Source organism: Balaenoptera borealis (genome assembly GCF_965194805.1).
Source record: "Balaenoptera borealis genome assembly, chromosome: 12".
Lineage (NCBI taxonomy): Eukaryota > Metazoa > Chordata > Mammalia > Artiodactyla > Balaenopteridae > Balaenoptera > Balaenoptera borealis.
Genome location: NC_138869.1, coordinates 73,772,735 through 73,912,677, shown reverse-complemented (window position 1 = coordinate 73,912,677; position 139,943 = coordinate 73,772,735). Strand labels below are relative to the sequence as shown.

Below are 139,943 nucleotides of genomic sequence, written 5' to 3'. Positions count from 1 at the left end.
GGCTCTCACCAGAACACAACCATGCTAGCGCCCTGATCTCAGACTTGCAGCCTCCAGAACTGAATTTCCATTGTTTATAAGCCACTCAGCCTACAGTATTTTGTTATAGCAGCCCAAAGAGACTCAGTCAGAAATTAGTACCAGAAGCGGGGTGTTACTATAACAGATACTTAAAAATGTAGAAGCAGTTTTGGAACCAGGTAATGGGTAGAGGCTGTCAGAGTTTTGAAGCACGTGCTAGAAGATGCTGAGGTTGTCATGAATGGACTTTTAAAAGCAGTTCTGGTGAGGGCTCAGAAAGGAAAGAGGAGAGCTGTAGAGAAATCTGCTATCTTCTTAGAGAATACGGAAATAATCACGTAGAGAATGTTGGTAGAAATATAGATGGTAAAGGCCATTCTGGTGAGGTCTCAGACAGAAATGAGGAACATGTTATTGGACAGTGAAGAAAAGGTGATCTTGTTATAAAGTGGCAAAGAACTTGGCTGAATTGTGTTCATGTTCTAGCGTTTTGTGGAAAGAAGAACTTGCAAGAGATAAAATTGGACATTTAGCTGAGGAGATTTCTAAGCAAAGTGTTGAGGGAGAGGCTTGGCTCCTCCTGACTGCTTATAGCAAAATACAAGAAGAGAGGAAAGATTTGAAGATGGAATTATTAAGCAAAAAGGAACTAGAACTTAAAGATTTGGAAAATTGTCAGCCTATCCATACAGCAAAAAATGAGAAAACATCTTCAGAAGAGAACGCTAGGAGATTAGTGTGGGTATGAATCCCAGACTTCATCAGCCTCCCCAGCAGGAAAACTGCCAGACTGAACTGAAGCAGAAGGAGATGGGAGGAAGAAAGGAAGGCTGGTGGACTTCTTGGACCTCACAGGACAGGACCATAGAGCTATTCTGTTGTGAATGGGCACTATCCTTCAAGACAAGGGAAGAATGACCCCAAAGGCAATTCAGAGATCATCACAGCTGCCTCCTCCATTTCAAAAGGGGGGACCATAGCCTTGCTTTCAACAATCCAGACAGCCTCTGCCCAAAGCTGTGGGGGTGGGGCCGATCAGCAGAACTATGAGGGCACGACCCCTGCCCAGCAGAGCCCAGCAGCAACTCCACCCATGGGTCCAGAAGACAGGATCTTCACCCCAGTGGGTCCGGAGGGTAGAGCGTCAAGCCAAAGAGGATTGTTCTCAAGCCCTAGGATCTCATGGAGTTTGCATTGCTAGGTTTTGGACTTGCTTGGGACCTGTCACTCCCTCCTTCTTTCCTGTTTCTCCCTTTTGGAATGGAAATGTCTATCCTATGCTTGTCCCATCATTGCATTTTGGAAGCACATAACTTGTCTGGTTTTACAGGTCCACAGCTGGCAAGGCATTTTTGCCTTAGGATGAAGCATACCTTGAGTGTCACCCATATCTGATTTAGATGATATTTCAATGGATGAGATTTTGGACTTTAGAGTTGATGCTGGCATAAGTCGGGGGCTGGTGGAATGGAATGAATGTATTTTACATGAGAAGGACTTGAATGGGGGGAGGGGCAGGGGCAGAATGTTATAAACTGAATGTGTCCTCCAAAAATTCATATGTTGAAGTCTAACCTCCAAAGTGATAGTCTTTGGAGGTGGGCCTTTAGGTCATGAGGGTGGGGCCCTCATGAATGGGATTAGTGCCCTGATGAGAAGAGGCCAGAGACCTAGCTCACTCTCTTTCTACCATGTGAGAACACAAAGAGAAGTCAGCAGTCTTGACCATGCTGACACCCTGATCTCAGACTTCCAGCCTCCAGAGAGAAATAAATTCCTGTTGTTTAAGCCACCCAGTCTATGGTATTCTGGTATAGCAGCTTGAACTGACTAATCATCATCCACAACAGAGGATTCTTGGCTTCTGCCATAGTCAGCTTGGGCTGCCGTAGCAGAATGCCATAGACTAAGCAGCTTAAACAACAGGGACTTATTTATTTCTCACAGTTCTGGAGACTGGAAAGTCCCAGATCAAGGTCCACAGGATCCGCTTCTGGTAAGAACCCTCTCCCTAGTTTGCAAACAGCTGCCTCCTCTCTGTGCCCTCACCTGGTAGAGAGATGGCTCTGATCTCTCCTCCTCTTCTTATAAGGCCATCGATCCTATAATGGGGGCTCCACCCTCATGACCTCATCCAAACTAATTACCTTCCCAAGGTCCCACCTCCAGATACCATCACACTGGGGATTCGATGTCAACATATGAACTTTGGGGAGACAAACTTTCAGTCCATACAGCTCCTAGATATAAACTCTAAATTTCTCTTCTGTAAACCTCCTCCCATACCTTTTTCTTTCATCGACTTGTCTCTTGCAGTGATGTGTATGCCAGGAAAATCCTGCCCTCACCTGGCCCCCTCCTGCACAGCCAGGAGCAGAGCAGCCCCAGCACCCCACTGGAGGACAGGTCTGTGGTCTTCCCTCTCTGACACCTGTGACAGCTGCTGCCGTGGGTGCAGCAGGCTGAAATCGCCAATCTGCTTCCCTCACAACCCAAGGAGCCCCTTGTGGGGTGGCCTCACAGACAGAGCCCAGGGCAGGCCTCCGCCCTGGTACCCCAGGAATTCCCTGGGATCTCTCACAGATGCCAACTCCCAGAGCCAAGGAATTTTCCCCAGGGTCGCTGGGGCCCCATGCAGGCAGAGCTGCTTCATGTATCCTTGTAAATGATGTACCTGGAGCTATTCAAGGAAAAGGAGCCAGCCCAGGGGCAGTTCCACGTGGCCCACCAGCCCTGTGCAGAGTCCCCAGGCAGGGAAGGGCATGGAGTTGAGAAGCCTGGCCTCAGGCTTGTGAGCCATTCACTCCAGGATGAACAAAGCCGACGAGGCCTCTCCCCAGCACGTGTCTCCATGCCCTCTGACTAGAATACCTGCATGCCCTTCTTCCCGTGGCAGGCAGGCCGTCCAAGGGTGAATTCCACCCACCATCCCTCCCAACCCTGGACAGAACACACAGTTCCAGAGCTGTCCCAGGCTCCCTGCCGCAACTCTGCTTTAGCACTTCTAGCTGACTTGCAGCTGGAACGCCAAAAATTACATGTGATAACGAACAACCCTTTGTTATTTATAATCCTTGCTGCCTTCTAAGAGAGTGGATACTGTCACCTGCTGTGTGGAGTGACAGGTGTGAGGATGGACGCTTGGCAGAGCCAGGAGAGTACCTTGCTTTGAATTTTCTCAAGGGGGATTTTATGTATAGGAGGTGGATGGAAAAAGAGGAGGGAGAAGGTGACATGCATCCCTCCCTTTTTAAGGGGATTTCACTTCTTACAAATCTCATTGGCCAGAACCTGGTCACCTGACCACACATAGCTGCAAAGAAGGCTGGGAAATGCAGTTTTTTAATGTGGCAACTTCCTGGGCTAAATATTATGGTTCTGTTTTTAAGGAGAGAAGGGAGAAGACTTATCTCTGTCTCAGGAGCAACTAGCTAAGCCATGGTAGGGGACGGGGATGCAGTGGGGACACGTCCTAGAGGATACGACATCTAAGTTGGGTGCTGAAGGAATCTGGCCCCGGGTAGAATGGGCTTGGTTTGGGTAAGTTAGGGGTGGGGGGGTGTGGGTGCAGGGAGAGGAAGGTGGGGTGAGGGGATGGAGAAGGTGCTGAGAGAAAGCGTGTGCAGCTGTGTAAGAGTCTGAGGGGAGAGCAGCCCAGAGGAAGAGGAGACAGCAAGGCAAAGGGCCTGAGGCCAGAAGAAACTTGGTGTAACAGAGTAGCAGGATGGCCGGAGCACAGTGAATGGGCCTACATCACACAGAGACGGAGTTTGAATTTCATTCCAAGAGTGATGAGAAGCCACTAAGGGTTTGAGCCAAAGGACTGGGGGACACGTGCCTCGTCTGGGTGCAGAAGGATTGCTGTGGGGGCTGCAGAGAAGGAGGGGGGCGAGGAGGCAGGAGCCCGCAGCCCCTGGGTGAGATCCAGTCAGTGAGCGCGGGCAAGCACTATGGAAAGGTGAGCGCTGGGGCCAAACATAAGGCGTAGTAAAGTGTGACCTGTGCTTGTCCCCAGGATCCCAGAGAGGCCAGTGTCGTCGGTCCCGCTCACGGGGGACAGCCGGACAGACTCCGACATCCTGGCGTTCATCAAGGCCAGACAGAGCATCCTGCAGAGGACAGGTCAGTGCACCTTCCCTGGCGGCTCCTCCAGGGCCATGGTCAAGGGGCGGTGAAGGTGGGGAGGCTAGAGCAACAATGAGCCGAGGAAGCTGGAAGCTTCCCGAATGTTCCCAAAGCCTCGGGCCTGGCCTTGCAGTCACTTCACGTGTGCCTGCCTTGGCCTCCTCCTGGAGAAAGCCCCAGAAGGCAGCATCGGACACACCGAGACAGGCCAAGGGGGTGGCTGGCCCAGGTGCCCCTGCCCTGCTTGGCAAAGCTGCTCTCCCTCCTCCAGATCTTCGGCTCCTCTTGTTGCCTGTCCCCAGAGCCCACTCCCCTCTGCCCAGCCCTCTCCAAACAGGAAGGGCTGAGTGATGGTTTGGTACCTTGTTTAACCCCTGGCTCAAAATTTCACTCTCCATTTGGAGCGTGGTCCTTGCCAGCGAGTTGGAGATGTAAACACCACTTGAAAGCCCAGGCCTGAGGACATGGTAACAGTTACAGAAGAAATATGTGGTGTGTCAGAAACAGGAAGAGAAAGAGAAGGCCCTTCCTGGCCTCCATCACTGACCTCTCCCCTTCGTCTTGGCACCTACCCAGCCACCGTGGACAGGCCTTCTCTTCTCCTTCCTTCTCCCTGGAGACCCACAGGGACTAGACTCCATCCGGGGCCCCCTACCCCAGCCCTGCTTTTAGTCTTAGCCTCAGCCCAGCACTGTAATCCAAAGGCTACTAGTCAGGCTTGGCATTGCTTTCACCTGGCAGCAAGGCACCCTGATGGGTGAGACAGCCGACCTGGACCCTATGATGTCCGACACCTGCCCCGAGAGGCCTACACGCAGCTTCACCGCCAACTCCCTGCAGTTTAGATAGTAGGAGGTTTGCATATGGACAGAGCACCCCAAGGAAAGGGTGGCCTTTGTCATACCGTCCTCCCCCTCGCTGGGATGCCAGCCTGCTGACTGTTCTGTCTTCACCACTAGCATCAGCAGCATCAGCACCATTGTCAAGTCTTTTCTGAGACCTGGGACCCGCCGGCTCTGCCACCAACCTGCCGTGACGCCTTGACCACATACCTTGCCTTCTCTCATCCTCAGGTTCCTTGTCTAAAAAAGAAAATTGAATTCAGATTCAGTGCTCTCCAAGGCTCCATCTCTCCCCCAAATACTCTAATGATGTGTATCAGACACAGAACAATACTGAACAGCCAATCAGTGAATGAACACTGCATTTATTAGGCACCATCTGTATGTCAGGCCCTGTAACAGTGCTGGGGCCATATCAGTGAACAAGACAGACTCAAGCCCTTGACATTCTGGAAGGAAGGAGACAGACAATGACCACATCAACAAAGACATAAGGTCATCCGAGGTGCCAATAAGTGCTTTAAAGTAGCTGAAATATGTAATGTGTAGAGATCCCCGGGGAGACTGGGTTGGGGGAGAACTTGAAACTGATGGCTGAATAGTGAGGATGGCGTAGCCATACGGTTCTGGAAGTGAACCTTCCATTCAGTCTGGGAAGAGCAGAACGTGACCAGCCCTGGAGGGGAAGGAGCTTGGCTTGGTTACAGGCTGGGGGAGCCGAGCCAGGGAGCAAGGCCAGATCACGTGGACCTTGTAGGTGAGGGTAAGGGCCTTGGCTTGCATTCCAGGAGTGGTGGGAGCTCTGTGAAGAATTTAAACCATAGCGTGATGTGATCTGATCAGGGCTTTCGAAAGCTCGCTCTGGCTGCTGTGTGTAGTGTAGGCTGTGGAGGACCAGGAGCCCGCAGTTCTCGGGGAAGTACCTTCCCAGGAAGGTCCAGGGGGAGGGTGGCCTGGACTTACCCGCCGCCTGAACGGGACATGTGAGGGTCATGAAGACTCGTTTATATACTGAAAGGAATGGCCCAGTGCTGGGTGTGGGGGGAAGGGAATTTATGATTTGGGAAAGAGGACCAAAACTGCAGGAGAGAAAGTTCTTTGAGGAATTGGAGGGGATGATGTCCAGGACATAAGTGGAGGGAGTGTTGGCTTTTGGGGTTGGGGGACACACCCCACAGTGAACAGATTCATAAAAATCAACCGTTATTTGTCCCGTCAAGAAGTCTACAAATAAGCAATACTTCAACGTTATGTTTACTTAGCTTTTGTACACGTAATAGAGATGTGATCATCCAACCTTCTCAGAAGAGAAGAGGCAGACACCCAAGGTCTATGTCAGGATGGCGTCTTCCTGCTGACACCAGGCCCAGCGGGTGCAGAAAGCTGGGCCGAAGATTGGGGTGCTTTTATTACGATGCATATGGCAGGTTACCACTTATACGTTTTTTTCGCATATATTATTCCCTCAACACTCCTGTAAGGTACCCAGAGCCAAGAGTGTGATCCCCCCTTTTGACAGGAGAGGAAACTGCTCACAAATGGCAGAGCCAGGAGGACCCTGGCCTCCCGTGCTCTCTCCACTGGACCGTGCTGTCTGGAAAGCCACCCTGCTGGCCGGTGTTTTCTCTTGGCCTCCACCCTCCCTGCAGCTGGGGAGCTTTGTTCTCCAAACAAACAGCAGCCTGGAAGTAATTCATCAAAACAAACAGAAGTTCGAGGGTTCAATTTTTATTCTCAAGGGAAGGAAAAAAATCCCAGGTTCTTAGTGACCATGGGGCCACAGGGAAGCTGAAAACAGGGTGACAAAGGGTCCCTCTCCGGCCAGGTCGGGGCTGAGAAGCAGCAGGTGCAGCCTCTCCCGATGCACAGATGGCCCAGGTCCCACCGCGCAGCGCTTTCTACGCAGCTCACTTATCAGGCCTCCCTGGCAGGCAAACACACAGGCCGGGGCCCAGGCACTTCCCCAGCCAAAGCAAACACTCCCTCTCCCCTGGCCTGGGCCCCTCTGCTCTTAATTTAGCGGCGCTGTCTGCCTGGGCTCCTTCAGAAGTGCTCATTATGGGGAATTTGTGACCGTCAGCCTGGGAGCAGGAGCCCAGAAGGAGTGATTTAACGCAAGCCTCGCCCAGCTTGTCCAGCTCTTAGACTTCACCAAGGGCCAGGATGAATCTACCTGATTTAGGATTCGTGGAAAAGCTGTGGAGCGTTTAAATCCCTGCCCGGGGCGCACGTGGACAGGTGTATCTCCCCCGTAAGGGGCGTTAGTCATCCATGGTGTCAAATCTGCTGTTTCTAACTGCCAAGGATGGCTTTAAGAGATTAACCCCTTTCTAGAGTGCCTTTTATTGTTTTTTTTTAATCTTCCTTAATCCCTGAGTTTGGAAGTATTTCTGTCTGGACGGGAACCTTGGTGTGACCGCCGTGACCACGACGCCCTCTTCTCCAGCTGGTGCCAGGAAGAGGCTCAAAGCCCCCTGAGCTCCCAGCCCCACCACCTCTGTTCTGAAAAGCCCCCGGCTCTCTCCTTCAGTCAGGAGCCCGCCCAGGGAAGTGGAAAGAACACAGATCTGGGAGGGAAGAGACCCAAACACAAGGGCTGTCTCCGCCATGGGAGACCTTGGGCAGGTCACCTCCTCCAGCCTCCCTGTCACATCTGTCAAGTTCAGATTCCACCTTTGCCTGGGTGGTCAGCCTCTCCTGAGACAATGTCCATGAAAGTCCCCTGTAAACTGCTGAGCGCCAGGGAGCCATCATCGGGGAAGTTGGCCTCTGTGGTGAGAACTGGTCCCACACAGACCAGTGATTGTCTGGTAAATGGTGCAGCAGTACCCTCCACTCTGGGAATCTACAGTCACAAAATCCCAATATAGACTGAGAGCTCCATCACTTAAATAAGGTTCATAAAGTAAAGAGTGAACTGGAAATGGCACATCTGTCGTGGGTTGAGGTCCGTCTATGTGAGGAGCTGTGTCTTGGCGTCTTGCGCACTCTGAGCCCAGCCCTGCGCCGTTTCTTCTCGGCCCCAGCCCTACCCCCAGTCATCACCGCAGGCAAGTGTCTGGGGGGCAAGTGACAGCCCTGGGGTGGGAGCTGGCTCAGACTCCTTCCCACTAGTCCTGGCCCTGGCTGCTTGTCAGTGGGGCACAGGAAGCATCAGACCCGTGACTTGCTCAGCAGCCACATTCCTCGTGGTCCCCGGTACCTGCCCTCGCCAGTCCTTGGAATAGAGAGATGAAAGCAATGGGTTTCGGCCTGGCTGTCCCTCAGAATCGCCCGGGCCCACCCCAGAGATTCTGATTTAACCCGTCCTGGGAACGGCCTGGGTAGGAGGATTCCAAAGGGCTCCCCACGGGTTTCCAATCTGTAGCAGAGCTGGGAACCATGGGTCCAGGGTGACTAGAGCACATTACCTTCCCATGCTCTGGTGTGTCTGACATTCTCCCTTCCTGTCCTGAGATTCAATCAGGACAGCTAGGAACGTCTTAAAAATAAGGACCATCTCCATTTAATTAAACAGTGAGGCCTGCCTGGGGTCTTGCACACAGAACTAGGTCTGAAGGACCAAGGGCTCACAGCCTTGAATTGTTTTCAATCTCTTCCTCCCCATTATCTCCCACATTCGATGTGTCGATGTGTCGCAGAGAATTACCGATTCTCCCCCAGCAACAGCAAGCGGACCACGCCCACACTCTCCCACTGCCAGGTCCCCACGACCACACCCAGCTGCCCGTGCTGCCTCACCCCTCAATCTCTCTGCCTGCTGCAATTTTTTTTAAACACTCTGTTCTTTACCTGAGAATCTTGAGAAATTCCCTTTCGCTCTTATTATGATAGCCAAACTTTAAGCAAATTAACTGCACGTCACTCACACTAGCTCTCACACTTTTCTGGTTCGGTGAGTCTGGGTGGGGCCCAAGATTCTGCATTTCTTAACAAGCTCCTGGAGATACCAGTGCTGCTGGTCCGTGGACCACTCTTTGCGAAGCAAGGAGCTGTGCTGGCTACCTTGCTTTTTCCAGGTACCTTGTCTGCTCCAGCGATTTGGAAATGAGGAAGTGAGGCCCAGAGAACAAACACGTTTTGCCCAAAGTCACACCACGGGTTGGGGACCATCCTGGCTAGAACTCAGGGGTCCTGCTTCTTAGTCCAGAGAACCCTTCTCCATATCCAGCTATGGGAGGCTACAGGATGGAGCCACGTGGTCAGGAGGAACCATCATGGAATATAATGAACATCTGGGGCAAAAAGCAAGGAGAGAATCTCTGCGAGAGTTAAGTAGGAGGGTCAGTGAAAATCATGGGATAGGAGAACGAGGGTGGGTCCTGAGTCAGAGAGATGAAACCTTTGCAAAGGGGGGTAAATGCAGCCCCCGGGAAGTTAGGCCCTGAGAGGTGCCTTGCCCGACACCCAGAGTGGTGACCTGCAGCCTCCTCCCCTTGCCCTTCCATCCAGGAGGGGTCCGTGCTCCATGCACAGCCTAACCAAGAACACTTGTCTCCTTTCAGGTTTCCAATAAGCGTCCACCGTGCATTGTGGCAGCAAGAACGGAGTACAGATGAAGGCCCTGTCTTCAGCAGTGATCTGTGGGCTGCTGGGGGCAACTGGTGACTTTGATTCTGGTGGAGGGGCTGCTTCTTTAAGGATGATATCTTGGAGGCTGCCAGTGAGGCTGGGGCCAGGCTTACGGTGCCATCCTTGCTGTGGGTGCCAGAGCTGCTGGCAGCCAGGCAATGCCAGGGTGCTGGGGCGGGATGAGGGCTTTAGCTCACTCTTGTGGTGGTGTTTCATGCAGACGATCAGAAACTTTGAGACTGTGAAATAGTACCATCCTAGTGTAGTGGCAGGGGAAGCTCACACTGGTAGAATGAGGGGGAAATAATAATGGGTTATTTTTAGCTACTTACCCACCCGCTTCCCTGCCCCAGCCCCTGGTTGAGAAGCCCAGGAATGGCTGGGGCAGGCCACACAGCAGGTCAGAGCCAAAGACAAGGCAGTGGAATCCAGGGCATCTTGATGGCCAGTCCTGATCTCCCAGGCCGGACCCTCCGCCATGGCCTGGACGACCCGTAGGCGGTGCCTGAATCAGCTGTATCTCCAAGGAGCCACCCCCGCTGCCCCGCTGCAAGGTCTAAGGACATGGCAGCACCCAGAGAGCAGCGGACGGCTCCGGGAGCTCTGCAGAGAGCTGAGAGGGGCAGTGTGGGTGCCCTGGGCCTCGCCCTCACCCCGCCTCTTAGGGCTCTGCAGGATTTGGGCTGATTCTCCCCGCTCCCACGGGGGGAACGTCTGGGGTCTCGTCTCAGCAGCCCTCTCAGCAGTCCAGACACAGATCCAGCGGCCCGGCGGGTGGGCCGCCCCACGCCCACCCCGGAGCCCCTAGGGGAACTGCCGCCTGCCTCAGGGTCCTGGCAGCAAGGGTCCAAGCCAGCTGCAGCGGGGGAGGGGAGTGGAGGGGGGAGGGGGATGGCACCTGGAGATGAAGCCAACTGAATAAAAGCGCTTGTCCACTGCTCCCATTATCTCTGTCCCCTAAGTGCAGGCCCTCGCCGCCCCGGAGAGAGAACAGAGAGAGAACACCGCATAATCGGCTTCCCCCACCCCTTTTCAGGTCTGGGTAAAAGGATCATGCAGGAGAAGCTAGGTCATGACATTTCAAAGCTAGGCAGGCCCAAAGAGCTCCTCCCGCACCCTCATTTTTATCATTAGAAAACTAAAGCGAACGGGAGGACCAGTTTGTTGATATATAGCCAGTTAGTGGCAAATGTCCTCTCCTCGGGGGGCTTTCCCTGATCACCCCAACTAGAGTGACCATCACTCTGTTATATTTTCATCATCACTACCTGACATCTTTCTTTATTTGCTTTTTTTTTTTTTTCCTTTTGTGGCCGTGCCGCGTGACTTGTGGGATCTTAGTTCCCCGACCAGGGATTGAACCTGGGCCCATGGCAGCAAAAATGAGGAGTCCTAACCACTGGACGGCCAGGGAATTCCCTAGTTGCTTATTTTTTAATGGCCTGCAAACCCCACCACCACCTCCAAGACTAAAAGCTCCATGACAACAAGGACCTGTCTGTCCTGCTCATCACTGTGTCCCCTGCACGAGCTGGTACTCAGTTCATGAGTGTCAGAGTCAGAACCAGCTCTCCTGCTTCTCAGGCCCCCACGGCCTCCCTCGGGCTCTGTGACTGAGGCCCACTGGGCACTGTGGCCCTCGCAGTTCTATGGCACGTGGTAAGTCCTCAGGAAAGTCCATAGAACCGGGGGAGGCCAAACAGCCCTTACAGCCTGATTCTAAAAACCTCCCCAGGAGTCCACAGGGCACACACATAAATACGCGCACACTCTCTGTCTCTCGAGAGCCCTGAGGATGGCGTGGAGTGGGCCAGAGTCCGTCAGAAACAGCCTCAGTGTACCTGGCACACCTTAGTGCCCCGGCCCTCTGGAGCTACTTATAGTGTGTAGACTGTAGCTCCCCTGCCAAGAAGTTATCTCCTGGATCCAAAGGCCTTATTGACAGGGACATGTGGTGTGGCCCCATGCAGGGTGCAGATCCACCTCCCAGAACAATCACTAAGGCAGGAGAGGAAATGAAGAAGAGAGGAACACAGCTCCCAAAGTCCCTCCCAAGGGAAGCTGGCCTCTGACGTGGACACCTGCTCCACCACGGGGCATCTTCCCCAAAGCTCTTTGGCCCCTGCAAATGGGAGAAATGGATGAAATGTTCTGAAAAGACTCTCCAGCAATGCACCCAGGCTCAGTGGAGCCATGAAGAGGTCCAGAGTATCTGAGTTCACTCCAGGCCGAAATGTGGAGCTTTCCAAAATGTCTTCCAGAAAGCGGCCTGGCCAGTGACCCAGCCCAGTTCCTACTAGAACTGAACTGGCTCCGCCAGTCCCTTGGCAGGAAGCGTTAGGAAGAGGGAGGTGTGGAATGTGACTTTCTCGGATCTTGAAAAGGGGGAGTTTTAGAAAGCAGATAGAGAAACTGTGGTAGATTGAATAACTAGCCTTAATTCTTCACCCCCTGTAATAGAATTGTACATCCAAAGCTTTGCCGTGGCCTCATGGGAGCAGAGTACACTTCCCTACCTACCCCTTAAATTTGGGCTTGGCCCTGTGACTTGCTTTGGTCAGTGGGATATTGGCAGATATGATACAAGCAGAGGCGTGAAACGTGCTTGCATGGTTGGGCCTGTCTCTTGCACGCCAGTGATCTGCTTGGGAAGATCATACCCTGGGCAGGTGCTGCCTCCTGAGCCTACATCCCAGAACATGCAGTGAGCAAACCTGACCCCGGCCTGCAGCCTGGAGCCAAGCCCTGCAGCGCCGGAGCCTGGAGCAGAGTTTCCCCGTCAAGCCCAGCCCAGGTCAGCTGCGCCCTGGCTGACCCAAAGACTCATCCTCCTGAAAATAAATGGCTGGTTGTCATTAGCCACTGAGACTTGGGGTGGTTAGTTATGAAGCATTAATTGTAGCAACAGCTACAGAAATTGAAACCCAGAGACAGTCCCTGACTAGACCCGGAATTTCTCAGAGTTCATTCCGTCCCTCCGTGCTGCCTATCGAAAGGCACTTGAGAGCACGCTGTACGTGAAAAAGTGGGACTGCCACTTATGGCCATGATAGAGCAACAGGGACCTGAGTTAGCCTCCTTCTTTAAGCAACTGAAGACTAGACAAAACTGTAAAACAACGGTTTTCAGACATGGGAGCAAAGGCAGTACAGGACATTGATCCCCAAGAGAAGAGAAACAGGTGAGGTGAGCCTTCTGACGGCCTGTGTGCGGGGCAAGCCGGCAGTGCAGGAGGTAACCTGCCCTGGAGCAATCCTCAGCTGACAGGGACAGGAGCTGGTGGGTAAACACCCCAGCCTCCTTCCGCCCTGGGGACAACTCTCAAGTGAGCCCTGCACGGTGTCCCCGAGAGCCCAGCAAGGTGGAGCCCCCGGTGCCCACAGGAGTCACCTGCTCCGTCACACACACTGTGTTGGCCGCCTTCCTCCCTGTCTCTCTTGCCCTCTTTCTTGCGATCATTTCCTGGGATCACTTCCCAGATGAACTAGTCACACCCACATTCGGCCTCAGAGTCTGCTCCGAGGACAGTCCAGCTTAGGCAAGGACATCTATTTCAGAATCACGGGTGGGGGGCTCTTGCATCCAGCTCTCTGGGCTGGTGACAATGGGAGCCGCCCCCAACTTCAGCCAGAGCCCCGCTCTCCACTGCGCTACACATTGGGGCTCAGGGAAAGATTTCTCGTGAGAAAGGAATCCTGCTACTCCAATAAACAATGGAAATTTCTGAACAAGACCAATAACTGGTATGTTTGTTTGATTGTTTGTTTGTCTTGAGCCTTTCCCTCGAATCTCCCCTCCGCTTTCCCCTCCCTCTGTTGGTCACCCCGTCGGGCTGGACCTCCCCTGACATCTTACTCTCTGCCCAGGAGGGCCGACAAAGCCCCACACACATCTGCACCCCCTGCCTCCACACAGGAGGCTCTCCCACACCCTTCACTGCGGGGACACCGCCAGGAGCCCAGACAACCACACACAGAGCTTGTCACTCTGGCCCCACGTGCCACGAGCAGGGTCTGAAACCAGAGCTCCTTGTCTCCGCCTGCCCTTTCCCCCGCAGGGGACGTCCCTGGGCCGGGTGGGCCTTAGCCCCTCCCCTTAGTTCCGGTCCAGAACGTGCCTTTTTCACTTGTGCGGATACGTGCCTATTAAGTGGCTCCTCGAGAGAATACCGATGTTGGACGGCGGGTGGGCGGGCCGGCCTGCCCCTCATCTCCAGGCTCGTTCAGATGGAAAGAGGCCCGCGTCCAGCTGCTCTGTTTGCTCTGCGTCCTCTGCCCACTGTACGTGAAATTGATCTTGGTGGGGGGGTGTTTTTCCTCTTTTTCCTCCAATCTCCCTTATCACTGCCGGATGTCAGGCCACACTCTGCCATCAGGCCTGGCCATGTTAGACTCTCCATTAATTGATTTTGCCCTCCCCGCTTGGGAAGCACAAATTGGCTCAGCCCATTAGCAGCAATAATTCCCTGAAAGGGATTATAAATCATGCCCTGCGGCCGTCCATTGCTCACGGACGGAGTGGTGCCCACGTGGGGAGGTGTCAATGTCTGACGGGCAGCAGAGGTCCCTGCAGGCCTGCGGGTTCCCTCCTAAACCTGCCCAAGCCAGGCCACAGCCAGGCAGGGGAGTAGCCAAAGCAGGTGCCAGCACACAGAGGGCAGCGACTAGCGTGTACTGAACGAGTGAAGGGAGGGAGGGGCGGGGGCTCCCTCTGGGGCGCGGAGGGCTCTGAGGACCTCTCGAGCTGACCTCCCACCAAGTCCACCGTTACGGCTCCGTTCTTTAGCTCTGTGGCCCACTTATGCCAGAAGAGCTCCTGGGAAAGACTGTCTTAAACTCCAGTCAGGTAATGTCCTGCCGGCAGGGAAGCGGCAGCAGCAGGGGACAGGTGGGAGGACGCCCTCGACAGGGGGTCCACAAAGGAGTGGAGGGCTTGGCCCACAGTGACCCTGGCACCCCTTCCTGCCCAGGCCCTGAGGGAGGGAGGGCTCCAGGCCGGCTGTGCCAGCCCCCCTCCCCTACCTGTCGCAGACGGCCCTCCCCCGCTGCGCTCGCCCCTCTCTCCCTTCCTTTCCTTCCACCTGAGAACAGCCACCACTACCTGCAGACCATGTCCAGACCCAGCGAGGATACTCGGGCTAAAGAGGTTGCTAAGACGTAGAGAATAGACGTGAGGACACGGGGAGGGGGAAGGGTAAGCTGGGATGAAGTGAGAGAGTGGCATGGACATACATACACTACCAAATGTAAAATAGATAGCTAGTGGGAAGCAGCCGCATAGCACAAGGAGATCAGCTCGGTGCTTTGTGACCACCTAGAGGGGTGGGATAGGGAGGGTGGGAGGGAGACGCAAGAGGGAGGGGATATGGGGATATATATGTATACGTATAGCCAATTCACTTTGTTATACAGCAGAAACTAACACAACATTGTAAAGCAATTATACTCCAATAAAGATGTTTAAAAATAAACAAATAATAAATAAATAAATAAAGAGGTTGCTAAGACCTGCCCAAGTCCCCCAGACAGCAGCCGCTAGCTTTCCAAATGGTAAAGAGAGAGCTCTTCACATGTGGAGCTTCTCCAGGGCAATAAAATGGGACCTGATTGTCACACGGCCTGGCAGGTGTAAGTACAACCCTAGCTTAGAGCCAGGACGTAGCGAGTCTGCAGTGACAAGATGACGGCCAGCGCTCTCTCCCAGTCTCTCCAAAACACGAGGAGGAAACAGCCAAGGGGGAGATTTGTGACTCCAGACGCTTTCTTCTGCCCCAAGACAAGCCCGCTTCCCAGTGTGGTGCTGTCTGGGAAAGCTCTGGGTGCAACGAGGGCCTTCCAGAAGATGGTTCTAGACCCCCTAGGTGGCCTCAGGGACCCAGAACCAGCAGAACTGCAGAGAAGGTGCCCGCAACCCCCAGACAGGGCCCCACCTAAACCGCAGGAGGATGAGGTGCTGCAGGGACACCTGGGCCTGCCTTCCACACACTTACGGCGTCGGGATGTTCCTAACATGCAGCCTCCACGTCGCCGCTTGCCCCTCCACCCACTGTGTGTGTGTTGTGCTTTGGCCTTAGAGCAGATGAGGACCCCTGTGTCCTCACTACCATTCCCTTGATCATTCATACACTTGAAAATAGTAACATCCTCCCGCTTGCTTTCGTTTCCTATGAGACTTCTCTCCCTCCCCGCCCGCCCCCCGTCTCTCATTACACAAACCATGGTTGCTCGCCCTGGACGTAACGCCCGTGTTGTCTGCCTCTGCACCGTCCCTTCCAAGTGACACCTGTACGTGTGATGCTGCCACCCCTGGCTGGGGCCCATCAGCTGAGGGTCGTGCATGACCCAAGGACGGCCAGACAGCTGTGAAGTGGCTCACATGAAAAGGTGCTCTTGGACCCCCAGCCTTTGAGAGGATTTGAGCCAAGCAATACCAAAAGAAAGAAGCAGGGGGCAACGGGAGCTGGTGCTGACCGGATGCTGGGGTCAGCCTGGAGCGGAACTCAGCAGAGGGAGGGAGTCACCGCTGGGACAGGATGAGGGGAGGGGGCACCCCGAGGGGGTGGGCAGCGCACGTTAATGGGGGAGAGTTAGGAGTGAGGTCATGGCCCGGTTCTTCCAGAACCCTGGCTGCTCCCGGCTTCCTACCACGAATTATTTCTATTACTTGAGATAACCAGAGTGTGTTCCTATTCCTTCCTACTCAAATAAGCCTTGAACAATTAAAAGGAAAGAAAACTTATGTAACCATTGGGAAGTAACACTGGCTTAAACAAATAGGACTTATATGTCAAACTTTCTTAAATCTCAAGGGACTTCCCTGGTTGTGCAGTGGTTAAGACTCTGCACTCCCAACGCAGGGGGGCCTGGGTTTGATCCCTGGTCAGGACGCTAGAACCCACACACTGCAACTAAGAGTTTGTATGCCGCAACTAAGGAGCCCGCCTGCCACAACTAAGATCCAGCACAAATAAGTAAATAAAACATTTTTTTTTTTTAATTTTATTTATTTATTTATTTATTTATGGCTGTGTTGGGTCTTCGTTTCTGTGCGAGGACTTTCTCTAGTTGTGGCAAGCGGGGACCACTCTTTATCGCGGTGCGCGGGCCTCTCACTATCACGGCCTCTCTTGTTGCGGAGCACAGGCTCCAGACGCGCAGGCTCAGTAGTTGTGGCTCACGGGCTTAGTCGCTCCGCGGCATGTGGGATCCTCCCAGACCAGGGCTCGAACACATGTCCCCTGCATCGGCAGGCAGATTCTCAACCACTGCACCACCAGGGAAGCCCTAAAACATTTTTTTTAAAAAAATACTTTTTTACATCTTGAGGTAGGCGTGTGCAGGAAATCAGCTGAGCGTCTTTGCGATGCTCTTGACCTTCCCTCAAGGACACGAGGTGGCTGAGCAGGTGCCGTCATCTGTGCATTCAGGGCAGATGGGCGGAAGGTGGGGCCGGCTGCAGCCAAACCCTTGGTCTGGATGGAACACCTTTGCCCCGCACCTCCGCAGCTGCCTCTGCCCACATCTAATTGGCCAGAACTGGGTCACAGGTGGCCCCAGCTGCAAGGGAGCTTGGAAAGTGGCTGCGAGGGGCGGTCAATCCCCTGGCCCCCTCCCCATTTCTGGGCCCCTCTCCTCTGCTTTAACGTGAGTTTGCTTCCAATGGCCTGGCAGCACCTGGGGCTCCTCAGTGGACGATCCACCGGCTCCTGGAGCTGTTTTGCCTGTAGGTGCAGAGCCAGGGACGCCTGAATGACTGCCTGGGCCGGGAATATGAAAGCGCAGCCTTCCTGCCTCCAGGGAACCAACTGGGTGTGCTTCACCAGCCAGGGCTCCCCAGGAACCAGGAGGAGGCCAGGACTATGGTGCCTTGTTTGGCTTCACTCGCCCCACACCCCTATGCATCTTCACTTACTCCACTACCCGTACACAAAGCCCCCTCTCAGGGCTGTTCCTGAGACAGCGAGGAGTAGAATTATCATGATGGGTGACATCAGTCATGCTCCATTGCCTGGGGCTGACATGTACAAACGTGGGATTCTATTAGCCGGGAAGGAGGGAAAGGCTATCAGGCTGGCAACTCACGGTGTCTGCTGGCGCAGCTCATTACAGGAAACACCGGAAAACACAAGCAGAGAATTGACAACCCTCACACGCTGCTGGTGGGGATATAAAATGGTATAGCCAGTTTGGAAAACAGTCTGGTGGTTCCTCAAAAAGTTAAACGTAGAGTGACCACGGCACCCAGCAATTCCACTCCTAAATACATACAGGGGAAAAATGAAAACATACAGCCCCACAAAAAAAAAAAAAAGAAAAAAAAAAAACTTGTACACGAACATTCATAGCAGTATTATTCATAGGAGCCAAATATCTATCAACTTATAAGTGGATATGTGAAATGTTGGTACATCCGTGCAATGAAATATTATTCAGCCATAAAGAATGAAGTACTGACACTTGCTACACTATGGATGAACTCTAAAAACATTATGCTAACTGAAGAAGCCAGACACAAAAGGCCACGTATTGTATGATTGAATTTATATGAAATGTCCGGACTAGGGAAATCCAGAGACAGCAAGTTAAAGGTTGCCAGAGGTCAAGGGGGCAGGATGGGCAAATAGAGGTGACAGGTAAAGGGTACAAGGTTTCTCTTTGAGGTGATAAAAATGTTCCAAAATTGATTGTGGAGATGGTTGCAGGACTCTGAATATACCTGAACAGAAAAACTATTCAATTGTATACTTTATCTGTGTGAATTGTAGTATGTGAATTACATCTCAGAAAAGCTGTTGCAAATACACACACACAAGCGAAGAACAGAAAGAGGAAAACACCCTCGATTCCACCCCCCAGAACGAACCACCATTAACACCCCAGGGCCAGGAGGTACTTTTAGCTTCTTTTTATTCCCATGTATATCTCACCAACATAGCCTCCCAAGCTAACCTGCTGAAGATTTCAAGCAAGGAAAATTTTCAGCAAAAGCTCTAAAGCAAGTGCCTCCAATTGATCAGGAGCATCAACCCTCAGACAGTTCCTGATCCAGACCATCACTTGTATGTTTGCTTTGCCCCAATTTGTTACCCAGGTCCCTCATCCCCAGGTTCCCCCAGTAGGCGGGTCCATCCTTCTAGCTCCATTTCGTAGCCAAGGCAACTGAGTACAAGGTTTATTCACACTCATTCTGATTTCTTCCCAGCACCTAAGCTTGGGGGCTTGAAGCTATCATGGGTAAGAAGCCGGGGGCTGCCAAGGGGCCCTGGGCAGAGTGAAGGGGAGCATCTGATTTGGCCCCAAAATGCCCATCCAACTTGGAGGCAGAAGGTGAGACACGATGGCCTCAGGAGGACCATTAGGTCTCTGAGGGGGTCCCTGCCCCTGACTTGCTGCTCTCCATGGGAAAAAAAAAAAAAAGGCTGGGCGGGGGGTGGCAGGACTGTTTGCACTCCCGGTACTTAGTGCAGCCAAGCTGAGCTGCACTGTTCAAACAGACTCCCCAGCCTCTGGACACCTGTGCCGAGGAGGGCGAGGCAGGCAGGAGGCTGGGCACAGGTCCCTGGGCGCATCCCTCCTCTGAACCCACAGCCAGTCCCACGGTCCTGGCAGCGTCCTGGGCACGCCATGCCCCGCACCAGGCTCTGCAGCTGCTGGGGCGGCCAGGTGCTGCCCCTGCTGCTGGCCTATGTCTGCTACCTGCTGCTCGGCGCCACCATCTTCCAGCTGCTGGAGAAACAGGCGGAGGCTCAGTCCAGGGACCAGTTTCAGTTTGAGAAGCTGCGCTTCTTGGAGAACTACACCTGCCTGGACCAGCAGGCCGTGGAGCAGTTTGTGCAGGTGAAGGGAAGATGCTGGTGTGGGCCGGTGGGCAGAAGAGGGGTCTCGTTGCAGGTCCAGAGCCATCACTTATGGCTGAGGCCCTGTTTGGAAGCAGGGTGTGGTGGGAGCAGAGAGCCAGATGAGACCTAGTGCCGGATTCTGGCCCTAGGTCTACAACCGGATTGCTGTGTGACATTGGGCAAGTCACTTAACCTCTCTGGTCCTCTTCTAGGAGAGAAGAATAACCTTATATGCTGCAGACATTTGACAGCTGATTAAAAGCGCTTTCTAAGCTGCCACTTGCTGCATAAATGTGAACTGTGTGTCAGTGCCATCAGCGCTGCACACATTTCTGCCCCGCACACTCCTACAGCTTCCCCTTCCCTGACTCCGGGGCTGCTGCACCCTCTGCCCTCTCCCCAGCTCACACCCCTGTGCTGACCACACTTGAGTTGGAGACACAGATAAAGGTCAGGAGCAGCCGCCACGCCTGCCGTGGAGCCGGGCTTGATGAGCAGCAACTGGGGTGACTGAGCTACGGTGCCCCCCGGGCCTCTCTCTGGTGGCAGAGCGGGTCACCCCTGCTCGGGCCCCTCTGTACAAACTCTGGGGCCCCAGCACCCTCTCTCCCAGAAACCAGGCAAAACCAGGGTGTTGTGAGGGGAAGGTGAATGCACTGGAGACCAGGGGGTTGACTGCTCCCACCCACCGCAAAGGAACTAGCCAGCTTCGGAATCATCACAATAGCTGGCATTTATTGAGTATTTACGACGTGCCCAAAACAGCAGGGAGCAGGGCCATCACGATGGGATCAGACGAGTCCTGATCCATCGCCTGGGGCCCAGTGTTTTACGTGTGTTTCCTCATAATTATAGTACCTATCTCTACCACTGTCTCCAGTTTGTAGGTGGGAACTGGGGCACAGAGAGGTCGAGTACGTTGGCCAAAGCTACATAGTTAGTGGTAGAGGCAGAATTCGCCCCCAAGCTTGGCTGCTCTTCAACACAAAAATTAGCATAAGTGCAGGGGGCAGGATACCGCCTAGAGCAGCAGTTCTCAAAGTGTGGCCCCCGGACCAGCAGCATCGGGACCACCTGGGAACTGGTTACAAATGCCACCGATCACTCCCCACCGCAGACCTACTGAATCAGGAACTAGGGGGCGGGGGCAACAGGCTGTGTGTTAACAAGCCCTTCCGGCCACACTGATGCCCCCTCAAGATGGAGAACAGCTGGCCTAGGAGACGAGAGGTGGGCTGGCCTAGGAGATGAGAGAACGCTCCAGAGCTGTGAGAGGCCTGTCCAGGCCCTGTTCTCCCAGGAAATGAGGCTTCCGGCCTCTGGCTTCACTTCCTTGCTCCTCAGCAGCAGAGGGCTGGGACCACAGCACCCCTATCGGGCCTGGGAAGGATTCAGGAGCCTCCCAAGACCCAGCGGGTAAGGCAGAGGCCCTGGAGGCCCTGGAACCACCTCCACACTCAGCCCCAGGTTAGAGGCGAAACCCAGGAGCCAGAGAGCGGGGGAAGGATTCATAGCTGGGGCCTAATTAGAGACACAGGCTGGACCGCAGCCCCGAGGGAGGTGCCACTGATTAACAAGCCCCAGGTCTCCCCAGAGGTCCTCAGCCCCCTTGGGAGAGACCCTCACTTGCCAGGGTATGTCTAGCTGAGAGGCAGAAGAATGCTAGGATAAGATTCCCAGAGGGGAATTCTCTGTCGGCCCAGTGGTTAGGACATGCACTTCCACTTCAGGGAGCGTGGGTTCCATCCTGGACCAGGGAACTGGGGAACTAAGATCTCGCGAGCCGCACGGCATGGCCAAAAATAAGGAAAAAAAAAAAAGATTCCCAAAGAACACAGATTACAGTTGCCCCTCGGTTTCTGCGCGGGATTGCTTCCTGGAGCCCCGTGGACGCTCAAGTACCCGACAGCCAGCCCGCTGTATCCGCGGATGTGAACCTCACAGGTGTGGACCCCATGGATATGGAGGGCCAGCTGTACTGTTCAGATGTGAAGAAGGAAGAAAGCTATAAACAGTAGTAAAAACAGTATTGAAGACCGACACCATGAGGAAACAAGGCCTTGCCCAAGGTCCGGGGACTCGCATCTGCCTTTCTCACCACGTGCGGATTCTTAGAGAAGAATGGACGGTCCGCATTGGGCGCCCCACGCCCAGTGCCCTCGCCGACATCGCAGCCCCTCCTGGGCAGAATGGAGACCCTCAGGCTGGAGTACGGGACAGCTGGGTCCAGGGCAAGTGCTGCTCCCACGTGTGAGGGTCTCTGGGGAGCGGGTGTGTTCTGGAATGTTCAGTCCTGGCCTCTCTGGGTGTATGGGAAAGAGAGGGAGGCCAAAGTTCACATGGGAAGAGGCCAGTTCTGCCAAAGTGAAGAGAAGCAGACAGCCTGTGTCAGGACACCCAGACTGGCCTGGCCCTCAGGGGTCATCCCACCCCGGCAGAGCTCACTCACCCAGCCAGTGGGGAAACGGTTCCCACAGGAACTGGAGGCTGGAGCTTGCCCTCCCCCACTGCCTCCTTCCTGCCTTTAGGGCTCTACCAGGTGGCGAGGCTGCACTGCTGCCCTGGGACAATTCACAGGGGAGGGGGAGGCGGAGCAGATGGGCGAGGGAGTCCTGCCCACCTCCAAGAGGGCTGGGCCTGGGGACAGAGGGGCTTAGGCTTGAGCCTGTGGGGTTCTGGTTCTGTAAACAGCAGCATGCACACACGTGCAACATACAGCACTCATGCACACGCCACATGTATACAACACACCATACATATACACCACCAACACACACACACACACACACACACACACACACACCCAGAGGACCTTTGCCCTGGCCTCTGATGGAATTTCTCTGGCAGGCCTGGGTTGGGACTCACTAGGGGGCAGCAAAGAGCAAGGCTGCCAGCTCACCTGGAAGCTCAGAGAGCGCCGGGTTCTCTGTCCGGAATCATCAGCCCCATGGGAGGGCAGCCCCATGGCTTTCCCGTGGTCCTGAACCTCAAGTTCCCAAGTAAGCCGTTCCAGGAACATCCAACCTGACATTTTCCCATTGTTCTGACCACCCATGGGGTCTCACCCTCTTGGCTGTAGGTGGCATCTCCCACCTGCACCCCACTCCGTAAGCACCCTGTGCCTCCTTGGGCCTTTTCCCCTCCACCAGCCACACTGACAGCCCATCTCACTCAGCCCTGGCTAGTGGGGCAGGCAGTGAATTAGGACTTCAATGACCTTGGGCAAGTCAGCCACTCTGAGCCTTAGTTTCCTCTTCCATGAAATGGGAATGTGACTAAGAACATCACCAGGTGAGACAACACAGGAGCACTCTGCAGAGAGCTTGGCCACCAGCCGGTGCCGTCAGCTCCCCTCATCCTCCCACCCCATGCCACCCCCCCAACAGGTCATCATGGAAGCCTGGGTGAAGGGCGTGAACCCCAAAGGCAACTCCACCAACCCCAGCAACTGGGACTTCGGCAGCAGTTTCTTCTTTGCAGGCACGGTCGTCACCACCATAGGTAAAGGGTCAGGGTGGGGAAGGGCACCCCCAATGCCCTTGCTGAAGTTTGGGTTCCCCAAAAGCAGGTGCTGAGACTAGGATGTGGTTTATCTAGGAGACAATTCCGGGAAGCAGGACAAGTGGGAAAGTGAGACAGGAAAAGGCAACGAAGTTTGCAATAATGAGCCGGGGACTGGTTAGGGCGACTGGGTTCACCAGTGCTGGAGACCCTCTGAGAAGCTAAGGAGAGCCCTGCCAGGGGTGAGGAAGCAGGCGTATTTATCTACCAACTCCTGCCCCTGCTGGTTGAGGGCTGAACCCGGATGTATTAATTTTCCCGTATTTTGGACCTGCCCAAAGGTCTCTCAGGTAGAGAGAAGCAGGGACTTGGGGTAGGGAGTCCTCTGCGTGTACAGCAGCTTTCCACCCAGCTGCAGGTGCTATCCCAGTGTCCCAAGGGGACAGGGCATGGTCAAGCAACTGCTTTACCCCCTCAGCCAGAAAACCCACACCACCTCCCACAAGGAAACCCCAGACCCCACTAACCCCGGTCTCCATATCCATTCAATTAAGTCCAGTTCCACACACCTTCCTTGAACTCAGGTGACATTCAAAGCAGATAGAGTGGAGGTAGGAGAGTATGAACTTGGATCAGACCCAAGCTTGGCTCTCAAGGAGCTTCTGATCCAATAAAGAAGGATAAGATAAGCACACCAAAATCAAGAGCACAGGGCAAAGTAGAATATTAGATAGGAATGACACAAAGCACTGTGGGAGATCACACCTAGTAGGGAGAAAGAGAGTGGCAGTCAGGAGGGCTTCCTAGAGGCAGTGTTTTTGGAGATGGGCCTTCAAAGACAAGCAGGATTCTTACAAATAGAGATCATTCTAGAAGAGGTTGAGAAGGGTGTTCACAGGAACAGAGGGGTTTCCCCTCACCACGCCCCGACCCCCAGTGGTGATGGGAAACCAATCTCTGCCAGAGTCTGTCAGGGAGGCAGTTCTGAACTCTTCCTTCCCCATATTTGCACACCCTCCTTCCCCTGCAGGATACGGGAACCTGGCGCCCAGCACGGAGGCAGGCCAGGTCTTCTGTGTCTTCTATGCTCTGGTGGGCATCCCACTTAACGTGGTCTTCCTCAACCACCTGGGCACAGGGCTGCATGCCCACCTGACCACACTGGAGAGGTGGGAGGACCAGCCCAGGCGCTCCCAGGTAGGGCCCCTCCCTCCCCACAGCCCCGCTGGGATAGTCTGTTGCAGGTGGAGTCCTCCAGAAGCTGACACTGAGACAAGAGTTTGGCTAGTATGGTATTAGGGGTCAACACCTATGGAAGAAAAGGACTGGGCAGAAGGAGAAGTTAAATTGTGTTGCAGGCTGGACAAAGCCTTGGTCCACCCCTCGAGGAGCTCGGCATGTGCCGGCCGCCCCAGCTGTCCCGCAGTGGGCGCTGACATGGCCAGGACTCTGCCCTGGCCTCAGTCAGGCACTGGGAAAGTGTGCCCTTGGGCCAGGCTGAAATACACCCTGAGGGAGCTGCCGGCTGGAGGCCACCTGCCAGTGGCTTGGCAAGGTCTTCTTTGAAGGGGGATCTAACTGGGTGGCACAGAACTCCAAAAGCAAACTCCACGCCACCCTGAGCACCACCAGTGCCCACCTGACATCTGGCCCCTTGCAAAGCTAGGCACGCTAAGAAAGCAGGGGTGCAGAGGAATCTGGGACAGTTCAATGACCGTCCTCCGTCCCAGATCTGAGTTCCCTGGGGGCCTGTACATGTGGACCCCGCACCTGAAGGAGTCTCCAACTTGACCCACCAACACAATCCCTCTGACCGAATCTTTCCCTGGCCTGGGCAAGATAACACACACAGAGATACAACCCCCATCCCAGAGGTCTGCAGGGCAGGACAGGGCAGGGAGCTGGCTATGGCCCAGCCCACTTCCTGATTTGCCCCAGAACCCCGCCCCCCCCACTTTACAATCCTGGGCCTTCCAAGTGGACTCAGAGACAGACTCCTGCCCTTCCAGCTACTGCAGACCCTGGGCCTGGCCTTGTTCCTGGCCCTGGGGACGCTGCTCGTTCTCATCTTCCCGCCCATGGTCTTCAGCCACGTGGAGGGCTGGAGCTTCTGCGAGGGCTTCTACTTCGCCTTCATCACCCTCAGCACCATCGGCTTCGGGGACTATGTCGTCGGTGAGAAAGAGGCAGTCACAGATCTCAGGGTGGGGGCCACTGGGATTCGGGGGATGGGGAGATGTCCGCAGTGGGTAACTACTGAGGACCAGAGAGCCCCTGGTTATTCAGGGGAGACAAATACTTTGTGAGGTTGCTGTGAATTCTCACAACATCCTCAGAAATCGCTGGTCTAGGACCCAGCACCCTTTCCCCCAGGGACCTCCACTGTTGATCCTTGTTATGGGGAGGCTGGTGGGAGCCCCTATGGAACGTGGCGGGTGGCTGTGCCCTCAGACCTCTGGCATTTATCATGTCCCCCTTCCCTGCCAGGCACGGACCCCAGCAAGCATTACATCTCTGTGTACCGGAGCCTGGCAGCCATCTGGATCCTCCTGGGCCTGGCATGGCTGGCACTGGTCCTTCCACTGGGCCCCCTGCTTCTGCACAGGTGCTCCCAGCTCTGGCTGCTCAGCAGAGGCCTCAAGGAAAGGGGAGCCCCCGAGACTAATGGGCTCCCTAGGCCTCAGAAGATTCCCATCTCTGCATGAGGCCCCCCCAGTGGCCACAGAAGCCCCTCCCAGCATCCCGAGTCACCCCATATGCCCCCTGGATTTCCTGCCACACCTCCTCCTCTGCCAGCCCACTCACTTCCCAGCCAGAGCTGGTCTCGGGGGCTCTCCGGACAGAGAAAGGAGACAGGAGCATCCAAGAAAGTAACAGAAAGGAGAGGTAGAGACAGGATGGGAGACGGACGTGTGTGGTGCAAGATGTGCGCAGCTGTCCCAGAGCCCCTCCCTCAAAAGTGACCCGAAACAGTTGAACCTAGACGTGGATCACCGTGGCCAGATCTCCACTGCCCTCCCTGCATCCTCCTCCCAGGAGACCTCATTCACAACCGCAAACACAGGGCGACTTCATCTGTGCCTCATTTGATACGTGCACAGTGTGCTGTCAGGCCCCCGCTGTGTGTCAGGCACTGGGCCAGGCTCTGGGGCAACAACAGTGAATGTTCCTGCCCTCCAAACGGAAGGACTAGACAAGCAGAGAGGCAGCCCTGACCCAGTGGCCAAGACCCCATGACGAGGGACAGACCTGGGTATGACGAGTGCCCATGGGACCAGCTGGCAGGGAGGGTCGAGGATGGGAGAGGGCCAGGCAGGGACTTTGGAGCCACCTTCATGCAAATAGGACGTCTGCCCTCAGGAAGCTGCCAGCCGGAGGGGTAGGCAAGCTGCTCTAAGCCTGCCAGTTCCCCTTGCCTACAGGTCTAGAGTTGTCCGTGAACAAGGCCTGGGCACGCTTGGGTGTCCCGCCCACTTTCCTGGGCATGGCCTCCCTTGAACCCCTCAGGGCACCCTTTGACCTCATCACCCCTTCTGGGCTCTTAAGGGCCTTTCCAAACACTCCCTGGGAAAACACCAGCCAGCTGATCCCAGGAGATTTCCAGGAAATGACCTGCGTGGGGGCCCAGCATCCCCTGGGAATACCCTGTGCATCCTGGCCTCTCTCCTGCCAGATTGTGACATCTCTGGCCAGAAGGAAAGGAGAGATTTACACCAGTCCATCTCAAGGCCCAACTTCACCAAGGACTGCAAACCTCTCTCAGCAGGACAGGCCCATAAGTGGCTGGGGACCTCTGGACAGGACTGAGACAAGGCTGTGAAGCAGAGGAGGCTCCGGTGGGACACCCAGGGAAGGATCTACAGCAGCAAGAGACCCAGGTTACACCCAGGACTTCCTAAGACAGAGGAGAGGACTGAGAAACTGAGGACCAGGACTCTTTACCTACCCTGGACCCTTCCTCCATCCTGGGTGGAGGAGGGAGCGAGGGGGCCTCTTCAGAAGCAGGGAATGGACCAGCCCACTGGTCAAGGCCCCTCTTGCCTCCCAAGTTCATGGGCAAGTGGTGATCGGCTGGAGCCCCTCATCTTCGGGTACATAAAGGAAAGGATGGTGATGGGAGAGACCCAGAGAGGACCTGACAGGCAGCAAGTCCGTGGCAATAGTCCCAGGGCCCCAGGACAATAAACTTCGCTTCCACTTTCTCTTCACCCTGTGTGCGGTCTGCAGGAGTCCCTCCCACTGTTTGCTACAGGACGCTGGGAGGCTCTGGGCCCCTTCTCTCCCAGCGCCTGCGGTCACCCAGCAGCCCTCCCCTTCTCCCTGAGCTAGGCCTGCCTGGGGGTGGGCACTCTACACACATTCGAGGCGGGGCCAGATGCCCACAGCTGGGCCTCTTTTTGTCCCTGGGATTGGATCCCGGTGGGGGTGGGGCAGGGCTGTCCCATTCCCCAGCACGCCTCCTCTGCTGAGAAAACTGGGCACAGGCAAGGCGCTGGCTAAAGAAGGGACCAGCCCAGCTCCTTCCTAGCCCTTCCTTTCCGCCTCAGTCCTGGTCCATGGCTCCCGGCTTCGCCCTCCCTGCCTCTCTCGCTGAGTGCAGGCGGAGAGCCAGGGAGGCGCCCGAGGGCAGGGTCTGGGGCTGCGCGATGCCGGGCACATTGCTCCTGCTGCTTGCCTACCTGACTTACCTGGTACTGGGCGCCGGCGTGTTCTGGCTGCTGGAGAGCCCCGCGGCGCACGATTCCAGCGAGAGATTCCAGCACGACAAGTGGGCGCTGCTGCGGAACTTCACCTGTCTGGATGGCCCGGCGCTGGACTCGCTGATCCGGGTCAGGGGCGAGCGGGGCGGCCCGGGCGCGCGGTGGGGCGTAGGGGGGTGGCTGGCGCAGCGGAGCGCGGGGTGCACAGGCATGCGGCGAGAGGGCACGCACCGGCTCCGGTCAGGGCAAAGCCGGGAGCACTTCTCCAAAAGAAAGTGGAGGGCACAGACGCGGGGACGACCGGAGGCACGCGTTGCCGAGTAGGGACCCCAGAACTGGGCTGGACCCCGATGGAAAGAGCCCAGCTCCGGCGAGAGCAATGCGCAGCGCGGCGCCGTGAGTCCCCGGTTCGGGGCGAGAGGGCGTGACCCTCCCTGTGCAGAGAGTTGCGTGGCGCACACACCCGAATCTGGGGACGAGGACGACAAGGGGCGCACTAACGGGGTCCAGAGCTGGCGGGGCCGACCGGGTATGGGCGGCGTAGGGTCAGAGCGCGGACCGCGCGGCGCTGTGTCGAGGTCGGACCGCGGGCGAAGGGCGAAAGGGCACCCTTGGCCCCTTCCACTGGAGACCCAGGTGCAAATTTGAGAATTGGGGGCGAGGACGGCAGAGAGCGCTGGGCGTTGTCTAAGGATGAGCAAGCCCGACAGCACCACGGTTGGAGTCTGGGAGGAAAGGGGTGCAGGGCACCCTTCTTTCCCCCCCCGCACCGTGGCTAAGTGGAATGGGGCCAAGGTGCACGTGCCAGCGTCCGGGGACTCGAAATGCGCAGACCCGGGTCCGAGAGAAAGAGCGCAGCAGACACAGGGGCGTTCCGCGGCTGAACCCGGTTTTCTCCGAGCCTTAGGCCTGGGGGGTGGGGGGCGGTGGACGCGCCGCCCCAACCGCGGAGGCCCGGAGGGGCTGAAGGGGGCGGCGGGTGGGAGGATGCAGAGGTCACGGAGGACAGAGACTGCTGAGGGGGTGGGGGAGACCCAGCGGGGCCTGGGTAGGAGGACGGGCAGGCGAGGGTTCTTCCGGGCAGGGCCTCACAGATGGACGGAGGTCTCCTTCAACTCTGGGCAGGCGACGAGGGACGGGGCGCTGCTCGGATTTGGCGGAAGCATCAACGTCCCGTACCGTGGCTTGGTCAGCGGGTGTAGACAGCTGCGCCCCGAGCCCGACATCCCCACCCTGCAGTCCCGGTGCCTCCTCTGGCGAGGAGGGCAAGGCCTGTGTTCCAGAGTCGCCAGCCCAAAGCTAGTCCCCAGAAGGTAGCAGGGAAGTGTGTCGGGTGGGAAGGGACGAGGGCACTGGATAAGAGGTAGAGTCCTGAGCCCTGGGACTGGGCCGCTGTGGCCGGGCCTGGAGCTGGACAGGGAAAGGACTATCTCTGTTAAGAATCTGATGTGACACCTCCACCTCCTACATCTCAACTTCTACAAATACAGCCCGACTGCCTAGTCCTGGGGGCTGCATGACACGCCCCTTGAATAGGTGGTGAACTTCAATTACCACCAGCCTGGGCCCAAGGAACATGACAATGATGGCAACGGGAATGATAGTAAATGCTTCTGTGTGGCACTTACTGTGTGTCAGGCACTGTTCCTACTGTATTAACTCGGTTCATCCCCACCTACCTCACAGGTAGGTGCCATTATTATCATCCCCATTTTAGAGATGGAGAAACTGAGGCTCAGAGAGGTTAAACACAAATGCACAGGTTCATAGCCAGGGCACTGGGGCTGTCAACCATGAGTACTGCCTCAGTGCAGATCTGTGTATGTGGGTGTTTCCCAAGGATCCCTGGGGGGCTCTCATCTCTTCCTCTCCACGCCCTCCTGCTCCAGCCCCACTTCACGTCCTTCCTCAACCCCCTGTGGATTCAACTATCCCCAGGAGTAGGGATGTGGTGTCTCCAACCCAGATCTACCCCCTGAGTGCAGACATGTGCGTGCAACTTCCTAGCGGCCCTCAAATTCCCGCAGGGAAAAGAGCAAGCAGTTCTCCTCCTCCCAGCCCTGTTCCTCCACCTGTTCTAAATCTCTGTCCTTGGCCTCACCTCCACACACCTTCACAGAGTTCTTAGATGCTTCTCTCACTACCCACACCAAATAAGGCCAGAGCCCTGAGCTTCTGAATATCTTCTCTCTGTGCCTTCTGGACCACTCTGTGCCAGGATGCAGCCCAGGCCCTCTCCATCACTCACCCCTGCAGGACGCTCTCCCCTTCCCAGCTGCCAGCATCTTCTATGCTGCCAGTTGCCACAGAGCACACATACCTGAGCTTGCCTCCCCTTTGCTCAGTGACCTTGGGGGAGGCCTGCCACTCCATCCCTGGCATGGCAGAGCCAAGCATGGCCTGGCTGCCAACTACCTTTCAGTCTCCCTATTCTACATCCCAGACCCAGTCCTCCCCCCCCAGCCTTTGCTCCTGCGGCCCCATTTACCTAAACGTCCTTCCACCAGGAACAGTCCTATCCGACCCTCAAGGAAGGCCCAACTAAAGCATCACCCCCTCCATGAAGCCTTCTGCCCCTACCGCCATCAGAATGCACACTTTCCCTATCTGTATTGCAACAGCATTATATTTGTGGTAATGATGATAGCAACTGCTAACCTTTTCCATGTTCCATGTTCCAGACTGTTCTAAGTCTTTACACCTAATACCTCATTTAACCCTCAACGACTCGATGAAGTGGGTGCGATTAGTACTCCCATTTTACAGAGAAGGGGACTGAGGAACAGAGAAGTTGGATATCTTACCCAGGATCATGCAGCTGCACTGCCTGTGTGCCTAAAGCTGCGTGGACGGCACTGTATCAAAGTTAGTTAAGTTTTTGGCTCTGTCCTGCTGAAGACTGAGGTCATGTCTCCTTTATCTTCAGGTCCCCTAATACACCACATGCTGGGACCGACCAGGGCTTGTTGCAAGAACAGGAGTGAGCAGGGGAGAGAACAAATGGGGTTCTTCCGGCCAGTGAGATATCCTGGGCTGACCTGGGTTCTGGGGTGAAGAGAGGGGAAGGAGCTGTCCCCATGGTCCCTGCCCCTGGGGAGCCCCTGGTTGGAGGGAAAGAGGCTCCTAGCCCCGGACAGGCTGGGATCATTGTCATGAGTGTGTGTGTGTGTGTGTGTGTGTGTGTGTGTGTGTGTGTTTGGGTGCAGGGGCCCCATCGCCCCACAGAGCCTGGTGGTCACTACAGCCTCTCCCCCAGGGCATCATCCAAGCCTACCAAAATGGGGACATCGTCCTCGACAACACCACCAGCATGGGGCGCTGGGAGTTTGTGGGCTCCTTCTTTTTCTCCGTGTCCACCATCACCACCATCGGTAAGAGCAGGATGGGGCCGGGGGTGGGGGGGGGGGCTGGGGAGGGTGGCCTCCCCTGAGGGACAGGGCACCAGTTACTTTCGGAGGGGTTACTAGGGCCTCCGGACTCTGAGCGTAAACAGACGCAGCAGCGTGGGCACCGCCTGGGAGCAGAACCCTGGGCTCACTGAAGATGTGCTGAATCGGCTTCTGCATTGCACCCAGGTCCCCAGGAGGTTTGTGAAATGCTGCTCTGGGGACTTCTGCCTCACACAGCCTTTCAGGCAGCTGAGGGGCCCCCGTGTAGCAGTAAAGACGCTGCTGGGCACTGTAAGTGTCCTGGTCTGCTCAGCCAAGCCCACCCAGCACTCAGCCAAGCCCACCCAGCACTCAGCCTGGGATAGGGAGTGGTGAAGGCAGAGGGGAGGTAAGGGAAAGTTGGGGAGGAAGAAGGGGCAGAAATCCAAAAAGAGCCTTTTGACCCCCTGTTCGCAGCCTTGGGGAAGGTGGCCCTTCCCACCTCTCCACAGCTCACTAAGGCACCCCCTCACCCCCATCACCATCCTCTCCAACGCCTTTCCTCCCTCACACACCTGGACCCCTGGGCTAGATCTCCCTCCCCCATCTCTAGGCCTGTCCTCAGGAGAGCAGAGGTGGAACTTGTCCTGGGTGGGTGCCTGGGGGCTGTTGTTTGGGGAAGAAGAGTGGCCTAGATCCCTCCGGCTCTGACACCCAGGAAATAACTCCAGAGGGGCTGCCCCATCACCCCACCTGGGCGCCCGGCCCGAGCGCTTGCATGACACCAGACTCACCACCAGGTGGCGGGCGGACACCACTGGTGGCTACCACCTCCGGCCAGCATCCACGCCCCAGGAAACTCCCAGTCGCTTCCTCCCCAGAGTAGAGCCAGGCAGATGCACCCAGAGGACTCTCCCTGTGGCTTTAAATCATACTTCTTGGAAGCAGATCTCAGGCTGCCGGGGGCTTGGGCAGTCCTCCACCTTGAAGCAAGCATGCTTGGGAGGCCCCTCGACTCCATGGGCCCTGTGCCCCGGAAGGTTGGGGCAGGATGGTGTTTATTCACCCTTACACCCCCGGGTCTAGTAAAAGGCCCGGCATATAGTGGGTGCTCAACAAATGCTGACATAACGAATTCCAAAAATACCCATTCTACCACCATTCATTGAGCTCCAGAGCAGGAGGGGATGTTGATGCACAGTCACTGTGGGCCATGTCTCCCAGATGTGCGGGGGTCTCTCATCTCTGAACCCCACACCCCCTACACCCTCTGCCCTGGGCCCGTGACTTCGGCCCACCTAATTCCGAGTTTCGCAGCCTCTCTCTTCCCACCTCTACCATTCCTAATGTGGACTTTGTCCCTGTCTCTTCTCTCCACTCAGTGCTGCCCTAAAGCTGTCTGGGCCGGCTCTGAGGGGGAGGAGGGCTGGGGAAGGGGTCTCCACCCTACCCCACACGCCTGGTCTACGTACCAGGCACCGTAAGGAGCACTTTTATATTTGAGATCTCATTTTGTCCATATGGTCCAACCTCCAAGGATAAGGCTTCTTCTTCTCACGGATGAGGAAGCTGAGACAAAGAAGTCGCACAACTTCCTCAGGATCATGTAGCTAGTAAGCCACAGGGTTGGAGTTCAAAACCCAGCTGGGGGCCATCCTTGCCCTTTCCAACAGCACCTACCCTTAGGGTGGGAATTCTAAATGGCAGGAGAAAAGAGACAGCCATTCAGAGATGGACAATAAGGAAGTTCATGATTCTGATTCCGACCACACACACACTCACACGGACACACACACACACACACATGGAGAAAATGCAGACAAAGGAGGGGGAGAGGGGAGATGGGAGACCGGGTACGTGTGGGACAGTCCACGAGGGAAGGAAGGGGTCCTGAGAGGCACAGCAGCGGGCTGCCTCCTTGGCACCCCTGTTACCCTAGGACCAGCACCCTGGGAGGGCTGTACTTTCCAAGCCCTAGAATGAAACAGGGTCTGACAGGCACACAGATACTTCTGGGCCAGCAGGATGGGCCTGAGCCCTGAAATCATTTATCATCTATAAAACCCATCACCAACTTGCTCATTTATTCACTCAGCTACCCATCCATTCATTCAACAAAAAGACTGAGTCCCTAGTATGGTCCAGATAGTTCTAGGTGCTGGAGATACAGTGATGAGCAAAGCCGGCAAGTCCCTGCTGCCCATGGGGGGCTGATATCCCATTGTGAAGGAACGCATGAGAAACTAACAGATCTATCCTGAAGGAAGTGGCTGGAGGCTCTGCAGGCTCCCGCACCCCTCTCCCGCATCCCTCTGCCCACCCAGGGAGGGAGGAAAGGAAGCGAGGGCAGACGGGATTCTCACACTTCGTGGTGTGAGCTCATGCACACGGCCCCTCCTAGAGCTTCGGTTTTCCAGTCTGTCAATCTGGGCATAGTCTGCATTGGGAAGGGTGGCTGAGGCTGGACTGAGGGAAGGAGCAAGTATAGCGCCCTGCGTGGGAAGGGAAGGCCATGATACATACCAGCTGCCATGTCCGTAGCGGGTTAGGAACGGGGGCCCCTGAAGGTGGAAAGGCCCCCTGAAGTGTCCCCCTCTGGCCTCAGGCTATGGCAACCTGAGCCCCCGCACGATGGGCTCCCGCCTCTTCTGCATCCTCTTTGCTCTCGTGGGGATCCCGCTCAACCTCGTGGTGCTCAACCGACTGGGGCATCTCATGCAGCAGGGGGTGCACAGCTGCGCCCGCGTGCTGGGGGGCACCTGGAAGGTGAGGGGGCTGCGGGAACAGGGGCGAAGGATGGGTCACTTCTAGAATGGGGGGCTGTGGAGGGAATCGGGGCCATGGATGGCCAGGTTGTCACTACCCGGAGGGAGAGTCTCTGGTAGAAAATGATGGCCGTGGTGGATAAAAGGGTTCATTGGTGGGAGCAAGGGGTCCTGGGAATCGGGGTTGCTGGTGGGAGTGTGGTGGGGTTGGGGTCACTGCCCAGAACGGGGGTCTTCAGTAATAAAGGAGCATCAGTGGGGAGACACAGTGGGACCTGGAGCTAGCCAAGGCCTTGTCCAGGAGCCTGGAGAACTCACACCAGGTGGAGAGGCCCCAAAGGCAGCCCCCCTTCTTACGAGGGTGGCGCCCACCCTGCCGTCGGCTCGGTACCCCCCAGGCTGTCTGCCCCCGGCCCCATGCACTGAGCAGAGGCCTCATGGGGGCTGGGCGCTGCGTGCACCCTCAGGACCCGACCAAGGCCCGGTGGCTGGTGGGCTCCAGCGCTCTCCTGTCCGGCCTCCTGCTTTTCCTGCTGCTGCCCCCGCTGCTCTTCTCCCACGTGGAGGGCTGGAGCTACGTGGAGGGCTTCTACTTCTCCTTCATCACCCTCAGCACCGTGGGCTTCGGCGACTACGTGATTGGTGAGAACCCCCAGCGGGAGGCGGGAGGGGCACCCTCCACCCATCTGCCCGTAGTCCGTGTCCCTGGGCACCTGCTGCGTGCCAGGCCCTGTAAGGGTTTAGAGGCCCAAAGTCCAGAGGACACAGGCTTTGGCAGGTTCAACTTGCCTTTGTGGTGTGATAGGGCTAAGGTCACCCAGCTAAAAGTGGAGTTTGAACCCTGTGCCTCAGGCTGTAAGCCCCACTTCTGGCCGTCCTGAAAAGCCTGAGGATTCCACAGGCGCACCTATTATTCTTAAAGCTCATCAGATAAAGGGGGGCCCTGAGTTCTCTCCCCCGCCCATCGTTGTCCCAGGGTCTCTCTTCCCCACTTCACCCCACCCCACGAAATGCCTCTGGGTTCAGGGCCACGAAGCCCACATCACAGCCCAGGGGGTCTGGCAGAAGAGTCTGGGAGAATCAGAAAATCCCAGCCTCCCCTAACCCCCAAACAATTGGCCTCCAAACTCTGTCAGTAAGAGAGGGCTGTGTGGTCCAGAGGGTCCAATGTGGGGTTTAATCAGTGGTCATCACCCATCGTGGGCAAGTCAAGGGCCCCCGGAAGCGACTGTCCTTGCATAAAAAAGCTGTGGCAGTTGCCCAGCAGGTGGCAGCAGAGGGACATTCTGCAGGGCGCAGGGGTGGCTGGACCCCCAGCTCAGCCCCATCCCCCTTCACTCCCCGCCCCTAAAAGGGTCACCAAATGAGCAGTGGCCACTGGCACCACCACACTGGCCTCAAGGGGCTCTGTGCCCTCCTTCAGATCTCTGGCTCTAAAGTGAGGAGGAGGCCCTGCCCTTCTGCTCTCCTTCAGAAACAATCAGAACCCAGCCTGGAATATTGAAATGAGGTCCTACCAAAGTAACAAACAGCTAGCCCATTAAGCAACCGAGAGTGATGATTGTTACCACATTTTACTGAGGAGGAAGATGAAGCTCAGAGAGGCCAAGACGTTTGCCTGAGATTGCACAGCTAGTAGGATATGACTTCTGATCTGACTCCAGAACTCTTAACTCTTTCCAGATAGCCTCACATATCCCCTCTCTGGGCCTCAGTGTTCCTGTCTATAAAATGAGGGGCTGGGCTAGGTGATGGCTAAGACTCCTCAGTGTTTTCTGGCCTGTGTGCAAAGTCCCCTTCCCTAAACCTCTCCTTCCCCAGGAGGCAAGGTCCGGTGTCAGGGGCATCATGCTGCCCCTTCCTGATATCCTCTGTCTTGGAAGGGAGGCTGTTGCTCTGGAAGAGAATCTTTGAGACAGTTTCCTCCAAGTGGGTCAAGTGGGTCATGCTATCACTCCTACTCTCAGAGAGGAGAGATGTATCTGAGGAGAGCTGAGCCCACCGTCCCCAAGGGCCGCATCTGCCCCCCTCAGAGCTCAGAGAATGAGTTTTGGATATGTCCTCTTCTCTCTGTTCCCACTGCCATTTCCCTAGTCTAAGCAGGGCTGTTGCATATGGCTGGTTGTGCAGGTTGGGCACTGCACAACCCTAACGGGTTGCTATTCACACAGAGCACGATGAGGATGGCACCCATGGACTGGTACAGCCTCTGTCCTTGTCCTCCCTTGGCTCTTATGACCTTTAAAAATGACAAGTGCTATCATGTCACCTGCCCAGATCCTCTGAAAACCTTCAGTGCTTTCCTGCAACAGCTGCCCCCCTCCACTGACTACCCTCCACCTTACCCCAGGGCTCAAAGGATGAAACTCAGGATGTGCCCCCAGTGATAGTCCTAAACCCACAAGTCCTTGTTCTCTGCGGGTGCCCAGTGCAAGGAGGGGGGGGGGAGAAGAGGGAATGGGACCCCCAACTGCAGTCTCTTTGTGGCCACAGATCACTAGGGCTCCCAAAGTTTGGTCCTAGATGGGAATAGCTGACAGCAGGCTCCCCTAGAAGCTTGCCCGGAGGAACCTTTATGGGGTTACTGAGGACACTCTGTGAGGATGTCCAGAGGCCCCACAGCCCCCTGAGGGAAGGCGGGGCAGGGGGAGGAGGGGGCAGGCCTCTCTAGACATGGGCAACCTGGAAATGTGAGGCAAGGCCTCTGCCACCACCGGGGGGGCGGGGGGCGGGGGGCGGGGGCGGCAGAGACATCCACACAGCTGCAGGAGTGAGGAGGGCTGATCAGGGTCCCTGCTACCCCGTGAGCCACGCTGTGGGGATTGGCAGGGCAGGGAGGCTGGTGTATGAGGCGCAGGGCCCCCAGAGTCCCCTTCCACCAAAACTCTGACTGAGGAGGCCTGGTATGAACCCACGAGGGCCCTTTAAGTCCAGAGGGACAGCCGGGCAGGCCACTCCCACCGAGTGGCAACAGGCAGAACTGTCCGCTTCACCACATCTCCGGAGATGTGCTACTCACACTTTTCCCTCTGCAGCCGTCTCAGTGTCTCGTGACAAGTGACCACACGTACCCTCACTTGCCCTCTGTAGATCACACAGCCCCGGGTTGAGGCTGTTATGGCTGGGCTGGTCGGAAGAGTATTTCATGGTCGCCCATGTCCAGCGTAGACGGGGAGAGCTCAGGGTGGAGAGGGAGGCAGGGCCCGGTCACATAGAGGGCCTCACAGGCCGAGTCACGGATTTTGGACTCTGTCCTAAGACTAAAGGAAAGCACTTATGGTTTTCAGAGGAGCTGGGCAGGTGACATGATAATACTTGTCATTTTTAAAGGTCATAAGAGTCAAGGGGGGACAAGGACAGAGGCTGCAACAGTCCATGGGTGCCATCCTCATCATGCTCTGTGTGAATGGCAACCATTTAGGGTTGTGCAGTGCCCAACCTGTACAACCAGCCCCCGACTGCCTCATCTACAGACCCAGAGAGGGGAAAGAAGTTGATTAAGGTCATAGAGCAGGCAAGCCAAGGACAGATCTAGGATAGACTCCCAAGCCAGGGATCCTCATACACATATGTTCTAGAATCTTCCATAGCTCAGAGGGGACAACCCACCCTCACATCTTCCCCATGTCTCTCAGCCTTCCTTGTCCTCCAGGGATAGGGCGAAACCCCTTTCTTGGATGGGAATGCTGAGGTCCACCACCTGGACTCTGGGCGTCCACTGTCCTGTGTCAGCAGCCACAGGGCGTGTTGTCTTCACAGTCGCTCCTCTTGGCTCCAACGCCGTGGCCAGGACAGCCCCCAGGTCCCAGCCGCATGCTCTTCCCTTGCCTCACAGCCTCCACTTCCCCCAATTGCATTTGCAATTCCGTTGAGCGCCTTGCCAGCTGCCAAGTCTCCTGCCACTTATGATTTCGGCTAAAAAAAATGAAATAAGAGGGGAGAAGAACACCTCCTCCCCTCCGTTGCCAGGAGCAAGTCGAGCTGACGGGCAGCCGGGGCAGAGAGCTGGCTCACGGCTGATCTCATTTGGGACCGCCAGCGGAATGGTGGCCGTGTAACCCAATCAGCCTAATCCAATCCCAGCTCCTGCCAGGCGGTGATGTCGGGCCCAGGGCTGTGGGCTCATCCCCGAGCTGGGGGGCCCAGGAGAGGGGCTCGGGCTGGGGAAGACAGGGAAAAGAGGTTGTGTTGGGGCCAGCAGGGCAGGATAGGGGGTGGACAGAGGGGTGGGTGGTACAGGGAGTTGAGACAGATGACGATGTCAAGGAAATAAGAGGCCAGATCTCTGCCCTTTGAACAATCCTGACCTGATAAGATAGACCCTCCAGCAGAGGGAAGAACTAAGTGATGGAGTAAGCTCTTGACACAGCTTCTCTAAGCCTCCATCCGTCCCCTCCCTCACTCTTTCCTTATCCAGTCCTGACTGTGTTGGGGCACAGTGTGGGGATCCAAAGGCGAGGAAAGCAATCACCTGACTATAGGTCTTACATGCCAGGCACCATCCTGAGCACTTTATGATATGAACCCATATGATAGTTGCAACAGTCCTAGAAGGTGGACACTCTTATTGTCTCCATTTTATAGATGAGGAAGCTGAGGCCCAGAGAGGGTAAGTAACATACAGACTGTGGGAGACAGGGGCCCAGTCTAGTCTCTGGGGAGTAAAGTCTGAGCTGAGATCCGAAGGGTGAGGAAATGAAGAGCGTTCTGAGCTGAGAGGACAGCAAGTACAAAGGCCCAGGGGCAGGAAAGATGATAGATGGAGAAATGGGGGAAAGACCAGGGTGACTAGAGCACAGCACTCAAGGGGGAGAGGCATGCAAAGCGAGGCCGGAGAAGCAGATGGAGGGCATTGGGATGAGAATGTAGGATGAGAATCTTCTTCCTAAAGCTCCTGGAAAGCTCCCTTCCTTCAGACGTGAGAAAACCAAACACAAAAACAGGCCAACCACAGAGCAGGCATTAGAATCTCTTGGAGGGTTTGTCAAAACACAGATTGCTGGGCCCACCCCCAGAGTTTCTGATTCCATAGGTCTGGAGTGGAATCCAGTCATTCACATTTTTCACAAACTCTCAGGGGATGCTAATGCTGCTGGACCCCACTTTGAGGACCACTGGGATAGAGCACAGAGTCCTTCAGAAAGACAAAGAAGAATTTTAGCTTCTAAACCCTAGGAGTTAATCCAGGGAGGCTTCCTAGAATCCAAGGGAGATGACCACAAGACCAGCAATCTCAACCCGGTCTGGACTTCCCACATTCTGCTCAGACACATCAAGCCACGTATGTCTGTTTCTGTTTTGGGAACATGGCCCTGACTTTCCCAGGTCTCTGTCCTCTGACCTTGCTTCTCCCCCAGGGATGAACCCCTCCCGGAATTACCCTCTGTGGTACAAGAACACAGTGTCTCTGTGGATCCTCTTTGGGATGGCATGGCTGGCCTTGATCATCAAACTGATCCTCTCCCTGCTGGAGGCTCCACGAGGATTGTATCCCTGCTACTGCCACAGCTCTAAGGGGAAATTCAAGCCCCGAAGCTGGAGGCAGGGCCTGGATGGGGAGGCAGATCCCCACTCCCCACAGCCAGGCTGCTATCTGGAGGGACCTGTAATCATGAATTGCCCAGAACCCTCTGTTCAAGTCTCATGCTCTGGAAAGGACAGCTAGCTATATTCTATTTGTTCCACCTTCTTCTTCAGCAGCAAGATCCCTGATTTTAAGCTTGGCATAAGACCGCCCAGACTAAAGTCTACATTTTTTGGTCTTCCTTTAAAGCTAGGTGCAGCTATATGATTAAATTTTGCCCAACAGGATACACAGAGAAGTATTCTGTGTGACTTATTACGGATGTGACTTTCAGTGTGTGTCGGATGCTCCTCTTTACCACGGCCTTCTTCTAGCTGGCTGCAATGCTGATATGGTGGCTGGCGCTCTGGCAGCCATGTTGCACCATGAGGTAGAGGCCATGTTTGAGATTGGTGACACAACAAGATAGAAAGAGCCTGGATTCCTGATGTTTGCAGAGCCACCATAACAAACCTGGACTGAATACCACCAGACTTCATTTATGTAAGAGAGAAATAAATGTCGATCTTATTTAAAACACTATTAATTGGGTTTTTCTGTCACTCATAACCAAATCTAATTCCAATTCCGGATGACACACACACCAGAGACAAAGGCAGCTTCTGAGACTGGAGTATACATAAAGAGAAATCACTCCCTCCCCAGGTGAGTTTGCCCAGGACTGGTGGAGGGAGCGGACTGAGGGTCGCACTGCAGGCCCCCACAACCCCAGAGACCTTCCAGGTAAACTCACTAAAGATTTGCTAATAACTCTCAAGGCTGATACAGCCAGCAGGCAGCTGGTCCCAGTTCGGCTGCTAAATTCTTGCTCTATAACTCACTCACTCACACCACGGAAAAGCCCAGGACAGGCCAGTGGGCTCCACCTGCCTCAACATGCTCCACTGCATTTGAAGGCTCCAACCACAGTTTGCAAAGCCAGGTAGGGTTTGCAGGGGTCACTTCTGTTTGCAGAGCATCTCACCCTAAGCATTTCTGTCTTTCACTCAGGGTTGCCACTAAAGCAGCACATAGCTGTGTGGTCCCCACCTCACCCAGGAACCCAAGCCCAGCCAGGATCCCCTGGCAGTACGAGCCAGCACCTACAGATCACCTGGGGCAGCTGGGTGCTTGGCCTCAGTGGGCATCTGCAACTCTGCTCCCCTCTGCCATCCTATAGGTAGCATCACAGGGACCTGGGCGGGGGGCCTCCATGTGGCCCCTCCCTGTGACGAACCCCTCAGCCTCAGGGCCCTCCTGGAACTGCGTCTGGGGCAGCCTCTTGGCCAGGGAAGAAGGAAGGGCTGTTACACCACCCAGCTTGTGCCAACTGGCCTGGGCCAAAGTGGACCAAGGCCAGACCCAGGAGCAAACACCAGCGAGTAGACAGCAGGGTCCATGCCCACTTCTTAAGGCCCACAGTCTGGGCAGAGGAAAGTGGAGGTGAGGAAGAGATTGCTGGAGGTCTGGAAGTGGCATCCCTTGTATTGATACTTAGCACACTCCAGAAGGAGGACCTAGCAATTCAAAACTGGGAGAGAGGGAAAGACTGGAGTGCTGGGTTGGCCTCTGTGGTCCCAACTCTGTCTTGCCTTGAACCCCTTTCTCCTCATGCCTAGCCTCTCTAGACAGAGTCCCTCTCTCCCCACCAAGCCCTTCACCCGTGCACACTCCTGCCCCTGCTCGCAATGCCTGCCCCAGAGGGAACTTACAACCTGTGGTGCTGGGGGCGGAGCAGAAGAAGGCTTCTTGATTGGCCAGTTCCTTACAGACGTCTGCTCCACAGCCAATGAGAAGTGTCGCTGGAACTCTAAGTACAGATCTGGAAGTGGGGAGGGGTAGTGGGGAGGGGACACAGGTGAGCAGTGAGGGGTTGTAGAGCGGGAGAAATAGAGTAACGAAGTCGGGATCTGGGAGAGGCACGAGAACAGAAAAGCCGACCTTAGGACAGAAATCACAGAGCAGGACGGGCAGCGAGGTCTTTCCCACGTGGAGCGATGATGCCACAGTAGGGTCAGCCAGAGAGCTGTGCGCAGTGTGCCGGTAAGGAACCAAGTCATTCATTTCCTCACACAGCCTGGGCCTCCAAGCCCTGGAGGAGGAAGGAAAGGGGCCCCTCAGAGCAGTATACTGTGGTTGTAAAGGGCGCGAGTTTAGAGCCAGCCTGCCTGGCCCCCCCACCAGCCCTGTGATCCTGGACAAACCACTTAAAGTTTCTTTGCATCAGTTTTCTCCTCTGAAAAATGGAGATAAGAGCAGAGGTGATCTCCCGGGATTAAACAAGTGACTGTGCAAAGTACCAGAAGAATGTGCGTCAGCCCGGAGGAAGCATGATGTGCATGTCGGCTGCTGGCGGTCCGTGGCAGGTCCAGTGGCCGGGGCAGGAGGCGGACACTGTGCAGGCCGGCAGCCAGGTGACAGGCAGCGCCTCTGATGACCCCTCTCGGGGCCGGGGGCTGGCCAGGCGGGCTGGGCTGAGCAAGTGGTGACGCAGGATGGAGCCCTGCCCTTGGGGGCTCCCAGGCTGATGCCATGGTGCTGCTGGCCGGGATGAGGGGCCTGGACCCGCATGAGTCACAGGGGAACCTCCTAGCAGAGGCCAGGAAGTGTGTGCTGAGTGTGCAAGTGCAGGGCCAGGGGACCACGATGCGGAGGGGCAGGCAGACCCCTCACACCAGCCAGCTGCTGCCTCTGCCTTCCCTCCTGGATGGGCTACCCAGCTCTGTGGCTCCAGCACAGCCGGGACAAGATCAGACCCAATGTCAAACAGCGGTTCCCTTTAAAACAGTGGCATCTCTTATGATCATTATCATTTCCTAACATTTATTCTGTGCTTAGTAAGCATCAGATGCTATTCTAAGCTCTTGGTCATTTTCTTCTCCCATCAACTCTGTGAGAAAGGAGTTATTTATTTAATGCTGTTTTAAAATGGGGAAAATGAGATTTTCGATGGATGTTAAGACCAGAGGGAGCCATGGGTCCCCGTGCATGGGCAATCTTAACTTTTGCTGCCAGTCTTCTGCGAGGTAATGAGGGCCTGGCCTGGGGGTCATCTGTAGAAGAAGAGGTTGGCTTCAGGGAGTCTGAGCCTTACTACTTCTACACCCTCTGCTTTCATCTGGATTGTTCTAATTAACCACATTTCAGGGAGGGCAGTTCCTCCTGGCCCGACCCATCTCCTGGGGCTGTCTTAAGAGTTTGGATCCAAGAGATCTCTCTCCTCTCTCTCTCTCTCTTTCAGACACACACACACACACACACACACGCACACACACGTTCACCAGGCCCCTGCCCTACCCTCGTGGCCCATCCGATGCTGAAGCCCCGGCTGGGGGAAGGATGTCCATTCATTTTAGGAGCCAGGACAGAGAAGGGCTTGACTCAGTGGGAGCTGGAGGATGCCTCAGTCTGGGCCAAGAGCTATGCTGAGACTCCCTCATTCCCAATTCCCCTCGGACCTTACCACACCAGGTTCCACCCCAGGCTCCAGGCCTGGAGAGCACTGAACTGAAGTCGGCCCCACTGACCGCCCCTCCCACCCACCCCAAAGCCCCCACACTGCTGGCCCCAAGACCTCCCAGCCCACAGATCCACCCACCCACCCACAGGGCTGGTCCTGGGCCTCCCGCCCCAGGCCATCCCACCCGCCATGTACACACGGTGCTGGTCCTTGGGCCTCTGACCTCACCGACCCTCCTTCTCCCTCCCCCCAATACACAGTGCAGGACTCCCTTATCTCCTGTCTCTCCTTTGCCCTTTGCTGGGAGAAACGCATCTCACTTAAAATTGTTGTTTGGAGCGAAGGAGACATCCACCCTTCCCTCCCCCAAGGCCTTCTCAGCTCATCCCTAGGGTCTCTGCCCAAGATTACCGGCCCCGACTTCCACTCCAATCAAAAAATCTCTCCCAAGCCTTCCGGGACCCATTGGAGCTCACAGCCTGCAGGCAGGAACAGCAGCTGGAGCTGGCTGTGGCTCCTGTAGGGCACCAGGGATGCGCCCCTCACCCCGCCCACCCGCCCCCCAGCACATTCTCCAGAACTACGAAAGCAGCACTGCGCAAACTGGCTCCCCTCCAGCCACTGACCCAGCCTCCTGCCCTCTGTCTTGCCCTGCGGGTAGGATCCTGTTCAGCCTTTGCCCACATTCCAACCTTTTCACATATTTTCAGACCAACTTTTATTATACCTCATGTAATCCTTCCCTGGACTTGGGCAGACGTGAGTCTCTACCCTGACTCTATCACTTGCTGTACGATGTTTGAGAAGTCACATAACCTCGAGCCTGAGCCTCAGTCTTCCCATCCTTAAAATGGAAATCCTGATACCAACCTCAGGAATGTTTTGAAGAATGTGAGGAAATGAGTAATGGATAAGAAAGCGCCCATGTTGTATCTAGCACAGTACAGGGCTCAGAAATATTTGTTTCCCCTGCTTTCTCTTCTTCTTGGACTGAAGCCTCTCCCCCTCCACCCTCTTTCATCTGGCAGTTCATGAAGCCCTTCCGCGCCCCTTCTTCCCAGAGGACCTCCTGGACCTGCCTGCCCTTTGGCCCCTCCAGTGGACTTGGGAGGGGCAGGAAATAAGGAGGGGATGGAGGGAATAAATTTGCCAAAGTTCTGGGAAGCAAGGAGACAGATTGTAAAATGAAAGTGTTAGTGTGAGTCTTGGAGGGGCAACTCCCCGATCCGCCCACCAGCCAGGGCCTCTTGGGTTGGGTAACTGCCCCAGGGGTGAGGTGGGGTGGGGGGGTGGGGGGCGGGCAGTGGAGAGGGGTGGGCGGGAGCCGCCAGCAGCACTCTTGCTGTTAATCTCTCTGGGCTTCTCTTCCCATCTACCCTCTGACTGTCTCTGAGCCCCTGAACCTTCCAGGGTGCAGGACAGGGGCTGACCCCCAAGGACTGTGTCACCCAGGCCCATTTGATCTTTGGCTTCAGACTTGATTAAGCCTGAGAAGGAAAGTGATGGGGGGAGGTGGCGGGGAAAAGTCAGGGTATTTGCTCCCCTCTCCCTCTGGGTCCTGGGTTCGGCAGTGGCTGTGTTCCTCACCTAAGGGCACAGTGTCCGGTGGCCCCTTTCCCAGCGTAGCAGCGTTGGCTGGGTTCTCGTAAGACCGCCCTTCCTTGCCCCGTCAGGCCTGGGGGGGGGGTAACGACTCCCCCCTATTACTAGTCCCTGGGAGCCGCACCATCCCTTAGACCTGCCCACACTGTACACGCTTCCTTCGTGACATTCTTTGCCATGAACTCTTGGAAAGTGCCGTCTGCTCCCTGCAAGGGCTGGATTGATCCGAGCACCCATTTCATCAATTTCTCACCTTCTCCTTGAGCCAAACTGGAGCCAGGTGGTGGGGACAGAGGCTCAAAGCACTGAATTAATCCTCGGAGGAATCAGTCCAGCTGCCCTGGTCCAGGATCCAGCTCATGCTCTGGGTAGTGAGAGTGGAGGCCCAGACTGGGTGCCAGGCCAACCCCATCACACTTGCCTGCCTCAGCCCGGCTGGGGACAGCAGCACGAGGGAAGGGGAAAAAGCCTCCCGGAAACCCTGTTCTGGGCCCAGCAGGGAAGTCAGGGAGGAAGGGACAGACCCTGCCCCCAACAGGAAACCCCTTCATCAGACTGGGGGCTCCATGACGTGAGAAACCAGGTCTCCCCTATCTGACTAGATGCTCCCTTAGTGCAGGGGCTGCATCTCACTCATTTGTTTTTGTTTTTGTTTTTAAATTATCTCCAACATCTAGCTCAATCACCAACAAACATCTCCTCGGTGCGAAGCTTAGAGACAGAAATGTACAAAACGCGACCCCACCATCTTGCGGGGAAGCAGGCCCGTCTAAAAGGCAGTGCAGCTCGTGCTGTGTGGGAGGTCCAGAGCGAGACCCAATCCCATCTTCCCACTCACTCTTGTGTGACCTTGGGCAAGTGACTTCACCTTGGAGTGACCAACTAGTCCCGATTTTCCTGAGACTGTCCTGGGATAGTCGCACATCTAAGGACACCCCTTAGTCCCCAGAAAAGTGGGACCGTCTCCACTCTACTCTCCCTCCCTGGGCCTCAGTGTCCTCATATGTGAAATGGAAATGATAATAGCAAGATCCGCCTCACGAGGAAGGCTGTTGTATAGATGAAGTGAGTTCATGCGAATCCAGCACTTAGAAAATTTCTTATGATTTGAACAGAGTAAGTTCTATATGATTTGCCTTCTTTGAGTTTCCTAGAAGCAGATCATGGGACAAGATTTGGCTGCAAGCAGTTCATTTGGTAAGTGTCTCCAAGAAGCACCAGTAAGTAAGTAAAGCAAGGGAAGAAAAGGAAAACAAGGCAGAGAGTATTCACGAGCAGGTGACTGCTGTGGGCAGCTGGGGCTCCACCCAAAGCAGAACCCTGGAAGCCTGGGTGGAGCGGGCCTCAGAGTTGCCCCCCTGAGGGGCAAGGAAGCTGGGGTATGTAATCCCCAAATCCCATTCTCACTGCTTGAGGGCTGCTCCCTGAGTCCGGAGGTGCTAGCTCCCCAGCACACGTGGTGCGGAAGCCTGCAGAGAACACAGGGGTATGAGTGCAGGGCGGATAGGGCACTGCCAGCATCTGCCCCGTGTACCTTACCCACACTTATGATGTGCAGGAGAGAGGACCCTGCCCAGCTGTGGGGAAGGGGGTCCAGACAGAGGAGACAATGTCTGGGAGAGCTTTGAAGCGTGAGTAGGAGTTTTCCAGGCAAAGGACGAGGCAGGCTTTGTACATGGTGGGTGCACAATAAATGTTGAAATGATGCCAAATAAGTCAAGAGTGATTCAAATGCTTGAACTCGTAGGGCTGACTAGATGTTGGAGAGCTGTGGGCAGACAGAGGAGGAGGTGATGCAGTCAGGCCTGTGGGCATCAGGAAAGGCTGGATCAAGGCATGAGGCTCTGAGCTAGCCCGTGGTTGACAGGTGAAGAAGAGGGAGAGTAGTCCAGGTAGAAGAACTTTGAGATAGCTAAAGCAGAAAAGCAGGAACGGTCAAGGGTAGAAAAGAGTGTTTTAAAAAGGGAAGGCAGTAGAGAGGAGGGGAGGGAAAGAAAAGAGAAGGGAAGGAGAGGGAAGGCAAGGAAACGAAAATAGCAGAAAGAGAAGGGATGAGTCACACTTGGGAGGGGAGGAAAACAGATGTAGAAAGTCCGAACACAGGAGTAGAGGGAGAACCACAGAGGCTTGCGTCACAGAAGTCAATGGAAGAGAGAGATAACATAGGAGCATCCAGTTCTGAACAGCTGAGTCCAACCCAGAGTGAAGGCATGAGCCATCCCGGAAGACTTCCCGGAGGAGGTGAGTCCTGAACCAGCCAGAAGCTGCTGTCAGCCCAAGAACAGGAGCTTTGTGGAAAGAAAGCTGCAGGGGCCCTGAGAGTGAGAGTGAGCTGAGAGCAAGGCGCTGCCAGCAAGCCAGGAGGGAGGGTGGTTCCAGCAGTTATTACCAGAGCTGCACAAATATTGTTGTTTTGACTGGTAGTGGGGATTGGTTTATTTTTCCCCAGGAACCACAGTGTGATGTGCAGGTTCATTTTAGAACATGACACCATGGGAAGAGCAACAATCTCTGGCCTCGCCTTTCCCACTTTTCCTGGTGAGACACACGCATGCACACACACATACACCCACACACACACAAAGTCTTGAAAAATAACCCAAACCACAAATGTCTAATCCACCAACACCAAGGGTCTGCTGGAAATATCTCACTTGACGCAATGGTAAGAACATCGCACTTTTTAAAATATGTAAATCACTTACAACAGTGCCTGGACTATAAAAAAAATCCATAAATGTCTTTACTATTATTTGGAGGCTGAATAGCTCAGCAGCTAAGAGCATGGGCACTGCAGCCGCATCATCTGTGTTCAGAGGTCAGCTACACTGCTTACTGGCTGTGTGACAGTGGGCAACATGCTTAACCTCTCTGTGCTTCAGTTTCTCCTTCTAACAGAGGTACTAATAATAGTACCTCCCTCACAGGGTTGTGAGGATTAAATGAGTTCATGCATATGAAGAGCTTAGAAAACAGCCTGGCTCAGAGTAAATGCTACAGATGTGATAGTCATCATCAACATCATCATCTCCTGCCCTGCAAGGAACCAGAAATGACCAAATCCCTGAAGCTTGTGCCATAGACTCCCATCCCCCTCCTTCCCACTGAAAACCAAGCATACCTTGGACAATAGTGCCCTGGGACTCTGAGGGAGAAAGAGAGAGAGAGAGAACGTGTGATCTTGTGCATTTCACAGGAGACATCAGATGCCCAGAGGCTTGATTCCAAGATGGGTGTGAACCTCCCCTTTTCACCTCAAAACTACATCCAGAGGCCGAGCCACAGCTACCTCCCTCTCTACCACCCCTTTTAGCAGTCTCCTGAGGAGAAGACAAAGCCATCTCCCCACCCCGAGCTGACTCTGCCTGCACCAATTAAGCCAAGTTCCAGGGCCGGGGCTGGTAGGCGAACTGAAGCTTAGATCTGGTCAGGGTTAAATCTCTCTTAGTGGTTGGGTTTGTCTGGGGAGAGAGGAGGTGAGAGCCCCTGTGCGCCATTTTCAGGTTTGCCTTGGAGCAATCCGAAACCTGACACCTGGAAACCTCTCAATCTTGAGTGTACATCCTTATCCCCTAGAGGGCTGGTTCAAACACAGGTTGTTGTCCCCACCCCCCAAGTGTGTGACCTCTAAGACAATTTGCTTTTCCAACCAGTTCTTATGCTGAGGCTGCTGGTCCAGGAAGCACCCTTTAAAGACCAAGTATAGGTTTAGGAGCTTGAGCCTAGACAGACCTTTGTCTGAATCCCAGTTCCACTCGGAGGAGCTGTGTGACCTTGGCCAGGTCACAACCTCTTGGGCCACAGCCTCCCCACTTCTAAAACCGGGACTCTAACACCTGCTCTCAGGATGGCCCTGAGGGTTCCATGAGGACATGGAGGCAAAGCCACCAGCACAACGTCTGTCTGGCCCCATGAAGTATACCCTGTGCCTATTGTTATTGATATTATTCCCCCAGTGGCTGGGATGGGTGAGTTGCCTCCAGGATCTTCTCTTCCTCAGTGATGCACCCCCAATCATTAGATGGGCACAAGGCTGCCCAGAATAAAGACCACATTTCCCAGGCTCCTCTGAGACAGTGTAGCCTTATGATAAATACTGACTAATGGGTTGTGCATTAAAAGGGATATCGGTTTGCGACTGAAACAAGAGATGCAAAATAGTAGTGACCCAAGTAATGGAGAAATGTATTTATTTCTCATGTAAATGCCTGATAGGTGGTCTATGGCCCTTCTATCTTGTTGCTCTCTCATTCTCAATAGAAGACCTTTATCTCATCATATAGGATGGCTGCTCCAGCTCCTGCCATCACATCCACATCCCAGACAGTGGGAAGGGGAGAAAAGGGAAAGGAAGATCAAACTTCTTCCCTTTAAGGTCACAATTAGTGGCTGTAAGTATCATTTCTACTCACAGTCTATTAGCCAGATGTTAGTCACATGACCACATCTACCTGCATGGGAGGCTGGGAAATGTAGTCTTTAGAGGAGCAGCTACAGGACCAGTCAAACATGCTATTACTATGTAAGAAGGGGAGAATAGCTACAATGCTTTCAACAGGATAGAGTCAGAAGTTGTGTGTACAACCTCTGGGAATTGTCCTTGAAGAAAGGGAGTATTCCCTTTTTCAGCCTTCCTTCTTCCTGGTTTGGAAGGTAAGTGTGATGGTTGAAGCTTAAACAGCCCTCTTGGACTGTGAGATAAAAGCTGTGTTAAGGTAGGAAATCGATTACGTAGGAGGGCCTGTGTCCCCATCAATCGTGGCGCTGCCGTACCAGCCCTGAGCTGCTTCCGCTGGATTTTGTTTACATGAGAGAGAAGTATTTACCTCATTTAGCGCACTGTTACTTGGGATTTTCTGTCAATGGCAGCTAAACCTAATCTGAACCGATAGCCTTCTTCCCAGCTAACTGAATTACTCCTCCCTTGCTCAGAGTCCTCAAATTATCAGTTGTCACATGTTCTGGGAAATGGGAGGGAAGGCGGGAACTCATGGGAAGTTCTAATATTTTACTGAGCTTTTAGCTGTGTACCCCGGCCCTGTGTTGCTTGTTGTGTAGCCTGAAGAAAATAGTCCCAATTCTTCATGCCTCCCTGGATCCCTGCCCTTTGTCATATGACTTTGCAATGACTTCTATGGACCATGAACAACAAAATGGAGTCACTTATGTTACAGGGTCTTTCTTTTTTTTTTTTTTTTGTATTTTCTTTTTCTTTTCTTCTTTTTTTTTGCCACACTGCTCGGCTTACGGGATCTTAGTTCTCCGACCAGGGATTGAACCCAGGGCCACGGCAGTGAAAGCCCCGAGTCCTAACCACTGGACCACCAGGGAATTCCCTCACAGGGTCTAAAATGGAGCTGGGAGGCCATTAAGGAGGTGGACCTTCCACACATCCTTCCACACATGCATATTAATGTGCATTAATAACAATGCACATTATTTTACACTTTGAATGCAAAATAAACTTCTGACCCAGTTACCCTAAGACCACCTGGAACTTGTCTTCTTTACTCCCTAGAGACAGCGGGCTTAGCAATGAATGTGCTGCCCACAGGTGACTGAATGCCTGCGGGCACCACCCATAGTTCTGTAAAGATAACGTCTATAACTTCTCCGGAATGTCTTTGTCTACTGCCTTTATAAACCCCTGTCATTTTCTGTTTCCCTCAGGGCACATTTGAGTTGCTACTTAAATCAATGCCTCCCAAACTGCCATTCTTAAGACCCCAGATCAACTATTTTTCTTATTTGCTGTCTTCAGCATTTCTTGGTCCACACTTGTCACGCTGACTATACAGGCTTGGTCATGTGGCTTGCTTTGGCCGATGGGATGTTAGCAAATGCGATGCCAACCAAGGCTCAAAAGGTGCTTATCAGTCTGCTTGCCTTCTGTTTCTCTACCATAGCCATGGCAACATTTCTGGCCTAACCTGCTGGAGGAAGAGAGGCACACGTGGAGCCACGCATTTCATTTCAGGAACAATAACCAAGGCTCAGAGACCGTGAACTGCCCATGGGCACCCTTAGTAGAAAATGGGAAAAGAAATGAAACTGCAACTTCCTCAACACTTCCTACGTGCCTGACGTATTCATTCGTTTTAATGAGGTGGTAATGCTGGGGCCAGGGTTCAAACCAGCCTCCAGCCTGACTTCAAAGCCCTGGTGTTCACACCACCCCACAGTGCCTCCAAAGACAAACCCTGACCCAGCTTCCTCACCTGGCCACACCCCTCCCCCAACTCCAGGGAGGAATCATACACCAAAGTGTCTCTCTGTGAGGACAGACCTCCATGTTGCTAAGTCCAGGTGTCTTAGCTCTGGCAGCTACAAAAAAAATGCCATAGACTGGGTGACATATAAACAACAGAAATTCATTTCTCACAGTTCTGGAGGCTGGGAAGTCTGAGATCAAGGGGCCTGTGTCTGGTGGGTGCCCACTTCCTGGTTCTTATAGAGCCATCTTCTCACTGTGTCCTCACATGGTGGAAGGGGAGAGGGAGCTTTCCCCTTGATAAGGGCACTAATCCCATTCATGTGGGCTCCATCCTCATGACTAAGTACCTCCCAAAGCCCTCACCACCAAATCCCATCACCTTGGGGGTTAGGATTTCAACAAATGAATTTTGAGGGGACACAGACATTCAGACCACAGCACCAGCTACACTTTCCAGCCTCATCTTACTTGCTCCTCTCAGCGGCTCGGCATCTGTTTGCCTGCACTCTCCTGGATTTCCTCCTGCCCACCTGGCTGCACCTTTCGGGTGTAGCAGGATAGTCTGTATTTTTTTCCTTCTTTTATTCTTTCCTTCCTTCTTTCCTTTCTTCCTTCTTTTCTGAAATGGAGGACAACTGACCTTCTTTGTGAGACAAAGGGTCACTTCTGGAGAACATTTAGTTACTCAAAAGTACGGGCTTCCCTGGGGGTGCAGTGGTTAAGAATCCTCCTGCCAATGCAGGGGACATGGGTTCGAGCCCTGGTCCGTGAAGATCCCACATGCCACGGAGCAACTAAGCCCGTGTGCCGCAAATACTGAGCCTGTGCTCTAGAGCCCACACACCACAACTACTGAGCCTGTGCTCTAGAGCCTGTGAGCCACAACTACTGAGCCCGTGTGCAGCAACTACCATGCACCAAGAGCCCATGCTCCCCAACAAGAGGAGCCACCGCAATGAGAAGTCCATGCACCGCAAAGAAGAGTAGCCTCCGCTTGCCGCAACTAGAGAAAGCCCGCGTGCAGCAGCAAAAGACCCAATGCAGCCAACAATAAATAAATAAATAAATAAAATTTAAGAGAAAAAAAAAGTAGAGCAACTGGGCATCCACTGTGCTGAGTTTAGGAGAGGAGGTGGATAAATTTGTGTAAATTTTTAGAGATATTCAGGGAGAGGAATGTATTGTACCAGTTTACAATAGTGACCTGTGGCCGTGAGATTTGTAGGCAGATTGGACAAAAAGGCTACAGTTCTCTCCCCTGCAATGCTTTAACCTCAGGACTTAGCCCTTTGGGACACCTGAGAGTATTGTCAGCTGTAGATAAGGGTGTTCCAGATGGAGATAATGGAGCTCCTGTAGTAGGGCCAGTGGAGACTGAAGGCTTTAATTGGAGTCTGATCTGCCACCCCACGACTATCTGTAAATGTGAAACTTTATATCCATTAAACAATAACTTCTCCTCCCCCGAAGCCCCTGGAAACCACCATTCTCCTTTTTGTCTCTATGATTTGACTACTCTAACTGCTTCATGTAAGTGGAGTTATACAGTATTTGTCTTTTTCTGACTGGCTTATTTCACTTAGCGTAGTGTCCTCAAGTTCCGCCCATGTTGTAGCATATTGCAGAATTCCCTTCCTTTTGAAAGCTGAATGATATTCCATGGCACGTATATACTACATTTTGCTTATCCATTCATCTGTCAATGGATGCTTGGGTTGCTTCCACATTTTGGATATTGTGAATAATGCTGTTATGAACACGGATGTACACATATATCTTTGAGACCCTGCTTTCAGTTATCTTGGGTATGTATCCAGAATTGGAATTGCTAGATCCCATGGTAATTCGATGTTTAGTTTTTAAAGAGACCATTATACTGTTTTTTTCACAGTGACTATATCATTTTATATTCCCACCAACAGGGCACAAGCGTTCCAATTTCTCCACATCCTCATCAACACGGTTGTTTTCTGGGTTTTCAATAGTAGCCATCCTAATGGGTATGAGGTAGTATCTCACTGTTGTTTTGATTTGCATTTCCCTGATGACTAGTGATGTTGAGCATCTTTCATGTACCTGTCGGCCTACCTGGAAAATTGTCTATTCGGGTCCTTTGCCCATTTTTATTGGGTTATTTGTTTCTTTGTTATTGAGTTGTATGAGTAGATCCTAAGAGTTCTCATCACAAGGAAAAAAAACTCCTTTTCTTTTTTTTTTTTTTGTGGGGGGAGTATCTATATAAGATGCTGGATGTTAACTAAACATATCGTGATAATCATTTCACAGTATACGTAAGTCAAGTCATTATGCTGTAAACCTCAAACTTACCCCATGCTGTATGTCCATTATACCTCAAAACTGGGAAAAAAACAAAGTGAAATGGGTTTTGAGAAGCATCTGGGAGACAGGAATAGTGGGTCCTGGGGCTGGTTGGGCATAGGGGAGCGGGAGGCAGCAGCTCCCTGGATCTCACAGCACCTCCTCCTTGGGGTTTCCCCAGATTCTGGCAGGCAGCCCCCCCCCCCCCCACAGCCTCTGCCAGGAGCTGCCGTGTCCCATGTGCATGCATGTCAAGGGGCCGGGCCCATCGGCAGGAAACGGCCTCCTGGAACCAGATGTGGCAGACACCCCCGATGGACCATGGATGCATCAACGGCCTTAATCCACACGTGCAATCCCTCTTCGGTCTCTCCGGGAGGGAGAACTGCAGTGCCCTGCACCTACAGCGGCAGATCCCCGACCCTTCACCCACCTGCCTGCCCCCTCGGTGGCCGAGAGACCACTGACCTCCAACTGGAACACCTGGGTAAGAGAGGACGGGAGGGACGGAGAGCCTTCTTGCACATTTGCGGCTGGGTGGTGAGTCTGCAGTAGGACTAAGTCTGAGGCCACCTGGGCCCCTGTGCCGCTTGCTCTGGGCTCCCACCGCTGGCACCATTGGGTGCAGGACTGCAAAGCCAAAGGATAAATGTGCCCCATCTTCTTGCAACATCCATTAGACTTCAAAGAATGTGAGGAAGATAAGAACATTATTGTATTAAACACAGATATGATGGAATAGAATGAAACATTTATATGTGGGTTTTAGATAGAAGACTTGAGATCCTACTAGGGCATCGAGTAGGCTATTTTGAGCCAAGGCCCTGGGGGGAAGGTGATCTGGCCCCTTTGGGTGCCATTTTGGTGGGAAATTTTGAGAAAGATCAATGTTATCTAACACCCACGGTCCCGAGGGCAGTCTCCGCCAACAGTAGCTGCCAGGTGTCACCTGGATGAGCCGCCTTCAGGGCCGACAATGTCAGGGACGGTGGAAATGTTGGCTGACGTTCGCCTCCCCAGCGCCAGCCGGTGACCAGCAAACCATCCCCGTTATGTCTCCCTCTGGAGGAAGCGCCAGCCTGTTCTCTCTGGCCCCAGGCTCCCACTGAGGACGGAGCCAGAGGCGCCCGGGGGGGTGGTGCTTCTCTCAGCTGTCAGCATGAGGGGCGGGAGGCAGTCGGCCAGACCTCGCCCCATCGGTTTGGACTCTGGTTTCACCGAGGTGCCCGGTTCTGCCACCTTTGCTCCCTGGTCAATGAGTAGCAGAGTGGCTCTCGGCTGGAACCGGGGACCAAAGGGCAGGGCAGGAATGGAAATGTTGTGGGATGACTGGGGGAGACAGACGAGGAAAGGTTTGCAGGCGTTGGTGGTCTGACTGGGAGAGGGGAAAGGAAAGAGGAAGAAAGAATACAGGAGAGAGATGAGAGACTTCATGTCTGAGCATCCTTCTCTGATGTGAAAGGAACCCCAAGAGGGGACACCAGGCACCTAGTCTGTTCCCGACATTGGGTCCAACTGTACCTCTGAAGAGGCACCCGGTGACCTGCGGCTCCAGAGGACAGAAAATGAGAGCTGGTCACTCCTCCCAGGAGGCCCCTGGTAGGAGGGGGAGACACAGACCTGCCCTCAGAGAGCCCGCAGTCTGAGAGGGGTACCTCATTCGGGCCCTGCAGAGGCCCTTGCCCATCTCACCACAGGTATTTCTGTGGCGTTCCTCTGAACTCCTGTAAACAGAATTGGGAAATCCCAGAAACTGCAACACGTTTAATCACCCTCGTTTACTGCCCTTCCCTGGGTGACTCAGAGGTAGGAAAATCACTGCTGAGTGAACCCGGAATGAAATCCGAAAGGGAGAGTGATGAGAGAGGCTGCTATTGGCACGGCTCCTGCAGCGGCCTGCCGCCTCCATGCCAGGGACCTGCTCTCAGCCCGTCACCGGCAGCCACTGAAGCCGCTAACGGGGCCAACTGGGGGAGGGGCGCAGGAGGACGTCCAGCCCCTGGGGACTAGGGCTAGGCCCCAAATCCAGGCAGGGACCAGTGCACAGCAGGGGAAGTCTGGGGGGTTCTGAGGGGGATCACTCACTGCCTAGGGCTTCTGACTTCTGCCCTTTCAGACAGACACCAAGTCCCCTCAGCTGGAATAGCCTCCCTTTCCCTCCAGGGTGCCACATCCTGCTCTCCTTCAGCCTCATCTGGCCCCTCAGAGCTGCCACCACGCCTTCTGTCTGGGCCCCCTTGCTATCACCTGACTGATTTGGGGTAGGTGGGAGTTTGTGTCTTTTCTTCTTATCTTAGACCCTCAAGCCTCGAGAATAGGTGTTTTAACTGCAGCAGGATGGGCTCAGTCCTTAGGAAAACATGAATGAACGAAGGAATGAATGAATGGATGAATGAACGAATGAAACTAGAACCCAGACTGTTTTCTTGGCAGAAGCAAGAGGTCAGGGAGCGCCCAGCCCCACTGCCTTTCCCTGGGAAGGGAGAAGGAGACCTCCCTGAGCTGAAGGGGCCTTAGAAATTTCCTGAAACTAAGGTCCTGCAAGGGGAAGGGCCCTGCACCAGGGTCCACTGTCTCCGTCCCTCTGCCTGACTCTCCAGCCCTGTCCCTGGACCCTGGGCTCTGGACCAGGCTGACACCCAGAGAGAGACACGCTGTTCTGTTCTCACTCCAGCGGGTAGGGAGGTGTGGTCGCGGCAGTGGCTGACCGGCTCCACCCAGTGTAGGCACATTTCATCACCTAGAAAGCCTGGCCAAAGCTTGCAGCTTCTGAGGCCCAGTGAAAGCTGTGCTTTGCACATAGCAAGCCACCCGGTCCCCATTCCAAATTTTCTGCAAGCCCCCAGGACATTCCAGCCCGAGCCGGCAACGAGGGCAGGGCTGCCTGGGTACACTTCACCTGCCAAGGCAGCTCCTGGAGTCACTCAGCCTGGGGGTTCTGGCAGAGACTGCTCTGGAGGAGTCCTGCCCGGTTTTCTTCTGCCCTCCAATGGTAACAGTGTTGGGAGATGATCATAAAAATTACTGTTCTAATACCGAATCACTATGTTGTGTAACAGGAATTAACATAGTGTTGTAGGTTTGATTACCCTTCAAAAACAAACTCATAGAGGGACTTCCCTGGCGGTCCAGTGGTTAGGACCCTGTGCTTCCACTGCAAGGGGCACAGGTTTTTTTAAAAATAAATTTATTTACTTATTTTTGGCTGCATTGCGTCTTCGTTGCTGCGCGCAGGCTTTTCTCTAGTTGCGTCGAGCGGCGGATGCTCTTCGTTGCTGCACATGGGCTTCTCATTGCAGTGGCTTCTCTTGTTGCGGAGCACGGGCTCTAGACACGCGGGCTTCAGTAGCTGTGGCACGCGGGCTCAGCAGTTGTGGCGCACGGGCTTAGTTGCTCTGCGGCATGCGAGATCTTCCCGGACCAGGGCTCGAACCCGTGTCCCTGGCACTGGCAGGCGGATTCTTAACCACTGCGCCACCAGGGAAGTCCGGGGCCACAGGTTTGATCCCTGGTTGGAGAACGAAGATCCCACAAGCCTCACAGTGTGGCAAAAAAAAAAAAAAAAAAAAAAAAAAAAAAACTCGTAGAAAAAGAGATCAAATTTGTGGTTACCAGAGGTGGGGGGTTGGGGGAGGGGGAATTGGATGAGTCAAAAGGTACAAACTTCCAGTTATAAGATAAATAAGTACTAGGGATGTGACGTACACCATGAGGAGTATAATGAACACTGCTGTCTGTTACATATGGAAGTTAAGAGAGTAAATCCTAAGAGTTCTCATCGCAAGGAAAAATTTTTTTTTTTCTATTTCTTTTATTTTATATCTATGTGACATGATGGATGTTCACTAAACTTCCTGTGATACGTATGTAAGTCAAGTCAGTATGCCGCACACCTTAAACTTACACAACGCTGTATGTCAGTTATAACTCAATAAAACTGGAAGAAGAAAAAAAGAAAACAATTGCTTTTCGAATTTACTCTGCCCGTCACTACACATGTATTTCCTCACCTAAGTCTCTTCACAGTTCAGTGAGGTAGTAGTGTTGCTACGTTATTGCCCCCTTTTACAGGATGAGGACATTGGGGCGCTGAGAGGCACAGTGACTTGTCCAGGTGGCATAGCTGGTAAGTGGTGGAGCTGGGACTGCCCCGCTCCCAATCCTAGCTTTATATCACTGCACTGCCAGTGACCCAGCTTCTGCAGCACCCCTCCCAACCTCTCAAGCTCCTTCCTAGGAGAAGGGCACCCAGAACCCTGAGAGCAGGAAACAGTGGCTGCAGGTGCAGGGGGAGTGGGTGGTGGTGGGGCCCCTCTGCTTCACAGAAGTGTATACTGGAAACCCATTTGGACCGTCCCCTTTGCCCACCTTCACCTTCTGGGAAGGGGAGGGGGCAGGAACTAGCATTTGACATCAGGGAAGCACCTACTGCCAGCTCTGGGTTGGGCACGTGTAAGGTGATATTTGGCCCGGGGCAGGGGAGGTAATTTCAAAGTTCTTTGGTGTTTGAAGTAGCTGTATTTGTAGGACTGGTGCCCTGAGCGTGACAGCCTCTATAGAGGGGGTCCAGGGCTCTGCCCTTAAATCTTTCCTGCTTGGTACTGTCATTAGAGCCCACCCACCGCCCACCTACTGAGTTTCTAGAGAGGATCATGGAGGAGGCGGCTAATGAACACTGTGGAAGATGGAATCCAGAGGGCAGTCTCCCCCGTGAATGATGAGTCAGTGTCATTCAATGTTCCTAGAACAGCCACTGAGACCCTACTGTGTGCCAGGCCCTAGGGAACAAAAGGGACAATGAGGGGTCACTGCCCTTGACGCAGGTGGGGGGTCGAGTGGAGCTGCAGGAACCATTGCCAGATTCAGAAGCTGCCCAGCCCCCAGGATGGAATGATTAGCCTGGGGGTGGGGTTGAGGAAAAGAGTTTCCTGGAGAAAGGCTTACCTGAACTGAGCTTTGAAAGGCAAATCAGAATAATAGGCCTTCCTGCCCAGATAACCACAGGATTAGTGTGAAAATCAAATGAGACAATGGAGAGAGAAAGTATCTTGTGATCTGATTTTTAAAAAGACAAGACAGTTTCAAGGTCCCTGTTATGCTTCCAAAAGTGAGGAAACTGAGGCTTCTGATTCTAGCACTAGGTTTTGGATCCTCTACACTGACTTCTCCAGAGAGTGAATTCCATTGTAAAACTGCTTTTCTCAGTATCCTGTTTTATGAATGGTAATATAGAGTGGGAGTCTTTTATACTATAGTATAAATTAGCGGTCAGCCTGCTTTGCAAAGAGACAGCAAAGAACAGGGCAGTGAGGGAAATGTAAAAGTGGAGAGGGAGGTTGGGTATGAAAAGGGACAATTTGGGAATATGTAAGGCTTGGGTCCAGGAGGGCTATTAAAAAACCCGGATGATGAGGGACAAGAAGTGAAGAGATAGCTCAGGAAAGAGAGTGAGAGTGCCAAACACAAACTTTACCAGATTATCAAAGGGCTCGGTGTCCAGACTCTTCTTCTTCAGGATGAGAAGCTGAGCCTGGTATTAAATTGTATACCCTCTCTGAGCCTCCAACTCATCTGAGCACTGCCCTGGGAGCAAACCGGTCCTCTATCTCCATTTTCCTTCCTTGTGTAGAAGGGAAGAATAAGTGAGAATCTGAGATGATCATTCAGGCTTCCTGGGCCACCCTTACTCCCATCCTGAATGGGGTTTAAAGAGCCTTGCTGGATTTCTTTCACCTGTTGGCTAGAAACGATATGCTCCAGTGGATTCTCATTCATTATGTGAAAATGCTGAGTCTAGAACCTCACCTTCAAGTTAAATGGATAATACATTTTTTTAAATATATGATGACTTCCTTCCCTCCACCCTCCATCCACCTACATCATCAAGCCATGGAGAACAAACTCAGAGAAAACAAAAAAAGTGTAGAGAAGAAAATTAAAATTACCCATTATCCCACTCCCTAAGTGAAAAAAAGCTGGTTAACACTTTGATGTATTTCCTTCCAGTCTTTATTCCATATGTACACGTGTGTATTCCACAGAGCACCAGACCATGTAAAGGCTTTCTTTAAGTGCAACCTCCTGCCTCCTAGGAGGAGAAGGGAACAGTCTCCTTTCTAAAAAGCCCCAGGTCGCCCACAGAAAGGCAGGTCTGTGGATCTTTCTGGTGGATCCAGGTACCAAATCATTTGCAAATATTGATCCTTCAGGCTGATTTACATGAACATCCCTGGGACATTGACCAAACCCTAATCCTGTAAATACAGAGGCCGTTCCACCTCCCACACTCCCCACCAAGCTCTGCCTGGGGCTGGAAACTCGAGGATTCTTGTTGTACTTCACTCTTCCAGCTTGTCCCTGGCTCCCAGGGAGCTTGGCCCAGCTCATGCCTGTGTTTGCTGTGGCCTCGGAGTTAGGGTCCTCTCTTATTCTCAAAATGAATGGTCTCTGTCCCGACTTGGTCCATGCAAAGCAGTTAGGCCAGTCACCTCCAAGCATGCCTTATGGCACTCGTGCCCATCAATTCCATCTTTTAAAAGGTTGTGATGGGCAAACTATGGGCGTTAGTTGATGATACTAGTAGCTGCCACTCTACTCAGGGCTAAACACTATAGTGAGCTCCTTACATTGTGGTCTCATCTAAACCTCACAGCCCCTATAACAGGACATTCCTAGATCCCACTTTACAGGTGGGGGAACTGAGGCTCAGTGATTTGCCTGAGGATACCTGGTACAACAGTCCAAAGCCATTGAGCTCCCCACTGCTCTCCTCTGCCCCAATTACACCCAGTGAAAAACATGTTTATACACAGGTACAGATGGGAATTATTGCTTATCCAAGATAAGACTGGGTTGTCACACTGCTCTGATATCATTCCCACCAAAAGCAAAAGATCGGGCCTTTTCATTAACCTGAGTGACCTTATCTCATCTAAAAGCATAAATTCCATGAGACCATTTAAACCGTGGAACCAGCTCTGTCGCCTCCATTACTGCCTACAAGAGTGCCTTGGGAACCTCAGTTTGGAGACATCTAGCAAGGTCAGCATATCTAGTCACTGGATTCCCACCAGGTGTTCAGACCCTTGGGGATCGCTTCGCCATTCAGTCAGTCCTTGGTGATTTATTGAGCATCTGTGTATGCCAGGCATTAGGTCCAGGACTGGGCATGAGGTACTCCCAGGGGCATGTGTGCTTTACTTTGTAATCTGGATGCCCCTGTTCACCAGGCAGGTTCACCAGGAAGCAGCTGCCGAGATGAAGATAGGCATGGGAAAGCGTCCCTGGGAAGTCACTTCAGTGAAAGGAAACAGGATTGGGCAGATCTGACAGTTCTCTACCAGAGCAAAGTTTCTCTTGAGCAAAGATTGCCCATGGGAGGAGCCTGGCCTGAGCTGGGCAGAAATGACCAGGCCCTAGAACCACTGCTGTGCTCAGACCCGGCCGGCCCTCAAAGGCCAAGACTAGAGAGAGGTGAGTGAGGTGTCTCAGGCAAAAAATAAAAGGTGTTTGCATGATCCTGAGAGCCAGTACCTCCTTACATTTTGTGTCCTAGGTGCCTTGCTCTCCTCACCCTAGTCCCAGCACTGGGGACCAGGAAGAGGCTAAGAACTGGACTTGTCAGCTCACTACACTCCTTGCAACAGGCAGCAAGTCCTTTCTGGAAGGGAGGTCTGCAGGCACGTCTCTGTGTCTGCCGCTTTCTTCCTCTCAACAAATATTTACTGAGCACCTCCTGGGTGCCAGGCTTTGGGGATGTGCAATAAGCAAATCAGACCAGGCGCTGCCCTGGGGACCTTCCAGTCTAGCACGTCTCCCTGCACGAACCTGGTTATGTGCCCAGATACCTTATTCTGGGGTCGGGGTGGCCACCTGCCAGGATCAGAGCCGACCTATAGCTCAGCACACAAGAGGTACGTGCACGCACGCAGAATCAAGGGGCTCTAGAAGGGTTGGGAAGATTTTCAAAGAAGCTGCAGCTTCAGGAGAAAGATGAGAGAAGCAAAGAGGAAGGAAAGGGCTGCAGGGCAAGTGGCCCAATAGGTAAGCAGAAAACCCCAGGTGGGAGGAAGGGAAACTGAGTTGAAGGCCGAGCCTGTGTCTGGTGGGGGATGTCCCTGCAGGAATGAGTAAGGAGCAGGTGACAGGGAGGGGACTCATGCCATCCTTGGCTGACAGCTGGGCTCAGGGCCAGGAAGGAAAAATTTTTGCTTCCTTAAGAGCTAGGGGTTGGAGGGAGGAGAAAGGAGCCTGAAGGAAATCCACAGACCAAGAACCCTGGCTGGGAGAGCCCTTCAGAAGGAAGGAGCAGGCTAGCAAGGGGAGGGCAGGGGCCTGAGAGCCAGCTGAGCCCGGGGACAGGGCACCTGTCACTTCTATCAGTCATCACTGACTGGGAGCCACATGCACAAACAGTGCATTTGAATAATAAGAAGAAGTAGCAGTAACATTTGTGTAGCTTCATAATATCCCCAGGGCCCCCCACCCATACTGAGTCTGTTTTCCAGGCCAGAAACCTGGGAGGCATGCTAGGCTCTTCTCTCTCCTTCACCCACTCAGTCCTCGGCCCCCAAGACCAGTCTACCTTTAGAAGACTCTGTGATTCCTGTCCTTTCCTATCCCCTTGGCCTCTGCCCTTGCCCGGACCACCCTCCTCTCCATCGCCTGGTGTTAACAGTCTCGCCTGCCTGGCTCCCATCTCCCTGCCCCCTCACATCTATTCCGTTTGCTATGAAATTTATCACGGCACTCTCTTGCCTAAACCCCATTGTCCTCAAGGCAAAGCCCCATATTCTTCCTTTGGCCTTCAAGCACGACCCCTACTCTGCTTTGCAACCACCTCTGCTCCCCTTCTGCAACTCTACCCTTCAGCTCTGTCATCCTCAAACTCACCCCCATGCCCCAGCCACACACATATACCCCCCAGTGCTCTCTTGCCTCTGGGTCTCCCCACTGTTACTCCCTCTGCCTGGAACACACTTGCTCTGACTAGTTCCTACCATGACCTTCAGGTCTCAGCTTCTGCACTGTTCACTCCAGGAAGCCTTCCCTAGATTCCCACCCCCCCCCCCAGGTTAGGTGTTTGGGCCCCAATTCCCTGCCGTGGCCTTTACCAAGATTACTGATTAATTATAAGGACTCCAAGACAGCCAATCTCCTCTCTTGGCCATGTTGTGCTGCAGGTGCAGCACAGTACCCATGTCATCAACACATATTTTTTGAGCATATTTTTTGAGTACCTAATGTCAGGTACCACCATGAACCCTGGGAAAATGATGGAGAATTAGCAACGTTCTTGTCTTCACTGAGCTCACACTCGGTTTTTGTATATTCCAAAGTTATTGTAGGGAGGGTGTATTGTTTGTTTTTTTTTTTAAATTTTATTTATTTATTTTTATTTTTGGCTGCCTTGGGTCTTTGTTGCTGCGTGCAGGCTTTTCTCTAGTTGTGGCGAGCAGGGGCTACTCTTCGTTGCGGTTCCCAGGCTTCTCATTGGGTGGCTTCTCTTGCTGCAGAGCATGAGCTCTAGGCGCGCGGGCTTCAGTAGTTGTGGCACTCAGGCTCAGTAGTTGTGGCTCACGGGCTCTACAGCGTAGACTCAGTAGTTGTGGAGCATGGGCTTAGTTCCTCCATGGCATGTGGGATCTGCCCGGACCAGGGCTCGAACCCGTGTCCCCTGCACTGGCAGGCGGATTCTTAACCACTGTGCCACCAGGGAAGTCCCGGGTGTATTGGTTTTATAAAGGGAAAAGAAAAAGTAAAAAAACAAAAGAAGGAAGGGACAGAGGGAGAGACAGAGACAGGGAGAAGGAAAGAAAGAAAGAGAGAGAGAGACAGAAAGAAAGAAAGAAAGAAAGAGAGAGAGAGAGAGAAAGGAAGGAAGGAAGGAAGGAAGAAAGAAATGAGGGAGGAAGGGAGGGAGGGAGGGAAAGGTTGACTCCTGTCCAAACTGTAAATCAAGCTCTTCACAATTCGAGGCCCTGCCCTGCCCAAGTTTCTTGCCTCATTTCTCTTCACTTCCCTGCACAAACTTTCTGCTCCAGAGAAAAGGCAGTTCCCCAAAGGGCATGCTCTTTCCCACCCTTGAGCCTCTGACCCTGCTGGCCCTGTCTGGACCACCTCTGCTGGCCCTGGGGGTCCTGTTCCCTTCAGGACTCAGCTCTCCTGTGTCGGCTCCCCAGCCCTGAGAGATGCTTCCTCCTCAGGGCTCCCATGACACGGGCACACACCTCCCTGGTGACACTCACCATGTTGCATGCTAGCTGTTCACACAGATGCCACATCTTCCTCCCACCAGACTGAGAGCCCCGTGAGAGCTGAGACCAGGTCTTACTCCTCTTGGATCCTAGAGAACCGAGGCTGTGCCTGGCACGGAGCAAGTACCTGGGTGTCTGTTGAACTGAACAGAAAGGCTTTTGACTCAAATTCTGGGCTTTATTCACCAGCACACTACTCTTCCCAGCCCTGCTCCAGCCAATGTGCTGCTCAGGTGAAGTTGGGGGCTGATCGTCCAGCCCACATGACCCCTGTGGGGCTCCCCACGCTTCTCAGACATAATGACTTCCCTCTGCCATGATGTCCCCCATCCCATTTTCTTGTGGGTCCTCAACCCTAGTGCACTGTACACCCTGGACAGGCACAGGAGATTCAGGGTCCGAGCCGAGAAGGGCACAGACAACACTTCAGAAACCCCTCTCCTGGCTGCCCCCATTTCCACCCTTTCTCTCCGGCAGATGTCACTACAACCTGACACCTAAGACAATAGATTCATTGTTGCTGCGTTAAATCTTTGCATAAAGAGTTACATACGCCACTTGTGAATCTGGCTTTGTCAGCACGTTTGTGGGACACACCCAGTTGTGCGATCAGTTTTTTCATTGCTTGCTCTCCCATTAGAAGGATATTTTGTAACTTATTTATCCTTTCTGCCTTCCATGGATTGTTGGTTGTTTCCAATGATTGACTCTTAGGCATGATGCTGTCATGAACATTTTGGAACAGTCTTGTGGTGAGCAGACATGTGCATCTCTGTTGGAAAGAAACCTAGAAAAGAAATTGTGTGGTCATAGGATATGCAGGTGGTCAGCTTTAAAGATATCGCCAAAGAGTTCTCTGAAGTGGTTGCACACCATTGATTTTTTTAAATACAAGGGGAAGTCTAAGCTTATATAACCCTCTGCATTCTCCCCCGCCCATTTCATATACACTGTGTGTGGTTGGACAGGGGCAATAGTGTTTGAGGGGAAGGAGGGGAACTGGGTGTTTAGAGGACAGGGCTGGAGGGGACAGATGTCCCCTCAGCACTCTTCATGCCTCTGGAATTTTGAAGCATGTTAAAGTGTAACCTAGTAACAACCTCTTTAATTAACAAAGAAGAAAGGGGGAAGCCCATGTGCAATTCAGACACCTTCTTGGGGTCTCTGTAACAGCCCCTTGCTTCCACTCAACCCCAGATCCCCGTCTGAGAGTGACACTCCCCACACGACACTCCGCCCTTAACTTTTACCTAAATGCCAAAGGTTATCAGGGAACAGAGAGCCCCTAGTCTGAGGGGGGAGGCACCGTCCCCATCAGGAAGGAGCCCCCAGCACGACATGGGGAGCAGGGATTACAGAGCCTTGGTGGGAACAGAGGAGACAGAACAGTGAATGTGAAGAAACACACAGATTTAATCACGTTCCAGATATGTTGGAGATAATCGGGAAAGACTTATTAGTTAGGAAGGGTTGGAAGGGCAGGATGACAGAAGGTAAGGGAAGAAGGGAAATACCACCCAAAAGCCCGTGGAGGGAGGCGGTGGTGAGTACACGTGGACAGTGGGGTGCTGCCCCCCATCTCCTTCCCTCTCAGAAACTTCCACCACGGCACACGACCCCCCTGGACACTTCTCATTCAAGGACATCTCCCACGACCTACTCACTCAGGCCCAGGGGAATAAAGAGAGGGCCCCACCCCACCCACCCCAGCTCCCGGGACCAGGGGGGCACCTGCACCTCTACCTGCAGCCAAGAGGAAGTGGCCTGGAGGAAGGAACCAACACCTTCTGGCTGCATCTCCTCCTCTCCACCCTGCATCCTCTGAGAGGGGCTGAGAGAGGAGAAGCAGCGAGTGGAGTGTTGCTGTGACACCTGGCGGAGTTGGGGGCTCACTCACTCACTCACTCATCCATTCGCCCCGTCAGTAAAGTCCTGCTGTGGGCCAGGCTCGGTGTAAGGAGCTGGTGGCAACAGGCTGACGTTGCTCTGCTGAGCTTGTGACTAAGACGGTTCCCTGGCTTGACGTGATGTTACAGATGGCAGGAAGATCCCCTCCCACACGGGGCTTTCCCTCTAGCTGGCCTGAAATCCCACCATTATCTCTGCTTAGCTATAGATCGGCAGTGGATTGAGGGGCCGGAAGCCCCAACTGGGGAGGGAGCACTGTTAGAAAGATAATTCAGAGCGGCAATTTTTACAAAAATATATGACCCTGGGAGCACATTGCTGGGGTCCATCGCAGCCTGGGAAGGACCCCCATAAGCAAGGCAGATGCTGAAGCTGGAGCTTCTTGAGCTTTGCGGTATAAACGCAGTTCACTGCTTCTTAGAAGTGCAGAGATGAATGAAAGGAACCCATCCTCAGGATAAGGCTCTTGGAAAGGTGCTGAGCACTAAGGAATGGCATTCCGACAGGTCAGGAGGGCCTCCAGGAGGGGCGAGACCCAGAGAAGACGGTGGAAGGGGAGGTGCCGAGGCTCCTCCCACACCTGGCTGACCTCCTCCCACCTCCAGAGGCTCTGAGCAGAGTCTCACCTCCCCACGGAGAATCTGCGCCCCTGCTTGCAGCCAGTGGGAGCCTCTCTTCCCCTTCCCAGCAGAGTCGGGGAGAGTGTGTTGTATGCAGAAACGCGGCCCAGTTTGAGTTCCCCTCACCTGAGGGTGCCTTGAGAAGAGAAAGCAATGCCCCCTGCGGGAAGATGGGTGGGCTGGTCCTACACCAACCCTGGGTGGACTTCCCGTCTCTGGGTATCAGTCTTCACTCTGGTTCAGTGCAGAGGTTGGGATAAATCAGCTTATACCAACCAAAGGCTTGTGAAAGTGCAAGGTCTCCCAAAATCTTCCTAGCTGGGGACTTTTAAAGGAAATGATGGTGTCTATTCCGTCTCCATTTCTTACTATTTTAATGCATTAAATAATCATTTTTCTCACCCTGAAGGCCTTTCTAATTATGACACAAAACCTAAAAGTCATAAAATAGAAGCTTGATAAATTCCACTCCAAAAAATTATATATATATATATTTTAAAGTTCTGCATGACAGAAACTATCCTAAACAAACCCGGAAGACAAACAACAAACTTGGAATAGTATTTGTGGTTAATGTCATAAACATACAGCTAATTTCCTTCATATACAAGAAGCTCCTACAAATCAATTTAAAAAAAAAACAAAACTTACAATCCTCAGTAGAAAAAAGTGAGCAAAGGACATCAACAATCTACAGGGGAAAAAAAATTCAAATGACTCAAACATTTGAAAAGATGCCAACCTCATCTGCAATAAGAGAATTGCCTATTTAAACTAGCACTAACATACCACTTCCATCTATCAGATTGGCCAAGATCAAACATTTGTCAGTAACCTGAATTGGCAAAGATGTGTAGAAACAGCACTCAGATCTTTCTGCTGAGCAAGTAAATTGGAACAAACCCTTTGGAGAACAGTCTGGCAACAGCTATTGAAATTATAAATGCATGTTGAATTCAACCCAGCAATTCCACTTTGCTGTGGTAGTTTTTGCATTTAAAACCACCTAACCATATTAGCTACTTAAAAATAAGTTAAAACAAATTAAAAACTTCCCCCTAGAGCGAAGGGAGTGCTTACTGAGTGAGCAAGCAGTTCTTGTGACTTGTCTCTCTGGGGCACATCTTCTTACTCAACTGCACGTGATAGCCGACGTGTACTTTTTGACCATTGAACAACTTTAAATAGTTTTTCAATACTGTCATTTATCGTTTTATGTCTATCCACAATGGCTGGTTGGTTAGTAAGGGGAAAGAGAAAAAAATACTAATGCTGAAGCATAGCAACTTCACAAGGAGTCTTGCAATTTGCCTCAACGTATTATTGCCAGGTTTACAATTTGCATTCATCTGATTGAAATTATTTTAAAATACAACAAGACATCTTGGGTTCTTCCAAAATAATATTAAAACAAAACCAAAAAAAAATGCTGATTCCTTCCAATTCGGCTTTGCTTTGATTGGAAATAGAGACTATGTATAGTGTTAAGTGTGGAGACGTGCTTAGAAAAACTAGCCTGAAACCTTCTCTCCCACCTAGTAGAAACCAGGCTTGAAAGGTATGGCAGGGAACCAGTTGCTTGTTCATGATGGAAAATGCAAGAATTCCACAGACCACGTCCTGAAATTGTTGATGTTCTAACATATAAAATAGTATCAACCCACTTTTAAATACATTCAATCCCTAATCTAAACATGATATACTTGTCATTTTGAAGTTGTCCAACAAATCATGCTTTTCCTTAGATAGTAAGTGGCAGTTCCATTGGAAAAACTCAAAGTTAGTCTTTATACATTACGTTTAATTAAAATGAACTCTATAATATAATCTTTAATAATACATTTCTAAGATATATATATTTTTTTACTGAAAAACACTTAAATTTAAAAAGTGCTGAAATGCCCTTTTAAAAAATTTTGGCAGTTCTCAATACTACATATCAGTGTTGAAAGTGTCAGAAACTTTTGAATAATTGAGAAATGCTATCAAAGCTATGATATTCTTGGCCTCTAAGACTTCACAGCCGGACATGTGTTCCCTCAGCATCTGGCACCACAGCTACACAAATGCTGATAAAAGAAGCCAGGTGAGAGTTAAACATTTTCTTGTAGATAGTCCCTATTTTCAGCAATTTAAAAGTACTCATGATCTTACTTGAGGCTTGCAAAACTTCTAGTATCTATCTATCTATCCATCCATCTACCTATCTGGTTATTCCCATTTTATAGTTGAGGACGTGGAGGCCCAGAGAGGTTTACATCACTTGTCTAAGGTCACATGGATGTGAAAGCCAGGTCTCCAGCTCCCTGACCTGTCACTCAGAATGGCTGTGGCTATAACCACCACCAGCCTCCCCCATCTACCCCTCCCCATTCCCCTGTATTCTGGGGACAAACCTGGTGCTTTTGTGATAAAGTAACTCAGAGCAATGGTTCCTGGGGGTCTGGGAGGTAGGCCAAGGCTGAAGGGTTGTCTAGTGGTGGGGGCCTTTGTAGGGGGCCGGGGGCAGAGGGCATGGAAGTCAGCGTCAGCAATTCTGCTCCGTGGACCGCTGAGTGACGCTCAGCGCTCATCAGTGCCTGACGGGGCCAAAGCTCCTGGAAAACCGCCTGACTAGGTTCTGGTAAATGTTTAAGCACTGGGGGTGGTGGTAAGGAGTAAGTCTTGGGGTTGGGGGGCTGGGAGGGTTCAAGGGCAAGAAGCACGGAAACAGAGACTTGTGGGTAGTTGCTCCCACCTCCACTGTGCTCCTCGGAGGCCAAGAAGGGGGTGCCGGTCAGGCTGGCAAGGCCCCATCTCAGGAGTCCTGCTCTAAGCCATTCCAAGCAAGGAACCCCTTTCCCCACCGGCAGTCCTAATCAGTCAGTTAAACTGGGACTGGCCACTGAATTGGGGTTTGGCTGCTTCCCTTTTGGGGTCAGACTCTCCGGGGTACGCAGCTGTCTGGGCTCTCTACCCCCATCCCTTTGCCATCTCCTGACAGGGCCAGTCCACGGGCCTCTGCTTTCCCGTTCCACCTCAGATTCCTCCCGGGGATGAAGCCACTGATCCCTGAAAGCCTGAAAGTCCCCTGGCCCAGGCAAGTGCAAAATACTAAGAGTTCGTGTGGCTGAGTCATGGAAGAGAGAATGCAAGCCGGACCCGTGAACGAGGCCTGCTCTCCCCTTGGCAGAGGCCATTCATTGGGCTTCCCCAGTGGCCTTGCCGCCGGCTTGGAGCCCTCGCCTTAAACAGCCAGCACCCCTTCCTCACCATCAATTTCATCACCACCACCATCTGATGGCTGGGCAGGGTATTGTTGCACAGCTGGAGCTTCATTCCACATATTCTGTCTGCCCTGGATTTGAACCAGTTACTTTGGGGCCAGGAGATCTCTTAGCCCTATGTTAAGGCTATTGGTTGCCACTTTCCCTAAGTGGCCCAACGTTCGCTAATCTGGTGTTTGCAGCGACTTTATAAAACATAACCACTGCAAATAATGAAAAGTGTATACAAACATGTCCTAGCTCTGTCTTTTCAGGGGGCCGAGAAGTAACGATACCCCAGTAACAACAGCCCAGTAAGCACCCAGATCTCAGTATCTAAATGCTATCCTTCACTAAAGGAAACCAGGGCTCCTTGAGGCAATGGCTGATTCCAGGGCTGGAGCAGGGAAAGTACAGATGAGCCTGGAATATTTTCTTGTGCCAGAAAGTAAGGAAATGCTCAAAGAATGATGAGGACATGTCAAAGGACACAGGAGCCAGCTTGAAAGGGTTCTGTCTGGCCCAATCTGGGACAATTTGATAACCAAAATAAACATAATATTAATGCATTTCCACCAAATACGTAAAATAAGAATAAATGAGTCCATGCAGATATAAACAAACAAATGGAGAAAGGAAAGTTTTCCTCGTAGTAGAATGCTAACTAAAAATTGGTAGAAGGAATGCTGGAAATAGAAAAATTCCCATTTGGTAACCACCAAAGTGGTGTCTAATTCAGACAGGAGTTGTCAACAGATGCTAAAGCTGCTGGGGCGAGAGTCAGTAAGGATCAGTATATTGGCGTAATTCCATAATATCTCCCTACAAAGTATGAATTAATTACAAAGGGGAGATGTTGACTTTGTGATGTAGGAGCCTGGCGGCCAGCAACTTGACCAAATGATGAAGACACAGAACCATTTCTGTGGTAGTCCTGTCAAGAATGTTTGCATGGTCTGGGCTGGTCGGAAGAAAACATCAGATGATCCCAAGTTGAAGGTCATCCTGCAGAATACAAAGTCTGATTTCTTTTTTTTTTCTTTTTAATTTTTTTTAATTTTATTTTTTGGCTGCGTTGGGTTTTTGTTGCTGCGCGCAGGTTTTCTCTGGTTGCAGCAAACAGGGGCTACTACTGTTCATTGTGGTGCGCGGGCTTCTCATCGCGGTGGCTTCTCTTGCTGCGGAGCATGGGCTCTAGGCACCTGGGCTTCAGTAGTTGTGGCTCACAGGCTCTAGAGCACAGGCTCAGTAGTTGTGGTGCACGGGCTTAGTTGCTCTGCGGCATGTGGGACCTTCCCGGACCAGGAATCGAACCCATGTCCCCTGCATTGGCAGGCGGATTCTTAACCACTGCGCCACCAGGGAAGTCCTGAATTCTTTTTCTTTTATTGATATAATGTATCTTATTTTATTTTCAAGTTTTATTGAGATATAGTTGAAATATAATATATTAGTTTAAGGTGTACAGCATAATGACTTGATACATGTATATATTATGAAATGATCACCACAGTAAGTTTAGTTAACATCTATCCCCTCACATAGTTACAATTTTTTTCTTGTAATGAAAGCTTAAGATCTACTTTCTTAGCAACTTTCAAAAATACAATGTGGTATTGGTAACTATAGTCACCATGCGGTGTATTATGTCCCTAGAACTTATTTCTCTTATAACTGGAAGTTTGTACCTGAACTCTTTAGGACTGCTAAGGATGCAAAAGTCAGAGAAAGATGAAGAAACTTAGATTAAAAAAGATGGATGAGGGGAACTCCTTGGCGGTCCAGTGGTTAGGACTCTGTGCTTTCACTGCTGAGGGCCAGGGTTTGATCCCTGGTCGGTGAACTAAGATCCCGCAAGCTGCAGCACGGCCAAAAAAAAAAAAAAAAAAGATGAGCCATGACAACATTTAGCATTGCATAGTCCTGGATTCCATCCTGAACCAGAAGAGGAAAAATACATCATTGGGACAGTGGACATCTGAACAGGGTCTATGGGTTGAATGGTAGGGTCTTACCAATGTCAATTCCCTACACTGGAGAGCCCTAGAGTGATTCATACAGGAGATTATTCTTGTATTTTCGGGCAATCATGTCTGCAACTCGTTCTGAAATTCAGAAAAAGATTAATGGGTGTATATTAAAAGAGAGAAGGTGACAAAGCAAATGTGGAGAAATGTTAAAGAATCTGGGTGAAAGAGACAGGGGGTTCTTAGTACTGTTCTTGCAACGTTTCTGTAAAGTTGAAATGATCTCAAAATGAATTATTTAAAATTTTTAAAAAAGAAGTGTACCCGAGTGCTTTGTAAACGGCACAGAAGGTAAGAGGGGGACTGCTGTTATATGACGCGTTAGAATGTGGGATTATTCCCGGAGGGTATGCAGTGTGTGTGTTTGTGGGGGGATGGGGTGGCAGTGTTGCCATGGGGTGTGTGCTTATTTATTTTCCATCCCCCCAGATTAACCCCTTCTTCCCCGGGGCAACAGGTGATGCAATCCGTGCTGTGGCCAGGGAAGGGTCACATCTGAGCAAACACCAAGCCCGGGCTCAGCTGGGATGAAGACTGAGCCAAAGTGTTTGTGACTCTTCATGCCTTATCATCCCTTCCTGTCACAACTGAGTGTTTCCCTGCCATCTGTTTATACAGACACTTATAAAACAACACAGCTTCATGCCTTGCTTGCTCAAACCTTGGTAATATCAATATAGTGATGCTGGCTGAAACAACTTGCATCCTGTTTCCCTGGCTGAGTTTTCCCACCCCGTGTGGTCCTCTGTCTTGGATTGGAGAGGGGACTCAGAACAGAGAGTAGGGAACCTCCAACTTAAAGTCACCCAGCAAGGTCATGGCAAGGTGGGATTGACTGCAATTCAATGCTGTAGGTATTTACTGTGGGCCTAAAACGGGCAAGGTCTGACACCAGGCAATGAACAGGAATTTCTTTATACTGTTCAATCAGGCATAGAGAGGCAAGAGAAAGGAAGGACACCATCACCATCATCATCACCACCATCATCATTATCACTGTTATGGGTTGTGTCCTCTCCAAAAATATTGAAGTCCTAACTCCTAGTACTCAGAATGTGACCTTATTTGGAAATAGCGTCTTTACAGATGATCAAAGAAGATGAGGTCATTAAGATGGGCCCTAATCCAATATGACTGGTGTCCTTATAAAAAGGGGGAATTTGGACACAGACACACAGACTGGGAGAATACCATGTGAAAGTAGAGATCGGGATAATGGATCTACAAGCCAAAGAATGCCAAAGCTTGCCATCCAACCTAAGAGAGAGGCAGATTCTCCCTCACACTCTCAGAAGGAGCCAACCTTGCCAACACCTTGACCTCAGACTTACATGTACTACGAGACAATTAAGAACAGTGAGACAGGGAATTCCCTGGTGGTTCAGTGGTTAGGACTCTGCGCTTCCACTGCAGGGGGCACGGGTTCAATCCCTGGTCGCGGAACTAAGATCCCACAAGCCATGCAGCTCAGCCAAAAAAGAAAAAAGAACAGTGAGACAATAAGCTTCTGTTGTTTAAGTCTCCCAGTTGTGGTACTTTGTTAAAGTAGCTCTTGGAAACTATTACGATCTCCATCACTGTCAGCAGTGGCATCACCACCACCACTACCATCATCTGCACCATCACCATCATTATCTTTGTCACCTAACTGTCCTAGATGGAGCTCAGCATACACCATCGCTGTTCTGAGCACTTTATTTATCTGAGCTCATCTAATCCTTATCATAACACTATGAGGTAGGTCCTATTACTATCCCCACTTTCCATAGAATATGAAACTGAAGCTCAGAAAGGTTAAATCATCTTCCCAAGGCCATACAGCCAGAAAGTGTCTGTGCATTCTCCCCCAGGACTGCTCCTTTCCTCTTACCTCAACTGCCATCTTTCTCCCAAGCCATCAGCTGGTGTGTCTAGGTCCCAGGCCCATCATCTCCTGCCAGAAGCCTGCTTTAATCAAGCAAATGCTTCGGCCTCATTCCCATGCTTCTCTGACCCTTAGGGTCACATAGGAGCACGTGGGGATCATGTATCGGGGTGGTGCCATGCACGGAGTCCTGCCCCCAGTCCTGGTCTACTCTTTGCCCTTAGAGTACCTGTGTCCCCACAGACAAGACTGTCCCAGCCCTGATGCCATCAGCCATCAGCAGGGGTGTCAACCTCCTTTGGATGCAGTATTCAAGTGGATTGTAACATGTTTTTATTGCTCCCGTTGATAACGAGGGGCATTAGCCAGGTACACAGTAATCATGACTCAGAAGGAAATCAATCTGTGCTGTGCGCAGGTATTCCCAAGGGCTATCAGAAAGGGCCCAGGGGGAGTTTGAATTTCCGTGATCAGCGAGAACACATAGTTCCCCACACTTCTCATTGCCCCTCGCACCATTCTCAGCTCATCAGAATGCTCCCATCAATGTTTGTTGAATTATTTTTGACACATTTTCAACCCACCCAGAGCCCCTAACCTTTATTTATCAAATTTACTTGCCCTTCTCCCATCCCTTCCCATCTTTATCTTAATATGTATTTCTTGTGGAAAGGGTAAGTGGTGACCAATTTCAAAAGCTCTAATAGCGTTCTCGGGCTTGGGTCTGTAGTTGATACTTTTAGCCTATTGTCCAACTGTTCGCAGAACCTATAGCTGTTTGCAGAGCCTGCAGGCACTTGCAGACTGCAGGTGTTCACAGAGCTTGCCTCCTTTTGCAAAGCCTATAGCTGTTCACACATCCCATAGCTGTTTGCAGAGCCTCTGGTCTGTAAATGTATTTAAATTTTTAAATCACAATTTAAAATTTTAATTGTTTTAAAATATACAGCTGTTTGCAGAGCCTAGATCTGTTTGTAGAGACTGTAGCTGTTTGTGGAGCTCTCTGTTATTTGCAGATGCTGTTGTGTGCAAAACTTGTTGAAGTTATCACTATGCTTGCTGGATGCTTGGTTTCTGGCTGGTCTTTTCTCCTCTAGCTAACAATGGGCATGTCTTATAAAGCAGAGACTGTGTGTCCAGTGTGATGCCAAGAGATTCAAAGTTTACTGAAGTAGGGACTCCCCTGGTGGTGCAGTAGTTAAGAATCTGCCTGCCAATGCAGGGGACACGGGTTCGATTCCTGGTCCGGGAAGATCCCACATGCTGTGGAGCAACTAAGCCCGTGCGCCACAACTATTGAGCCTGCACTCTAGAGCCCACGACCCACAACTACTGAGCCCATGATCCACAACTACTGAAGCCTGTGCACCTAGAGCCCGTGCTCCGCAACAAGAGAAGCCACCGCAATGAGAAGCCCATGCACAGCAACGAAGAATAGCCCCCGCTCACCGCAGCTAGAGAAAGCCTGCACACAGCAATGAAAACCCAACCCAGCCAGAAATAAATACAATAAAATAAATAAATGTATTAAAAAAAAAAAAGGTTACTGAAATATAAGGAAAGGCCCCTGGAAGAAGAGGTTTTCTATACAGTTGGGAAAACATCACGTAACATACGTGGACCACTCAAAACAATTCACAAAGCACATGGAGGATGTGAGCTACTTGTAGGATCAGCTCAACTGGTCCCCACATACATCTGGAACAGCTACTCTTCATGCAGACCCCTCCCATGCTGTACCCCACCCCCACCTCATGCCCACAACTTTCAAGCTGCACCTCCCAGACCCCTCCCTCCCCTTGCATCAGACCAAATTACACAACTACCTCTGTCCTTTCCTTCCCTCGTTAAAACTCCTTTCCACTCTCAGGGTGCTGATCCTAGCAAACCCTCAAGGAGAAAAGAGAACTGAAGAGCGAATTTGCAACAGGTTCTTAGCTACTGGGACGTGCTACCCTGATGGGACATTTACATTTTGAAATAAGATCCTTGGAGGCTGCCATGCCTTCCCCCAATGGCACACCCCCTGATGGTGAGATCTGGGGCACAGTGACAGGCAGCTGGCATGAAAAGGGTGCATGGCAACCTGGCTGCCCAAGGGGAAGGCTTGTCCTGCAGGCACATCCCACTTTTTTGGCCACAGCTGTAGTCAGATTGAATCTTTGTTAATCGAATCCTCTTTTCCCAGTGACTCATATGCCCATTTCAGAGCAAGGACACACTAGGAATGAGAAGTGGTTCCAGTCTAGGCATGAGCTGAAGGATGATTCAGTTGGTCCAAGGCAGTGATTGTTACTGAATAGAAATATCTGCCTCTCTATGTTCCTATGCGCTTGTTTTCTTAAACTTCAACTTGGACTCTGACTCAGTACATGTAATTGATGGCTGTTTTGGTTCTAATCCTCAGTTCAGAGGCTAGACCAGTTCTCCCCAGTTTCTGCCTCACCCCATGGGATCAGTTTGCATCCTTGTCTCAGCAAAACTTCCTCTTCCTCTCCAAGAGCTCTGAAGCAAGCCACAGCTGGCAACATTTTGGTTTCCCAGCCTGGGAACAGGAGCAGGGCAACTTGATCCGCTTGGGAGAAGACAGCTGCCAACAAACGCCATCTGGGTGCTGTGGCCCCTGAATCTGGCTCTTCAGTTTCCTGAACTCTTCACTGCCCTCCGGGCTTTTTCATCCAGGTGTGCCAAGAGCATCTAACAAGTAAAAAGCCCAAGGTGAGCTCATTATCTCTCCCCCTCCACTGTACTCTCTCTGCCTTAGTCCCTACTTTGCAATCCACCCAGTTGTCTACGCAAAATGAATTCTTTCTCTCTGTATCCTGCTAATCGTCCCTCTGAAAGGTCCCGTACTCTCCACCTTTTGCTGATCGTGCAGCATCCCCATCTCATCCTTATCGGAGCAAAACAGCAGCCTCCTGCCTGCTGTCACCAGCTCCCGTCTCTAATCCAGACCCCAAGGATCAGCATTTGCTCAGTCAACAGTAATGACTGAGCACGTACAATGTGCCCATCACGAGGGACACTACAGAGAACAAGATAGACACGGCCATGCTTCAAGGAGTTTGTAGGCAGTAGAGTTTTTCTTTTAGTACTTGTCTGGAAAGAATGCTTCTCTGCTGTTTGGTTTTAATATTTTTAAGACACAAGCAACAGGTGGTCATTGAGAAAGAACTTGAAAATGCACTTAAGTATAACCAAGAAGATAAAAATCACTCTCTTTTTTTATTGAGACGTAATTGTCATATAACACTGAGCGAGTATAAGGTATACAACCTGTTGATTTGATACATTTATATATTGCAATATGATTACCGCCATAGCATTAGCTAACACCTTCATCACGTCACATAATTATCATTACTTTTTTGTGGTGAGAACATTTAAGATCTAGTCTCTTAGCAACTTTGTAAAACTCACTCTTAAATTCACCACTCTTTCTAACTCCTACTACCTCCCCCCAACCCTCTCCCCACCAAAAAAAACATTGTTAACCTTTTGGTGTATTTCTTTCCGGACATTTTTCTTTTTCCTATTTGAATGTTTTAGAATACCACTGATGTCCCTTCCCACCTCATATGTATTTATTTCTTCAGCAACTATCTATTATTAAGCACCAGGCACTGGGCTGGGTGCTGGGGTCACAGAGATGGACAACCTAGAGGGGGAGACAGCAAAGAATCACACACATTAATACATGATTCTCTACTGTGATGCTTCTCATGAAGCCAGGGTGTAGGGAAGCATGAGTGCACATGAGGGGGCCACGAGCTCATCGCGGGGACTTGGGAAAGTCAGAGAAGGCTTCTCCAAGGAAGAGCAGGACTCACCAGGATGGAGGTGGAGGAGAGAGTGTTTGGGGAGGTGGAGACTGAATTCGTGACCAGGCTGATTTCTCCGTTAGCTGTCGCCAGTACAGTGTCAGGGGCCCACAACACTAAAAGGAGCCCATGCAAATATTTTAATTTCTTTTAAAACCAGAAGAAAAAAATGGACTTTGGGTTGAAGAAAATGTTTTACATATAATATTCATGCATTGGTCTTTATATTAATACATTTGTAAAATATAATTTATGAAAGAAGGAAACTCACAAAGGCAAAAGTGCCCTTGAAAGTCACCATGTGGTCCTGGCATGAAGACCATGTGGCTGAAGCAGAGAGAGTGGACTGAGAAGGTGGTGGGAGATGTGACCAGAGGGGCAGGTAGGGGCTGGATCCAGAGGCCACATTAGGAATGTAGGACATTATCCTCGAGCGATAGGAAAACAGAGAGGTGACAAGACTCTTTGAACATTTTATTTAATCTCTAAAAAGGAAATGTCTTTTAGACATAATGCCATATTATACCTTAAAATTATGTCACAATGCCATATTATACCTTAAAAATATGACTATCTGGGAATGAATACAGTGATGGTGGCATGACATTGTGTATGTAATACCACTGAATTGTATGCTTAAAAATGGTTAAAGTGGTAAACTTTATGTTATGTATATTTTACCACAATAAAAAAAATAGAGGCAGCAGATAGCCAATGGTCAGGCAAAAAATTAACAAAAGCTCCTTAACGTCATCAAATGTCCATTTGGTGTTCACATTTTCAATTGTCTTTTTTTTTTTTTTTCAGTTTTAGAATTCATGTTGTAAAAGCACATTAGTAAAACTTGAAATAAAGTATAGTTAAGACAATACTAAGTAGAAATGAAATTACATTTATCTAGAAATAAAGCCATGACTGGCTAACAAAAAAGACTATTGCCCCACAAACTATTGGAACCTTGGTTGAAACATCAAAAACTCCATAATTTACCCTTTTTTTTTTTAACACAACTATTTTCTTTTTCTTAATCCATCATCAATTTTATACACATCAGTGTACACATGTCAATCCCAATCGCCCAATTCAGCACACCACCATCCCCACCCCACCGCGGTTTTCCCCCCTTGGTGTCCATACGTTTGTTCTCTACATCTGTGTCTCAACTTGTGCCCTGCAAACCGGTTCATTTGGTGTTCACATTTTCAATTGTCTCTTTTTAAAAAAATTTTTTTAAATTGTAGTCAATGTACAATATTATATAAGTTACAGGTGTACAGTATAGTGATTCACAATTTTGAAGGTTATACTCCATTTACAGTTATTATAAAATTTTGGCTATATTCCCTGTGTTGCACAAAATACCCTTGCAGCTTATTTTATACAGAATAGTTTGTACTACAATTGTCTCTTAAATGTTACAAATAGTTAAGCTGTTTTGTTTTTGTTTATTACTGTTTCAGTCAAGAACCAAATGAAGTCTATACACATAATTGATTGCTCTCTTCAAAGTCCCTTGCAATCCATAGGTCTCTGCTCAATCTTCCTCCCTCCCATCTTTTTTTCTTTCTTTCTTTCTTTTTTTTTTTTTTTTTTCTTGTGACTTATTTGTTAAAGAAACCAAGTCATTTGACCTGGATTATGTCAATTATACCCCTGTGGTGTAGTTTAACATGTTCCTCTGTCCTCTGTATTTCCTAGGAATGGTAGTCGTTATCTAGAGACTTGATCAGATTCAAGCTTAGTTTGGCGCAATTCTATTTCAGGGTGGTGTTGGCTACTTCCCACGGGGGCACTGCTTTGTCTCTCTTCCGGGGAGGTTGACGGCCACTGACAGTCATTGCCTAGGACATGAGTCCATCAGGGGGTCATGGCCCTGTGGCACCAGGTGAAGAGGGGAGAACAGGATGGAGGCTGGGGTGGTCCCAGTGTCTCCTTGTCCATCAGGGAAGGACTTCCTGGTGAAGGAAGGGGCAGCTATGGTCCCTGGGCTTTTTTCTCTCCACCACCTCTGAGCACCAATAGTTCTAACCCTTGGTAGGGAAGCTTTCCTGTATAGGAATCTGCTCCTGACAAATGAAGACAACTTCAGATGGGCTTTCCTTGTGCCTAAGGTTTTCAGGGTTTTTTTTTTTCCCCCAGGGTGCTTGAATTTTTTATTATGGAAGTATTCAAAATATTCAAAAATAGAGAAAATAGTGTAATGAACCACCAGGTACCCCTCATCCAACTTCAACAATTATCAACATTTTGTTAATCTTTTTCAGTTATCTGCTCCTCTCCTTTTCTTGCACTAGAGCTGGGATTGGCCAAAACCATGGGCCAAATCCAACTTGCCTCCTCTTTTCGTAAAAAAAGTTTTATTGGAACACAGCCATGCCCATTCGTTTCTGTACTGTCTATACCTGCTTTTGCATCACACCAGCAAGGGTGAGTAGTTGTGACAGAAATCATGTGGGCCACATGCTTAAAATATTTGCTATCTGACCTTTCACAGAAAACATTTGCTGACCCTACGGTAAAGTATTTTAAAGCAAATACTAGTCAGCATATCATTTCATCTGTAAATGCTTCAGTATGAACCTCTAACAGATAAGAGCTTTATTAAAGCCATATCTGTAGGTTTTCAGTTTTAAAATAGGCAGCAGAGCCAGCACTGCTGTGGCCCAGCAGGTAAAAAGCCTGGCTTTGGAGGAACATGGGGCTGGTTGCCGGAGGAGCTAAGCTCACTTGGGTCCCACCCTGTTTAAGTACTCAGAGGCCTTTGCCATCAGACCCCCCTGGATCTCAATCCTGGCTTCCCCACTTACTGGACTGGGCAAGTTACTTCCCCTCCCTGAGCAGCAGTTTCCTCGCAGGTAAAATGGGAATAATTGCCAGGCTTACCTTAGAGGGTCCTTGTAAGGTTAAATGCAGTGATGTGTTTAAGTGCTGAGTTCAGAGCCTGGCACATGAGAAGCACACAGTGCCTGTGACTCATATCATGGAATCACTTAGACTAGTCCCCTCCTTGCCCTGACAGTAAGGTGGTAAGAGGAAAGGGGCTAGATTGTTCACCCCAATAAGTTCATCTTCAGTAAGGTCCCAATCAATGGCTTTTCCAGACGAAGCCAGCTTGGGTCGCTGACACAAGAATAGGAACATTTCGGTGGCTGGTGTGAGGACCGAGGTGTTTTACGACCAGGACAGGGATTCCGGTCTCTTAATGATATTAAATGAATAGTTGCTGACGCGTTACAAGTCCTGTAATAAGGTTTGAGCTCCAGTGCCTGGTGAGCCATCGCCCGGGAACACATCTCAGGACTCCAAGGCTGAAGTCCGGTGTGCGCCCGAGTTCTGTTTATTGCCCGGCTCTCTCCTGGCACTGGTTCAGAAGGCAGAAATTCCAGGAATCCTGGTCCCTCCTTCCCCTTGGCATCCTCCTCATCCTCCTCCCTGCCCTGCCCCCTTCTCCACCAATCCTCAGGCCCCTCTCCCATCTGGTGGACAAGTGGCCAGTTGTCTCTGGGATCTTTATGTCTCTCTCGGGGGGCAGCCACGTTGGGGCCGGATGGGGCTGTCGTGGGCATGAAACAGTGAGTTTGAGCGAAGCCTTCTGGGGTTGCTTAGAGCGGCCAGGGGGTGAGGGATGTTGGGGAGGCAGGCTAGGGGAGAGGCTCTCATACAAGCCAAGGTCTCAGGCAGTGGGGGGTGGGAGACATAGTATCCTGGGTGCCAAACTCCGGGGTGCCGCAGGTCTCGCCTACAGCAGCGTAACGTAGGGGAGCTCCGAAAACAGTGATGAGACCCCAGAGCTTCTTAACATCTCCTGAAGCATCCCTGCCTCCCACTGCCCCTGTTCCTACCTTCCTTCTGGGCCCCACGGTCTCACGCCTGCACTGTTGCCATCGCCTCCTAAAGGACACAGCTGCCTGGGTGAACTCTTGAAAATGCTGCAGTGATCAGGACCCTTGCCTGCTTGAAGCCCTTCCAGGCAGAGTGCTTCAACTGATTTTCGTTTCACACACTCCTCTAGCTGTCTGGTGAGGCCTGTGGACTTCATCCTAGCAAAACGTTTTTAAATGCCTAAAATAAAATGTGCCCTGTCCCAAAGGCAACCAATTATATCAAAACACAATTGTCAAAATAGTTCTTAAAAATGACATCTGTGCATAGTAATCTATGTGGTTTTTAATTAACGTGTTGTATTACCAGTTATAGCAGTGGGTCTAATAACTGACATACTTTTGTTTTTGTAACGATATTTTGAGATATCTGCCACCATTTTCTTGCGATAGCCAAAGAACCATGGTATCTGTGGGTGACCGAGTCTCAGAGGCGTTAATGCTACTGCGATTTGTTATTGAAGAGGACGCTAAGTTTCAGATAGAGGTGAGTGCAAGTGAAGATGGAAAATATTTCTGCGTTCAAGCTCATGGAGTCCAGCTCACGTCCTTGCCTTCTGCCTTCATGATTTATTTCACACTGCCGCCCTCACCCAGTGCATCTGGTGAACGCTTACCTAGCTTCCAAAATGAATGTCAAGGTCAGCCTCTCTTTGAAGTCACTTGACTCTACCAGATAGAGTCCACCATCTTTGTGCTCCCTGCCCCCAACCCTGGATAGACTTTTACTGCTGCTTTGTCTCCTGGTCATTCAAAGGACCTTTGGGACAAGGACAGTGCCATACTATGTTATATCCCCAGTGCTGGGCACAGAGTCTGGCACATAGCAGTTGCTTAAAAAAAAAAAAAAATTGAAGGAATGAATGAGTCAATACACAAATGTACGAATATGAGGCATTGTAAACAGTCACCCAAAGACACTGGCAGGGTCAGTATGGTACCGTCATCCTACATACAAAGAGCAATTCTTCCACTGACCACCCATACTTCTTATCTCTAAAACCCCTATCTGTGTTAAGGGTGACCAGCAAAGGGAGCAGGCTGGAAGAAAAGAGCAGGGACAGGCCACCATCTCCAAAAGAGGCACAACAGGCTACAGAGGAAGTTGCTCACTGATGGGTAGAGGGACAACAGAGATATCCCCACAGGGCTGCCAGGCACAGCGTAACAATGCGTAAGGGAAGACCTGAGCCAGCAGGGCAAAGATTCTCAGCACAGAAGGAAACCAGGAGGCTGCAGGGGAGTTGGAGGAGGCCATGGGAAAGGGGGTGGTGACGACACATGCCCAGGTCAACGAGGAGAGCCACACACTCTGGGCTCAGGTCACCCTGAGCAAGTTACCTTGAGCAAGTTACTTCACCTCCCTGAACCTCAGCTTCTGCATGTGTAAAATGGGCTAATAATCCCCCATGGTGTCATTGCAACCATGAAATGAGAAAAGAATAATGACTAAATGCTTTATTTATCTGCATTGTCTCATTTAGTGTTTATTAAATTTCTAGCACATAGTGAACACTTAAAAGCTACCTAATTGTTATTGCTACAGGCAAATTTGAAAATACAAATTAGTTCCCTGGGCCCCCCACCCTCTCCACTCACCTTTTCCTCTTCTATTCTCCGTCTCAGCTAGCTCCACTCAATCACCCCGAACCTCCCTGCCCAAGGTGCTTACAGAGTCACCCAGCCAGGAACAACTTCGGTGGGCGCTGAGGGTGCTGTGTTCCTGTGAACCATCAGAACTTGTAAAAATTTTTTCGGTTTGTGCATGAGTGCATTTTTCTGAGAAAATGTCACATAAATACTCAAAGTTGTGACCAAAACAAACAACAAAAAGGTTAAGATCCACAGAAGTAAAGTGATAGGGTCTTAATGCCCTACTCCCTCCCTGAGTTTGAAAAGAGATCTTAGTGGGGAGGACAATGTTTAACACAAAGGAATGACTCTCAAATGGTAGAATTTCAAGGGTCAATGATAGTTGGAGAGAAAGTTTTGGGGGTAGGTCCCATAACTGACGCCCTGCTGTGTTACTCTAAAAATGACCCCGTCTAAGGAATAGCTTCGGGTGACCTCTGAACTGGTCAGAGTGGGAGCCTCTCTTGTTACTGAGTTGTTTTGGGGACAGTAGAAATGACATCAACAATGACATCAACACTTTAGATGTTGCCACATTGCAATGAAATTCTAATATTATCATGTTCCACTTTTAAAGGAAAAGACATTGAAATGGCAATAGAGACCTATCTGAAATCTTCAAAAACAAATAATTCAGAATCAGCGCTCAAGCTTTACCCTTAACTCATAAGGACACATTTCTCCACAGCTTAACTGGCTCTCAGAGCGAAGGACATGTAGCTTCGGTGTTAAGAGTAACAGAAATCCTGCCAAGGAAACCCTTATCTGACTTCATTATTGTCACTTAGCCATGTCTCTCTCCTCAGTACCTGGCTAATTCTTGTCCCTTCAAATATCTAACATTGGATTTACAAGTTCAACTTTCACTACTTGTTTTTATTGTGTTTTCCCCTTAAACCTTATACATAACATTTACCATCTTAACCACGTTGAGGTGGACAGTGCAGTAGAGTTAACTATGTGTATCTTGTTGGGCACCAGATTCCTGGGGCTTTTTTTTTTTTTCTTTTTTGGCTGCGGTGGGACTTCGTTGCTGCGCACGGGCTTTCTCTAGTTGTGGCGAGCGGGGGCTACTCTTCGTTGCAGTGCACAGTCTTCTTAGAGCGGTGGGTTCTCTTGTTGTGGAGCACCGTGGGCTCTAGGCAAGTGGGCTTAAGTAGTTATAGCTTGCGGGTTCAGTAGTTGTGGCTCTTGGGCTCTAGAGCGCAGGCTCAGTAGTTGTGGTGCATGGGCTTAGTTGCTCCATGGCATGTGGGATCTTCCCGGACCAAGGGTTGAACTCGTGTTCCCTGCATTGGCAGGTGGATTCTCAACCACTGCGCCACCAGGGAAGTCCCCTAGAACTTTTTTAATCTCACAAAATTGAAGCCCTATACCCAGTGAATAATTCTTTTTTCCCCTCACCCCAGCCCTGGCAGTTACTATTCCACTTTCTTTTTCCAAGAGTTTGACACTTTAGATACCTCATATAAGTGGAAGCATGCAGTATTTGTCTTTTTTGTAACTAGATTATTTCATTTAGTGTTATGTCCTCAAGGTTCATCCATGTTGTAGCACATGACAGGCTTTCCTTCTCTTTTAAGGCTGAATAATATTCCATTATATGTGTATAACATTTTCATTACTTTTTTTTTTTTTTTTTTACTGCAACTATATGGCTCTGAGATTTCATTTTGCACAGTGATTTTATTTTATTTATTTTTTCCTGGTATAAAACATGAAGGTAGCTTTATCACGTACCTTGAATTTACCACTCAGAAACCTTTCTAATTGAATAAGCAGAGGATTTGTAGACATGAAAATTTAACAGATACTTTCCCCAGGTTTCCAAAAGATCCATTAGAAACAAAGCAACTTTATAAATTAACTGATAATCTTTCGTAATGTAAGCTCTTTTATAAGGCATTTAAAACTGTCTATCTTCCAAGCAACATGAAAAGAACAGAAATGAAAATATAATCTTTTGACCTTTTGAGTTGAGAGCTATAAAGTTTTTTTTCTTTTTTTTTTTTTTAAGGAAACAAGGTTTTCAGGTGATGTTGAACCACTTTATTCTTTTAATGGCTTTTTATATGCCTCCTTAGATCAGCCATGAATTTCAGAGGGGGATTATTCCCTTTGAAATTCCTAAACAGAATACAACAGAAATAATCCTAAGCATAAATAAAACAGTAAATGTCTTAACATTATGAAAGGATCATCAAGCCATTCATTCACCAAGAGGATAAACCCTTCACCTAATTGAACCAAGAAAGAAATGACGAAAGTGGGTAAGGATCCTTTTGCGGCCAGAGCTTGGGAGGAGCATGGCCTTGGAGAAAATAACTCATCTGCTCTGCCAGTTTCTCACCTGGGACCCAGCTGAGTCTAGTGATGTGTTGCTACCAAGGTGAAACTCAATCATTCTTAAAGCTGATTGCCTTTCAAAAGATGGCGCTCCGAAGTGATTACCATCCATAAGCATAATAATAAAGCCATTGGAATGTATTTATTAGCCGTTTAAGAGAATACACCCCCTCCCCCAATACACCTTTTTCCTTTTCTGTCCCTGAGGCTCAAATTGTCCAGACGTTCATTTGTTTCGGTACTGTTTATATTTCCCAAAGCCCCCACTGGCTGCTGTGCAGAGAATGGGCACATCTCCTGATCTCCATCGGAAATTGTTGATCCAAAAGTGTGGATAGGGCCAGGGAGTGAGGGAAAGGGCGGAGGACGGGAGGAGAACATTCAACGCAGAAGGAGCCAAAGGAAAGCAGGAGAGGCAGGAGCAGGGAGAACGGAGAGCTGGGTTAAGGGGGTTGGGAAAATGTGGGAAGGGAAGGAATGGGGCCACAGAAGGAGAGGGTGGGGAGAATGAGCGTGACATTGAGGGAGCAAAAAGAGGAAAGGGTCAGGGAATGGAGAAGTAGGCAATGTGGAAAGATAAAGTTGAAATTATAAAAACTTCAAATAAAAACCAATTCATCCCAAAGTCTCCTGCAGTGTTTCTGTGAGACAGTGAGACTGAAATAGGAAGAGGCCCTTTATTTTCTTAGGAAGAGAACACAGACTGGAGGTAGGAGAGGAATGGGAGAGAACTTTGCAAACAAAGAGAGCCTGTGGCCTCTCAAACTGCCCCCACCCCATGCTGGATGAACTGTTCACACCACAGCCCCTGACTTTATCCAGAGAGGGGGGTCTGGGAGAGAAGCCTGGTCTCCCTACAGGCTGAGGGCTGGAGAGTCACAGTGCAGAGTTGTAGGAGGTGGGCAGGGGTTAAGGAAGAGGGCCCTGAAGTCTTCAGGGATGCAGAATTAGGAAACCTGTGGCTTCCCAGCTTCCTGTCCCAGGCTCCAGGGGACACACGTGGTGCCATAAAGGAGAGACAGAAACATCTACAAACCCAGATCATTCCTTCAAACCTGCGTCCCTAGTCCCTGGGCTCCAGCCTGATTTGGAGATACCACGGATACCATCCCCCAGCCCCCAAGGAAGACTCCCCCTCCCGCAACGGGAAAAAAAAAGAAAAGGCCTTGACCAGGGGTCAGTGCACAGCCCACTGCTCTACCTGCCCACACAGAGGCACCAGGGTCAGGGCCAGCCTTTGATACGAGTGCTGGAGGAAATGTGCCCCCTCCCCAACTTCTGGCTGTTGCTGGTTGAGAGACTTTGAACAAACTAACCCACCCAAGCTTCAGTTTCCTCACTGCAAAGTGGATGTAATGACAGGCCCTGCTTAAGATGCATGGAAAGGATGTATTGTGGCCTCAGGTTTATGAACCCTTGGTAGCAAGGTGAGTGAGAAATATCCCAGGTGAGTGTTTTTTGTTTTGTTTTATTGTTTGTGTTTTTATAAATTTATTTATTTATTTATTTTTGGCTGTGTTGGGTCTTCGTTTCTGTGCGAGGGCTTTCTCCAGTTGCGGCGAGTGGGGGCCACTCTTCATCGCGGTGCGCGGGCCTCTCACTGTTGCGGCCTCTCCCTTTCCGGAGCACAGGCTCCAGACGCGCAGGCTCAGTAGTTGTGGCTCATGGGCCTAGCCGCTCCGCGGCATGTGGGATCTTCCCAGACCGGGGCACGAACCCGTGTCCCCTGCATTGGCAGGCGGATTCCTAACCACTGTGACACCAGGGAAGCCCCTGTTTGTGTTTTTAATAGATAAATTTGGTTAATTTTTAAAATTCAGGTGTAATTGACATATAACATATTCATTTCAGGTGTACAACATAATGATTTGATATTTGTATGTGTTGCAAAATGATCACCACAATAAGTCCAGTTGACATGTCATACACAGTTACAAAAAATTTTTTCTTCTTGTGATGAAGACTTTTAAGATTTCCTGTCTTAGCAACTTTCAAATATGCAGTACAGTATTATTTAATTATAGTCACCATGCCCTCTGTACATTACATCCCCAGAACTTATTTATAGTTGAAAGTTTGTACTTTCTAACCCCCTACACCCAACCCCCAACCCCCATCCCTGGCAACCACCAATCTGTTCTCTGTATTTATGAGTTTTTTAGGTTTTTTTTTTAATTCTACATATAAGTGAGATCATATGGTATTTGTCTTCTCTGTCTGACTTATTTCACTTAGCATAATGCCCTCAAAGTCCATCCATATTGTCGCAAATGGCAAGATTTCTTTCTTTTTTTGGTATTTCTTCCTCTTTTATGTATTCAATTTTAGTATTCCATTGTATATATATACCACAATTTTTTTATCCATTCATTCATCAGTGGACACTTCGGTTGTTTCCATGTCTTGGTTATTGTAAATAATGCTGCAATGAACATGGGGATGCATGTATGTTTTCGAGTTATTGTTTTCATTTTCTTTGGATAAATACTCAGAAATTGAATTGCTAGATCATATGGTAGTTCTATTTTTAACTTTTTGAGGAACAGCCATACTGTCTTCCACAGTGGCTGCATCAATTTACATTCCTATCAACAGTGCACAGGGTTCCCTTTTATCCACATACTGGCCAACACTTGTTATTTGTTGTCTTTTTGATGATAGCCACTCTGACAGGTGTGAGGTGATATCTCACTGTGGTTTTGATTTGCATTTCTCTAATGATTAGTGACGTTAAGCATCTTTTCATGTACCTGTTGGCCATCTGTATGTCTTCTTTGGAACAATGTCTATTCAGATCCTCTGTCCACTTTTTAATTGAATTGTTTGTTTTTGTTGATATTGAATTGTATGAGTTCTTTATATATTTTGGATATTAACTCCAAATCAGATACATGATTTGCAAACATTTTCTTGATTCAAAAAGTTGTCTTTTCATTGTTGATGATCTCCTTTGCTGTGCAGGAACATTTTAGTTTGATGTAGTCCCACTTGTTTATTCTTGCTTTTGCTGCCTCGGCTTTTGGAGTCAGATCCAAAAAATTATGACCTGATGTCAAGGAGCTTACCACCTATGTCTTCTTCTAGGAGTTTTATGGTTTCAGGTCTTATATTCAAATCTTTAATCCATTTTGAGTTAATCTTTGTGTATGGTATAAGATAGTAGTCTAGTTTCATTCTTTTGCATGTGGCTGTCCAGTTTCCCCAACACTATTTATTGAAGAGACTATCCTTTCCCCATTGTATATTCTTGACTCCTTTGTTGTAAATTAATTGACCATGTTAATTTTGTGGGTTTATTTCTGGGCTCTCTTTTCTGTTCCATTGATTCATAAGTTGTTTTTAATGCCAATACTTTACTGTTTTGATTACTATAGCTTTGTAATATAGTTTGAAATCAGGAAGTGTGTTGCCTCCAGCTTTGTTCTTCTTTCTTAAGATTGCTTTGCCTATTCTGGGTCTTTTGTGGTTACATACAAATTTTAGGATTGTTCTGTTTCTGTGGAAAATGCCATTGGAATTTCAGTAGGGATTGCATTGAATCTGGAGATTGCTTTCAGTACTATGGAAATTTTAACAATATTAATTGTTCCAATCCATGAGCACAGGATATCTTTCCATTTAGTTGTGTCTTCTTCAGTTTCTTTCATCAATGTCTTACAGTTTTCAGTGTACATGTCTTTCACCCTATTGGTTAAGTTTACTCCTAGGTATTTTATTCTTTTTGATGCAATAAATAGAATTGTTTTCTTTATTTCCCTTTCTGATAGTTCATTATTAGTGTATGGAAACACAACATATTTTGTATATTGATTTTGTATCCTGTAACCTTACTAAATCTGTTAATTAGTTCTAGCAGTTTTTTGGTGGAATCTTTAGGGTTTTCTATATATAATATCATGTCATCTGCAAATAGTGACAATTTTACTTCTTTTTTTTCCAGTTTGGATGTCTTTTATTTCTTTTTCTTGCCTAAGTGCTCTGGCTAGGACTTCCATTGGGTGTGTGCTTTTGACAAATATGTTTTTGACAAATTCATAAATTTATTCACTCCATTACACAAATGTTTGAGTGTTTGCTATATAACAAGCACTGGGGAAATGTCATCAAACAATCCAGACTCCACCCCCCAGCTGTCATCATTTTAGTGTTTTATATTAGAGGGAATTTATTGCCAGGAGGAAAATAAGACCAACAAGGGGGATAAGGAGTGTGTGTGTATGTGAGTGTGTGTGTTTATGTGTCTGGGGCAGGGTGTTTGCAATTTTAAATATGCTTGGGAGTATGAAAGACATCAAGTGTTTCCTGTAGAATTGCAGTGTGTTTGTGGGGAGGGATGTGAACAGTGCTGTCTCTGACTGCTCTTTCTCGGATGTTCACCAGGGCAGGTGAGACTGGGGTGAGAGGAAGGAGTCACACCTTTGTGACTGGTTTAGTTCCTGATATCCTCTGACTTTCTCCAGTCCCTTTCTAATGTCCTTTCCCCAGTCTTACAGGAAGGTGTGTGAGACAGAAAGACTGAGAATCAAGCTTCTTGGCAGAAACATCAATAAATGAAAACTGGCTTATAATGAAAATAACAATACCAATAACTTCCTGACCCCAGTCATTAGGTACACACTCATTTTAGTTAATACACCAGCACTAGTAAGAAACATGAGTCCAAGAGACCACAACCCCTCCGGGCATGCGGGGCGCGTAGCCTACCCTGGCGGCGGCCCTGGGGAGCGAACATGGTCCGCAACTGGTTCCAGCGCGCACCTAGCGGTAACTCTGGGACCAGCCGCGGGGCCTGCACGGGGCGGGGCCTGCACGGGGGCGGGCCCTCAGCGGGCCCCTCCTCCACGGGCAGAGCGCAACAGGCCCGGGTTAAAGAGGCGCGCGGAGGCGGGCGCGGCGCACACTGTGTGGCGCGCGGAGAAGCGGCGCACGTGTCTCCTGGAGTTCGGCCTTGGGTTCACCCAGCTGCTTTAGCCCCCGCGGTCCAGGGTGCGCCCTCGGCCCCCTTGGTGTCCGCCCACCTCTGGCCCGCGTGAGGAGGTCCCGCACAGTTCCCTGCGCTCGGTGGGCCAACTTGCAGGAGCAACTGTGTCGGTGGAGCGGCGCCGGGTTGAACGGGGCACTGCGCATGCGGAGCTCCAAATTCAAACAGCTGTTTCCAGAGGCTGGAGGGCGGGTGGGACCGGGAGCCGCTGGGGTTAGCGGAGGCATTTTCATTCTCCAGGAGGTGGCCTCTCGGGAGCCATGGTGGACCGGGGCCCTCTGCTCACCTCGGCCATCATCTTCTACCTGGCCATCGGGGCGGCGATCTTCGAGGTGCTGGAGGAGCCGCATTGGAAAGAGGCCAAGAAAAACTACTACACGCAGAAACTGCATCTGCTCAAGGAGTTCCCGTGCCTGGGCCAGGAGGGCCTGGACAAGATTCTGCAGGTGAGCTGGAGGTTTAGGAGTACTGAAGGGGAGCGCCTCGCAGCTTTGGATGACCCTCACTCCCTGTGGGTGGTCCCGGGGTGACCGGAGAGGATGTCTCCCCATGAGTCTGAGTGCTGGAATCTGCCGTTCACCCGTGGGCGCAGGAGTCTCCCACGCGCGCGGAGACTTTGGAACCCAGTTTGTCCGGAGGGAAGAACTTAGGCTTGACCCCCGGGTGAACCAGGGCCCGCAGTGGCTCGGTGTGGGTGTGCGGGTACCTCCCTGGTTGGAGGAGGCTATGGGGCGGATAAAGGCGTTTGTCTTTCCTTGGAGACGCTCCCAGGGTTCGGGGGACCCGCCGGGTGCCACCTCCTCGCGTCTCTACCTCCCAGCTCCGGGGCCAAGTGCGGCACCCGGCCGGCTTTTTTCGGCTTTTCTTCACCAGCCCGGCGGAGTGGCGCGAGGCTCCCCTGCCCCCGCAGGGCTCGGGAGGGGGAGTCCGGGGCTCTGTCGGGCCTGAGCCCCCGGGATGCGGGCTGGTGGCTGGAATGCTGGGGACGCGCGCAGGCTTCCGGGAAAGCTTATCTCGCGGAGACATCCCCGAAGGGCTTGGAGTTCAACTCTGTGAAAGTAACAGGTTGAACAAAAGAACAACACCCGGAGAGTCCCTTTTCGGGGAACGGGGCGGGATGGGGGTGGGGCGGCGGGCAGAGAGGTTGTATAGAATGGGAGGTGGTGGGAGAGTTTCTCCTCCATGTTGGCATTGGTTCATATGCCCTATGGATGGCATTGATCTCACATGGATAAACTGTGGGGCTTGTTTGGGGATCGAAGACCTCTACCCCAGTTTCTCGAAGGTTTTGGCCTCACCCATTCACGCTTCTTGGCCTGCAGTGATGGCCTCCCTCCAGTGGAACGACCAGACCTGGGTAAGAGCCCGTGAGGGCTCTAGGTTGTGAGGTGGAGTAGAGATATTGTCCAAGGTGTTACATTTCTCTTGGGGTAAAAGATGCCAGAAAGGAAGTTTGATGAGAAACAATATTTAAACTACTGCGGCTCCCCAATCCTTTATGGCTGTGCAGTTGTCTCTCATTTTTCTGGCCTCAACAGCCCGTATGTAAAATGGGAACAAATGTGAAGATATCTTGCCTGTTGGTACCCCCTTTTTGTCCCCAAATCGACAGACATTCCCACAGGTGAGCATATAGGTGCCTGCTAGCAGCCGGGCAAATAAAGAGTTGTCCTCTTAGGAGCCAGGGGAAGGGGAGGTTTAGGCCAGAAGGTTGGGTGTTGGATTTTAGTGGGGTCTCTCCTGTCCGGGAGCAGTTTCCAGGGCGGGGGGCCGTTGGTAGGTGAGGTTGGTGGGAGTATGAGCTTCAGAAGGGAGTGGGGTGGTTTCGCTCCTGAGAGCAGGAGTTACTGGGCAGCTCCGCCTTCCTTGGGATGGGTGTCTGCCCTGTGTGTGTGTGTTGGGGAGGGAGGGTCACTTTATAATTTCCCTTGAGGAAACAATTCCTCTGGAGAACGCGTTGTTGTTTACTTGGCTCCAGGGCTTTGTTTAGAGGGGGAAGGAGGCAGGCGGCGATGATAAAGAATCGAGCTGCCCTCGAAGTGTTTGCCTCTTTGCTGCTTCTCCGCTACTGCAGGGGAAGGAAGGAAAGAATTCAAGGCTGAATGTGGGAAAATAAACTTCAAAACATGAGGAGAAGGGAAAAGGAGGGGGGGGGGGGTCGGGGTGAGGCAGCCGGGTGCAGCTGGTGGTTATAGCTTTGGAGGTTAGGCAGCTTTCTTAAGGTGTCTTAAGCTTTCTTAAGGAGCAAGCAAGATGCCTGGTATTTTGAGGTCCTTTTAAACCCACCAGCGATTACCCCCCCAAAAGCCGGCAGGTAGCTTTAGGAAAAGGATTTGGGCATCAGGCCAGTCTGATTTGGAGGTGATTATGGACAGGCCTTTCCCCATCCCCAGCCAACCTCTCAAGCCATCTGCAACTTGGCGAATCCCCTCCCTTCATAGGAAAAACCCCAGAAATGAGAATGGACCAGTGGAAGCATTTCGCTAGCATCACTTTCAGTCTGCAGAAACCTGCCTGGCTTTGCTTGCTGATCTGGGACTTGGGGCACTGCTTCAGGCCACAGGAAATTGGTTTAAGGAAAAATGAAAACTCAAAAACCTTCTTTCCCATCTGGCTGGTCCTGCATTTTCCACTGAGTTCTGTTTTATCAGGTTCTGAATAATCACCTTTGTAATCCTAAAAAAAGTCCCTCAGTTGGGAATTCCTGGGGTAGGGGCCCACCCCCGGGAAAGGCTGTTGGAAGGGGGTGGGGTGCAGCCTGGGTTGGGGTTTTTCTTAGAGTGGAAATTGTGTGTGTACTTTCAAAGGCGTGAGAAAGGGAGTTAAGGCACCTTTCTTTAGATCTTTGGAAATAGTCCCTGAGTTGTCAGGTGCTTCCTCCCTGTTCATGCTGTGGTTGAACTGAGGCGGAGGCTGACTTTCAAAGGCTCAGCGCCCCATTGGCCTCGGACCACGTGGTCGCCCCTCCCTCCTGCCTTCAGAACCATCCTGAACCCTTGCTCTCAAGCCTGCTCCTCCAGGTGTTGGTGACCCGCTCCCCCAGCCTCTTCCTAAATTGCAGAGGCTCCCACAAGGGGATTTGGCATCGACCAAGCGCCTAGCGTGTTGGGCGCTGTAGGCGGTAATCGGCATTTTATGAGAGAGGGCACAGGCTGGTTTTGCCATCCGGCTTGGCCATTTACCCATCAGACCATTTAACTTTGCCTCTCTTTCCCCACCTGCAAAATGGGGGCGTGGTGAGGCTCAAGTAAAGTGGAAGCGTTAGGCATTGGGTGTGTATAGGTGAAACTGAGGAGTGCAAGCCTCCCGCTGCTGCACACGCTGAGGACACGTTGACTAGGGCAACTTGCTAGGTGCTTTACCTGCACTAGTCCGGTACTCTTTACAGCAGCCTTACGTGTTCAGATAAGGAAACCGAAGCTCAGGGGAGTTACCAGGAGGGCACAGGCTGGGCTGGGACCCAGGCAGTCTGCCTCCAGAGTCTGCTTCTCGTACACCCTTGCCCTCCCCCTTAGGCATATGAAGCTGTTGAATGGTTGGTCTGTCAGTGAGCTTAGTCAATTGGTTCAGCTGGACTCTGATCTGCTGGGAAATTCTCTTTTCTCTTTCCCCTAGAACAGGCCTGGGCACGCAGGCGTCTCCTGTGTTGTGCCTGGCTAAGCCAGCACCTCCTCCCTTACTGAAATAAGCAGCAGGCCACCCCACCCCACTTCTCCTTTGGGGGTGCGGTAGGGGTTGCCCCAAGCCCTGCCTTTCGCTGGCACACCCCATCCCTAATTGGGTTTTCTTAGACTGCTCATGTAGCTGACCCGTTCCCGGAAGCCTCTTGGATCCTGCTGGCCTCTAACCTGCATTGTCCTATTCTGAGGTTTTCCATGTGTGCCAGACCTCTCTCCTTTTATTTTCTGGGCCCTTCGTACTCCCCTACACATGTTCCAGTGCATAGTAATAAGGCTAATTCCAATTTTGAGGTTCTGACATCCTGTTACTAACACCAATCTTCCTCCTAAAATAAAAAAAAATATAACTATGGATCATGTAGTAAACTTACATCTGACCAAAATGCTCATACTAGGCACATGACTTGAATTTTGGGGGGAACCAAGGGTTAACATGAAAACCTCTTTTGTTTCAAACCTTGCTGGAAATTGGAAAGCGCACTGGTCCACTTAACTGCCTTTGTGTGTAAAGGGAACACAATAGATCTTTTGATTATCCAGAATCACGGAGGCCTCTGGGTCATTCATTTGAAATTGAACTCTCACTGTCTAGGACTGCAGAAATGGAAAGTGGAGAAGTTGGGTTTTTGAAAGGAAAGGAAAGGAAATAGAAGAAAGAGGTTCCTTCCTAAAGGCTCATTTTCTTATTTATGTTCTGCTCAAAGTTGAGGGCAGCCAAAACAAAAAAATTCTCAAATCGATAAATCTGCTTTAGTCAACTACTCTGGTTAGTTTTAACAGTTAAGATGAATTTTTATTGAATCATTTTGAGAGTTTTTCCAGAGTCCTTAGGATGATTACAGATGGCACGGTAATAGAGGCTTATTGAGGGTAGAGATTAGCAAGTGTTGAAATGTTCTAGTGGGGGTGGGGGGAGTCCTATAGGAGGGGGTGTAAGGGAGGTGATGACTGCTGCTTCTAAGTATTTTCCTCAGGTTTTGCTCTATTTATAGTCTGGCGTTTAAAAGAAACACAATCCTCTGGTTTTGGATGCTGTGCTTGACTGGCTCTGACCTCAGGCCAAGAGCTTTCATCTTGAACTTGGTTGTTTGCTGTTAGATTGGCCTCAGCCTCTGAACTCTTTATGTCTGTGGGGTGGGGGGAGTGGGGGGCAGGGAAGTACCAGGCTTTGGGGAACAGGGAAGCCGGGATCCTGAGACAGAACCCCCAAGAGAGTCTTTGTACAAATTGAGGTGCTAGATCTGAGTGGTACCTCAGGAACCACTTGATTGCCCTGAACTGGGGTGATATAGAGAGGTCAGGTGAGGTAGGCATGTGAAATAGGTTCACCTCCTGATGTTCCTTTTGGGGAGTGGAGAAGGTAGAGGTGAATCCCCTTGGAGATTTTGCTGAGAGTCCCTCTGGACCCCTGGAATAAGTGGAGGAGCCCCGACCTGTCGGTCCTCCCCACAAGGGTGGACTGACATGGATAAAAGGACATGCTGCCCTCCGCAGGGGTCTTTGTCCACATGCCACTTGCCTCACTACTGCAGGCCCCTTCCTGTTGCTGAAAGAGTCACCATCCAAGCACTGGGTCATGCCGCCATATCACCCTTATGGGTTGCTTAGAACAGTGCTTGGCACATGGCAAGGCTCATCACGAGTTAGCTGCTGCTGCCACTCACCTCCTAGATGCCCCTACTATGTGATGGGGCCATCCACGCACAAGTGTAGTGAGCATAGAGTCAGGCAGACCTTCTTAGAGCAAGAGAAAGGTCAACTGACTTTTTTTTTTATTATAGTAAAAAATACATAACAAAGTTTACCCTCTTCACCTTTTTTGAGTGCTGTTCAGTAGTGTTACGTATATTCACATTATTGTGAAACAGATCTCCAAAATGTTTTCAACTTGCAAAACTGAAACTCTAGACCTGTTAAACAACTCCCCTTTCCCCCTCTCCCCAGGCCCTGGTAACTACCATTCTACTTTGTTTCTGTGAAGTTGACTACTTTAGGTATCTTATAAGTGGAATCGTACAGTATTTGTCTTTTTGTGTAAAATGGTGCAACCACTACGGAAGACCATATAGAGGTTCCTTAAAAAATTAAAAATAGAACTACCATATGATCCAGCAATTCCACTTCTAGGTATATATCAGCCACCTTTTTAAAAAGCTAGAGAGAGAAGGGAGGATAAGATGGTGGATCTTTCTTCACCGCAGCCCTCAGGGAGGTGTAAAACTGCATGATGGTCCTGTACTGCAGCCAGGGGGCAGAGGGGTGAGGGCCAGATGACGAAGCTCTCTGGGTTTAGCCAAAGAATTTGAACTCACCAAATTTTTGCAATTTTCAAGTCGGGGAGTGAACAGCATTTCAGCAAGTTTCCTCTTCCTTCACAGCTGTTTGCAACTTAAAAGAAGTGGAGTATTCTACTCTAAATTAACGGCTGTTTCTGTGGGCTGATCCTTTTACCCTATGGGTGTTCTGATAAGGATGCCTCCTCCCTTTCTCCTTCCAATGTGTTGGAGTGTGGGTCTTTCCCCCAAAGCCCACAGAGCTCACAGCACCTCCCCCAAAAGAGCCCACCCACACTCCCTCACACCTAGCTTGCAGTTAGGGTACCTCTGTCTTCCTTCCATGAGCCCCTTGGGAGGTCCAGGTCTGGGTCCCTTCCATTTGATGACCTTCCCAGATTATACCTTTGTTGCTCCTTTAGGTAACAGTGGGGGTAGTGTGCTCCAGCTCTGTACAGCTGCGTGAGGCATCTCGGCTTTTTGTGAGCTGTTAATCTGGCCCCCAAACCTCAGAGACCTGGGCAAAGTTAGGGGATCACAGAGAGGTCCCTCCCTGCCAGCTGTCACTTCTGTGTGCACTGAAGCCTCAGAAACCAGGTGGGGCTTTAGCCCTCGGGAGCTCAGTCTAGCCGGGGGGAGAAACAGGGCCACAGTGGTGAAACGAGGAAAAATGTAGTCCTGGTGCCCAGTGATGGGTTGCATATGGTGAGGCAGGAGAGATGGACGAGGGTCAGAGGGCCTCAGAGGATTCGGTTCCTGTTTCCTGAGGCCTGTAGAACCCTGTGGCCTGTGGGGCATCTGGCTCTGAACAAAACATAGCCCCTGCCCTCAGAGAGCCCCTACCCTAGAGAAAGACAGGGGAGGAGCTTGTTACCTGACATTGGTAGGTACACCTGGAGGTTCCAAGCATGTACTGTTGAGAGATTAATTTCTGCTCTGGAACTTAAAGAAGGGGGAATTTGAGGCAGCCAGGAGGGATGAGTCGTGTGAGCTGCAGCCCCTGGGAGCTCTCTGCTGAGTACCTCCCACGTGCCAGGCTGGTTCTTTACCTGTTGAACCTGTCCTGTGGGTTAGGTGTTACTTCTCTGCCCATTGTCTAGGAAACCAGGCCAGGGGGTTTGCCCAGGGCTACATGGCTAGCCAGAGGCTAAAATTCACCCTTCCTTGCAGAGCTTTGGGGCCTGACCAGGAGTGGAGGTAGAGCCAGGAGGTAGAAGTGATGGGAGTGGGCAGGGATTGGGGGCCGGAGGTGGGGGTGATTCCAGCTAACGGTTACTGAGCACTTGCTTCACCACAGGCAATGGGAACTGTTTATGTGCATCGTTTCATAATCCTCACAGCAACCCTTTGCTGGAGGTGCTCTTACCAGCACCACCTCAGGGCAGGAGCAACAGAATGGTTGGTTCAAGTTCACTCATTTGCCCGAGGCTGTACAGCTAGGAAGTGGAAGAATGTGGATTTGAACCCAGAGCCCACACTGTGAACCATTCTGCTCCATGTGAGCCGGAAAGGTGGCAAAAACAAGGAGCAAAGGCCTAGAGGTGGGAAAGTGGTGTCTTCAGAGCCTTAGGGTGCATTGGGCGGTTCTCTGTGTGATTGGCTGATTACTTAGCCTTGGGGCCTTGAGCAAGTCAGTCTCCTAATCTGTGAAATGGGACAATAGTTCAGTATTGCCCTCATGCCTGCAGAATCCACGTAAACACATTTGACTGAGTGCCTGACATGCAACTGGTGATTTGCTATGTGTTAGCTGTTCTCTGACACCCCATCTCTCTGGGGTCGGGGGTGGGGTGGTGCTGTTCCTGATGCCCAGTTCAAGCCCCACAGTATATTGAGCTCCCAATCTGGAGATGGAGACACAGATGATAAAACCCACCGAAACTCCTGGTGGAGTCCCCACCATTTTCCATTTCCTGCACATTCACCCACCCCACTCCCTCAGTGGAAGGTGTATTTCCTCTTCCCTTCCAGCAGAGCCCTGCTCCCTCCTCTGCAGAAAGGGGACAAGGCTTTCTCTGCTCAGTCCCGACTTATCCCAGGCGTTTGTTAAACCTCTTCCCTTCCAGAGGATTCCTGGGTCCAGATGGCCTCATGGGTGTCGTCCCTGGAGGGTGGTCACACAGGATGTGGGGTCAGAGTTGTGCCCTCCCTGGGTCCAGACACCACCCATCTCCCCTCTCAGTAGGCCCTTGCTGGCCAGGTCCCTTGGATTGGCTTTGAAGTGTCCATTCTGTTTTTCCCCTCCTAGCTAAATATTTGGGTTTCCTGCCGAACTATTTAGGCAGTATTGTGTACTTCTGGCTGTTGTCACCTCCCATGGCCACTGTAATCTGGCTAAGGTTCCCTAGCTGACACCTCCCACTAGGGAGAGGCTTGCCCCCAGGCTAGGCTAGAAGCTGTGCGGGGAGGGGCTTACCTGGGGGACAGGGCCAGCTTGGCTGTTCCTGTAGCCTGGTGACTGGCCCTGTGGGTTGCCAGGGGTCTTGTAGGCCACAGCAGCTGGGGAGGACACAGCAGAGCCCCTCCCTTTGTCTGTGTGACCAGTGCTTGGGGCTGGAGCTGGGGCCAGGAAACCCTTATCTGAACCACTGTGCAGGGAAGAGCTGATTCTAACATGGATTCTGATTCCCCCCACAGTACTGGTTTGTGCTGTGTGACCCTGGTCAGATTTCACCTCTCTGGACTCTGCTTCTTGGGAGTAAGTTCAGCCTTTCATTCAAGAAGGCTTGGAGAGCCTGTTAAATTAGGCCCAGCTTAGACTGCAGGAGCCCTGTGTGGGCAGGGCCATGTCTCCCTACCCACTTCCTAGCTCAGTAAGTGACTTGCTCAGAATGTGACTGTTGGGCCCCCGGATGCCCAGCGGTGTGCCTGGCTCGGACGGGGAGGCCAAGAGTCATGTGGACCTTTGGGTTGGAGTCTAGTCATGAGGGGCCCAGCCTCCTGCAAGGTCAAGGTGGTTACCTGGGTGAATTGAGCCAGGCCGGGCTCTGGCCCCAGAGAACAGAAGGGGAGCGGCTTTATCAAAATTTACGCCCATTTCCTCCTTCCAGCCTTCCAGCCGCATGAGGCGGGGCCAGGTTGCCTGGTGGTCAGCCACAGGCTTTAAAGTCACACCGCCTTTGCAAGCTGCACCCTGAGCCCCTGGCTTCATCAGAAAGTAGGAGTGATGGTATCTGTCTCTCTGGGTGCGAAGAACACAAGAGGAAGGCGCGCTCCGAGTTCACCTTTAAGACCAGCTCACGGTTATCTTCTCCCTTTTGAGGGACTTTACAGAACAAAGAGCTCTGCCTCTCTGGGTCTGTTCATCTCCAGGAGTCCCCTCACGCCTTTCCCCTGGGATGAACAAGCCCTGTCTGCGTGAGCACGCCTAGCAGGCCTGTCCTCCCCAGGGTAGGTGGTTTCTGCTTTCAAGGAACTTGAGAAAGAGCAGAGACCCAGTCCTTTGTGCAGATATTTGCCAAGCACATGCCATGTGCCCAGGCCTGTTTTGAGACCTGCTGTAAGGAGGACGAGCCGCCCCTGCCTGTCAGGGAATGTCCTCAGACCACGTACCGCAGAAACCACGAGGGCACGTGGCGTGGTGCGGGGAGGAGCAGGAGGAAGGCCAGGCTGTTTGTAGGGGAGAAGGGCGTGTTCCTGGCCCTTGGGCATGACTGCAGCCTGCATGCATTAGGCCTTTTCTACCCCATGGCCCACCCCCTGGGGCAGAGCTGACTAGGGACGTTGGCACCAGGGGATGAAGCAGGAATGTTGCCTGCAGCACCTGGGTGACCTCTGAGGAGCGTGCAGATACCCAGGCTTTGCACCCTCCCCAGATCCCCACCCCTGGCCTTACCATGGGTCTCTGCAGACCCACTCACCTAAAGTGCCTTCTTGTGCCCTCTGTGAGGTCTGGCAGTGAAATGTCATCCCTTTTGCTGTATGGGAAAACTGAGGCCTGGTGAGAAGCCGGGACAGACTGTCTCTAGAACCAAGCTTAGGTTAAACTAGCTCTGCTTGCCCAGGTCCAGAGCCTTTCTTCGCCAAGCCGTTTGTTACCCCACCTCTAATCCCCTTTTGAACAGCCTTTACATCAAAATCTTGATGTGTGTTAGGGTGCAGAGCACTTATTTCACTTACACTAAACTGGCCTGATTTCCTAAATTGCCCCAGCACATCCTTTCCTTGAGTGCCAGCTTTCCCACCCACTAGTGAGTTTTTCTGAAATAAGAGGCAAAGGTTGAAATTGTGGTCAACCATAGGCTCAGAAAAAAGGATTTTTTCTGGGCCCTTCAGAGCCTGGGGCAGAAATAGTCTGATGCCTCCCCAGGGAGTTTCCCCATCAGAGGACGCTGCTCCCCAAGTGTCTGAGCCCAAGGTGCCGCTCCTGGCAACAAATCATAAAATGTGAGGCTGAAGGGAGCTTAGTGGTTATCTAACTAGCCTCCCTTTACAGCCCTGGAGCCAAGGCCTAGACCTCGGGAGGTTATGTAACTTTTCCAAGGTTACTGTGCTCACCAGGGCGGGGAAAGTACAATAAAGGAGTAGGTAGAGCTAAGTGGGGCAGTTAGGGAAGGCTTCCTGGAAGCAGAGGCCACAGGAGGTGAAAGGTAGTCAGTTACTGCCACGGCAGTCAGGGATCCTGATAGAGTGAGATTGGGACCCTCGACTCAGAAAACCCTCCATGGCTTCTCCCCCAGACTCAGAGCCAAAGTCCTTGCAGCAGCCCGAGTGATTTGGACTCTGTTCCCTGTGTGGTCTTGCCTCTGTCTGGAGCCCTACCCTTGATCCCAGCTACAGACAGGAGGCCATGCCCTGAGGGTGGGGAGGCATTCTAAAACCCTGCACACTCACAGCAGGTTTCAACTTTTACCAAGAACTCAGGTCTATGTCCACTGATAACATAAGTCACCCTGCAGGTGGAACAGAGGGAGGTGTCCCAGCAGTCAGACCACGGCAGTGACTGCAGCTGGCACCTGGTGAAGGAAAGGCAGGTGGGGGCCGTCCCACACACCCCGGGGACTCCCAGCAGTGGGACCATAGACAACGTGGAAACTCATTTTGCAGATAAGGCAACTGAGGCGAATAAGTTAATTCAAGGTCACACAGCTAGTTAGTGGTCTGGACCCAGGCCTTCTGGGTCCAGAGCCAGAGCCCTGCCCCACTTAGACCCCGTGGTGTCCTAAATCAGCACTTGCTTTCCCCTGTGCTGGGCCACCAGCCCCTCCTAGAGACTGGGTTTTCTCCTTGGGCCCTGTTGGCTCCAGCTCCCCGGAAGTGGGCTGTGCATGCTTACTGACCCTTTGCTGAGAACTGCTCTCTTCAGCCTTTGTGGCTTCTGACACTGCTGTTTCCTGACCACATTGGCCATATATAGGTTTGTTTGCAATTCTCAGTGTGAAAAGTTTTAAAGCAGGACAAACCTGCATTAGGTAAGTAGGTGCCGCAGCTCAGGGTGGAGGCCATCAGCTCCATCCCTGCCCTCCAGCCTGTTCCCCTGGCATCCTTACGGACCTGTCAGGCTCTGACCCTTCACTGCAGGATTTGTGGGTCAGGGGACCCAGAGACCGAGTTCTCGAGAAAGAATCAAAGACCTGGAGGAGTAAGGTGCAGTTTAGTTTGCCTCTCGGCTATAGGGTTCCTGTCTGAGTCCGCACATTACCTGCTACCGCCCCAGCAGCTAAACCCACACTTGTGACACGTCCCTGACTTGGCTTCCCCAGGGCTTACCCCTAGCAGCGCTGTGGTCTGCACCTTGGGAGGGAACAGCTTTCGTCTTGCCTTTCTCCTGGGGTGTAAGCGCTGCTCAGATCTGCCTGCATGACTGGGGACGGACTGGCTATTTCGTAGCGTGCTGAGGACCCCGGGGCAGGCCCTTCACGGACTTGAATGTTGATTTTTGGCTCGGGTGCTCCTTGAGTCTAATGCAAAGTTCTCGTTCCTCCCATGCCCCCGGGTACAGGATGGCACCTGTTCAGACCCACTGGAGGAGAAAGAGCGGCAGCCCCCTCCCCTCCCCATAGCTCCTGTTCAAATAAAACTCTTGCCTCCCGGGTCGAGGAATGCATCCTGGCAGTGTTGGCTTTGGAAGGGTGCCCTCCCCTCCTCAGCATCCCGCCCCCTTTGGAGCAGCGGGTGGAAGGGCTGCCTCTGGCTGAGGGATAGTGCTGAGTGGGCTGAGCAGAGCTCGCTGATGCAGTAATGTCTTGTCAGCACCCCCCGGGGAGCAGGAAAAGGGAGGGTGTCCTGATTATCAGCTTTTCAACACCCCATCCCCCAGACTCCAGCCGCAGCCCTGAGATCTACTGATGAGTGGCCCAGGGACTGGGGATTGGAAGACAGAGCCAGGTCCTGGGCCTGGCTCAGCTGACTTGCTGTGTGACTAGGCCAGGTCACTGCCCCTCTCTGAGCCAGGGACTTGTTCACTAAGGCCAGTTAGACTCTTAAGCGCCAGCTGTATGCCCAGTGCTGGTTCAAGGTTGTGGGAATTATGAGACGTATCAGACATTATCCCTATCTTTGAGGTTGGGGCCGGGCCCTGCGGTGTATATGAAGGATTATTAAACAGGGGTGCAGCCTGTTGTAGGGGACTCGTGTGCTCCAAGGTAGAAACGTTGCCATAGGCTGGGGCCGCCAGGGAAGGCTCCCCTGACCCTGGAGGTGGCCTTCTTTTGAGCCCCGTCATTCTCTGGGCACCTCCTTCTCCCCCACGTCAGAGCACATTGCACTGGGGGTTGTGCCTTGTCTGCACTCCTTCCCCCTCCCATGAGGCCCTCGACTGTGCCCCATTGGATCCCAAACCTCACACTGTGTACGAGGGTAATGATTAATGAACATCCGAACCGTGAAGCTGTGTCTCTCTCTCCTTTGGCCTCTGTCCCACCAGCCCCCAAAACCCAAAGATAGGACTACCAGCGCCCACCTCCAATCTGGAAAACTCCTGCCCCGGGCCCTTCCATGGGGGCCATGCCTGGCCAGATTCTACCCCAACCCAGCAAGCACTCCGGGACGGCCCCCCACCCTGCTGTCCGTCACGTGCACGGGGCACATGAGTGGGGACGCTCCGTCCTCTGTTGGGACAGGTCGATAGGTTGCCTGGGGAGGTGTGTCAGCGTCCCCCCTACCCTCCCACACCCCTGCCCCGGGCGTGCACCTGTCTGGACCCAGGGCTGGCTCCCAGGGCTGGGGCAAGGCAACTTCCGAGTCATGAGGGGCCACTTTTGGGTCCTGCTCTAGGAAGTTTCTGTCTCCACGATGCCAGGGCTTCAGAGTTCATAGGTCTCAGTCTTGGCACGCCCTCTCTTTTTGGAATGCCCCAGGGCTGAGTGCTGCCTGTGGCCAGAGCCCCCGTCTCTTCCACCAGCTCTGTGTTGGGGTCACTGTGTACGTGTCTTAAAATTTTCGCTTGCCAAAGCCGGTTTCCATCTGTGTACACACTCTCCGCTCCCGGCCACCACTGCACTGCACACAGGTTGATCCCTGCTTATTGGATGACCTGGTAGGCTCTGGCCTGTGGAGTGGGAGACCCTCAGACAGACCAGCAGGGGCACCTGCTGGGGCCCTGGGGCAGGGGTGGGTTCCCAGGGCTTCGATTTGGTGTTCTCAGTGGGGCTGAGCTATGAGCCAGACTTCAAGTGAGACAAAAACAAGACGGGGGTGAGGGCAGCGGGAGACTCTAGTTTCGTGCGTGGTGCTGTGTTAGCGCTGAATAATTGAAACTCGACGTGAAAACAGAAGGCGGGCAGCGCTGAGCTGGAGGCAGGGTTATCGATGCCTTTTCTTTCTCTGCTCCCCTAGTTTTCCGAAATGCTGTTGTATTGCTTTTAAAGCAAAGAAATCGAATTTTCTGAAAGGGTAAGATGCATGCATATAGCGTCAGCCACTTCTACACTGGCTATTTTTAATGTGCGAGGTACACAAAGCACATGGTTCTAACGGCGCATACTCCGAAAACTAGTGTCGCTTCTCAAATTGCTGAACAACGTGTTATTTTTCAGTTTAGCTGCCAGAGGGGTGGCTTCCTGGGCAGCAGTGCTGTTGAACACTTTTGAGGGGAAGGGTCTCAAAGACTGGGGAAACCGGGTGGGCTTTCGGTCTGCAGACCAAGAAGTTTGAGATTGGACACGATCTGATGGTCACCAAGAGGAGAGTGTGGTTCCCCGGGAGAGGTCTGGCAGAGCTGGGGGAGTCCCAGGGGCTGTCCCCAGTGTTGGGGTCAGTGTCCCCTACAAGGGAGGGGATCCTCCAGAGGCCCACGGACAAGTATTGTCTTAGCCTCTGTGTATATCCAGCTCTTCCGATTCCTGCGGGGGCCCAAGAAGACTTTGCCCTCCTTGCCTTTTGGACTGACAAAAGACACAAGCACAGGAGAGATTTGGGACAGCCCAGGACCATGTGTGTAATTCAGAGCCCAGAGCATGCTGCAGACCACAGCCAAGGCTTGGGTGGATCCAGGGGTCCAGGGTAAGGCAGACCCTGCCTAGGTAGGATGTGTTGTGTTTGACTGCATCAGTATGGTAATTACCACCCACAGGTCCCTAATTAATTTTATTTTAACATGATATTACTAACTCTTGTGGCTGTTTAATTTTTAATTGAAATTAATAAAGTTTGAATTTAGTTCCTCCGTCACACTGGCCACAGTCCAAGGGCTCAGTAGCCCCGTGGGACTGCTCAGATAGTGTCCCATCAGCACAGAGAGTTCTCTTGGGCAGTGCTAGAATGCTGATGGAATCTGTTGAGGTTCCTAAGGGCACACTGGCTTCTCTTGGTGCCTAGTTAAATTCCATCCTGCTCTGGGGTGGGCGAGGTCAGAGCTGGCCAGCAGCCTTGGAGTGGGGAGGGTGATGTGCCGAGAACCCGAAGGGGGGGTTGCCCCGTCCCACCCCCCACCCCCCCCGGGAAACTTGCAAGCTCCTCTGAGGTGAGTATCCCCACCGGTCTGGTTCACAGAAAGTGCGGGTTGGCCAGGGTCTGCAGACCACCCTGCCCGCTCTGTCCCCTCAGACTCAGATGAGTGTGTATTTAGCAAGGACTGTCCTGGCCTTGCCTTGGCTTGTCTGCTGCTTTCTTTTTTTTTTAATTTATTTTATTTTATTTATTTTTGGCTGCGTTGGGTCTTCGTTGCTGCACATGGGCTTTCTCTAGTTGCAGTGAGTGGGGGCTACTCTTTGTTGCGGTGCTCGGGCTTCTCATTGCGGTGGCTTCTCTTGTTGCGGAGCACGGGCTCTAGGTGCGCAGGCTTCAGTAGTTGTGGCTCGCGGGCTCTATAGCGCAGGCTCAGTAGTTGTGGCACACGGGCTTAGATGCTCCGCGGCATGTGGGATCTTCCCGGACCAGGGCTCGAACCCGTGTCCCCTGCATTGGCAGGCGGATTCCTAACCACTGGGCCACCAGGGAAGCCTTGTCTGCTGCTTTCTTGTGCTGTCTTCCTCTGTCATTGTTACTCCTCCCATCTGCCTGTCTGTCTCTTGTTAGACCCAAGGCCCTCCTGGGCAGGGCCTGTGTCTTGCTCTTCCCTTATTTCGCCCACATCAGGGCACAGGGCCGGTGCTCGGCAAATTCTTAAGGAATCAGTCGACCTGACTTCGAGCTGCGTAACGCAAGGAAACCTTGCCCAGGATCCTGGTCCCATCTTTCCTTGGGTTAACTCAGGTGGGTAGATCTGTACAGGGGTGTTGGGGGCTGGTGTCTGGCCAGATGTGGCATGTGTATCAGGCAGGAATGGCTCCAAAGAGGGGAATGCCCAGAGCCTCAAGGTGGGAGGGAAGGTGAAGGGAACCCTCTTCCCATCTTGTCCTCTTGTCGCCCTGCTCTTCCTGGGAGGTGACCCATGGGGCAGAGGGCAGGCCATATCCTGGAAGCCCACTGCTAGATCTTTGGTTTAGCCCACAGTAGCCCAGGCCAGGTGGCCATCTTCAGCAGATGCGAGGGCAAATGGACCTCCCTGGACAAGCCTGAGAAGTGGCCACCCCAGCTGCCACTCAAAGTGTTTCGTGGGAAACTGGGTTCTGCAGAGGGACAGGATGCAGCCACTTGAGGAGTGGGTCTCGCTCCGCCGCTGACCCTTGCATGACTTAGAAATCTAGTGGCATTTGCTTTCCTGTCTCTGAGCCTTCGCTGGCCACACACAATGCACCGGGAGGCTGGGGGAAAGCCTACCCCCAACAGCAGTGGGTGTTTAGAAACTGGAAGTTCAAAGTCAGGGGCATCTCTAGCTTTGCTGGTGCACATACTTCACGCTCTTCACGTTCACATCTGCTGAGCCTTTGGACCCATGGCCCTGTGACTTGGTGGGGAGACAGCATTACTCCCGTTTGATCAGTTAAGAAACGGAGGTCATGACTTGTAGGGCTGGGGAATAGCTGACGCTGTGCAGGCCTGGGTGTCAAATGTTCCTGCACGCTCCTAAGAAGGTTGAGGGCTGCCAGAGCCTGGGTGGGTATTAGGGGGCTAAGCAGCCTTGGAAAATGCTCTTGCGTAAAATCGCAGCCCGGCTGAAGGGGAGCGAGAGAATGTGTGTGTTGAAGGCCTGGTCCTGGTCCTTTCTGCCTCCCGTGTTTCACAATGGGGCTGCCTCAGAGTCAGGACTCTCCCGATGCGCCATCGGGAGAGTTTCCATTTCCTGAGGCCCAGCCTGTCCCTGGTCCTGGGCCCCAGGTTGGAGGATGGGAGGTTTTCCTAACCACTCCCCCAGCACCCCTCACCTCAGCCCAGCCTCTCTGTGTAAGGAGGGCTTGCTGTACTTTTCCATACCTTCAGCACAAAACAGCTCTGTGTTGCTTCACCCTGGTTATGCCCCAGTGAGCCGGGGATGGGAGGTGGGTGGGGGACTGTCCCCGCAGGGTGGAAAAGCTGAGGCGGCTGTGCCTTTGTGCTTTTGTGACAGCGAAGGCAGAGGAGGTGGGTGGGGGCCACCGGTTGCATGTATCAGGCTCTGTTTCCTTTCCCACTGTATTTGGGGATCCCCTTTGTGTCTCATCCCTGTGATCTCCAGATAGGGGCCTTGGTGGCCAGAGCCCCTGGTGCAACTGGTATGGTGAGAGATCTGTGTCCGGCCGTCTGGGGTTTGGGGAGTCTGCACTTTAGGGCACAACCCGCCTTGCATCTGGCCCGGTGATGTTCACAGTTGTCAACGTCGTGGTCTGTCTTGGCTCTTGTCTCTAGTTGTGACTCAGTCTTCCAGTGGTGAGACTTGATCTGGGATTGAGGGCCATTGAGGCAGAAGGCTCCCCACCCTGCAAAGAGTACCATCCACCCCGAAATGCCTGTGCCAGTTCGCTGGTCGTTTCTTGTACAATTTATTCCAGAGACGATGGAGACCAGCTGTTGTCCGTCTCCAGCTGGAGACTGAACCAAAGGAAATGGGATTGGACTGCAGCCGGGGGGATTTAGGTTAGAGTCAGACAATAAGGAAGGGTTTTGTGACAGGTGGTTGGCCCTCAGGAGGATCCTACAGGGGGCTTCGTGGAGAGGGATGGGGGTCGGGTCATGCTTGGAGGCAGCAAGGCCAGGTTTGGGGGGGAAGGGGTGGTTTGTAATAAACAGGCAGGGAGGGTTACTGCATAGGCATGGCGAGACTCCGCTGCCACCTGTCATGCAGGATTAATACCACCGCCTAGTATCCCTCTGGCCTGTTTTCTTTTCTTTTCTTTCTTTCTTTCTTTCTTTTTTTTCCCATTAGTGAAGAGGTTTACAGTTTAACCATCTGGTCGTCTTAAACAAATTATAATAAATGGGTAGACTTAATAATCCCTTATCATCAGAGCCCTAGCCTTCAAGGATGGGTAGTTACTTATTCCCCGGAGCTGCCAGCCGCAGGTGAAGGGAGAGGGGAAGGAGCAGATGGAGGGGTCCCTTTCTTGGGTCCCTGGGTGGAGACAGTTTGACGGTGGTCTGGGATGCGGTCCTCTGCTGGGTAAGAGGTGAGGGTGTTGGCCACGTCCTTCTCCCAAGGGCGTGGGTGTACCTGGATGGGATGAATGTGGTGAGGCTGCGTGCAGCTTTCATCCCGTGCAGGGGGAATCTGGGGGTGTCAGTTGCTGGAGAGCCTTGTCCTCAGGAGCCCAGCAAGGGGGCCCAGGGGAGGTGTCTGTGTCCAGAGGAACAGGGCTGGCAGCCCCCAGGGCTCAGGAGAGCTTCATGGAACAGAGCGTCGTTTTTCCCCTCTGCTGGAGGAGCCACGAAGCAGCGGCATGCATGGGGCCCGGGGCGGGGGGCGGACCTGTGGCCCTCAACACTGACACCCGTGCTGGCACCCCCCACCCCACCCCGCCCCACCGCCTCACCGCCTGCCGGCCTCCTTCCTCAGGAATCCTGATGGTTCCAAAGTCTGCCGTGCAGCTGACTCACCAGGGCTAGGACCTCTGGGGGCTCTGGCCTGGCAGACAGGTAGGGTGGGGTGAGGTAGGAAAAGGCACTGGGCAGAGAAACACAAAGCCATCACCCTGGGTGGCCACACCTGCCAGGACTGCCCACCTCATCCAGCCAGAACCCATGTTAAATACAGCACCAGCACTCATCTTCACCCATCTTTGTGCCCTGGAAGGCGTGGTTGTGGAAGGCATACATCTCAGAGACTGAGTCGTCATTTGGCAAATATCGAGTACCTACTAGTGCCAGGTTCTGTTCTGGGAAGGAAGGATGAGTGAAATCTCTGCCTTCAGAGCCCGTAGTCTATTCGGGGGAGATAAATAGTAGGCCAGATAGCAGATACCTAATAGAATGTCATGGGGCGATAAGTACCGTCCCAAGCCCTGATCTTCCAGGTGGTGGTCGCCAGGAAGGAGGGCATTGCAGGTGACAACTAGCCAGCTCTGTGTTCACAGCTCTGGAGGCACAAACCCTTGGAATGGAGGTGGCCTCCCCACCGCCCTGTTCTTCCCAGTTTCCTTTTCTACCCAGTGCGCATCCTGTATGCCCAGCACCAAGCTGTGCATTGTTTCACATAATCTGCTCCCCAACCCAAGGAAGTCTCGGTACCCCCGCTTTCCAGAGACGGAAGGAGAAGCTTAGATGGTGAGAGGGCATGCCCCAGGTGACCCGCTGGTGGGCGATGCAGCCAGGAGTTGAACCCATGTGTGTCTGCTCCAAAGCCCAGGCCTTTCCACCTTCTGCCCCCGTGCTGCCTGCAGAGGGTCCCAAGCTTGGCGTGCGTGATTTTGCAGTGGGTCAGCAGCTTGTGTTGTCCAGGCTAATGTGTGGACGGGGGCTCTAGAGAAGGGGAAGCAGGCTGGCACACACAGGGTGGGGCTGCCGAGCTGCTGCTGAACCCCCTTCAGGTCATCAGCCCAGGATGGGGAGATGGCAGGTCAGCAGTTCCTGCGACCTCCTTTGCGGCCTGCTTGAGGGCTGTTTTTAGAAACCTTGCGGAGCTGGTGACTTCCCGTGTTTGCTCCTTCCACCCCACTATCAGGTTGGGGTAAACCTAAGGCATCTCTGGGTGAGGGGAGAGCGCAAGCATACGCTCATCCGAAATCATCTCAGGATTAGATCCACGGGTGTGACTGCACACCCTTTTACAGCTCTCCAGCACCTGTCACCCGTGTCTGCCTCTCTCCCGGCACTCACCTTTCCTGCTCCACTTTGGTTGGCATTTCTGAGCCCTGTCCCAGGATGGGGGATGGGTGGCTTACTTGTTTGGTGCAATTGGCCCTCGACTGAGAGTCAGGGGGCTTCCGGCTTGTTCTTCTCTGTGCTTTGTCATCAGCTTGCTGTGTGAGCTCTTCTGTGTCACTAGCCCTCTCTGATCAGTTTCCTCAGTTACAAAATGGGAATAACAATATCCATGTTGCTTGCCTTGCCCACAGGGTCTTGAGTCTCAAATGAAATTAGGGTCAGAAGAGTGGTAGGTATGAAAGGTGCCTGATGGATGGGGTTTTGGCCAGGAGGAGGGAGATGCTGGCTTTGCCCACCTCAGCCTTGTTACAGAGGAGTTGAACGGGACCCAGAGAGGTTTGCCGGCTTGCCTAGAAAGGACAAGCCAGGAGCCGAATCCCCTGCATGGACCTCTCACTCCCTAGTGACCCATACCCCTATGGGGAAGGAGGGGGTAATCTGCACACCTGGCATGTTTGAGGTGTCCTGGCTGAGTAATTTCCTGCCCTCGAGTTGTTGACCCACTAGTAGGAAGATGTCTGTTGGCATCAGTCAAAGTAGAAAGATGTCAGAAACTCCCAGGATCTGGATTCTGGGGGCAGAGAAGGGGCCAGGTCATGAATCCAGGCCAGGCGTCCCAGATAGGGAAGAGATACGAGCACAAGGCCATGGGTCGGGCCACAGCCACCCAGAGCAGGGCAGTGGTTGTGAATTGGGGGTAGGGAAGCTGCAGGTGGATGAAAGGTGCCCCTCTTGTCATTTAAGCCTCACTGCACATTCCCCCTGCCCCAAGTGCTTCAGAAGATGAGGCAGTGGATTTTCAGAACATGGCTCCAGGGGCTTATCTGGTGTGTGTGTTTGGGTGGGAGGGGGCTCTTTCCTCCTCCCCAGGGCCGGCTCTCAGGCAGCAGGACTGTGGAACCGGGACTGGGTCCTTGAGGTCCCCTGGGTCGGCACACACAGGGATTTCCAGTCTCACTCATCAGCTCAGCCCTCCAGGTGCCTGAGAACACTTGCTGACATCCCATCCTGAGCTCAGGCCCCACCAGCCCTTGTCTGTTTGTTTTAGCCAAACCCCGCAGCCCACCCTCCCGGGGGCAGCCAGCCCCTGCACTGAGCTGCTCTGCCCTGGCCTCAGCTCTCATGGGAGGGGCGCCCAGCTGCCCCGGGGGAGGGGGGGGTGTTACCGTCCCAGCCTGAGAACAATGGGGGCAGGGTCACCTGCCTTGTTTTCATTGTCCCTCCTGAGTGCAGGCAGGGCTCCCGGGCCTGAGAAAGTCGGAAACCCAGAGGTTTCTGCTGAAAACGCGCTCACCTCTGGCACGGGCTTTCCCCGTGAGCGTGAGACCTCGCAGCAGCTCTGAGCTCTGCAAAGGCTGCTGAGAGATGGCCCAGGAGGGGAAGCCCAAGGGTGGACGAGAGGACAGTCATCCATCCATGGCTGCTGTGCTGACCCCTGGGGCGGGGCTGGACTAGGCCTTCCCCCTAACAAGGAGTGAGGGTAGTTCGGGTCTGGGGCAGTGGTTTTGAAATCGGCTGTACATAATATTAGAGTCACCTGGGGCAGCTTTTAAGCATCCTAGTTCCCAGTCCACACCCCAGGCCATTTCTGTCTGAATCGCTGCGGGTAGGACCCAGGCATCAGTATTTCCCCAGGCTCCCCCTGGGTGATCTCCACGTGCAACCAAGTAAAGAAGCAGTACTGTAGCGACCCCTCAAGCGTGCGTTGAGGGTGAGGGTGGGATACCACTTTCCACCTTGCCTGATGAGGGTGTGTGGGTTTCTGGGGTTGAGGGGGATTGTATTTTGTACACCAGGTGCGTCCTCTGGCTGGCTGCTTCCTCCCTGGGCTGAGGGAGGGCAGCCTGGCCAGCACCAGGCAAGTTACTTTAGGGACCAAGGCGAAGTGAGGTGCCTTCCTCATCCTGCAGTGGGATCTGGGAGGGAATGAGGAATAGGGCTCGCTTCTGACTCGGGCAGCCCGGCTTGCTGGGGGCTCAGGAAGAGCTGGAGCTGGTGGCCAGTGAGCTGAGTCCTGAGAATGAAAATGTATTTTCTCGAATGTGCTGTGGATTTTCCTGGAGCTTGGGAGGTGCTGAACTGGGCCCTGAAGTCGTGGTTCTAGGCAGAGGAAAATGTGAATTGTCCCCAGACAGGGGAACCCCCGTAGTCATAGGCCAACCTCCTCATTTTACAGAGAAGTCATGTTGGCAGAAGTCAAGGGTTCCTGGAGAGTCTCAGTAAGCAGCCTGAGCCGAACCGGGGTCTTCCTAGCTGTGCATTGACTTCCTAGTGTACCAACCAAGCCTCCAACAATTTGTCTTTCCTTCGTTCAGCTAAAAACATTATAAATATCCGGGTAGGCATCGGAACAAAACTGAAAATGCAGATCAGCAAAACAGAAGTCTGCAAAGTCCACATTACAAGAGCCCAGGTCTGGTCGTAACTGAGAGGAGGTGCGGCCCTGCCCCCAGGTCCCTGCACCTGACCCGCAGACACCTGCTCCCCGCCTGGGAGAGACAGGGCCCGGGTGAGCCGGGCCTGCAGCTGGTATAGGTGTCAGGGTGGCACCATTGGGCCCTTGCCAGTGCCATGCTCATAAACTGGGCCTGCCCTCCGAGCCACACCTGGTCACCTGGGCTGCAGGGAGAGGGCGAGGGGAATACCGAGGATGCCTTCTCCCTGCCCGCGCATCCGCCCTCCTGGACGGGGAGCTGGAAGGCTGAGCCCGGCACCCACACCCATCACCCCGACTTAGGCAGCGGTGAGGGGATGAATCACCTGTGGAGCTTGTTAGCCACTCGGCGCCCAGGTCCACTGCACAGAGTAGCTGCGAGTGAGGCCCAGGCACTGTATGTATTTAAACTCCCAGGTGGTTCCATTGGGCAGCTGGGAATGAGAGCCGCTGCCTCAGGACTGGGTGGTACCCAAGGTCTCTGAGCCTCAGTGTAGCATCTGGAAACAATTCCCATGCCCCTCCCCCGCCCCCACTTTAGGAAGGTTTGAGAAGCTGAGTCAGCGTGAGAGAGGGAGAGTGAGAGGAGTGGAGATAATTGAGGGCTTAGATAATAGTCTTCAGTCCTCTAATTCGTCTTGGGAATAAGAGAGGTAACAGGTGCTCACCTTCTTGCCAAGGTACTTGGGGTCTGCCAAGAGTCCCCGAAAGACGGTCAGGGGGAGGGCTGGCCAAACAGCTGGACAAGTGAGCTCTGCCCACTCCCCCTCCTTACACTGCGGCAGGGAGCCCCAGTACAGGGGATCTGGGGTCCTCCCCTGCCCCCTTTATCTGTTCATCAGTTCGTGGTGTTAAAGAATGTCAAAAACATTGTTCTGAACAAGCCCAAACTCTAAATATATTTGCCTGAAAGGTGCCTGCGTTAGGTTTACTGATCTCCACTTCTGTCTGTTCTGCTCAGAGGCGCCCCCAACTCCCTTGGCCCCCTACCGTGAGGAGGTTCTTTGTCAGATAACAGATGGACGTACAGACAGACGTGGACACACAGGAAGGAAGAGCCCAGCCCGGAGAGCAGGGGGCTGATGGGCATTTGGCTGCCTTGTGAAGCTGGGCGCAGCTTGGCGGGGCCTTCAGGACTGGGGTTCAGAGAAGCCACCACGCCTGGCCTCGGCCTCACCTGGAGAGCACAGCGTGAGGACCCGCGTGTGGCCCTGCTCCCTCCGCAGCCGGCCTGCCTTGCTTGGCTGTGCGGGAAACCGGCCAGGGTGGCTGGGAGCCTCTGGCGGGCAGCGGTCCGGAGAGATGGGCCTAATGACGGATGGGGTGGCACATCCTGGGTGTGCCTCTGCCACCTCAGAGGGAGCCTTAACGCACACCCCGACCCTCGGGTCCCCCGACTAGCTGTCCGGGGGCCCAGGAGCACCTACCTGCTGAGCCTCGGTGTCCCTGTTCTCACCCAGGCCTGTCCTGCAGGTGCAGAGAAGTAAACCCCTCGACCTTTGATTTACCTTTGGGGACAAGCGGTCTTCCCCCCGAAGTGTCAAGTCACCAGTGGGTCTGGTTTCCTCATGACACTGACTGCAGGTGCGTTCATTCGGTGCTTCCAGTGTCCTAGGTGCTTTTCATATGTTTGGGGTCGGTGCTCTTTTTGGCAGATGGAGAAACTAAGGCTGATAGGCTGTTATTTACCCAGAGACTTGGTGCCAGCAATTGAGAGAGGACCGCCCCCCCGGCCCAAGTCACACCCAGGTCAGCCCCACATTTCCATGAGCTCCCAGGAAAGGGCCAGGTCTGGTTCGAGAGAGAGGCCTGTCGCTCCCCCTTATATTCCTTTCCCTGCTCTCCACACGTCCACAGCCCCCTAGGAGAGTTTCCGGAGGGGGCAGGCCTCCCCTTCCTGCAGGAAGGACGGTCCCTCCAGTCATCCCAGGGACTCTCCCAGCCCCACTGCCACCCGCTCTGCCCTCTTGGACGAGGGGGCTTTTGTTTGCCTCCCTCACCTCGCCCCTTCCCAGCCCCCGACCCCCAGGACCTTCAGCCCCCTGCCCTCTGTTCCTGCAGCCTGCTGACCACACCCTTCCCTCCACCCATGACACCAGTTGGATGCTGTTGGTTCCAGCAACCCTGCATTCACCCCCTGACCCCGCCAGCCACACTTACTGGGGTCTGACTGTGCTTCCCGCCCTCTTGCTGGATAAAGCCTTGCCCCTTGTTGCTGATGAATTTATTAAATCCACCTGCAGAATAATGCTAGGAAGGTGTTGAAGGATGTGAGAGGGTGAGTCAGTCGAGGTCAGAGAAGATATCCTCATTCATTCAAGTTCGTTTACTCACTTCTTTAACAAATGTTTGTTGAGCACCTACTATGTGCCAGGCAATGTCCTCGGCTCTGGCGATACCGCAGATAAAAGTCCTGCCCTCATGGAGCTTACCTTCTGGGGGGTGGTCTCTGCATTCCCATGGAGGTTTCCCTTGCGTTTGCCTGGTTGTGTTCTAGAGACCCAGCTTCACTTCTCTAGCTGAGAAGCCCCCCCTGCACTCCCTGTCCCCTCTCCCCAGCTGTGGACAGCACAGGGGTCAAGAGCCAGACTGCCTGGGTTCACACTCCGGCTCTACCACTGCCTAGCAAGTTACTTAGTTAGCCTCTGTGCCTCATTTACCTCAGCTGTAAATGGAGGTGAGAGTACCTACATTACAAAGTTGTAAAGACTCAACAAGTTGAGTGATTTAAAGTGCTGTGATTGGTGCCTGTCATAAAATAGGTGCTCAAATATCAGCTACTATTCAAATAGGAACTATCATCTATGAAATGAGGAGTAATCAACCATGCCCTGCCCACCTCCCAAGGTGGCTGGGAGGGCCAGGTGAGAGGGACATTAAAGGTTCTTCCTACTCCGCCAAGCACCGTGCACACATGACATTGGTCTCATTCCCCTTCCAGGCCGGAGGGACCAAGTGAGCCGAGGCGGAATGAATTAGGGATGGATGCAGCCAAGGATGGTGAGGGACGTCCGCTTGTGTACCTTGACGCAGTGCGGATCCAGTGGAGGCTGGCATCCAGGGCATCCTTGGGGCCGATCCTACATGGCAGGAAGGGGCCCGGTGACCTGAGCGTGAGGTCTGCCGCGGGAGCTGGAGGCAGGGAGGGCGGTGGCCCTGTGGGTGCCCCTAGCTGCTGTCCACAGGCAGGCTGCCACCTGGACTTGTTTCCCCCACTGGCCTGATGAAGGCAAAGGCCCGACCTCAGCCCCGCTGCCCGTGTCTGCAGGTGGGCACCAGGGACGGGATGTGCCCTCCCTGCAACTCTGCAGAATGAATCTCCAGGATGGGGAGGCCTGGCACTGCCTCTGCACAGGAAACCCCGGACCCCTGGGAGATGAGGCGCCGTGGGGAACCCAGATTGCATGGACAGCGAGATTCTGGGAGGGTGGTGTCTGGGGCAGCATGTTGCCTGAAGCCACAGGCAGGGGCGGGAATGTCTCCTCCCGGAGGGCTCAGGTCCGAGTGGATGGGCTGGTTTTAGGGCACTGTTTTTCGAGGTGGTGCGAAGGGGTGGAGGTATGCACTGGCCTCCTTCCTGTGGCCTGTGTGGGACAGGGGTGGGGTACCAGCGGCCAGGACCCAGATGGGGCAGGCTCTACTCCTGGCTTCCTTGCTTTTAGCATCCCGACCTTAGGCTACTTTCTTAACTTCTCGGCCTTAAATCCTCGTTTGCAAAATGGAAAAGATCATGGTGTCTTCCCAGCAGGATTCTTTCCTCCTTAAAGATGAGCTGAAGGCACATAAAGTGCTCAGCACGTTTGGTGCATAGTAACCTCTCAGTAAATCACAGCCGCTTTATTATGAGGGTGACAGGCGGGGAAGAGAGCTCTATTCCAGCCTCAAGCCAGAGCCGGGCCTGGGCTGTGTGCGGGATCCCCGTCTCCCATCGCTCTCTAGGCGTATGTGGAAAATGAAGATGTTGTGTGAATTTGGAAGCCAAGTTAAAGAATCCTGTGAGTGAACAGGGGCCGTCTCCTCCTGAGAAAGCTGTTTCCCTAACCCCGGGGGATGGGATGCTGTGTCCGATGGCTCCCCCTCACCCGGGGACGGCCTCAGTCCTGGGTCGAGCCCCTCTGTTCTGGGGGAACCTCTCCATCGGCCGGCGGGACCCTGACCCTGACCGTCACCAGTGAGGTGTTCCGACCGAAGCCACAGCAGCGCGGGGTGGGAGCAGGGAGCAGGCGGCCCAAGTTCACATCCGGACCTCTGCTCCCCGAGCCTAGCTTTCCTCCTCTGTCAAGTGATACCTGGCAGAGTCGCAGGAAGAGCCCGTTAGGGAATATATAGAAAAGCCCCAGCAAGAGGCGTCTGACGCACAGCAGCACTAAAATCCTGCCCGTCTCCCCATCACTGGGATGGAGCCAAGCGGATTCCCAGGCCAGCTGCTTGGGACCCGTGGGCAGAGAGAAGGCAACAACAGGGGTGCTGGGGGCGTCCAGGGACAGGGAGAGCAGCGAAGGGAGAGGGGTGGGGAGCTGGGCTGACTTGCAAGAGACCGTCTAGAACCTGGCCCACTTCTGCCAGTTAACCTCTGAGCCACAGTCTCCTGACCTGACCAGTGGACATAACTACCGCCACTGGCCTGTTGTAAGGGTGAGTGGTGCTTCTGGCTTTGGGGGGCTTAGGGCCCTTCAGAATGTCCCCTTTGCCTGCCCCCCCTCTGGGTGACCATGGAGAGATAATGGAGGTCAGGGGGACAGCGCATGGGGCTGTGACTCCCTGATAACCCAGGGTTAGAGGCTGGGTCTGAGGGCTGTGCCCCAAAGGACACACCATTGGTGGGGTGAAGAGCAGGACGCCAGCTTTTCTACTGCAAAGCTCCCAACCGTAATGCCCTCTTCGGTTACCCTGTTTTGCCAGCTCCTACGTTTGATGTCTCCTTAGCACTGACTAAGCGATTCCCAAGTCGCAGATCACCTTTGGCAATCCATCCAGCGTTATCTCAGTGGGGGCAGCGTGGACGTGGCATGTGGGGCCGTCCTGTGGGTGGCAGGGCATCTCACCTCTCTGGTCCCTGCTCGCCTCATGTCAGGAGCACCCCCAGCCTCCACTAGAGTAGATGTGTGGGAGGACAGGGATTTCGTCCCTTCACTGCTCTCTCCCCGGTGCCCGGAACAGTGCTTGGCACATACAAGGCACATACTCAGGCAGCATTTCCAAACACTTCCGGAGGGTGCTGCCACCCCAGTTGAGAACCCCTGTTCCAGTCACACCTTCACCATCGCTGATGTGTGCTGGTCTCCCTGGGTCTAAACATCTTCCATTATCGGAAATGGATGACTGTCAAGGACAGTCCATTCTGAGGTAGCTCGTTATCCATAAAAGCCACCCCCGTTCCCTCTGGGACCCTTGGCCCACTGATTAATATATCATGAAGTCCGACACCCAAGAAAGGAACAGAGTGCCCCCTGTGTGGCCTGACCTGCAGAGGACAATGGGCTCGTTGCCTCCCAGCCCTGAAGAGATAAGGTATTGACACTGCCTGAGATTGTGTTTACTTTTCTTTTGGCAGCCATGCCAGTGTTTGTTGGTTTGTGGTCAGCTGAAACCCAAGGACTTTCCCCTTCAACCCTGTATGGGTCAGTGCCTTCTAACCCAAAGTGTAAGACATGAAATATTTAAAAGACAGCCATATCTTGTTAGTTTGGGCCCATTTTTCCAGTCCAGATGATTTTGAGTCCCAAACTGCCGTTGCAGTGTGTTAGCTGTCTTCCCATCCCAGCCTTGTCACAGTTTTGCATCCTTTGCAGATTAAACTGGGCAGCCATCTTTGCCCTTACTGTGTTGTAAATTAAAAGATTGAAGAGCCCTGGCCTTTGGCATGATAATGGAGACCTCAGGCCCGGGGGATAAAGATCAGTACTTCTTGGGGTTGTTTATCTGCCTTTACGTGGACCCGGATTAACCCTGGTTCCTCCCTACATTTCTCTGTCTTGTCCACGTGAATATCTTTAAGCCCATCTGTTCAGTTGCCTTGCTGCTATCCAGATTGACTGCATTCCACTGAACTTCAAGGCTTTGCAGCCTCTCTGGAGTGGGAGATGCACTTAGGTGAGCATGACGTGCTCTGGTGAACCTGTGCTAGTAGCTTCCAGTGCCCACCGCTTCCTCTTTGAATATGCCAAGTGTTCTGCTGTCTCCAAAGAAGAGTCAGCAAGAGTTCAGGTTTGAGTTTCTAGAATCCACCCTTTTCGTTCGTAGGAGAAGGCGGGGGTAGGGTGGCAGGGGGCAACTTGTCTTCTGACATCTTTCCTGTTCCTCCGGGATTCCATGGGGATGACCAGGGGTGGTGCCCCAGTCCCATGATTTCCTGGTCAGTTGTCATCCGTCTTGGGCTGCACTTCCTGACGATGCTGCACTAACCCCCCCATCCCCCCCACCCCCGAAGATGGATATCTGAGATAACAAAGGCTGCGGCCAAAGGGAGCTGAGCAGTTCTGCTTTCCCTGCCATCTGTTTAACATTAACATCCAGGGCTCTGGGACTTTTCATTCTCCTGTTTCGAACGTGGATTTCATGGTTTAGAAAACCTTTTGGGTAGACCTCCAACAGGATAGACCTGTTGGCCTCTTCGTATCTGAACGTCCTGGTGCTTTTGCGTGGAAGTGGCCTGGCCGGCTTGGCGGCTGCTCTCTTGAGGGCAGGTGAAGGCAGCCGTCCCCACTTCCCACTTTGCAGAGAGATGCTCAGGAAATAGCAGGGGGAGGCAGGGCGGTGAGCCCTGTGGTTTGACGGCCTGTCAGATGAGCACGTCATCATGGAAAATTCCTTACAAAGTCTGCAGATCCGTTTACACAGGCCTGCCGCTGCAAACTGCACATTCCTTCAGGACAACCCACCCTTCCCTCTTTTCTCACCAAACTTCAGTCGTGCCGCAGGGAGAACTCCGGTTTTTCCATCTCCCTCCTGCTTCCATCCTTCACTCCTCTGTCTTTTCTCAGTCCTAGGCTTGATTTTTAGAGGGAATTTGGCTGAGTTTCTGGTTTCTGAGGTGGTCCATCCTGGGGCTCTCCTAGGGGGCAGGGGCAGGACCCCAAATTGAGAGTGGATCCTGGCCCCTCCTCGGGAGCCGCCTTCTGAGGTCCCGGTCCTGCCAGTGGTGGGTGTGGGTGAAGGGAGGTAGCACTGAAGGATGGGGCACAGGCAGGGCCTGGTCGGTGAGCAGGTTTGGCAGCTGTCTGTGTCCCTGGAATAGATAAGGAAGGCCTCTCTGGGGGCCTCCCAGTGCACTTGCCCAGGTGACCTCCCACCTGCTGCCACCCACAGTTGCCGGGAGCTCGGTGGGGACTGATAGCATGAATTCGAGTCACCCTGAAAAGTACACACCACCTTCTGATGACCTGTCCTGGCCCAAACCTTGAAGTTGCTCAGCCCAGGGCAGAGAGAAAGGGATCCAGAGAAGGGAGGAAAGGGGGAGCTTGTAGTGGGGAGAGGACAGAGCCCCAGGCATGGGAGAAAGGAGGCCAGCTGATGTGTCTGCCCTCGGAGGACAGACCCAAGAGCTTACCGAGCTGACCTTAGCAGGTGTCCTGACAGTGGGGGTGAAAGGCATGTCGGGTGTGGGGGGCGGTCCCTCCCAGGCCAACCCTGCAGTAGAATGCTTTTCCGGAGGTCCTCCTGCTTGTCTGCATCACATCTGCCTTCTTTCAGAGGCAGAAGAGTCTGCTGCGGTTCTCAAACTGTGGTCCCGGGACCACAACATCAGCATCACCTGGAACCTTGTTAGAAATGCACATTCTCTGACTCCCTCCCAGACCTACTGAATCAACCTCTGGAGGTGGGGCCCAGCAGGCTGTACTTAAGAAGTCCTCCAGGTGATTCTAGTAAGTTTGAGAAGCACTGGCTCAGTGAGAGAAGGCACTTTGGAGCCGGATTGCCAGGGTTCATATTCTTACCAGCTGTGTGACCTTGGGCAAATCACTTAACCTCTCTGATCCTCTATAAAATGTTTCACCACCTACAAATTGGAGACAGTAACTGTCACTTTGTTATTGTGATGATTAAATAAGAATGCTTATAAGGGGGTTCATAAAGTGCTGACCTCTTCTCTGACCTTCATTGTGTCTCTCTTTTTAGATAGTATCTGATGCTGCAGGACAGGGCGTGGCCATCACGGGGAACCAGACCTTCAACAACTGGAACTGGCCCAACGCAATGATTTTTGCAGCCACGGTCATTACCACCATCGGTAAGTCTTCTGGGACCTTCAGGATACCTACTTCCACGTCCGAGCTCCCCAGAATCTTGTTAAGAGTCCAGCTCTGGTCACATGGCCTTGTCAAGGTTAAAATCAGGCCAGCTGCACTCTGTCCTTTTGACACGTCCCTGGAGATTTAGTAAGTCCTTGGTGACTGGCCATGCTTAGGAGACTGTTTTCTAGAAGTCCTGACCTGGGCTCTTGGAGTAGAAATGACACAGCTTGACAGCCAGAGGTCGAGCAGGTTGCTCACTGCACAAATGCACCCCGTGCTTATTCACCAGTCTGGGTGTCTGTTCTGGTCAGCTATGACTGCATAACCAACCACCTCAGAAGTTAGTGGCTTAAAACACAACTTACTATTATTGTTGGCCATTCTGTGAGTTGACGGGGTTTGGCTGGTTGGTTCTTGCTTGAGGTCTCTGATGCAGTGGTAGTTGGAGAGGCTGGGGCCGTGGTCATCCAAAAGCCCAGTTGGCTGGGAGTCCAGGATGGCTTCTTCTATCCCGTGTTTGGTAGTTGATGCTGGCTGTTGCTGGAGAGCTTAGCTGGGGATGATTGGGCATCTCACAGTGTGGCAGCTGGGTTTCAAGAGGGAGACTCCTCAAAGTGAACATTTCAGGAGGTCAAGGGGAGAAGCAACAAGGCTTCTGATAAGGACTTAACTGACTCAGGGTCACTTCTGCCACATTCCATGAACAGGTCACTAAAGCCCAGATTCAGAGGGAGGGGAATTAGAGGCCAGCTTGATGCAAGCATAAGAAGGGACAGAATTAAGAATCGCCGTCTTTGGAGACCATCTACCACGGTGCTTCTGGGGTGTCTACCCAGAGGAACTACTAACTTGTGCCTTGTAACTTGCGCAAGGGTGCCATACGGACTCGTGGAGGACTTGCTAATGGTGGAGGCTCAGTCCACCTTCAGGGGGCTCCCAGTCTGATGCAGGAGACATAGCCCATACCATCATAACTGCTATAAATGATCATGATCATAGCATGGTCAAGGGAAATTTCATTTCTGAAACGTTGATATTAATCAGTGTCAAGTGATCTTAGGGAATGGGCTTTCCTCAGGCTGGGTGTGTGGCGGGGGCGGGGGGGGGGGGGTGGAGGCAGGTGCCATTCCGAGTCTGGGTCCATCACCCCTGCTGTGGCTCTGTTGGCCTCACTGTCTTCTTTTTCCTCAGGCTATGGCAACGTGGCCCCCAAGACCCCCGCCGGGCGCCTCTTCTGTGTCTTCTATGGTCTCTTTGGGGTGCCGCTCTGTCTGACATGGATCAGTGCCCTGGGCAAGTTCTTCGGGGGACGTGCCAAGAGGCTGGGCCAGTTCCTCACCAAGAGAGGCGTGAGCCTGGTATGTCCCCAACCCTCGGTCCTGGGCAGAGATGGGGGGTGGGGATCCTGGCAGGTGATGCGGGGCGTGGGAAGGGTCCAAGGATTGGACAGAAGTGTCAGGACAGATGGCAAGGGAGAGGTTTCAGAGCCCGCTGCCCTCCTGGGTGAGGCTGGGAGCATCACCCCCCTCCCCTGGGCAGTGAGCCTCCCAGGCCTGGCGCCCAGCCGGCCTCACCTCTGGCTGCCTCCTCGGCCCTCTGGGTGCTCTGCTGGGTTCCCCCCGGTCTCCACCGCCGTCTGACTTGGTCTCCCTACCCTTCCCCCTCAGCGCAAGGCGCAGATCACATGCACGGCCATCTTCATCCTGTGGGGCGTGCTGGTCCACCTGGTGATCCCACCCTTCGTGTTCATGGTGACGGAGGAGTGGAACTACATCGAGGGCCTCTACTACTCCTTCATCACCATCTCCACCATCGGCTTCGGCGACTTCGTGGCCGGTGAGTCCTGCCCCTTGCCTCTGCCTCCCCACCCCGTCTTTATCTGCTTCTCCTCCAATTCCAATTCAGCTGACCTTTACTGGGGGCCCTGGTAGGCGTCCAGTGTCCTGGGCCTCCACCCAGTGGGATCCTGCCAGTTGCAAGAGGAAACCAAGGCACAGAATAATTGCAGACGTTTTCTATTTCTCTTTCTTGGAACGTGGCTTTTGCCTCCTTCTTCTCTGTTCGTGTTTGGCGTCTGGTCTCTTCCTCTCTTCTCCCCCGTCTCCTGAGCTTAGGTGCTTAGGTGCACCGGGGGCTGGGGGTAGAGCCTTCTGCCTGCACGGGCCACGTCACAGCTGCCTCCTCCCATCACTCCCAGGCACCGAGGGGGCTGTGCTGGATGCTTGGCTCAGAGGCCAGAAACTTTGCTCTTGCCACTGGCAGCTTAAAGACCAGAGAGGCCTTCCCCCAAGCTGCCCTGCTCCCTCGGGCCCGGACCCCCTCCTTAATCCAGGCGGGCGATAAGATTCTTTGGCCCCTTTGTCTGTCGGCTCCAGCCACTCATGTCCTTGTGCCTGTGGCCTGCACAGCATCTGGGTTCTTAATCTTCCTGACACCCCGTTTGGCTGCACTGACCCAGTGGCTGCTGCCTCAGTGCCTGCTGCCCTGCCCAGCTGACCTCCACCTCTGCTCCAGGACCTCCGATCTCTCCCCTCCCCCTTCCTAGGGCCAGGGCCAGGTCACTACCCTCCTGCCCCCATTGTAAGGGGAGACTCGGAATGCTGGGAGGGGGCGGCTGAGTGGGTGGGAGAAGCAGGAAAGAGAGGCCTGAACACTCCACTGACCCTGGCAGATCTGAGCCTGCTGTCTTGGGAGATAAATTTAGACGGAGGCACAACCCTGCCATTGTCTAGCTGTTGGGGCCCAGAGCAGGCTAAGGAGGAGCCCTCGTATCAGGGAAGCACAGAAGGGTGTTTAATCATACTTTCTCAGCTCCAGCAAGACACCAAACCGCTGCCTCAGTTTCCCCATCTGTAAAATTGGTTTAAAAAAAAAAAGTAACGGTGCGTACCTCACAGGGTTTTGGACAATCAAATGAGTTGCTATTCATGAGTGCAGTGGGTAGGGCCCGGCTATATGAGTGCGCCCTGGTTGTCATCACAACCTGCTTATGACCGGAGTCCTGAGCAAGATTGACAGCACCTACTGGCTGCAAGGGAGACAGCCCCTGCCTTCAGACCCCCTCCAGCCTGACGAGGGGTTTATAGTCCTTGCTCTAAGGGAGCCCCACTCTGGAAGTGGCCCCCTTCCTCCAGTTCCTTTTCCAAGTTTCTCCCAGTCTCAGGGCAGGAAGGGGGACACAGGATACGTAATAATATGGATCGACCTGCCTGGAAGTGTAAAGTGAAATCTCCGTGATCCTGGAGGGAAGGGGAGTGACCAGAGCTGTGCAGGGTGACCTGGGAGGGCTCCCTGGAGCAGGTGTCTGGAGCCTGGCCACAGAAGTGGGGGTGTGGAGAGGGCAGAGCCCTCCAGGCCATAGGAGGAACCAGTAGGAGGAGGGTAGATACAGGAAGTCAGGAGGCAGGCCAGACGTCACCAGAAGGAGAATCAAGGCTGTCCAGGATATTTCCTGCCAGGACCAGTGCTCTTGGACATCCCAGGCCCAACTCTCAGCCTCACTTGTGTTAAATTAGTGAGTCCATCCCCAGCAGGAGGATGCCAGCTGCCCTGTCACTTAATTTCTATCCAGGTTTTAACTGAACTGTAACACGTACACCCAGAAAGTACACAAAGCAGCCAAGTGTCAGTGTCGGTGAATCATTGAAAGGCCAACATTCATGGCTTAGTTCCTGACCTGAGTGCTTGCTCCATCACCAGCCTCCCCAGAGCCCCTCCCCCTTGAAGCTCCCACAACCCCACCAGGCTCAGGGAGCCACTCTCCTGACTTTTGATAGTTGAGGAAGCTCAGGCTGGGGTCTGGGACAGGCACACGAGTGACCAGGCCAGGGTTCTCAGGACGATGGGGTGTCCGGCTTCTAGCACAGGCCTCCTTTCTTTCTTGGTGCATCTGCATCGGTGTTCCGTGTTCTCGCGCTGTGTCCACTTTCAGGTGACACGGCTTTTGGCCTTTGTGTGTTTCTGGGTCCCTGCTGGCCCTTTTCTGACCCTCTGGGCTTCCTGACCCATCCTCAGGTGTGAACCCCAGCGCCAACTACCACGCCCTGTACCGCTACTTCGTGGAGCTCTGGATCTACCTGGGACTGGCCTGGCTCTCCCTGTTTGTCAACTGGAAGGTGAGCATGTTTGTGGAGGTGCACAAGGCCATTAAGAAGCGGCGGCGGCGCCGGAAGGAGTCCTTCGAGAGCTCCCCACACTCCAGGAAGGCCCTGCAGGTGGCAGGGGGTGCGGCGTCCAAGGACGTCAACATCTTCAGTTTTCTGTCGAAAAAGGAGGAGACTTACAACGATCTCATCAAGCAGATCGGGAAGAAGGCAATGAAGACGGGCGGGGGTGGGGAGCGGGTCCCAGGGCCGAGCCTGGGGCCCCAGGGGGGTGGGCTGACAGCCCTGCCCACCTCCCTGACCCCCTTGGTGGTCTACTCCAAGAACCGGGTGCCCAGCTTGGAAGAGGTGTCCCAGACGCTGAGGAGCAAAGGCCACATGTCTCGGCCCCCTGGCGAGGAGGCCGGGGCGGGGCCCCCCGAGGAGGGCTCCCCCGCCTCTGAGGTGTTCATTAACCAGCTGGACCGCATTAGCGAGGAGGGCGAGCCGTGGGACGCCCAGGACTACCACCCGCTCATCTTCCAGAACGTCAACATCACCTTCGTGAGCGAGGAGGCCGGCCTCTCGGACGAGGACACCTCCAAGTCCTCCCTGGAGGACAACCTGGCTGGGGAGGAGAGGCCCCAGGAGGGGGCCGCGGCCGAGGTGCCCCTGAACCTGGGCGAGTTCCCCTCGTCGGATGAGTCCACCTTCACCAGCACCGAGTCCGAGCTCTCCGTGCCTTACGAACAGCTTATGAACGAGTACAACAAGGCAAACTGCCCCAAAGGCACGTGAGGCGGGGCCGGCTCCCCGCCCCACCTTCCATGGCTTCTCTTCTCCTTAACCTGGGGTGTCCTACTGTGGCTGGGCCCCTGGCCCCTGGTGGGGGGTGGCCCTGGAACTGGGAGTAGGGGGCCAGGGGCCTTCCTCACCTTCATCCCCTGCAGCTAGATGCTACCGGTCAGACATGGCGCACCCAGGACAGGGCCCTCTGTTCATCAGCGGGACGGGTACCCCGGCAGCGGGAGGCGTCTGTCCTGAGCACGGTTGGGGGACCTGGTGGTTCACGGACACGTGGGCTGGCGGGACCGATCCCGAGGAGGCCTGCGCCTGCGTGGGTCGATGCTCAGTCATTCGGTTACGACTGTCTCACGGTTCTCTTAGGTCGGGGGCCTCGGCCGTTTGAGTTCACCAGTATTAACAGGTTCCTGTGCGCCCAGCGCTGAGCCAGGCATTTCAGAGAGAGGGTGAGGGTGGTGTAAGACCCTGGTGGGGTTGGGGGCTGGGCACTTCAGCACCTCAGCAGTAGTGGGGCCCCGCCTGGGGCACGTGTTTAACCGTCCCCCAGTCCCGCCTCGTCTGCCTGTCTGTCGCCCCTACTGCAGACCTCAGTAGGGAGGAGGCCATCCGGGGACGGGGAGCTAACGGGCAGGTGCTGAAACACTCCTGTTACGGGGGACCCAGAGTAAGTCCCAAGTGTGGCCCAGCATCCCAGCCCTTCTGTGGACTTACTGGGATGGAGCCCAGCCCAGAGTCCGCTTCCCTGTCCCAGACACCCTTTGGCCAAGCAATGGCAGGCGCGGGCTTCTGCCTCCCGGGAAGTGGTGGCAGAAAGAGAGGCTGGGGCTCCTGGAGCTGGCGGCCGGGGAGCTGCAGGAGTGGGCTCAGCTCCGGCTCATCCTGCCTCCACCCTTCCGTCCCGTGACCTCACCGCTCCCCAGATCACTCTTGGCTCACAAGTGGGGAATGTCCAAATATGTGAATCAACCTCCTCCCTCCAGCTGCTGTTTGGTGTGTGTGTGTGTCTGTGTCTGTCTGTCTGTCTGTCTGTGTAAGAAAGAAAGGACTTGCAATGGGAGGAGAAAAATATAATGTGAAACTGCAGACGGACTGTTTCTGGTGAGGGGCTGGCAGAGTTCTTGGGTTCTTCGTGAGGTGCACCCTTGGGCCAGCCCACTCTGCCCTGCATGTTTTGTTTTGTTATTTTTTAAATGAATTGCTGATTTTTTAATCTCATTGGCTTCAGAGCCAGAGGGGAGAAAAGGTGCAAGAGTGGGGCCCCAAGGATCAGGATGTCCGGTGTTCACTCTCCTATCCCCCAACCCAGTTGGGCCTTTCTCGGTGACCTCAACCAAGGTCATGGTGTCAGAGTTGGGGAGGGGCATTGGTCGCAGGCGACCAGATGCTGGGCAGGAGGTGCCACCCAGACACCCTCTCTGCCTCTCAACCCCCTCCCCAATACTGCAGGGCCAAAGAGGGCCAGACCCCCACCCATCCCCACTTAGCCTATAACCCAGGGGTATGATGGCCCAGCATCAGGGTGGGAAGGAGCGGCCTTCTGTTTTTCTGTGAAATGTTTTAACGAGCTCGTCTTAGTTTTCCTGACCCCACTTGGCTGGGGTGTTGCTGGCTGTCCTGGAATCACACACACTGTATGTACATACTGGCAATGATGTCAAATGTAATTTATTTTAACATTTTTACAATAAAACATGAGATGGACAAGCCAGTCTGATGTGTGCTATTGGGGGGTGGGGAGAGGGGCTGTGGGCAAGATGGGGGGGCAGTCTGGGAGGACTGAGGACAGCCTGAGGGTCAAGGGGAGAACTGGGGTGGTCTGGAAGGGACAAAAAAATGAAAGAGGTGGGGAGGTGGAGAAGGGGCAGGCTACTTAAGATGTGGTCAGGGCGGGCTTCTTGGAGGAGGTGACAGTTAACAGGTTGGAATGAGGACAGGGGAGAGGAGTGGGGGGACCGTGGCTAGCAGCTCATGTCGCCAGTCTGCCAGACCCTGTTCTACACGCTTTATGCTCAATAATATGTGAATGGACTATTTGATCTTGCAATAGCCCTGTGAGATGGGTATTACATCCCCATTTTATAGGCGAGGAAACGGGCACAGAGAGGTGACTTAGGCAAGATCTCCATAGATGGTGAGCCTGGGTTCAAACCCACGCAGCCCCCATGACCAGCTAACAATCACCTGCTCTGTTGTGGCACGTCTGGCGTCCCCTGAGAGGGCCTCTGTGTTCAGGAAGGTGGGCCAGGGAAGGACCCCGGAGATCAGGCCTTCTGAGCTCGATGGGTGGGCACTGTGGGCTGGAAAGGACGTGAAAGAAGAGTGGACAGGTTCAGCTAGGCCCATATGCATCCATTTAAGAGGAAGGTTTGTCAGACTTTGTGGTCTCAACGGTTTAGATTGGCCTCTTCCACAGCAGTGTCAGGGTCCCCTTCCCACACCACACAGGACATTGGTTAAAATCTTCAGTCTGCTGGGAAAAATTTACAGTTCTGTGATTTCAGGAATGAAGCACATTTTTCATGAGGGTGTGGCTGCGTTTATAAAGGATCATATGTGTTTAAAATATCAACGGGTTCTGTAATGATACCATCCATCCCTTTGCCAAAACATCTCTCCACTTTCTCTCTCTTTCTCTCTCTCTCTCTCTCTCTCTCACTCACACACACACACACACACACAGGTTCAAACTTCTCTGGTTTTGCTTTAGCCCCTTCCAGCCTCAAGGTAACAATTCTATTTACTACCTTGGCACTTGGCCTTCTCACAAAGCCCTCTGACAGGCGGCTTGGAGCACCCCCCGTGGCACAGGGCTTTTGGCCCCCTTTGCTCTGAAGGAGATGAAAGCTCAGAGTACAACTTGACCAGGCACAGCTTCACAGAGTTGCTCATAGATGATACAAGCAGGGAAGGCTGGGGTTAAGGTGTGGTTTTGGTCCACTGCGCCTAAGGTAAGTGGTGAGCTTTCTGAGTGAAAGGTCTGGAAACAGGGTGGGACAGCAGCTGGAGCAGAGGGTGGAGCCCAGGAGGGATTCCTGAGTGATCAAGAGCAGAGGAGGGGTACCGTGTGTGGAGGGGCGTGAACTCTCCTGTCACTGCCACTGTGCCCATGAGCTGTTGGGGGATGGCAGGTGGAGGAAGTGATTTAGAAGTCGAGGGAGAGGACCCTGGTAGGGAAATCCCACTGTTGACACCAGATTCATAACCCGGTCAGAACTACGGGGGTGTATTGTTGAACCCCCAGAGTTTCATGAGTTCTGAGGCAGACACGCCTACTCCCAGCAGCCCTCCAGGCCTGGGCCCTCCCCTGCCCCCTCCTGGAAGCCTTCCCACCCTGGTGGTGAGTTGGCACCCTGCTCTCCACCATCGCCACCTGGACTCTCCATTCATTCCTTCAACTAATGTTCACCAAGCACCTACCATGGACCAGGCTCTGTCCCAGGCACCTGGAAAACTACAGCGTGTAACATGAAGAGAAATCCTATTCATGGAGCCTACAGTTTGGTTCCCTTTGCTCTCATTTCCGGCTGTTTTTCATGGTCTGTGCTTGGTATTTCTGTCCTGTCCATACCCCCAAGGCTCTTTTAATGTCTCTTCTATCTTATGTCTTTTAATCCTCACAGCAGGTAGTGTTATCATTAACCCCATTTTACAAATGAGGAGACTGAGGCAAATACAGGATTTTTCACAAATTCAAACAACTATTAAATGGCAGCAAAACAGCTTACCTGACTTGCATTTCCGTTCTTCCTTCTACCGTCCGGAATGCTCCTGATCTGTTGGGGGAGACACCCTCAGAAAACCCACAGTCACATGGAGGAGACAGTTCCTACGCCCAAAGAGCCTGCAATCTGAGAGGGAGAGGAGCACAGAAATGGAAATAAGCACAAACTCTGGGTCCCAGCTGGGCCTCTGGCTCCTGTGTGATCCTGCAGGAGTCACTTAGGAAAAGAAACCGGGATGTTTCATCCCCTTGCTGGAAAGGTTATCCTCAGCCACCATTGCGGGGAAGCTTTCTGGAGCCTGGGGCAAAGGCAGGGGGAGAAAGGAGGCAGGCTGGGCTGCGCTGCTCTGGGTGGGTCTCCAGGAATGGTTGCCTCTCTGGGGGCCCCTGAGGCTTGGGCTCAGCCCTGCCAATCAGCTGTCCACCCCTGAAATAACAGGTCCCCAGTTTCCAAATTCATACACAGCTGGTCCAGGAACCAGATGCCAGTTTGGGAATTGCCAGGATGTGTTTGTGTAACACAGTGAGGGTGCCTCCCCAGAATCTCTGCCCCTTCTCTCCATCCTGGCCACCATCCAGGCCACTACAGCCCCTCACCTGGACCCCCGCAGCAGCACAGGGCCTGATGCCTGGTTGAGCCCTTGTTGAATGAATGAATGAGCCCCTGAGCTGGTCTCCACCTGGCCATCACTGCTACCAGCAGGCTGGAGCCCAGACTCAAATCTGACCCCCTTTATCTCCTGCTTTAAACTCCTCCGGGGCTCCCACTGCTCTCCTGGGGCCGTCTCCCTCTTCAACCTCATCTGCCCCCCACCCCTACTCCCCCACCTCTCTGGGCTCCAGACACAGTGAAGTTTCCCAAATGAGCCAGGCCGCCCATGCTGTTTCCTCCATCTGGAATGCCCTTCCTCTCTCCTAGCTGAGTTCTAAGACCTGTTGGGATTAAAGGTGGACATCAGCTTCTCCGGGAAGAGTTCCACAGTTACTGCCCACCCCCCTCCCGGATTCTGGGTCAGATGTCCCTCACCAGGCCCAGAGCCCGTCCCTCAGCAAGCCAGCTGCTTCGATGCTGTTCAAGTCTGCTGTCTCTGGGTCTGGAGCCTCTGAGAGAGCAGGGCGTGGCTTGTTCACCTTGGATCCAGACCACAAGCTGGCCAGCGTGGAGAAGGGCTCAGCTTTTCAATGTTTACTGAATGGAGGGCAAGTGAACCGGAATCCTGGAACTTCTCATTGTAATTCAGTCCCTCTCCTCCCGGGAAGAGGCCAAATCAGGAGGTGAGGTTTATTCCACGAGGGCGAGTCCCTGCGAAACCGGGTGGATGATCTTGAGGGACCTTGTCACAGGCTTTGTTGGCCCAGTGAGTCACCTGATTGTGCCGAGTCACCTGAACCTGGTAGGCAGGGCAGGGACGCAGCGCTCCTTACTTCTGCACACTCCAGGAAGCCCCTCTGTCTGCACCCCCTTTCCCGTTTCCCCACACCTCTCTGTCCTCACCTCTCATCGCCTCCACGGCGGCAGCGTTCCTTCTGGTCACCACCCCCTGATGACAGGGGCCTGGGTGTCCCACCCCTTCAGCCCCCAAGTCCCCGTGCTTCCCTCGGGAATACCTCTGCTCACAGTGACCACTCACCTCGGTTTCGGGGCCGCCCAGTTTACAAAGCCCTTTCACCTCCATTCCTGTGGGATCACTCATCAGTCTGGCAGCCAGGTGCAATACTTTATAGCCCGATTTAAGGGTTTTTTTTCCAAATGAGGAAACTGAGTGTTTTGGTTTGGTTGCCCAGGAGAGCAAGGCCTAAGACCAGAACTGGGAGATGGCTGGAGGAAGTAGCAGAGAGGTAGAGGGAGATAAAGATGGGGAAAGAGCACAAGGCAATTAAGGGGGCCTCGTTGAGCTGGTTCCACTGTGGGCAGTTGGGGCTCAATCCTGCTGGGACCCCTCTGAAGAGCCTGTCGAATACACCTCAGAATTGTCCCTTTGAAGGACAGGAGACCTGCGTTTATCCACCAGTTCCCACCCTCGTTGGTTAAGGATGGCCCCACGGACATTAATCCCCACCTCCCTCCTATACAGGCTGGATGTGGCAGACTGTACTGTCCAAAGACGCCACCATCCCACACTCTCCTTGGCAAAGTGACCTTGCCACTCCCCGTACAAGAGGTGGAGTCCATTCCCTTGCACATGGGCTGGCCCTGGGCCTGTTTTGATCAATAGAATACCCTGGAAGTGACCTTCTGTGTTAAGAGGGCTGGCAGCTTCCACTTTTGTGCTCTCGGGGAAGCCAGCTGCAAGGCAAGAAATCCAAGTACCTGGAGACTCATGCCCTGGAGGGGATCTGCCCAGCCGAGGAGCCATCTGGGACATTCCAGCCCCAGCTGAGGCCACATGAAGAGCCCAGCCATCCCCCAAATCTCAGAATCATGAGCAAATACAAGATTGGTGTTATTCTAAGCCTCTAAGTTTTGGGGTGGTTTGTTATGCAATGATAGCCGACGGGAACACTGGCTGGGCTTGCCCTGGGGCTAAGAGACCTTCTGCCGGGTTTTGGAGAAAGTTCTGGGGTGCAAACGCAGAGAGGCACCCCTGGGGAGGGGCTCGGGCAGCATGTACAGGACTGTCCACTATAGCCGCACTGGCACCCGAAGCGGGCCAAGGGATTGGGACATGGACACAAACAGCACCTACTGCCCTGAGACCCAACCTCTTTGAAGGTGCAGAAACTCCTTACCAGGAGCTCCCTACCTTAAGCAAGATCAGAGTTTCTTACCTTAAGATATCAAAGTCTCTTCTACTTTAGGGTCTCTGGTCCTCTCTGCTATGTCTGAACAGTACTCATAGGCCTGGGGTCTGCCACCATCTAGCCCTGTGCCTTAAATAAGCCACCTCAGCCATTTACAGGCTGCTTACTGCCCATGACCTCAGATCTCATTTAATCCCCACCACACTGTGAAGTCAGTATTATTATTGCCCTTTGGAAGCTGAGGCACAGAGTGGGCATGTTAACTTGCCCAAAGTCACACAGCTAGAAGCAGAGCCTGGGTTCAAACCTGAGACCCCAGAGCCTGTGCTAGTAACTACCACACAAGCTTGCCAGAGCAGGGCTTTCCTGCTCCAGGGCCAGGGGGCCCAAAGAAGGTACCCTGGCTGCAGCTCCCAGCTACCTGTCCTCTGCAGGACCAGTGAGGTGAAGCAATCAGCGGATCCCAGCCCTGTGGTAACTACCCAGCAGTCACCAGGGGATTCCTGAGCTCTGTTCTCAAGAGATTCTGACTTAGCAGATCTGGGGTAAAATCCAGAAATACCCAGGTTCTGGAAATGCCTGGCTGGAGATCTCAGAGGGCAGTTCTGTTCTGTGTTTCTGGCATCTCCTGCCAATCCCTCCCTGCCTGTGTTTATATTCTGCGTTGAAATCTGTTTACCTCCAGTTATGGAAAACTTCCTTCTCATTCTTAGATTCCGTCACCTGTGGCTCTGGCCAGCTGAGCTGCTGTGTCTGGGGTGGTGACATTATACTGTATTCAATTCAAACAACATGTACTTTTTTTTTTTTTTTTAATGCCACACCACGGGGCTTGCAGGATCTTAGTTCCCCAACCAGGGATTGAACCCGTACCCCCTGCAATGGAAGCACGGAGTCTTAACCACTGGACCGCCAGGGAAGTCCCCGACACGTACTTGTTGAGTCTCTCGTAGGCCGCCTAGAACACCTGATGCTGGTGACTGAGGAGGAAGGGAAATGAGGAGCAGACAGTTACCCACCAGCCAGTCAGGCCCTCTCTCTGTCTCTCTACCCGCTCACATTCCCACCCTCAACAGTTCACTCCAGGGGAAAGGTTCTGACCCAGGGGTCTGGGGCCCGTTCATCCCGCTCATGAGAGCCAGCGGTTAAAGTTTCAGAAATTTTACAAGCTGACTATCTTAAAAATTAAATTATATAACCATACACTTAAACTGTATGAAGAGCGAAGGTAAAACATACTCAAAACTCATCATTTCCTAATTACTTTACATGTTACTACTCTTCAAGCTTTTGAGGTTACTGACATCCATTGGAGGTGCCCGGTGGAAATATTACATAATGGTATGCTACTGCGTTTCTCTTCCCAACTTCATTTTTGTGCCATCACGTTGTAGCTTAAAATAGCCATAGTGGAAGTATTTACACCACAGAAATGAGCAAACACTATAAATCAGGGCTCTCCTCTCTGCAGAGGGCCAGATGTTAAACATTTACCAGCACATCATCGCAGCACTGATCTTCTGGACGCGCCGTGTGGACTGGGCAGGGGCGGGGTGGGAGGCAGTGAGATTTTGCCCATCTTGGAGAGGAGCCAGCAATGTCTGGGTTTCAGGGGGAACATAATTCCTAAAGTGTCCCTTGCAATCCCGTGGGCCCCTCAGACCATTGCTGAGTAGGGGTGAAGATCCAAGGCCATGGGAGCTGACTGTGAGGGTAGTGGGTGGGCAGGTGACACAGGTACCTGCCCCATGTATGTACACGGAAGGGTACACCCAAGGGTCACACTCCAAACTGGAGGCAGAAGGGGGAGCAGAGGCCTTGTGTAGAAGGCATATCTGCCTTCAGCTGGAGTTCTCCGACTGCCCAAAGCCTAGTCCAGGAGGTGCCTTACACTCTCTCAACCGCACTGTGGTTTCAGCAAAGTCCTCATCCCCTGGGTGTCCTTATAACTAAAGGGGAGACCCTCTTGGCATACACTAGGTCTGGTAACTGGACCAGGGCTATTGGGGGTGTTGGGATCCAGACTAAGACTGCAGAGAGCGTATCGCTGAGCAAAAACACCGTTGATACACAGGATGTGTGCCTGAGTCAAAACAACACAGGAAGGAGTCTAAGGCCTTCCAAAAATTCCTCGCCCCTAGTGCAGGGGAGGAGGTGACTCCACGCAGGATGTCCAGGGTCCCAGTCAAAAGTGGATGCTGCAGAGGTCCAGTGCCCCGGCCCCACCTCAGAATCCTCCCAGGAGCAGTCCTCAGTAAGCCAGCCGCGGTCTGGCCCCCTTGTGAGCCACGTGTAGGGCTGTCCCTCTAATGATCACCACTTTTTAGTGACCACTTGCTTTGGGACAGGCTCTGTGCTGGGACTTGACAAGGGGACCCAGGGAAAAGACTTCTCTTCCTTTGTTTGATTCCACAGCCATCCTCAGTGTGTGTGTTGGTAACAGGAGGTGGAAGGAGAGTCAGTAGGGTTGGAGTGGGGGGTCCGTCATGACCCACCTGGAACTGCTATGTGTTAATCCAGGTTCTCCAAGAAGCAGATGCCACGGCTGGATTAAGCTGGAAAGGACTATGTTAGGGGAAACACCTGTGAGAGGCTGGAAGCACCATCTGACCAAGATGCAAGTCCCATCCTGAGTGACTGAGAGGGAGGGGAGGTTGGGTGAAGCAACCTAGACGGCCCTGCAGGCTGTGGGAGGTTAGGCTAGGCTCGGGTGAGTCCCAGGTCTCCGGGAAATGGACCCACCTTGGTACCCTGCTCTGCTCAGTCACTGGCTGCAGCAGCCCATGATCTGGGAACAGACTTGGTGATGGATTTCAGAGGCAGCAGCTGGGGTCATTGGTCAATTTCCTCCTTGTAGTTGGAGGTCCGCGGGGTGCACTTTCATGGCCGCCACCACAATTATGGGGGAGCAGAAAGTATGCTCACATAGAAGTCAGACAGTAGAGAGAGGAGAATGGAGCAGATACACAGAGAAAGGCAGAGGAGCTTGTATGTGGGGTGTGTGTGCTGTGGACACGCGTAACATGAAGTCAGACAGAGACAGAGAAAGACGGACTGAGGGACACAGAAAGACACAGACAGAAAGAGAGAAGAACGAACACTACAGAGAAGACAGCTTTCTAAGCCCCCAGCTCCAGACTCTCTATAAGGAAATACTGGTCCTACCTCTGGATCCCCTTGGCATCACCTGCTGAATCCTGACCACAAACATTTCTTTCCATGAGCTAGCTAAAGTGGGCTCTGGTTCTTACCATGTAACCCCAGAAACCCTGACCTGCCATCCCAGGAGAAGCAGCCCAAGATGGCAGTTAATGAGAAGTCATTTCTTGATGCCCCTCCACCACTGGCTGGCCTGGTTCTACACTAACCTTCTAGAAAGATGCTCTTAGCCGTCCCTGCCTCTCCCAGGTTTTCTGCTCTGCTCTTCTCCACCTGGCAGGTAACTTCACATTTGGGGCTGCTGGCTTGTTTTCTAGATGTTTCACAGGTGTCTGTCCCATCTTCCCAACGAGAGGGCAGGATAGGGGCTGCTCTTGGGCTGCCTCAAATTCCAGGCCCAGCCCTCTCCTAGCTGCCTGACCTCGGGCAAGTCACTTAACCTGTCTGGGCTTCTGTTATTTCTCAGGAAAACTGGGAACCATAACCTGCCTCCAAGGTTAGCATGTGAGGCCCGGGGTCTCCCTCCATGTTACTGTCCGTAGGGGTGGCAGGTACATTATTGTCCTTCTGTTCACCCTAGGAAATGGCTTGACAGTAACGTGCTGAAGTTCCAGGGAGAACTTTGACTGGACAGCTGTCATTTTCCAGGTCAGAACCTGACAATCTAGTGCCCCCTCTCTACAGCTCCCTCTGGGTGATTTTAGGCAGTGATAACCTGAGATTTACCTGAGATTAAGCCTCATGTGAATAATTGTTTACACTTCAATCCTTTGTCTCCCTTAATCCTCTCATCAGCCTAGTGAAGGAGAACTCTAAGTTCCTGTTTTGCATGGAAAATCTTGTGGTTCTTTGACTTGCCCAAGGTCCTAGAGCTCGGCTGGCCTTCAGATTCCCCAAGATCTCATCCCCACCGCAGGCAGCCCTCCAGCCTCTGGGCCCCAACAGCAGCGGTAGGTACCAAGTGAGTCAGAGGATCCAGCTTGGTCTGTCTCCAAAGGACCACTCCTGAGATTCCTCCTTAACTGGCAGTGACCCTCCCTCCAGTGTCTTTCTGTCCCTTGTTCTGAGCAAACTCTTTGAGTCCCACTGGAGCCCCCCCAGTACCCCCAAACCTACCTCTCAACTCAGAACAGAATGTTACAGCTGAAGGGAATTCATTCCTTCAGGGAGAACCTATTGAGCACTTATTGTAAGCCAAGTACCATTTTAGCCATTGACTATTAGTGATAATCTAATGATTAGATTCTAATCCAATGGCTCTCAACCCTGGTTGTGTATTAGAACCACTGGGGCCCTTTCAAAAGTATGTTACCCAGATCTTACTCCAACCAATGAAATCAGAATATTTGTGGAGGGAGGGAGGTGAGGCCAGCTATCAGAATTTTATTTAAAATCTCTCTAGATGATTATAATGTTTTCCCAGGGTTGAGAACCTCTGATCTAGTTGAACCATAGCCCCCCTCATGTTAGGGGCTCAGGAGGGAACTGAGACCCATAGATGGGCAGTGCTTTGCCCAAAGTCACAAATCTGAGCCTGGTTCCTCCATCTTCAACCCCCCAGTGCTCTTTCTGAGAGTAATTGGTAAGAATTTGCTGAAGGCATCCTTGGATGAATGCAGGGTAGGGGGGAGAGAAAGGTGGTGAGTGTGGTGGATACATTTGAGATGCCTTCCCTACCCACTGTTCTTCCTGAAGATGGACAGACCAGGTAGCCATCTTTGAACCATGTGACTCACCTTGGTAAAGCTGATTGGGCTAGGAGAGGAAACCTGAACCAAGATGAACCAATGAGGACTTCCCCGGTGGTGCAGTGGTTAAGAATCCGCCTGCCAATGCAGGGGACACGGGTTCGATCCCTGGTCCGGGAAGATCCCACATGCTGCAGAGCTACTAAGCCCGTGTGCCACAACTACTGAGCCCGTGCTCTAGAGCCCACAAGCCACAACTACTGAGCTTGTGTGCCACAACTACTGAAGCCTGCACGCCTAGAGCCTGTGTTCTGCAACAAGAGAGGCCACCGCAATGAGAAGCCCACACACCGCAACGAAGAGTAGCCCCCGCTGGCCGCCACTAGAGAAAGCCCGCGCGTAGCAATGAAGAGCCAATGCAGCCAAAAAAATAAAAAATATATAAAATCCTTAAAAAAAAAAAAAAAAAAAAAAGATGAACCAATGAGATGACCTGGCTAGGTATTTGAAATTAGTATATCAAAGGACTTAGACAGTGAGCTGTGGGGAGCTGAATCTGGAAGTCATGGAGGCTTGGGAGTGGTGGCAGGCATTGGGGTCATGTGTGAGCCAGACAGTAGGCAGAGGAAGGAAGTATGCAGAGAGAAGCAGGAGGATAGAGCAGACATCTGGAGAGAGAGGCAGAGATGGGGACTGGGCAGGTTCTGTTTCCGCTGAGAGCTGTATCCTTTCATTGAACCTCACCTGTATCCCTTCATTGAACCTTTAGAACTAGTGGGTTCTTTGACACTCAAAGGGCCTTGACCAATATAGGCATGAAGAATGGCTCATGCAAAAGCCTGTAGGCACCAAAGACCCTTATGTGCCCCTTACTTTGCCCCCAACCCTTAACAGTGTCCCTCTGAAGCACTGAGTTCCCTGTCATTCAAAGTGCTCAAGCCAAGGGTTGGTGTCCACCTCTTGGAGATGTTGGCAAGTTGATCTCATATGTCCTACTCAACCACATGATTCTGAATTTCTGAAATGGGTGGGCAGAGAGGTATTTTAAGATTGTTTTTTCTCTTTCTTGGCACCCAGTGCCCCTTGCCTGACACCTGGTCCCTGGCAAGGAAGCCTGTACCCCTGGGGTTGGGAGTGGGGCCCACAGTAAACAAAGAGCACAAGAAAGTTCCCTCGGTACCCACCCCCAACATCAGCGCACACATCCCCATGGCGGGAAAGTGGCAGGGGTGTGGAAACAATGGGAGCCTATGAGTCATGGGGGTAGGCAGGATAACGTTTCTCCAAAAAGGCTCCCTCTAGCCATGTCCGGAGTTGCTGACGTAGGCAGCTGCCAGGCAGTGACACCTGAAATGACCTTCAGTTCTGGGCAGTCACTAGGCCTGCCCTGGATGACCTGGATTTTCTTTTTATCTTTTAATTCAATTTTTATTTTTAGCAAAGTGATATATGTATATAAATACTTTTAATAAAAGTCAAATAATACTACACAGACTAACGGAAAACAGCAATTGCCTGCCTCACCCTTCCCCATTCCCAGTCCCCAGAGGCAACTTCTTTTAGACTTTCCATCTACTTCTTCCTATTTTTCTTCTACTTCTTTAAATAACATATAGCTGTTTATAAAATCCCATCATTATTTTTGTTATCCTACTTTAGTTAGTATAGATTATCTTCCTTCTACAAAAGATGACGATTAGTTCCATTCCATCCCCAACACATATACTTCTTTCCCTATCACCCAAAATAGATCTCAACTCGATGTTAACACTATCATAACTATGTAAATATTCATAATGTACTTGGGTACACTTTTTTTCTTGCGTGACATTTTGTTTTTCATGTTTTTTGTTTGCTTAACTTTGTATGTCTGTGTCACTAATTAACTCCCAAACTCCCTGCTATAATTGTAAAACTTCTCTCAGAAGAATAGTCTCTCAGTCCCATTTTTTTTTTTTTTCCCTTGGTGAACTGCTTTCAGAGCCAAACATTTTCTGCTCCTGGCTGGATGGTTGCTCTCTAGGGCAGCTCACATCCTGAAGTGTCCCTTCACCATTGATTAGGAATTCCCTTTGCCTTCTTCCTACATCAGACCCCCTGTTTTCTGAATCCAATGCCTTCTGTCTTTGTTTACTTTCTTGGTTGATAGAGCACATCCTTCAATAGCTTTCTGAGGAATGGTGCAAGGGAGGTAAAAAATTTGAGACCCTGTACGTCTAAAAATATCTTTATTCTACCTTCATCTTGATTGATAGTTTGGCTGGGTATCTAATTCTAGGTTGAAAATTTTTTCCTTTGGAATTTTGAGAGTTTTTCTGCTTTGTCTTCTAGCCTCCTGGGTGGTTGTGGAGAAGTTTAGTGATATTCTAATTCCTGGGTCTTTAAATGTGACCAATATTTTTTTTTCTCTCTGGAAACTTTTTAGAATCTCTTTATTCCCCAGTGCATCAGTTGGTGTATCTTTTCATTCACAGTGCTGAGTCCTCAGGCTCCCCTTTAATCTAGAAGCTCATGCCCTTTGGTTCCTTTCTGTGCTTATTATGTTCTATCTTTTTGAATGAGGCCTCTTGGTTCTCTGATTTTCTAATCTTTACTTTTATCATCTTATCCTACTTTCAAAAGGATTTTTTTTTTAATTATTTATTTATTTATTTATGGCTGTGTTGGGTCTTCGTTTCTGTGCGAGGGCTTTCTCTAGTTGTGGCAAGTGGGGGCCACTCTTCATCACGGTGCGTGGGCCTCTCACTATCGTGGCCTGTTTTGTTGCGGAGCACAGGCTCCAGACGCGCAGGCTCAGTAATTGTGGCTCACGGGCCCAGTTGCTCCGCAGCATGTGGGATCTTCCCAGACCAGGGCTCGAACCCATGTCCCCTGCATTGGCAGGCAGATTCTCAACCACTGCGCCACCGGGGAAGCCCCTCAAAAGGATTTTTAAACTTTGACTCCAACCCTCCTATTGATTAAAAAGAAAGTCTCTATTTTTATTTCATTTCTTTTTCTTTCTAAGTTTTTATTAAGAGAATTGCAAATATACAGTACAGTTGAAAAAAATAGTATACTTAACATTGTTTTCCCTACCTAGGTCAGTGCTGTACAATAGAAATATAATGTGAGCCACATATGTAATTGTAAACTTTATAGTAGCCACATTAAAACAGTTTAAAAAATAACTTTAATATTTTACTTATTTCAAAATACCAATTCTACATGCCATCAATATAAAAATTATTAATGAGATTTTTTCATTTTTTCTGTTGTATTAAGTCTTTGAAATTTAGTGTGTATTTTATACTCACAGTGTATCTCAATCCAGATGATGTCAAGTGCTTAGAAGCTACATGTGAAAAGTAGCTACTGTATTAGACAGTGTAGGACTAGAGTGAAGAATTGTTATTATATATTGTCTATGAACTGCCTGTATATTTTGGCAAAGCTATTTGAAAGAAATTTGTAGACCATATTATACTTGATTTTTAAATACTTTAACCTGCAGATTCTAAAATTAAGGACATTCTGTTACATAATCACACCACCATTATCACCCCCAAGAAAATTAACAATAATCCCCTAATATCTTTAATATCCTGTCCATATTCAAATTTCCCCAATTGTGTCCAATTTTTCTTTTATAGCTGGTCTATTTGAACTAGGATCCTATCTTAACTTCCTTTGGTTGGTAGGTCTCCTTAGTGGTTTTTGTTTTGCATTGTTTTGTTTTTTTTGGCCACGCCGTGTGGCTTGTGGGATGTTAGTTCCCTGACCACGGATTGAACCCTGGTCCTCGGCAGTGAAAGCGCTGAGTCCTAACCACTGGACCTCCAGGGATTTCCCTCCTTAGTCTATTTAACATGTATAAAGTCTTTTTTATCTTTTTGTTTCTCCTACAATATTGACATTTTAAGGATCTAGGCAAGTTGTCTTGTAGAATGCCCTACATTCTGTGTTTGTCTGATTGTTTCCTCATAATGTCATTTAATTTTATCCCCCTACCTGCTGTATTACAGGAGACTGGAAGTTAGATCATGGTAAAATACAGGTTAAATATTTTTTGCAAGAATG

General features: G+C 52.2%; 4 protein-coding genes and 1 long non-coding RNA gene across 11 annotated transcripts in view; 4 read left to right on the top strand and 1 right to left on the bottom strand.

Moving 5' to 3' along the window:
* Positions 1-14,310, top strand: part of KIF6 (kinesin family member 6) — a 403,702-nt gene extending 389,392 nt beyond the window's left edge. For both annotated transcript variants that reach the window (XM_082347818.1, XM_082347819.1), the window contains 3 exons: positions 2,338-2,427; positions 4,037-4,143; positions 9,494-14,310. In XM_082347818.1, coding sequence (XP_082203944.1) covers positions 2,338-2,427; positions 4,037-4,143; positions 9,494-9,504 — 208 coding nt within the window. In that variant the 3' untranslated portion in view covers positions 9,505-14,310. The remainder of the gene's footprint in view (positions 1-2,337; positions 2,428-4,036; positions 4,144-9,493) is intronic.
* A 2,574-nt stretch (positions 14,311-16,884) lies between these two features.
* On the top strand, positions 16,885-26,397 carry KCNK16 (potassium two pore domain channel subfamily K member 16). Its single transcript, XM_082347907.1, has 5 exons — positions 16,885-19,396; positions 22,785-22,899; positions 23,930-24,096; positions 24,909-25,074; positions 25,387-26,397. The coding sequence occupies exons 1-5, from the start codon at positions 19,184-19,186 to the stop codon at positions 25,602-25,604; spliced, it is 879 nt and encodes a 292-aa protein (XP_082204033.1). The 5' UTR covers positions 16,885-19,183; the 3' UTR covers positions 25,605-26,397.
* A 69-nt stretch (positions 26,398-26,466) lies between these two features.
* KCNK17 (potassium two pore domain channel subfamily K member 17) lies at positions 26,467-39,659 on the top strand. Of its 2 annotated transcripts, none has more exons than XM_082347885.1 (5): positions 26,467-27,728; positions 30,856-30,970; positions 33,573-33,733; positions 34,200-34,374; positions 39,090-39,659. In XM_082347885.1, the coding sequence occupies exons 1-5, from the start codon at positions 27,456-27,458 to the stop codon at positions 39,395-39,397; spliced, it is 1,032 nt and encodes a 343-aa protein (XP_082204011.1). In that variant the 5' UTR covers positions 26,467-27,455; the 3' UTR covers positions 39,398-39,659. The 2 variants fall into 2 exon arrangements, with proteins under 2 accessions (XP_082204011.1, XP_082204012.1); XM_082347886.1 differs by lacking the exon at positions 26,467-27,728 and adding an exon at positions 28,668-30,617.
* A 35,605-nt stretch (positions 39,660-75,264) lies between these two features.
* On the top strand, positions 75,265-126,278 carry KCNK5 (potassium two pore domain channel subfamily K member 5). Of its 5 annotated transcripts, XM_082347844.1 has the most exons (7): positions 75,265-75,528; positions 80,906-80,999; positions 89,712-89,917; positions 119,573-119,684; positions 120,880-121,046; positions 121,356-121,524; positions 123,703-126,278. In XM_082347844.1, exons 3-7 carry the CDS (start codon positions 89,732-89,734, stop codon positions 124,566-124,568), a joined length of 1,500 nt encoding a protein of 499 aa, XP_082203970.1. In that variant the 5' UTR covers positions 75,265-75,528; positions 80,906-80,999; positions 89,712-89,731; the 3' UTR covers positions 124,569-126,278. The 5 variants fall into 5 exon arrangements, 4 of the variants coding, with proteins under 4 accessions (XP_082203970.1, XP_082203971.1, XP_082203973.1 ...); XM_082347845.1 differs by lacking the exon at positions 80,906-80,999; XR_014232771.1 differs by lacking the exons at positions 75,265-75,528; positions 80,906-80,999 and having other exon boundaries at positions 86,102-89,917; positions 123,703-124,897; positions 125,351-126,278.
* Positions 125,570-138,507, bottom strand: LOC309608275. The gene is made up of 3 exons (XR_014232775.1): positions 129,323-138,507; positions 128,300-128,422; positions 125,570-127,041 (listed from the first exon to the last, which is right to left on the bottom strand). It is a non-coding gene; the product is annotated as an uncharacterized lncRNA (long non-coding RNA).
* Positions 138,508-139,943: the final 1,436 nt, after the last annotated feature.

Excerpts from the sequence above, each read along its gene's own strand:
- KCNK16 (XM_082347907.1), top strand. The coding sequence starts at position 19,184 with ATGCCCCGCACCAGGCTCTGCAGCTGCTGGGGCGGCCAGGTGCTGCCC. Across the intron at positions 19,397-22,784 it reads CCGTGGAGCAGTTTGTGCAG|GTCATCATGGAAGCCTGGGT; the intron begins GTGAAGGGAAGA and ends CCCCCCCAACAG. Across the intron at positions 25,075-25,386 it reads CTTCGGGGACTATGTCGTCG|GCACGGACCCCAGCAAGCAT; the intron begins GTGAGAAAGAGG and ends CTTCCCTGCCAG.
- KCNK17 (XM_082347885.1), top strand. The coding sequence starts at position 27,456 with ATGGCTCCCGGCTTCGCCCTCCCTGCCTCTCTCGCTGAGTGCAGGCGG. Across the intron at positions 27,729-30,855 it reads CGCTGGACTCGCTGATCCGG|GGCATCATCCAAGCCTACCA; the intron begins GTCAGGGGCGAG and ends CCTCTCCCCCAG. Across the intron at positions 33,734-34,199 it reads TGCTGGGGGGCACCTGGAAG|GACCCGACCAAGGCCCGGTG; the intron begins GTGAGGGGGCTG and ends GTGCACCCTCAG.
- KCNK5 (XM_082347845.1), top strand. The coding sequence starts at position 89,732 with ATGGTGGACCGGGGCCCTCTGCTCACCTCGGCCATCATCTTCTACCTG. Across the intron at positions 119,685-120,879 it reads CACGGTCATTACCACCATCG|GCTATGGCAACGTGGCCCCC; the intron begins GTAAGTCTTCTG and ends CTTTTTCCTCAG. Across the intron at positions 121,525-123,702 it reads CTTCGGCGACTTCGTGGCCG|GTGTGAACCCCAGCGCCAAC; the intron begins GTGAGTCCTGCC and ends ACCCATCCTCAG.